The sequence below is a fragment of the Tachyglossus aculeatus genome, chromosome 1 (assembly GCF_015852505.1).
Source record: "Tachyglossus aculeatus isolate mTacAcu1 chromosome 1, mTacAcu1.pri, whole genome shotgun sequence".
In the NCBI taxonomy this organism is placed as follows: Eukaryota; Metazoa; Chordata; class Mammalia; order Monotremata; family Tachyglossidae; genus Tachyglossus; species Tachyglossus aculeatus.
This window is the reverse complement of record NC_052066.1, coordinates 67,473,301-67,613,570: the sequence shown is the minus strand read 5'-3', so window position 1 is coordinate 67,613,570 and position 140,270 is coordinate 67,473,301. Positions and strand designations below refer to the sequence as shown.

The 140,270-nt window shown below is 52.5% G+C and overlaps 5 protein-coding genes, 1 long non-coding RNA gene and 3 other non-coding genes across 15 annotated transcripts in view; 7 read left to right on the top strand and 2 right to left on the bottom strand.

Moving 5' to 3' along the window:
• PSMD2 (proteasome 26S subunit, non-ATPase 2) overlaps positions 1-9,150 on the top strand; it is an 18,113-nt gene extending 8,963 nt beyond the window's left edge. Inside the window, exons 9-20 of the mRNA XM_038744483.1 lie at positions 30-176; positions 346-452; positions 2,972-3,099; positions 3,220-3,307; positions 3,471-3,633; positions 3,771-3,872; positions 4,718-4,863; positions 5,137-5,220; positions 5,445-5,613; positions 5,701-5,795; positions 7,127-7,253; positions 8,757-9,150. Coding sequence (XP_038600411.1) covers positions 30-176; positions 346-452; positions 2,972-3,099; positions 3,220-3,307; positions 3,471-3,633; positions 3,771-3,872; positions 4,718-4,863; positions 5,137-5,220; positions 5,445-5,613; positions 5,701-5,795; positions 7,127-7,253; positions 8,757-9,058 — 1,658 coding nt within the window. The 3' untranslated portion in view covers positions 9,059-9,150. The remainder of the gene's footprint in view (positions 1-29; positions 177-345; positions 453-2,971; positions 3,100-3,219; positions 3,308-3,470; positions 3,634-3,770; positions 3,873-4,717; positions 4,864-5,136; positions 5,221-5,444; positions 5,614-5,700; positions 5,796-7,126; positions 7,254-8,756) is intronic.
• An 11,088-nt stretch (positions 9,151-20,238) lies between these two features.
• On the top strand, positions 20,239-43,494 carry EIF4G1 (eukaryotic translation initiation factor 4 gamma 1). 4 transcript variants are annotated; one of them, XM_038748193.1, is made up of 34 exons: positions 20,239-20,344; positions 24,992-25,048; positions 26,509-26,602; positions 26,905-26,991; positions 27,305-27,325; positions 28,028-28,204; positions 28,392-28,458; positions 29,409-29,524; positions 30,069-30,161; positions 30,326-30,392; positions 30,486-31,379; positions 31,611-31,699; positions 31,804-31,999; positions 32,220-32,353; positions 32,440-32,613; positions 32,750-32,935; positions 33,079-33,276; positions 34,112-34,258; positions 34,507-34,743; positions 34,956-35,060; positions 35,201-35,360; positions 35,476-35,573; positions 35,709-35,811; positions 35,946-36,048; positions 36,785-37,017; positions 37,189-37,307; positions 37,411-37,583; positions 38,053-38,178; positions 38,594-38,675; positions 38,848-38,946; positions 39,499-39,636; positions 39,714-39,795; positions 39,938-40,078; positions 43,271-43,494. In XM_038748193.1, the coding sequence occupies exons 3-34, from the start codon at positions 26,543-26,545 to the stop codon at positions 43,450-43,452; spliced, it is 4,887 nt and encodes a 1,628-aa protein (XP_038604121.1). In that variant the 5' UTR covers positions 20,239-20,344; positions 24,992-25,048; positions 26,509-26,542; the 3' UTR covers positions 43,453-43,494. The 4 variants fall into 4 exon arrangements, with proteins under 4 accessions (XP_038604121.1, XP_038604043.1, XP_038603876.1 ...); XM_038748115.1 differs by having other exon boundaries at positions 28,389-28,458; XM_038747948.1 differs by having other exon boundaries at positions 28,359-28,458.
• LOC119935980 lies at positions 31,429-31,505 on the top strand. The gene has a single exon (XR_005453579.1). It is a non-coding gene; the product is annotated as a small nucleolar RNA SNORD66 (small nucleolar RNA).
• LOC119935991 lies at positions 32,058-32,139 on the top strand. The gene has a single exon (XR_005453590.1). It is a non-coding gene; the product is annotated as a small nucleolar RNA SNORD66 (small nucleolar RNA).
• Positions 34,788-34,864, top strand: LOC119935969. The gene has a single exon (XR_005453568.1). It is a non-coding gene; the product is annotated as a small nucleolar RNA SNORD66 (small nucleolar RNA).
• A 1,895-nt stretch (positions 43,495-45,389) lies between the features above and the next one.
• On the top strand, positions 45,390-64,259 carry FAM131A (family with sequence similarity 131 member A). Of its 4 annotated transcripts, XM_038747383.1 has the most exons (8): positions 45,390-45,480; positions 49,709-49,769; positions 50,762-50,877; positions 51,496-51,638; positions 58,647-58,740; positions 59,778-59,960; positions 60,157-60,285; positions 62,662-64,259. In XM_038747383.1, exons 5-8 carry the CDS (start codon positions 58,671-58,673, stop codon positions 63,132-63,134), a joined length of 855 nt encoding a protein of 284 aa, XP_038603311.1. In that variant the 5' UTR covers positions 45,390-45,480; positions 49,709-49,769; positions 50,762-50,877; positions 51,496-51,638; positions 58,647-58,670; the 3' UTR covers positions 63,135-64,259. The 4 variants fall into 4 exon arrangements, with proteins under 4 accessions (XP_038603311.1, XP_038603327.1, XP_038603304.1 ...); XM_038747399.1 differs by lacking the exon at positions 50,762-50,877; XM_038747391.1 differs by lacking the exons at positions 45,390-45,480; positions 49,709-49,769 and adding an exon at positions 50,040-50,151.
• On the bottom strand, positions 49,603-51,625 carry LOC119928898. The gene is made up of 2 exons (XR_005451108.1): positions 51,512-51,625; positions 49,603-50,057 (listed from the first exon to the last, which is right to left on the bottom strand). It is a non-coding gene; the product is annotated as an uncharacterized LOC119928898 (long non-coding RNA).
• Positions 64,260-64,683: 424 nt separating the features above from the next.
• Positions 64,684-109,068, bottom strand: CLCN2 (chloride voltage-gated channel 2). The gene is made up of 25 exons (XM_038745151.1): positions 108,979-109,068; positions 105,226-105,378; positions 103,882-104,038; positions 103,514-103,645; positions 97,429-97,557; positions 97,126-97,259; positions 95,911-95,988; positions 94,523-94,601; positions 94,285-94,410; positions 94,089-94,173; positions 93,898-93,999; positions 88,688-88,772; positions 86,507-86,662; positions 86,080-86,149; positions 85,722-85,832; positions 82,258-82,471; positions 80,381-80,514; positions 79,749-79,921; positions 79,018-79,132; positions 76,044-76,120; positions 75,752-75,811; positions 75,492-75,530; positions 75,234-75,338; positions 65,256-65,342; positions 64,684-64,897 (listed from the first exon to the last, which is right to left on the bottom strand). The coding sequence occupies exons 1-25, from the start codon at positions 109,066-109,068 to the stop codon at positions 64,703-64,705; spliced, it is 2,886 nt and encodes a 961-aa protein (XP_038601079.1). The 3' UTR covers positions 64,684-64,702.
• Positions 109,069-132,321: 23,253 nt separating this feature from the next.
• POLR2H (RNA polymerase II, I and III subunit H) overlaps positions 132,322-140,270 on the top strand; it is a 16,119-nt gene continuing 8,170 nt past the window's right edge. The window contains exon 1 of the mRNA XM_038746788.1: positions 132,322-132,457. Coding sequence (XP_038602716.1) covers positions 132,385-132,457 — 73 coding nt within the window. The 5' untranslated portion in view covers positions 132,322-132,384. The remainder of the gene's footprint in view (positions 132,458-140,270) is intronic.

Genomic DNA, 140,270 nt, shown 5'->3' with positions numbered 1-140,270 from the left:
CGCCCCTTTCTACCTCATCTCCCCCGCAGGGTTTGGGGGCAGTGGGTCGCAGGTGGACTCGGCTCGGATGAACCTGGCCTCCTCCTTTGTCAACGGCTTCGTCAACGCGGCCTTCGGCCAGGACAAGCTGCTCACCGACGACGGCAACAAGTGGTTGTACAAGAACAAAGACCACGGTGAGACCCTCTTTTCTTTGTCCTTTTTCCCCTTCCTTCCTCAGCCGCTCCAGCCTCCCTCCCCAGTGTTTCCACTCCCTGTGCGCGGGAGCCTTGTCCCTGGTCTCGCGGCGTCCGGGTCGGGGGGTAGTCGGCGCCCGCCCCGTTGACGGGTTTCCTTCGGGTGCAGGGATGCTGAGCGCCGCTGCTTCCCTGGGCATGATCCTGCTGTGGGATGTGGACGGCGGTCTCACCCAAATAGACAAGTACCTCTACTCCTCGGAAGACTACATCAAGGTGGGCCTGGGCTGTAACTGCCCTCCTCCTTCCCCGCCCCCTTCACGGATACCTGGGCCGTGGGGGCACATCCCTTTCCTCCGCTCCTCCACCACTGATCTCCTCACCGTACCTCGCTCTCGCCTGTCCCGCCGTCGACCCCCGGCTCACATCATCCCCCGGGCCCGGAATGCCCTCCCTCTGCCCATCCGCCAAGCTAGCTCTCTTCCTCCCTTCAAGGCCCTGCTGAGAGCTCACCTCCTCCAGGAGGCCTTCCCAGACTGAGCCCCTTCCTTCCTCCCCCCCTCGTCCCCTCTCCATCCCCCCATCTTACCTCTTCCATTCCCCACAGCACCTGTATATATGTATATATGTTTGTACATATTTTTTACTCTATTTTATTTGTACATATCTATTCTATTTATTTTATTTTGTTAGTATGTTTGGTTTTGTTCTCTGTCTCCCCCTTTCAGACTGTGAGCCCACTGTTGGGTAGGGACTGTCTCTATATGTTGCCAATTTGTACTTCCCAAGCGCTTAGTACAGTGCTCTGCACATAGTAAGCGCTCAATAAATACGATTGATGATGATGATGATGATGGCGTGGAGGCCCGGCTCTTCCCTTCCTTCTCTGCTGGCCCTCACTCAGAAGGGAGATTCTCAACTCTTCACCGTTGGCTTTAAAGCGCTCAAACAGCTCACCCCCCTCCTTCCTCACCTCACTGCTGTCCTACTCCAGCCCTTCTAGCGCCAGCTTACTCACTGTGCCCCATTCTTGTCTATCTTGCCGCCAACCCCCAGCCCGGACCTCCCTCCCCCTCCATATTCTCCAGACCACCACTCCCTCCACCTTCAAAGCATTATGAAGGTCACATCTCCAAAAGGCCTTCCCTGACTAAGCCCTCTTTCCCCCGGCACGCCGTCCTTCTGAATCATCTGTGCACTTGCATCTGTCACCTTTGGGTGTTTAATACTCACCCCACCCCCGGCCCTACACCACTTAGAGAAGCAGCGTGGCTCAGTGGGAAGAGCCCGGGCTTTGGAGTCCGAGGTCGTGGGTTCAAATCCCGGCTCCGCCAATTGTCAGCTGTGGGCAAAGTCGCTTCACTTCTCCGTGCCTGTTACCTCATCTGTAAAATGGGGATTAAGACTGTGAGCCCCACATGGGACAACTTGATCACCTTGTAACCCCCCCAGCTCTTAGAACAGTGCTCTGCACATAGTAAGCGCTTAAAAAATGCCATTATTATTATTATTATCTGTAAAATGGGGATTAAAACTGTGAGCCCCCCCATGGGACAACCCGATCACCTTGTATCCTCTCCAGCGCTTAGAACAGTGCTTTGCACATAGCGCTTAACGAATGCCATCATTATTATTTGTAGACCGTGAGCCCACTGTTGGGTAGGGACCGTCTCTATATGTTACCAACTTGTACTTCCCAAGCGCTTGGTACCGTGCTCTGCGCACAGTAAGCGCTCAATAAATACGATTGAATGAATGAATGAACATGTCTTTAATCAATCAGTCAATCAATCATATTTATTGAGCGCTTACTGTGTGCAGAGCACTGTACTAAACGCTTGGGAAGTACAAATTGGCAACACATAGAGACAGTCCCTACCCAACAGTGGGCTCACAGTCTAAAAGGGGGAGACAGAGAACAGAACCAAACATTCCAACAAAATAAAATAAATAGGATAGAAATGTACAAGTAAAATAAATAAATAAATAAATAGAGAGTCTTTAAATTTTATAGTACAAATTATTCATATTAATGTCTGTGTCCCCCTCTGGACTAAGCTTGATAAAGGCAGGGAACTTGTCCGCTAATTCTGTTGTAATGTCCTCCCCCAAGCGCTCAGTACAGTGCTCTGCACAAAGTAAATGCTAAATAGCATTGATTGAGAGGGGAGGATGGGAGAGCTGAGCTGTGAGGAGAGAAAGCAAGGCCTCTGAGCTGGATCCCCCCCCTCCTACCTCCCCTCCCTTCTCTCTTATAGCCCAGCCCGCACCCTCCGCTCCTCTGCTGCTAATCTCCTCACCGGGCCTCGTTCTTGCCTGTCCCGCCATCGACCCCCGGCCCACGTCATCCCCTGGCCTGGAATGCCTTCCCTCTGCCCATCCGCCAAGCTAGCTCTCTTCCTCCCTTCAAGGCCCTACTGAGAGCTCACCTCCTCCAGGAGGCCTTCCCACACTGAGCCCCTTCCCTCCTCTCCCCCTCGTCCCCTTCTCCATCCCCCCCATCTTACCTCCTTCCCTTCCCCACAGCACCTGTATATATGTATATATGTTTGTACATATTTATTACTCTATTTATTTTACTTGTACGTATCTATTCTATTTATTTGATTTTGTTAGTATGTTTGGTTTTGTTCTCTGTCTCCCCCTTTTAGACTGTGAGCCCACTGTTGGGCAGGGACTGTCTCTATACGTTGCCAGTTTGCACTTCCCAAGCGCTTAGTACAGTGCTCTGCACACAGTAAGCGCTCAATAAATACGAGTGATGATGATGATGATCCTCGTTGTTCTGTCCATAGTCGGGGGCTCTCCTGGCATGTGGCATCGTGAACTCCGGGGTGCGGAATGAGTGTGACCCGGCCCTGGCCCTCCTCTCGGACTACGTCCTCCACAACAGCAACACCATGCGGCTCGGTGCTATTTTTGGGTAAGGCCCACCCTCCCCGTCCCTCCCGGCGTGCACTCCTGCTCCCTCGGCCCCCGTGGGCTCCCCTCGCGCCTCGGGGTGGGGGTCGTCATGGGCGCGGACTTTCCCCGGTGTCCGCAGGCTGGGGCTGGCCTACGCTGGCTCTAACCGGGAGGATGTCCTGACGCTCCTGCTGCCTGTGATGGGAGACTCCAAATCCAGCATGGAGGTGTGTACGGGAGGAAAGGAAACCGGGAAGGCGGAGGAGGGCCTTGGGGGCAGGGGTGTCTCTGGGAGAGGACTGGGGGGTCTCTGTCCCGAGGGCCCCCCCCGGGAGGGGTTGAGCAAGTCCCTCTCCCCGACTTGCGTTTCCTCCCGCCTCCCCACCGCAGGTGGCCGGGGTGACAGCCCTGGCGTGCGGGATGATCGCCGTGGGCTCCTGCAACGGCGACGTCACCTCCACAATCCTCCAGACCATCATGGAGAAGTCGGAGACCGAGCTCAAGGACACGTACGCCCGCTGGCTTCCTCTGGGACTGGGCCTCAACCACCTCGGTTAGAGGGCCCCTTCGCCCCACCTCGCCCCCCGCTCTCCGGCTCGGCCCCCGGGGAGAGGAGGAATCTTGGCTGGGCGGGAAAGAGGGACGCGCCTCATAGTTCTCCGAGGGCACCGTGTTAATTTTTATCCCCAGGGAAGGGCGAGGCCATTGAGGCAATCCTGGCAGCGCTGGAGGTGGTGTCGGAGCCGTTCCGCAGCTTCGCCAACACGCTGGTGGACGTGTGTGCCTACGCAGGTTTGCGTGTGACCCGTCTGATGGGTTTTCCTTTTGTCTTCTTCCACAACGGTCATCCTCTCTCGCGCCCCGTGCTCGACTCCTCTCGACCTTCTCTTCCACCCCCGGGGACCGCCGCCGGGCCGGTTTCCCAAGTCACTCCAGGCGGCTCTTCGGTCTGGGGACGGAGCTCGGGCCCTGGACCCCGGGGCCTGGGTCGAGCCTCGGTGGGACCTCCAACCTTCAGAGCCTCCAGAGGCCTCCCCCAAGTAGCCCCTCATTTCCTCACCTCCCACACCCTTCTACATCATGGTTGCGCTTGGATAATAAAATAATAATAATGGCATTTATTAAGCGCTTACTATGTGCAAAGCACTGTTCTAAGCGCTGGGGAGGTTACAAGGTGATCAGGTTGTCCCACGGGGGGCTCACAGTCTTAATCCCCATTTTACAGATGAGGTAACTGAGGCCCAGAGAAGTTAAGCGACTTGCCCAAAGTCGCCCAGCTGGCAATTGGGGGAGCCGGGATTTGAACCCATGACTTCTGACTCCAAAGCCCGGGCTCTTTCCCACTGAGCCACGCTGCTTCTCTTAATCACGCTTGGATCTGCCCCCTTGATTCATCCCACCCTCGGACCCGCACGCTCATGTCCGTAGCCGTAATTCCTTTATATTAACGTCCGTCCCCGCCTGACTGGGCAGGGCACGTCTCTACCGACTCCGTTACATCGTACTCTCCCAAGCGTTCAGTACGGTGCCGCGCATCCAGTGAGCGCTCGACAAATACCGTCTCGTTGGATTGAATCGGGGCAGTCGTGCCCATCTTCGGGGCCGCCTTCTCCTTTCCGACTCCTCTTCCTTCTCAGGCTCGGGGAACGTCCTGAAGGTCCAGCAGCTTCTCCACATCTGTAGCGAGCACTTTGACTCTAAGGACAAGGAGGAGGACAAGGACAAGAAGGAGAAAAAGGACAAAGACAAGAAGGAGGCCCCTGCCGACATGGGGGCTCATCAGGTTCGGTCGGGGGTGGACTTGGGGCTCTTCTGGATGGGGGTGGGCCGGAAAAGATTGGGAAGGGATGAGGGCCGCGTACGCCGCCGGATCCCTGGATTGTCTCGGCAGTGAGCAAAGGTTTGGGTGGCTGTGATGAAACGGTGGCATTTTTGAGGCAGGGAACCCAGGAGAGCAGAGAGCTTTCTCGCTCCATGGTATCTCCCCCCCGGGGTTTCGGGGGGAAGCCCCCGGACCCCCCTGGGCTCACTCGGCCCACTCTCTTCCCCAATGCAGGGTGTAGCGGTGTTGGGCATTGCGCTCATCGCCATGGGGGAGGAGATTGGGGCCGAGATGGCCCTGCGCACCTTCGGACACCTGGTGAGTGAGGGAGCCCGGTTCTCCGGGGGACCCGGGGCGGCGACGCTTAACCAGAATTGGGGGGCTCCCTGTCCGCGGGGTTCAACGGAGTCCCTTTTTACCTTCCGATCCAATCCGGGATATCGAGCGGGCTCCCTCGGGCTGGCTTACGGGTCTGCCGGGGCGTTAGGGGTGAGCCTGGGGCCCCTCCATCCTTCCTTCCACTCTCCCTCCCTCCCTCGTAGCTCCGGTACGGGGAGCCCACCTTGAGGCGGGCGGTGCCCCTGGCCCTGGCCCTGATTTCCGTCTCCAACCCCCGGCTGAACATCCTGGATACCCTGAGCAAGTTCTCCCACGACGCCGACCCGGAGGTTTCCTACAACTCCATCTTTGCCATGGGCATGGTGGGCAGCGGTGAGTCTCGGGGAGAAGGGGGCCGGGGGGGAGGCGTTGACCTCGCCCGGCTTTCTCTGAAAAACGGCTAAACCTTCGCCTTCCTAGGCACCAACAATGCCCGCCTGGCAGCCATGCTCCGCCAGCTGGCCCAGTATCACGCCAAGGATCCCAATAACCTCTTCATGGTGCGCCTGGCCCAGGTAAAGGACGGTGCCCCTCTCGCCGGGCGGTCGGAGCGAGGGAAACGGGGCTGGCACGGCCTAGCGGAGGGAGCCCGGGCCTGGGAGATGGAAGGGCATGGGTTCTAATCCCGCCTCCGCCACTTAATAATCGTAATAATGGCATTTATTAAGCGCTTACTATGTGCAAAGCACTTGTTCCAAACGCCGGGGAGGTTACAAGGTGATCAGGTTGTCCCACTGGGGGCTCACATTTAATCCCCGTTTTCCAGATGAGGTAAGTGAGGCCCAGAGAAGTGAAGGGACCTGCCCACAGTCACACAGCTGACAAGCGGCGGAGCCGGGATTTGAACCCATGACCTCTGACTCCAAAGCCCGGGCTCTTCCCACTGAGCCACGCTGCTTGCCGGCCGTGTGACCTTGGGCGAGTCCTGTCACTTCTCTGGGCCTCAGTCCCCTCATCTGTCAAATGGGGATTGTGAGGCCGTGAGCCCCACGTGGGACGGGGAGTGCGTCCAACTTGATTTTGCTTATCCCCTCCGGCGCTTAGTACAGCGCCTGGCACCTAGTAAGGTTTTTACAAATAACACTAGTATTATTATACGGGTGTAGACTAGGGTGTCTAGCCTGTGAGCCCGTTGTTGGGTATCATCATCATCAATCGTATTTATTGAGCGCTTACTGTGTGCAGAGCGCTGTACTAAGCGCTTGGGAAGTACAAGGTGGCAACATACAGAGACGGTCCCTACCCAACAGTGGGCTCACAGTCTAAAAGGGGGACACAGAGAACAAAACCAAACACACTAACAAAATAAAATAAATAGGTAGGGACCGTCTCCGTATGTTGCCAGCTTGTACTTCCCTTAAGCGCTTAGTACGGCGCTCTGCATCATCATCATTCGTATTTATTGAGCGCTTACTATGTGCAGAGCACTGGTACTAAGCGCTTGGGAAGTACAAATTGGCAACATATAGAGACAGTCCCTACCCAACAGTGGGCTCACAGTCTAAAAGGGGGGAGACAGAGAACAAAACCAAACATACTAACAAAATAAAATAAATAGAATAGATATGTACAAACATATATACAGGTGCTGTGGGGAAGGGAAGGAGGTAAGATGGGGGGGATGGAGAGGGGGACGAGGGGGAGAGGAAGGAAGGGGCTCAGTCTGGGAAGGCCTCCTGGAGGAGGTGAGCTCTCAGCAGGGCCTTGAAGGGCTCTGCACACAGCAGGCGCTCAGTAAATACGACGGGACGAGCGGGGGAGGCCCGACAGCCCAGGAGGCGGGGGTGTGGAAGACCGCTCGTGGTGGGAGGTGCATTCTCCCCCCCTTCCTCCATGTCTCGGCCAGGGCCTGACACACCTGGGGAAGGGCACCCTGACGCTCTGCCCCTACCACAGCGACCGGCAGCTGATGAGTCAGGTGGCCGTGGCCGGCCTGCTCACCGTGCTCGTCTCCTTCCTCGATGTCCGCAACAGTGAGTGCCCCCTCACCCCGGGAGAGGTTGCCCTCCCGGGACCCCCCCGCCGCCTCCTTCCTACCGTTGGAGGGGGGCCGGGCCGAAACCCGGCCCCAGAGTCGCTCGAGTCGGGCCCCTCGCTTCTTCAGGGCCGCCCTAAACGGACCCCCCCCCCCCCCCCGTTGTCCCAGGGCAGCGGCAGGTCCCTTCTCCTCGGCGCGTAGCTCGGTTACGGCCTTCCCGTCTCCGGGAAGCGGAGGGAAGAAAGCGGGGCCCGGGGTCGGGGTCGGAGCGCGAATGTTCTCTGTCTCCCCCTTTTAGACTGTGAGCCCACCGTTGGGTAGGGACCGTCTCTATAGGTTGCCAATTTGTACTTCCCAAGCGCTTAGCACAGTGCTCTGCACACAGTAAGCGCTCGATAAATACGATTGATGATGATTAGGGCCGGAAGAAGGGGAGAGCTGCGTTGTCCGTCTCCCCCTCCTCGACCGTGAGCCCGTCGTCGGGTAGGGCCCGTCCCTAGCTGTTGCCGACTGGTGCTTCCCAAGCGCTTAGTCCGGTGCCCCGCACACGGTAAGCGCTCGATAAATACGGTTGAAGGGACGGATGAAAGGGGGAGGAAGGCATCACCATCATCAATCGTATTTATCGGGCGCTTACTGTGTGCAGAGCACTGGACTGAGCGCTTGGGAAGTCCAAGTTGGCAACATAGATGGTCCCTACGCAACAGTGGGATCACAGTCTGAAAGGGGGAGACAGAGAACAAAACCAAACATACTAACAGAATAAAATAAATAGAATAGATATGTACAAGTAAAATAAATAAATAAATAGGGTAATAAATACGTACAAGCTGTCTCCAACCTGATTAACTTGTGTCTACTCCAGCACTTTTAGAACAGCGCTTCATCATCATCAATCGTATTTATTGAGCGTTTACTCTGTGCAGAGCACTGTACTAAGCGCTTGGGAAGTACAAGTCGGCAGCATATAGAGACAGTCCCTACCAACAGTGGGCTCACAGTCTAAAAGGGGGAGACGGAGAACAAAACCAAACATACTAACAGAATAAAATAAATAGAATAGATATGTACAAGTAAAATAAATAAATAAATAGGGTAATAAATATGTACAAACTGTCTCCAACCTGATTAACTTGTGTCTACTCCAGCACTTTTAGAACAGCGCTCCATCATCATCAATCATATTTATTGAGCGCTTACTCTGTGCAGAGCACTGTACTAAGCGCTTGGGAAGTACAAGTCGGCAGCATCTAGAGACAGTCCCTACCCAACAGCGGGCTCACAGTCTAAAAGGGGGAGACGGAGAACAAAACCAAACATACTAACAAAATAAAATGAATCGATACGGACAAGCAAAACAGAGTAACATCAAAGTTGAGGAGGTCGGGGCGGCGTGCCCGCTCATGAATCGCGTTTATCGAGCGCTTGCTATGTGCAGAGCACTGTACTAAGCGCTAAGCCTGATGAGGCCCCTCCCCGCCCCCCGCCCTCTCCCCAGTCATCCTAGGCAAGTCCCACTACGTGCTGTACGGGCTCGTGGCGGCCATGCAGCCGCGCATGCTGGTCACCTTCGACGAGGAGCTGCGGCCGTTGCCCGTGTCCGTGCGCGTGGGCCAGGCCGTGGACGTGGTGGGCCAGGCCGGGAAGCCCAAGACCATCACCGGCTTCCAGACTCACACGACCCCCGTGCTGCTGGCCCACGGGGAGCGGGCCGAGCTGGCCACCGAGGAGTTCCTGCCGGTCACCCCCATCCTGGAGGGCTTCGTCATCCTACGCAAGAACCCCAATTATGACCTCTGAGCCGCCCCGGGGGCCGCCCGGGCGGGAGGCGCTTCCCCCCGTCCCGTCGGTTACCGAGCGCGACCGCCGTGTTAAATAAAAGATCCTCATCCCCCCACCAAAGCCGGGGCCCGGGCTTCTTTCCGCGGCGGTGGGCTGCGGGCGAGCTCGGCCGGCGGCCGGGGGACGGCGGCGACGCTGCTCGGGGTGCTCAACGAGCCCGGTGGGAATTTGGGGTGGGAAGGTTCATTCAGTCGTAGTCGTTGAGTATTCATCCCGACTCCGCCAACCGCCAGCTGTGTGACTTTGGGCAAGTCACTTAGCGTGGCTCGGTGGAAAAGAGCCCGGGCTTTGGAGTTCAGAGGTCATGGGTTCAGATCCCGGCTCCGCCACAGGTCTGCTGTGTGACCTGGGGCAAGTCACTTCACTTCTCTGAGCCTCGGTTACCTCATCTGTAAAATGGGGATTAAGACTGTGAGCCCCCCCCACCCCCGTGAGACAACCTGATCACCTTGTATCCCCCCCCAGCGCTTAGAACAGTGCTCTGCACATAGTGCTTAAAAAATGCCATTATTATTATTATTATTATTATCTGTAAAATGGGGATTAAAACTGTGAGCCCCCCGTGGGACAACCCAATCACCTTGGATCCTCCACAGCGCTTAGAACGGTGCTTTGCACATAGAAAGCACTTAACAAATGCCCTCATTATTATTTCTAGACTGTGAGCCCACTGTTGGGTAGGGACTGTCTTTATATGTTGCCGACTTGTACTTCCCAAGGGCTTAGTACAGTGCTCTGCACACAGTAAGCGCTTAATAAATACGATTGAATGAATGAATGAATGAATTAACTTCTCTGTGCCTGTTACCTCATCTGGAAAATGGGGATGAAGACTGTGAGCCCCACGTGGGACAATCTGATCACCTTGTAACCTCCCCAGGGCTTAGAACAGTGCTTTGCACATAGTAAGCGCTTAAATGCCATTATTCTTATTATTGAGTGCTTACTGGGTGCAGAGCACTGGACTAAGCGCTTGCGAAGTACAAGTTGGCAACATAGAGAGACGGTCCCTACCCAACAGCGGGCTCACTGTCCATTCATTCATTCAATCGTATGTATTGAGCGCTTGCTGTGTGCAGAGCACTGTACTAAGCGCTCGGGAAGTACAAGCTGGCAACATATAGAGATGGTCCCTCCCCAACAGCAGGCTCATAGTCCATTCATTCATTCAATCGCATGTATTGAGCGCTTGCTGTGTGCAGAGCACTGTACTAAGCGCTTGGGAAGGACAAGTTGGCAACATATAGAGACGGTCCCTACCCAACAACGGGCTCAAAGATGCAGGGAGAGAGTCTTGGAGGTGTCACCCTTTCCTCTCCCTCTTCCCTCCTGATGACTTGGAGGAGACGACTCCTCCTCTCGTCCTGTGCCTCCACGCATCGGACGCGTGGGGCAAGCAGCGTGGCTCAGTGGAAAGAGCCCAGGCTTTGGAGTCAGAGGTCATGGGTTCAAATCCCGGCTCTGCCAACTGTCAGCTGGGTGACTTTGGCCAAGTCACTTCACTTCTCTGGGCCTCAGTTCCCTCATCTGTCAAATGGGGACTAAGACTGTGAGCCCCCCCCGTGGGACAACCTGATCACCTTGTAACCTCCCCAGCGCTTAGAACAGCGCTTTGCACATAGTAAGCGCTTAATAAATGTAATTATTATTATTTAGAGGACACAGACTGGGGTGTCTCCATTTTGTAGTCACCTGCCAGGGGGCCGTAGAATACAGAACCTCAACCTCGTCACCGTAATCCCTCCCTCGGAGTCTCCTCGCCCCTAGATATCATCATCAATCGTATTTATTGAGCGCTTACTATGTGCAGAGCACTGTACTAAGCGCTTTTTTAGTAATAATAATGGTGGTATTCTTTCTAAAGTCCCGGGACTCGCGGGGCAGATCGATTTGGCCTTCCCAAGCGCTTAGTCCAGTGCTCCGCACACAGTAAGCGCTCAATAAGTACGATTGAAGAAATAAATCAATGACGGCTCCTTTGGGGCTGTCTGAGTGACAGGCCCAGGGTGAAAGGAGCACAGGCCCGGGAATCCAGGACTGGCTTCTAATGACTGCACCGCCCCTCGGCCGCTGCGTGACCTTGGGCGAGTCACCAAACCTCTCTGGGCCTCAGTTTCCTCACCTGCAAAATGGGGATTCAATACCTGTCCTCCCTCCTACTTAGATGGTGAGCCCTGTGTCAGATCGGATTATCTGATTTTTAGACTGGGAGCCCGCTGTTGGGCAGGGACCGTCTCTATATGTTGCCAACTTGTACTTCCCAAGCGCTTAGTACAGTGCTCTGCACACAGTAAGCGCTCAATAAATACAATTGATGATGATGATTATCCCGTATCAACCCCAGCATTCAGTACAGTGCTTGGCACATAGTAAGTGCTTAACGATACACAGGTCGTCACGCCGTGAAGCAGCAGGGTCCCTTTTCACTGTCGCCCAAGATTTCCCGAATCAATTGCTTTCCTCTGGTTCACGCATTCATTCAATCGTATTTATTAAGCGCTCGGTGTGTTGAGAGCACTGTACTAAGCGCTGGGTAGAGGACAAGCTTGGAACATAGTAAGTGCTTTTAACGATACACAGGTCATCACGCCGTGAAGCAGCAGGGTCCCTTTTCACTGTCGCCCAAGATTTCCCGAATCAATTGCTTTCCTCTGGTTCACGCATTCATTCAATCGTATTTATTAAGCGCTCGGTGTGTTGAGAGCACTGTACTAAGCGCTGGGTAGAGGACAAGCTTGGCACATAGTAAGCGCTTAATGATACTCTGATTATTATCCAGGTTGTCACACCGTGAAGCAGCAGGGTCTCTTTCCACTGTCTCCTTTGGTTCATGCATTCATTCAATCGTATTTATTAAGTGCTCGGTGTGTTGAGAGCACTGTACTAAGCGCCGGGTAGAGGACAAGCTTGGCACATAGTAAGTGCTTTTAATGATACACAGGTTGTCACGCTATGAAGCAGCAGGGTCCCTTTTCACCATCGCCCAAGTTTTCCCGAATCAATTGCTTTCCTCTGGTTCAAGCGGTCATTCAATCGTATTTATTAAGCGCTCAGTGTGTTGAGAGCACTGTACTAAGCGCTGGGTAGAGGACAAGCTTGGAACATAGTAAGTGCTTTTAACGATACACAGGTCATCACGCCGTGAAGCAGCAGGGTCCCTTTTCACTGTCGCCCAAGATTTCCCGAATCAATTGCTTTCCTCTGGTTCACGCATTCATTCAGTCGCATTTATTAAGCGCTCCGTGTGTTGAGAGCACTGTACTAAGCACTGGGTAGAGGACAAGCTTGGCACATAGTAAGCGCTTAATGATACTCTGATTATTATCCAGGTTGTCACGCCGTGAAGCAGCAGGGTCCCTTTTCACTGTCTCCTCTGGTTCACGCATTCATTCAATCACATTTATTAAGCGCTTGGTGTGTTGAGAGCACTGTACTAAGCGCCGGGTAGAGGACAAGCTTGGCACATAGTAAGTGCTTTTAACGATACACAGGTTGTCACGCCCTGAAGCGGCAGGGTCCCTTTTCACTGTCGCCCAAGTTTTCCCGAATCAATTGCTTTCCTCTGGTTCGCGCGTTCATTCAATCGTATTTATTAAGCGCTCGGTGTGTTGAGAGCACTGTACTAAGCGCTGAGTAGAGGACAATACCACGATAAAGCACAGCACCTGTATATATGTGTATATGTTTGTACATATTTACTACTCTATTATTTATTTAAGCGCTGAGTAGAGGACAATACCACGATAAAGCACAGCACCTGTATATATGTATATATGTTTGTACATATTTATTACTTTATTATTTATTTATTTATTTATTACTCAATTTATTTTACTTGCACCTATCTATTCTATTTATTTTATTTTGTTAGTATGTTTGGTTTCGTTCTCCGTCTCCCCCTTTTAGACTGTGAGCCCACTGTTGGGTAGGGACCGTCTCTATATGTTGCCAATTTGTACTTCCCAAGCGCTTAGTACAGTGCTCTGCACACAGTAAGCGCTCAATAAATACGATTGATGATGATAAAGATTTGGGGGCAGTGGAGAGGGACAGATGTGTTCATCTTTGCTGTTCCTTGTCAGGCTCACTGGAAAAGAGCCCGGGGTTTGGAATCAGAGGTCATGGGTTCAAATCCCGGCTCGGCCAATTATCAGCTGTGTGACTTTGGGCGAGTCACTTCACTGCTCTGGGCCTCAGTTCCCTCATCTGGAAAATGGGAATGAAGACTGTGAGCCCCCCGTGGGACAACCTGATCACCTTGTAACCTCCCCAGTGCTTAGAACAGTGCTTTGCACATAGTAAGCGCTTAATAAATGCCATCATTATTATTATAGCCAGAGACCCCCTGGACTCTCCTCCGACCTTTTTTTCCCCCCGATAGCCAGCCCTAGGAGAAGAGACGGTGTTTTGGGGACCACCTCAGTGAACCCCTATTTATTAAGTGCTCTAAGGGTGCAAACCACTGTGCTGAATCCTCGGGTAGGGGCCAGGAAATGCAACGGAAAGAGCCTGGGCTTGGGGGGGTCAGAGGTCGTGGGTTCAAATCCTGGCTCCGCCAATTGTCAGCTGTGTGACTTTGGGCCAGTCACTTCACTTCTCCGGGCCTCAGTTCCCTCATCTGGAAAATGGGGATTGACTGTGAGCCCCCCGTGGGACAACACGATCACCTTGTAACCTCCCCAGCGCTTAGAACAGTGCTTTGCACATAGTAAGCACTTAATAAATGCTATTATTATTATTATTATTATTATTATAATCCCGGCTCCGCCACTTGTCAGCTGGGTGACTTTGGGTGAGTCACAACTTTTCTGTGCCTCAGTTCCCTCATCTGTAAAATGGGGATGAAGACCGGGAGCCCCACGTGGGACAGCCTCATGACCTTGTATCCCCCCAGCGCTTAGAACAGTGCTCAGCACATAGTAAGCGCTTGACAAATGCCACTATTATTATTATTATTATTATTATTATTATTATTATTATTACCACAGGCAGCTTATCCACCCTGGCGGGAGGCTCACCCCAACAGCCTCTCTGGGGCAGAATCCCCCCTGGGATTCTATGGCTCCTCCCTTTCCCTAATTAACTAATTAATGATGGCATTTATTAAGCGCTTACTATGTGCAAAGCACCGTTCTAAGCGCTGGGGAGGTTACAAGGTGATCGGGTTGTCCCACGGGGGGCTCACAGTCTTCATCCCCATTTTCCAGATGAGGTCACTGAGGCCCGGAGGAGTGAAGTGACTGGCCCAAAGTCACACAGTTGGCGGAGCCGGGATTTGAACCCACGACCTCTGACTCCCAAGCCCGGGCTCTTTCCACCGAGCCAGGAGGCCCTAGCGTCGGAAGCATTTCAAGTCAACATTCTTAATGGAAACACTCACACTGTTTCCAATCAATCAGTGACAGTAAGCGCTCAATAAATACGACAGAATGAATGAATATTTATTGAACGCTTACCGTGTGCGGAGCACGAAAAGTGTTTGGGAGAGTGCCGCTCACCCGCTCGATGCCTCAGTTCCTTCAAATCCTGTTACCGAATTGGACTATTAGTGGGCCCCGCGTGGGACCTGATGATCTCGTACGTACTCCAGCGCTTAGTACAGTGCTCGGCACTCCTGGACAATGCACGGTAAGTGTTTGGGAGAGTGCCACTTACCTGCTCGATGCCTTGGTTCCCTCGATTGCAAAGGGAAGATTCAAATCCCGTTACCGAATTGGACTGTTAGTGGGCCCCATGTGGGACCTGATGATCTCGTACGCGCTCCAGCGCTTAGTACAGTGCTCAGCATAAGTGTTTGGGAGAGTGCCACTCACCCGCTCAATGCCTCGGTTCCCTCGATTGCAAAGGGGAGATTCAAATCCCGTTACCGAATTGGACTGTTAGTGGGCCCCATGTGGGACCAGATGATCTCGTATGTACTCCAGCGCTTAGTACAGTACTCCAGCGCTTAGTACAGTGCTCGGCACTCCTGGACAACGCACGGTAAGTGTTTGGGAGAGTGCCACTCACCCGCTCGATGCCTCAGTTCCCTCAAATCCTGTTACCGAATTGGACTGTTAGTGGGCCCCGTGCGGGACCTGATGATCTCGTACGCGCTCCAGCGCTTAGTACAGTGCTCAGCATAAGTGTTTGGGAGAGTGCCACTCACCCGCTCGATGCCTCGGTTCCCTCGATTGCAAAGGGGAGATTCAAATCCCGTTACCGAATTGGACTGTTAGTGGGCCCCATGTGGGATCTGATGATCTCGTACGTGCTCCAGCGCTTAGTACAGTGCTCGGCACTCCTGGACAACACACGGTAAGTGTTTGGGAGAGTGCCACTCACCCGCTCTATGCCTCGGTTCCCTCGATTGCAAAGGGGAGATTCAAATCCCGTTACCGAATTGGACTGTTAGTGGGCCCCATGAGGGACCTGATGATCTCGTATGTGCTCCAGCGCTTAGTACAGTGCTCAGCATAAGTGTTTGGGAGAGTGCCACTCACCCGCTCGATGCCTCGGTTCCCTCGATTGCAAAGGGGAGATTCAAATCCCGTTACCGAATTGGACTGTTAGTGGGCCCCATGTGGGATCTGATGATCTCGTACGTGCTCCAGCGCTTAGTACAGTGCTCCAGCGCTTAGTACAGTGCTCGGCACTCCTGGACAACACACGGTAAGTGTTTGGGAGAGTGCCACTCACCCACTCTATGCCTCAGTTCCCTCAAATCCTGTTACCGAATTGGACTGTTAGTGGGCCCCGTGTGGGACCTGATGATCTCGTAGGTACTCCAGCGTTTAGTACAGTGCTCGGCACTCCTGGGCAACACAAATATCCCAATTATTATTACCACAGAGTTGGCAGACGCAATCCCTTAGGAGACATTATTGGCTCGGTCCTCATTGAGCTCCGCCTGTCTGTGTTTCTCTACCGGCGGGTCATTCACTCATTCATTCAATCAATCATTCATTCATTCATTCAATCTTATTTATTGAGCGCCTACTGTGTGCAAATCAATCAATCAATCAATCGTATTTACTGAGCACTCACTGTGTGCACAGCTCTGGACTAAGCGCTTGGGAAGTACAAGTTGGCAAAGCACCGGACTAAGCCGTTGGGAAAATACAATACACCTTCCCAGACTTCGGTATGGCATTTGTTAAGCGCCTACTATCAATCAATCGTATTTATTGGGCGCCTACTATGTGCCAAGCACCGTACTAAGCGCCGGGGAGGTTGCAAGGTGATCGGGTTGTCTCACGGGGGGCTCACAGCCTTCATCCCCATTTTCCAGACGAGGTCACCGAGGCCCGGAGAAGTAAAGTGACTGGCCCAAAGTCACCCAGTTGGCGGAGCCGGAATTTGAACCCACGACCTCTGACTCCAAAGGTCCTCTCCTCCTCCCCATCCCCTCCGCCCCACCTCCTTCCCCTCCCCACAGCACCTGTATATACGTTTGTACAGATTTATTACTCTATTTATTTTACTTGGACAGATTTACTATTCTATTTATTTTGTTAACGATGTGCATCTAGCTTTAATTCTATTTATTCTGACGGTTTTGACACCTGTCTACATGTTGTGTTTTGTTGTCTGTCTCCCCCTTCTAGACTGTGAATCCGTTATTGGGTAGGGACCGTCTCCATACGTTGCCAACTTGTACTTCCCAAGCGCTTAGTACAGTGCTCTGCACACAGGAAACGCTCAATAAATATGATTGAGTGAATGAATGTTGCCGACTTGTACTTCCCAAGCGCTTAGTCCAGTGCTCTGCACACGGTAAGCGCTCGATAAATACGATTGAATGAATGAATGAATAATAATAATTATAATGATGGCATTTGTTAAGCGCTTACTGTGTGCAAAGCACTGTTCTAAGCGCTGGGGAGGTTACAAGGTGATCAGGTTGTCCCACGGGGGGCTCGCAGTCTTCATCCCCATTTTACAGATGAGGGAACTGAGTCCCAGAGAATAATAATAATAATAACAATGGCATTTATTAAGCACTTACTATGTGCAAAGCACTGTTCTAAGCGCTGGGGAGGTTACAAGGTGATCAGGTTGTCCCACGGGGGGCTCGCAGTCTTCATCCCCATTTTCCAGATGAGGTAACTGAGGCCCAGAGAAGTGAAGCGACTTAATAATAATAATATGGCATTTATTAAGTGCTTACTATGTGCAAAGCACTGTTCTAAGCACTGGAGAGGTTACAAGGTGATCAGGTTGTCCCACGGGGGGCTCACAGTCTAAATCCCCATTTTCCAGATAGGGTAACTGAGGCCCAGAGAAGTGAAGCGACTTGCCCAGAGTCACACAGCTGACAAGTGGCGGAGCCGGGATTAGAACCCATGACCTCTGACTCCAAAGCCCAGGCTATTTCCACTGAGCCAAGCTAGACAGCATCAGTGATTAGAACAGTGCTTGGCACATAGTCAGAGGTCATGGGTTCGAATCCCGGCTCCCCCAATTGTCGGCTGTGTCACTTGGGGCAAGTCACTTCACTTCTCTGGGCCTCAGTTCCCTCACCTGTCAAATGGGGATGAAGACTGTGAGCCCCCCCGTGGGACAACCCGATCACCTTGTAACCTCCCCAGCACTTAGAAAACTGCTTTGCACATAGTAAGCGCTTAACAAATACCATCATTATTGTTATTATTATAGTAAGCGCTTAACAAAAAATACCATTATTATTATTATTATTATTATTATTATTATTGCGAGCACCTAATAAATACCGTCATTATTATTATTATAGCAAGCGCTTAACAAATACCGTCATTATTATTATTATTATACCAAGCGCTTAACAAATACCATCATCATTATTATTATAGTAAGCGCTTAACAAATACCATTATTATTATTACTATTATAGTAAGCACTTAACAAATATCATCATCATCATTATTATTATAGTAAGCGCTTAACAAATACCATCACTATTATTATAGTAAGCGCTTAACAAATACCGTTATCATTATTATCATTATTACTATTATAGCAAGCGCTTAACAAAAATACCATCATTATTATTATTATAGTAAGCGCTTAACAAACACCATTATTATTATTACAGTAAGTGCTTAACAAATACCAGCATCATTATTATTATTATTATTACAGTAAGCGCTTCACAAATACCATCATTATTATTATTATTATCATAGTAAGCGCTTCACAAATACCATCATCATCATTATTATAGTAAGCGCTTCACAATTACCATCATTATTATTATTATAGTACGCTTCACAAATACCATCATCATTCTTACTATTATAGTAAGCGCCTAACAAATACCATTATCATCCTTATTATAGTAAGCGCTTAACAAGTACCATTATTATTATTGTTGTTATTATTATTATAGTAAGTGCTTAACAAACACCATCATCATTATTATTATTACAGTAAGTGCTTAACAAATACCATCATTGTTATTATTATAGTAAGCGCTTAAACACCATTATTATTATTACAGTAAGCGCTTCACAAATACCATCATTATTATTATTATCATAGTAAGCGCTTCACAAATACCATCATCATTATTATTATTATAGTAAGCGCTTCACAAATACCATCATTATTATTATTATAGTAAGCGCCTAACAAATACCATTATCATTGTTATTATAGTAAGCGCTTAACAAGTACCATTATTATCATTGTTGTTATTATTATTATAGTAAGTGCTTAACAAACACCATCATCATTATTATTATTACAGTAAGCGCTTCACAAATACCATCATCATTATTATTATTATAGTAAGCGCTTAACAAACACCATTATTATTATTATTACAGTAAGTGCTTAACAAATACCATCATCATCATTATTATTATTACAGTAAGCGCTTCACAAATACCATTATTATTATTATTATTATTATTATTATAGTAAACGCTTCACAAATACCATCATCATTATTATTATTATAGTAAGCGCTTCACAAATACCATTATTACTATTATTATTATAGTAAGCGCTTCACAAATACCATTATTATTATTATTATTATTATAGTAAACGCTTCACAAATACCATCATCATTATTATCATTATAGTAAGCGCTTCACAAATACCATTATTATTATTATTATTATTATTATAGTAAGCGCTTCACAAACACCATTATTATTATTATTATTATTACAGTAAGCGCCTCACAAATTCCATCATTATTCTTATAGTAAGCGCTTCACAAATACCATCCTTATTATTATTATTATTATTATAGTAAGCGCTTCACAAATACCATCATCATCATTATTATTATTATAGTAAGCGCTTCACAAATACCATCATTGTTATTATTATAGTAAGCGCTTAACAGATACATTTATTATTATTATTATTATAGTAAGCGCTTCACAAATACCATCATTATTATTACAGTAAGCGCTTAACAAATACCATCATTATTATTATAGTAAGCGCTTAACAGATACCATCATTATTATTATTATAGTAAGCGCTTAACAGATACATTTATTATTATTATTATTATTATAGTAAGCGCTTCACAAATACCATCATTATTATTACAGTAAGCGCTTAACAAATACCATCATTATTATTATAGTAAGCGCTTAACAGATACCATCATTATTATTATTATAGTAAGCGCTTAACAGATACATTTATTATTATTATTATTATTATAGTAAGCGCTTAACAAATACCATCATTATTATTACAGTAAGCGCTTAACAAATACCATCATTATTATTATAGTAAGCGCTTAACAGATACCATCATTATTATTATCGTAGTAAGCGCTTAACAGATACCATCATTATTATTATTATAGTAAGCGCTTAACAAATACCATCATCCTCATTATTACGATGATTATCATAGTAACCTCCCCAGCGCTTAGAACAGCGCTTTGCACATACCAAGCGCTTAATAAATGCCATTATTATTATTATATAGTAAGCTCTAACGAATACCAACACATTTGTTTATTTTGCCCCTCCTCCCGCCCCGCCGGCGGGGGGCGCTGGCGCGTGCGTGGGGGGGCTCCGTTCCCGGGGGCGGCCGTCGGGGGGCGCCGCCGCCGCCGCCGCGGGGCGGACCGGAAGTCACGTGCCGGGGGCGCCCCCCCCACCCATCCCCCGGTCACGTGTCGAGGGCGCCTGCGCCTGCGGGGCAGCGTCGGCCGCGCGGAGCCGGAGCGGGGTGCGGGAGCCGGAAATGGTCGTGGACGGCGCCTGTGCGGCTGCGTGGGGGCCCGGCCGCGCCGACTGAAGGAGACTGAAGGTAACGGCGCCATGTCCGGGACCCCTCCCCTCCCCTCCCCCCTCCCTCCCTCCCCGCGCCCCCCCCTCCTTCCCCGCCGGCCGCCCCCCGCATCCGCCGCCATCCGGCCCGGGGCCGCCCGCGCGGACGCGACGCCCCCCAGGCCCGGCCCGGCCCGGCCCGCACGTGCTCCCGGCCCGGCCCGTGCGGCGGGCGGGCGGACGGACGGACGGACGGACGGGAGGGAGGGGAAGGGACCCCCCCCGCGGAGCCCGGGGCGCGGCCCGCGGGCCTCCCCCCGCCCGCCGCCGCCGCCGGGAAGTGACACGTTGTTCCCTGCCCCGCGTGCTCCCAGCCACCGTCCCCTCGCTTCCCCCGGGCCTCCTCATTCATTCATTCATCTATCCATTCATTCATTCATTCCGGCCTATTTAGGGAGCGCCCAGCACCGGACTAAGCGCTTGGACGCTGCCCCGCATTCATTCATTCATTCCATCGGATTGGGTGAGCGCCTACTGTGTGGGCTCCGCATTCATTCATTCCGTCGGATTTAGTGTACGGTGTGCGGACCCGCATTCATTCATTCCGTCGTATTTATTGAGCGCCTACTGTGTGCCCAGCACCGGACTAAGCGCCCGGCTCCTCTCCCCCCCATTCATTCATTCATTCCATCGTATTGGGTGAGCGCCTACTGTGTGGGCTCCGCATTCATTCATTCCGTCGGATTTAGCGTACGGTGTGCGGACCCGCATTCATTCATTCCGTCGTATTTATTGAGCACTTACTGTGTGCCGAGCACCGGACTAAGCGCCCGGCTCCTCTCCCCCCCCATTCATTCATTCATTCCATCGTATTTGGTGAGCGCCTACTGTGTGTGCTCCGCATTCATTCATTCCATCGGATTTAGTGAGCGCCCACTGTGTGCGAAGCACTGGCCGCTGCCCCGCATTCATTCATTCCGTCGTATTTATTGAGCACTTACTGTGTGCCCAGCACCGGACTAAGCGCCCGGCTCCTCTCCCCCCCCATTCATTCATTCATTCCATCGGATTGGGTGAGCACCTACTGTGTGGGCTCCGCATTCATTCATTCCGTCGGATTTAGCGTACTGTGTGCGGACCCGCATTCATTCATTCCGTCGTATTTATTGAGCACTTACTGTGTGCCGAGCACCGGACTAAGCGCCCGGCTCCTCTCCCCCCCCATTCATTCATTCATTCCATCGTATTGGGTGAGCGCCTACTGTGTGGGCTCCGCATTCATTCATTCCATCGGATTTAGTGAGCGCCCACTGTGTGCGAAGCGCTGGCCGCTGCCCCGCATTCATTCATTCCGTCGTATTTAGTGAGCACTTACTGTGTGCGGAGCACCGGACTAAGCGCCCGGTCCCTCTCCCCCTATTCATTCATTCCATCGTATTGGGTGAGCGCCTACTGTGTGTGCTCCCCATTCATTCATTCCGTCGTATTTAGTGAGCGCCTACTGTGTGCGGAGCGCTGGTCCCTGCCCCGCATTCATTCATTCATTCCATCGTATTTAGTGAGCGCCTACTGTGCGCGGAGTGCCGGCCGCTGCCCCACATTCATTCATTCCATCGTATTTATTGAGCACTTACTGTGTGCCGAGCACCGGACTAAGCGCACGGCCTGTCCCCTCCACCCCCATTCATTCATTCCATCGTATTGGGTGAGCGCCTACTGTGTGTGCTCCCCATTCATTCATTCCATCGGATTTAGTGAGCGCCTACTGTGTGCGGACCCGCATTCATTCATTCCGTCGTATTTAGTGAGCGCCTACTGTGTGCCGAGCACCGGACTAAGCGCCCGGCTCCTCTCCCCCCCCATTCATTCATTCCATCGTATTTGGTGAGCGCCTACTGTGTGTGCTCCCTATTCATTCATTCCATCGGATTTAGTGAGCGCCTACTGGTCCCTGCCCCGCATTCATTCATTCAATCCATCGTATTTAGCGAGCGCCTACTGTGTGCGAAGCACTGGCCGCTGCCCCGCATTCATTCATTCCATCGTATTTATTGAGCACTTACTGTGTGCCCAGCACCGGACTAAGCGCCCGGTCCCTCTCCCCCCATTCATTCATTCCATCGTATTTGGTGAGCGCCTACTGTGTGTGCCCCCCATTCATTCATTCCATCGGATTTAGTGAGCGCCTACTGTGTGCGGAGCGCTGGTCGCTGCCCCGCATTCATTCATTCATTCATTCCATCGTATTTAGTGAGCGCCCACTGTGTGCGAAGCACTGGCCGCTGCCCCGCATTCATTCATTCCGTCGTATTTAGTGAGCACTTACTGTGTGCCCAGCACCGGACTAAGCGCCCGGCCCCTCTCCTCCCATTCATTCATTCCATCGTATTTGGTGAGCGCCTACTGTGTGTGCCCCCCATTCATTCATTCCATCGGATGTAGTGAGCGCCTACTGTGTGCGGAGCGCTGGTCGCTGCCCCGCATTCATTCATTCATTCCATCGTATTTAGTGAGCGCCTACTGTGCGCGGAGTGCCGGCCGCTGCCCCACATTCATTCATTCCGTCGTATTTATTGAGCACTTACTGTGTGCCGAGCACCGGACTAAGCGCACGGCCTCGCCCCCCCACCCCCATTCATTCATTCCATCGTATTTGGTGAGCGCCTACTGTGTGTGCTCCCCATTCATTCATCCCGTCGTATTTAGTGAGCGCCTACTGTGTGCGGAGCACTGGTCCCTGCCCCGCATTCATTCATTCATTCCATCTTATTTAGTGAGCGCATACTGTGCGCGGAGTGCCGGCCGCTGCCCCACATTCATTCATTCCATCGTATTTATTGAGCGCCTACTGTGTGCCGAGCACCGGACTAAGCGCCCGGCCTCTCCCCCCCCCACCCCCATTCGTTCATTCCATCGTATTTGGTGAGCGCCTACTGTGTGTGCTCCGCATTCATTCATTCCATGGGATTTAGTGAGCGCCTACTGTGTGTGCTCCGCATTCATTCATTCCATCGGATTTAGTGAGCGCCTACTGTCTGTGCTCCGCATTCATTCATTCCGTCGTATTTAGTGAGCGCCTACTGTGTGCCGAGAACCGGACTAAGCGCACGGCCTGTCCCCTCCACCCCCATTCATTCATTCCATCGTATTTGGTGAGCGCCTACTGTGTGTGCTCCGCATTCATTCATTCCATCGTATTTAGTGAGCGCCTACTGTGTGCGGACCCGCATTCATTCATTCCATCGGATTTAGTGAGCGCCTACTGTGTGCGGACCCACATTCATTCATTCCATCGGATTTAGTGAGCGCCTACTGTGTGCGAAGCACTGGTCGCTGCCCCGCATTCATTCATTCCATCAGATGTAGTGAGCGCCTACTGTGTGCGAAGCACTGGCCGCTGCCTCGCATTCATTCATTCCATCGTATTTAGTGAGCGCCTACTGTGCGAAGCACTGGCCGCTGCCCTGCATTCATTCATTCCATCGTATTTAGTGAGCGCCTACTGTGTGCGAAGCACTGGCCGCTGCCTCGCATTCATTCATTCCATCGTATTTAGTGAGCGCCTACTGTGCGAAGCACTGGCCGCTGCCCTGCATTCATTCATTCCATCGTTTTTAGTGAGCGCCTACTGTGCGAAGCACTGGCCGCTGCCCCGCATTCATTCATTCCGTCGTATTTAGTGAGCGCCTACTGTGTGCTGAGCACCGGACTAAGCGCTTGGACGCTGCCCCCCCATTCATTCATTCCATCGTATTTAGTGAGCGCCTACTGTGTGCGGAGCACTGGACTAAGCGCTTGGGGAGTCCAAGTTGGCGACATGTAGAGACGGCCCCTACCCAACAGCGGGCTCACAGTCTAGTCATTCATTCATTCGTATTTACTGAGCGCTTACAGTGTGCACAGCACTGGACTAGGCGCTTGGGGAGTCCAAGTTGGCGACATAGAGAGACGGCCCCTGCCCAGCAGCGGGCTCACAGTCTAGTCATTCATTCATTCGTATTTACTGAGCGCTTACAGTGTGCTCAGCACTGGACTAGGCGCTTGGGGAGTCCAAGTTGGCGACATATAGAGACGGCCCCTGCCCAGCAGCGGGCTCACAGTCTATTCGTTCAATCGTATTTATTGAGCGCCTACTGTGTGCACAGCACCGGACTAGGCGCTTGGGGAGTCCAAATTGGCCACATATAGAGACGGCCCCTACCCAACAGCGGGCTCACAGTCTATTCATTCAGTCGTATTTATTGAGCGCCTACTGTGTGCACAGCACCGGATTAGGCGCTTGGGAAGTCCAAGCTGGCCACATATAGAGACGGTCCCTACCCAACAGCAGACTCACAGTCTATTATTCATTCATTCATTCAATCAATCGTATTTACTGAGCGCCTCCTGTGTGCAGAGCACCGGACTAAGCGCTTGGGGAGTCCAAGCTGGCAGTGTAGAAGACCGCCCCGTGGGCCCTCAGCCCCGCCACCCTCGACTTTGGGCCTGTGCGGGTGCCCCCGTCCCCTCCGCCCCTCCATCTCCTCCCTGGGCCCGCCCCGGGGTTTGGGGGAGTGGGGGAGACGGACGGAGGGACGGGACCTGGAATTTCCGGTCCGGCCGGTGCGGGGGCCCGGCCCTGATCGCCCCCCTCCCCCGCTCCCGGTGTCCTCTGTTCCCGGCCCTCCCCCCTTTTCCCCCCCCGCAGGCTGGCGGATGCCCAGACCCTGTAGGCCTCACCGTGGACTTGACCTTTCCCGAGGGGGTGAGTGAGAAGCGGGGCGAGTCTGGGGGTGGGCGGGGGACTGGGGAGGACCCCCGATCACCCTGCTAGACTGTGAGCCCACTGGTGGGTAGGTTCCGTCTCCAGATGTTGCCAACTTGGACTTCCCAAGCGCTTAGTACAGTGCTCTGCACACAGTAAGCGCCCAATAAATTGAATGAATGAATCACCTGGACCCTTGGGAGGCCCTGCCTGGCACGGAGGGAGAGGGAGAGAGTGTGCCCGGCTTGCCCGTGTACCCCATGTTCTCATCCCCCCGGGCCCTTCTTTTTTTCTTTCAACCGGATTGATTGAGCGCTTACTCAGGGCACCGTACTAAGCGCTTGGGAAGTGCAAGTTGGCAACGCTTAGAGATGGTCCCTACCCGACAACGGGCTCCCTTCTAATAATAATAATAATAACGATGGCGTTTGTCAAACGCTTACTATGTGCAAAGCACTGATCTAAGCGCTTGGGAAGTACAAGTTGGCAACGTTTAGAGAGGGTCTCTACCCAACAATGGGCTCCCTTCTGATAATAGTAATAATGGTGGCGTTTGGCGCTTACTGTGTGCAAAGCACTGTTCTAAGCGCTTGGGAAGTACAAAATGGCAACGTTTAGAGAGGGTCTCTACCCAACAATGGGCTCGCTTCTGATAATAGTAATAATAATGATGGCGTTTGTTAAGCGCTTACTGTGTGCGAAGCACTGTTCTAAGCGCTTGGAAAGTACAAAATGGCAACGTTTAGAGAGGGTCTCTACCCAACAATGGGCTCCCTTCTGATAATAGTAATAATAATGACGGCATTTGTTAAGCGCTTACTAGGTGCAAAGCACTGTTCTAAGCGCTTGGAAAGTGCAACTGGCAACGTTTAGAGACGGTCTGTACCCAACAATGGGCTCCCTTCTGATAATAGTAATGATAATGATGGCATTTGTTAAGTGCTTACTAGGTGCAAAGCACTGTTCTAAGCGCTTGGAAAGTACAAGTGGCAACGTTTAGAGCCGGTCTCTACCCAACAATGGGCTCCCTTCTAATAGTAATAATAATGATGGCGTTTGTCAAGTGCTTACTATGTGCAAAGTACTGTTCTAAGTGCTTGGGAAGTGTAAGTTGGCAACGTTTAGAGACGGTCCCTACCCAATAACGGGCTCCTTTCTAATAATAATAATGATGGCGTTTGTCAAGCGCTTCCCATGTGCAAAGCACTGTTCTAAGCGCCGGGGAGGTTACAGGGCGATCGGGTTGCCCCACGTGGGGCTCGCAGTCTTTACCCCCGTTTTCCAGGTGAGGTAGCTGAGGCTCCGAGAATTTAAGCGACTCCCCCAAGGTCACACAGCAGCCGCGTGGTGGAGCCGGGATTCGAACCCGGGACCTCCGACTCCAAAGCCCGGGCTCTTTCCACCGAGCCGCACCGCTCCCCTTCTCCAGCCCGTCTGTGTCTCTCTCTCTCCCCCGACAGGTGCCGGGGGGACCCAAATGTGGCACCAAATGAAATGAACAAAGCTCCACAGCCCACAGGCCCCCCGCCCGCCCCGTCCCCCGGACTCCCGCAGGTAACGGACGAGGGACCGGGTGGGAGAAGGGGGCCCGCCGTTCGGGGCCCGCTCCGCCATCTCCTCCGCGCCCGCCGTGTGAGCGGGGGCAAAGTGCACCCGTCCGCTGCCAGATAGAGGGCGGGCGGCCCGGCGGCCCCTGAGCGGGAGAGGGGGCCGTGGGGAGGGAGAGACAGACAGACGGACGGACGGACGGACGGACGGACGGACACGGCGGCTGGCGGGGAGGCCTCCGGACCAACTCCCTCAGTTGGCTTCCTTCCCGCCCGCCGGCGGCCTGAGCTCCGGTCTCTCCCCTTCAGCCGGCGTTCCCCCCGGGGCAGGCGGCACCGGTGGTGTTCAACGCGCCGCAAGCGACACCAATGAACACGCCTTCTCAGCCCCGCCAGGTGAGGGGTCCGGGGGGGTGGCCGGCGCTTCGAGGCCTGGCCCCGGCCTGACTCGGTGGGCCTCTCTCCTTCCCCGGGCAGCGCCGGTAACCGCCTCTCTCTGCTTCCTCTTTCTCTCCCGGTGGCCGCAGTGGACTGACTCGATTCCCCCTGGTCCCTCCCAGGCGGCGGATGGGGGCGGAGGAGGGGGTGCCCCTTCCTTGTCCTCCGGTCTCCCCCGTCCCTCTGGGCAAGCCCTTCCCAGCCCTTTCTTTCCCCTCCTGGGGCCGCCGGGGGTAACTCTTGCTTCTTTCCTGTCCCCATGTGCTTTCAGGGAGGATTCAGGTCTCTGCAGGTAACGCTCCCTCCCTGATTGTCCGCTCCCCCTCGGCCCGCCTCCCGCCGAGGGTCGGGAGGCAGAGACAGGGTCCCGAGGAGGGCGATTTTCTGCTCTGCCTCTCCAGGGAGGAGGCCCACCGCTGCCCGGGGCATCCCCCTGCCCCCCGCCCACACGGGCGCTTCCTCCCCGTCCTGAAGGGAGAGAAGCGCGTGGTGGGGGGGTGGTCCCCTCCTAGTCTCTGGCCTGGGAAGGGGTGGAGCAGGCCACATCGAGCGCCGCCTCGTCAGCGGGCCGTCACGGCTGGTGGCTGAAAGGGCCCCGTGGAGCGGGGCATCGAAGGGGTGGTGGCCTAAGGAGCCTGGAGAGCCTTTTCGGGAGAGGAGGGGAAGGTTATATACGCCGCTGCTGCTGGCGGCGGCGGCGGGGAACCGACGAGTCTGCGTGGAGGCGGGGATGCAGAGGGTGGGATTGGGGATAGAGGTGTGTGTTTTGAGCTGGAGGAGCCTCCGGGCCCGAGGGGTGTTTCCCGTGACCCCCTCGTTTCCCCTGCTCCGCAACACGTCCGCGGCCCGGTCCAAGCCTGTCTGCGTGTAGACGCGGACGCCGGGGTCGGGAGATGGGGGCGACGGCTGCGGTTCGCCGCCCGTTTCCCCATGCCTTCGCGGTGCCGACCGGGCCCCCGGGCCTCTCCCCCCCCCCCCCCCCGCCCCACTGCAGCACTTCTACCCGAGCCGGGCACAACCCCCCAGCAGCGCCGCCTCCCGAGTGCAAAGCGCGGCCCCCGCCCGGCCCGGCCCGGCCGCCCACGTCTACCCTGCTGGCTCCCAAGTGATGATGATTCCCTCCCAGCTCTCCTACCAGGCCTCCCAGGGCGCCTACTACATCCCCGGACAGGTGAGGCCGGGGTCCCCAGCCCCCGGCCCGATTCGGCCGGCTGCCCGCGCCGCCCGGAGAGGCCGACCCGGGAGCGATACCCCCGGCTGGCCACTCACAGCCCTCCCCCCCGAACCCCGTTTTTCCCCCCCTCCCCTCCCCCCGTCCCCCCCAGGGGCGCTCCACTTACGTCGTCCCGACCCAGCAGTACCCCGTGCAGCCGGGAGCCCCCAGCTTCTATACCAGCGCCAGCCCCACCGAGTTCGGCACCTACGGTGAGCGGGGAGGGGCCGAGAGGGACCGTGAGGGTCCGGGGAGCCCGGGGGCGACGGGGCTGGGGTCCCGTCCCCCTGCGGCCCCGGCCGCCTTGGCGTTGGGGCCGCGAGGCTACTGCTGGGTGGGAGCTGCCGCTTAATATTTAACAGGTGTGGGGGGTTGGGGGCGGGAGCGGAGAGGGAGAGGGACAGACTCTGGGAGGGACACGGAGGGCAGGAGAAGCCAAAACCACCCCCCGACCGAGGCCCAGGCTCCTGGGCGGAAACGGGATTCGGGAGGTCGTGGGCCGTGGCTCCTCCGGTGATGGGGTTGGCGTTCCCCTCCGTCCCGCCCCTTGCGTGAGGAAGGCCGGGCCCTGTGGGTGAGGCCTAGCCCGTCCCCGGGCTCAGCCCCCACCGCTTCAGTCTCCTCCCCTTCCCTGATCCTCTTGCGTGAACCGAGCGGGCCCGGGGGGTCGGCCCGGGCTTGGCCCGGCCAGGAGGCAGACAAGGCGGGGTGGGCCGCCCGGTGCCACGCGGAGGCTCCTTGCCGACGCTTGCCTCGGCCCGGCTCCGCCCGGGGGTCGTGCCTCTGGGACGCGGCGGGGCAAACAGGGTGGCGAGGCCCGGTGGGAGACCTCCCTCTCTGTCTCTGGCCGGGGATGGCTCGGCTCCTGCTCCCGGGCCCTCGTGGCTCCGGAAGGTGGGGTGCCGTGGGGGGGCCCGGGGGTGTGAGGCTCGGCGGCGGGGCCGGCGGGTGCCTCCTGGAGACGCACTCGTGTCAGGAATCCTTGTAAACGCGGCCCAGACTGGTTCCCCGACTTCTTCAGACGCCGCGTTCCCGGGGGCGGAGGGGGTGGCCGGGGGGCCGGACCCAACCCTCTCCCTCCCCCTCCCCCCCCCCTCCCGGCCCTTGGGGCGGCGTGGGGGGGCCCCGGACGCCGCCGACGGTCTCCCCGCCTCCTCCGCAGCGGGCGCCTACTACCCGGCGCAGGGCGTGCAGCAGTTCCCGGCCGGCGTGGCCCCCGCCCCTGTCATGATGAACCAGCCGCCCCAGATGGCGGCTCCCAAGAGGGAGCGCAAGACGGTGAGCGGCCGCCGGCCCCGGCCCGGGAGGAGCTCGGGGAGCCGCGGGGCGCGAGGGGGCCTCGGCTGGCCCCGTGGAGGCGGCGAGGGGGAGCCGCCAGGCCGGGGCGCGGGTGAAGGGGAGCGGGGGCCGGCTGGGGCGGAGGGGACGTCGCGCATCGGGACTCGCGACTCGGCCAAGCCCGTTGGGGCATCGGAGAGCCGGGGGCCCGGAATTAAGGGTTAGTCAGGGGTCCCAATCGGTCTGTTGGGGAACGATCGGCTTCCGCCCCCTCCCCCATGGCCCGGCCTGGCAGCTCCTGCTCAGCCTTCCAGCCCTGGGCGTGGTGCCCGGAACAGGGTGCCGGGGCCGGGGAAGCCGCTGAGTCACCGCGGCTCCGCCCACCGTGGGCCCGGTCCCGCCGTCCCCCCCGCCGGACCACAGGCCGCCTCGTCCGGGACGGGGCGGGAGGGGTCGGGGGTTCGGGGGCGGGCGGGGGGGGGATCCGCCTCCGGCTCCGGGGAAGCCCCGCTCCCTCGTCACCCCCCCGGCCCCCTTCCCCCAGATCCGGATTCGCGATCCCAATCAAGGAGGAAAAGATATCACGGAGGAAATCATGTCCGGGGCCCGGACCTCGTCCACCCCCACGCCCCCTCAGGTACGGCCGGTTGGGTTCTCCGGCCCGGACGTCCGCTGGCCCGTTGGCCGCCCCTGCGGCGGTCGGGTGGGGGGGGAGAAGGCTGACCCCAGCGGAATTTGGTCGGTGGGGGCGGGCGGCTCTCGGGGCGTCGGCGTCGGCGTCTGACTCTGAGCGTCCCGCAGGCGGGTGGAAGTCTGGAGCCGCAGGCCAACGGAGAGGCCGCTCACGTAGCCGTCGTGGTCCGGCCGGGTAGGTTGTGGCCGGGGTCCCCGCCGTTGGGGGTGGGGGGGAAGGGAGTCTCCCGGTCTCCGGGCTCACCTCTCTCCCCGCTCCGTGTTCCAGACGACCGGCCGCAGGGCATCCCGGCGGGAGGCCGGGCAGGAGCCGCTCCGGAGCAGAGCCCCTCGGAGTCCCCCTCGCAGACCCCCCTGCCCTCCCCGGCCCGCTCGCCCCCCTCGCTCGTCGAGCAGGGGCCTGAGCCCGGCGCCCCGGCCCCGGCCGGCCCCGGGGACACAGGGACGCCGGGGTCGCCGGGGGTCGCGCCGGTGACTTTGCCGGCCGAGCCGCCCGTCCCCCACGAAGCCAGGGACCCGGCTTGCCCCTCCGCGCAGCCCCCCGGCCCTCCGGAGCCGCCGGCGGGGGAGGAGGCTTCGGCCCCGAGCCCGCCGCCCGAGCCCGAGCCCGAGCCCCCGGCCGCTCTCCGGGGCCCCGGTTCCCCCCCGCCGCCTCCCGAGTCGGAGGCCGCTCCCGAGCCCAACGGCCTGTCTCCGTCCGAAGAGCCGGAGCCGGAGCCGACGGCCGCGCCCCCGCCCCTGGCCTGCCCCCCGGAACCCGTTTTGGCCGCCCCCACCGCTCAGCCCGAGGAGCTGCCCAACGGGACCCCCTCGCCCCCGGCCACGGACCTGAACCCCATCTCGGAGCCCGAGGAGCCGCCCCAGGAGCAGCCCCAGGAGCAGCCCCAGGAGCCGCCCCAGGAGCAGCCCGAAGAGCTTCCGGCCACGGCCCTCCCCGACGCTCCCCTTGCCGTCCCCCCGGCTGCTCCCCCTGCCCAAGTGGAGGAGGAGGAGGAAGAGGAGGAAGAAGAAGAAGAGGAGGAGGAGGAGGAGGAGGAAGGTGGTGGTGAAGAGGAGGAGGGCGGAGAGGCCCAGGAAGGGAAAGGAGGGGAATCGTCTCTCCCGGAGAGCACCCCCGTCCCGGCTCCCCCTACCCAGAGTCCTGAAGAAACAGCCACGGCAGGTGAGGCCGGGGAGGGTTGGCGGGATGGCCGCTCCGTTCCTTCTCCCCCCTTCACTGACGACTCCCCGTTTGGGCCCTCGTGTCCGGGCCACCGAGACCTGGCGATGGAACCGAGGATCTGAGGAAGGGGCCCGGTCGGGACCCGCGGGAGGAGGGGGAGGGCCCGGAAAGATCCACGGAGGGAAGGGGCGAGGGCCTCGTAGCCACCTCCTCCTCCCGACTCTCCCCCAGTGGCAGTGTCGGTGCCAAAGAGGAAGCGGAGAATAAAGGAGTTGAACAAGAAGGAGGCCGTGGGGGATCTTCTAGATGCCTTCAAGGAGGTGAGTGGCGGGGAAGGGGGAGGAGGGCTGGTCAGGGGATGGCGGTGCCCGGAGCGGCTCGGGTTGGAAGCTGAGCGCTCTGGCCCCCCACGCCCAACACGCAGGTGAGCGATGGGGTGTCCGAGGTGGAAAACCAGCCCCCCGCAGGCCCCGGCCCCGCCGCAGAGCCCGAGGGCGGCGGCGGCGCCCCTGCCCCGGCCCCGCCCGAGGATGCGGACGAAACCTGGGAGGAGAAAGAGGATAAAACGGACAATGCCGAGAACATCCAACCCGGAGACCAGAAGTACCAGTACAAAGAGGGTGAGGGCCGGGACCCAGGGTCTCGGGGAGGGAGCGGGTGGCTGCCCGGATGGGTGCTCTCCGGTGATGACCTCTTTTGGACCGCTGTGTCTGGGCCGCTGACGGGTGATACCCCTCGATGAAGCTGAGGATCTGAGGGGGAGCTCGGTGAGGGGGCCGGGGCCCCGGGAGGCCAGGGCCTGGGGGCGGTCCCGCGGCAACATCTCTCGCTCCTCTGCAGAAAACTGGAAGCCCCTGAACCCCGAGGAGAAGAAACGCTACGACCGCGAGTTCCTGCTCGGCTTCCAGTTCATCTTCGCCAGCATGCAGAAGCCCGAGGGTCTGCCGCACATCAGTGACGTCGTGCTGGACAAGGTCGTTGAGGCCAGGTGTCCGGGGCGGGGCCGGGGGAGGAGGAGAAGCGAAGCCTGAGCCTTTAACCCCCTCTCCCCCCCGCACAGGCCAACAAGACCCCCCTGCGTCCTCTGGACCCCACCCGGCTGACGGGCATGAACTGCGGACCCGACTTCACCCCGTCTTTCGCCAACCTCGGCCGGCCGACCCTCAGTAGCCGCGGCCCTCCGAGGGGCGGGCCGGGCGGGGGGCCCGGCGGGGAGCTGCTGCCCCGCGGGCCGGTGAGTGGAGACGGAGGGGACGCGCAGCAGTGGGCCGTGCTGCGGGTGGGCGGATGGGCTGCGTGGACGCCGGCGGGGGGAGGCGGAGGCTGACGCGCGGACCGCGGTCCCCTCCCTTCCCCTCCCACGGATCCAGCCAGCCGGCCTGGGCCCCCGCCGCTCTCAGCAAGGCCTCCGCAAGGAGCCGCGCAAGATTATCGCCACGGTGTCCCTGAGCGAAGACGTCAAACTGAACAAGGCCGAGAAAGCCTGGAAGCCCAGCAGCAAGCGCGGCCCCACGGAGAAGGAGCGGGGCGAGGAAGATGTCGACAGCAAGACCCAGGTACCCGTGGAGCGCGGGGGCCCCCGGGGAGCCCGAACCCGGAGCCCATCCAGCGGGCCGCCGTGGTCCCCGGGACCCCGCTCTGATTCCTCTTTCCGTCTGGCGCCTGGCCGTTCCCCTCCTCCTCCTCCTCCTCCTCCCAGGACCTGTTCCGCAGGGTGCGCTCCATCCTGAACAAGTTGACGCCCCAGATGTTCCAGCAGCTGATGCGACAAGTGACGGAGCTGGCCATCGACACCGAAGAGCGGCTCAAGGGGGTCATCGACCTCATCTTCGAGAAGGCCATCTCCGAGCCCAACTTCTCCGTGGCGTATGCCAACATGTGCCGCTGTCTCATGGGGGTCCGTCTGCATTTCCCCCATCCTTCTTCGTCCCCTTCCCCCCCCAAATCCGCCGTGTTCCCCTCTTCCGGGGTCCCTGCCATCTCCTGGATCTGACCGCTCAGCTCGCCCCTGATAGTAGCAAGAGCACGGCCTTGGGAGTCAGAGGTCGTGGGTTCAAATCCTGACTCTGCCAAGTGTCTGCTGTGTGACTTTGGGCAAGTCGCTTCACGTCTCTGGGCCTCAGTTTCCTCATCTGTAACTTGGGGATTAAGACTGAGCCCCACGTGGGACAACCTGATGACCTTGTATCTCCCCCAGCGCTTAGAAGAGTGCTTGGCACGTAGTAAGCGCTTAACAAATATCATCGTCGTTGTTAGTAGTAGAGAAGCAGCGTGGCTCAGTGGAAAGAGCCCGGCTTTGGGAGTCAGTCATGGGTTCTAATCTTGGCTCCGCTGCTTGTCAGCTGTGTGACTTTGGGCAAGTCACTTCACTTCTCTGGGCCTCAGTTACCTCATTTGGGGATTAAGACTGAGCCCCACGTGGGACAACCTGATTACTTTGTATCCACCCCAGCGCTTAGAACAGTGCTTCGCACATAGTAAGCGCTTAACAAATGCCATCCTCGTAATTATTATTGGTAGCGCTAGTAGTAGTGGGGACGGCAGTTAGTGTTATCAGCCTCGCAATCAATCAATCAATTGTATTTATTGAGCGCTTACTGTGTGCAGAGCACTGTACTAAGCGCTTGGGAAGTACAAGTTGGCAACATAAAGAGACAGTCTCCCGGTTTTCCATACCCACCCTCGCCTTGCCTGGTGCCCCCCTTACACCTCTCCCACCCTCCGACTCCTAGTTGAAAGTGCCCACGACGGACAAGCCAGCCGTGACCGTGAACTTCCGGAAGCTGCTGCTGAACCGGTGTCAGAAGGAGTTTGAGAAGGACAAGGACGACGACGAAGTATTTGAGAAGAAACAGAAAGAGATGGACGAGGCCGCCACGGTGAGCCCGGGGGGGGCCGGACTGATCCTTCGGCCCCGGCCCCCCAAGTCACGGTGGCCGGGGGACGTTGGCGGGGGCTTGGCGGTTAGATTGGTTGGGACTTCTCCCCCGGCTTGGGGTCCCGGGTCCCTCGTGCCGGACCCGGGCGAGGCTTCAACCGGCCCTGTTTCGGCCCAACGTTTGGAGGTGAGATGGGGCCGTGGGGCATCTCGTGACGGGCCTTTTCGTGCCCGCTCTGGCCCTTCTAGCCCGAAGAGAAGGCAAGGCTCAAGGAGGAGCTGGAGGAGGCCCGGGATATCGCCCGACGGCGATCCCTGGGGAACATCAAGTTCATCGGGGAGCTGTTCAAGCTGAAGATGCTGACGGAGGCCATCATGCACGACTGTGTGGTCAAGCTGCTCAAGAACCACGACGAAGAGTCCCTCGAGTGCCTCTGCCGCCTGCTCACCACCATCGGCAAGGACCTCGACTTTGAGAAGGCCAAGGTACGCGGGACTCGGGGCGTGGGGAGCCGGGCGGGGCCCGCCGTCTCCGCTGATGAACGTTCGCTTGAGCCGTCGTGTCTGGGCCACTGACACCCCGTGATGGAACTGAGGATCTGAGGAGAGGCGCGGGCGGGGAGGCGGGTCCGGGAGCCTCTCGGCCCCGGGTGGGGGAGCCGGCGTCTCTGACTCTCGTTTCCTCTCCGGCTCCGCAGCCCCGCATGGATCAGTACTTCAACCAGATGGAGAAGATCATCAAGGAGAAGAAGACCTCATCCCGGATTCGATTCATGCTGCAGGATGTGCTGGATCTGCGCAGGGTACGGGCTCCCCGCCACTCCCCACCGGGCTGTGGCCTACCGTCCCCCATCTGTCCCCCCCCCCACCTCATCCGTCCCCCCGGCCCGCCGAGCCCCTCCGCAGCTGAGGTGTCCCCTCTTCTTCGCGCCCGTCCCTGCAGAGCAGCTGGGTCCCGCGCCGGGGAGACCAGGGCCCCAAAACCATCGACCAGATCCACAAAGAGGCTGAGCTGGAAGAGCATCGGGAGCACATCAAAGTGCAGCAGCTCATGGCCAAGGGTGGTGACAAGCGCCGGGGGCCGCCCGGACCACCCCCAGGCAGTAAGTCTGCCGAGGCGGAGAGGAACGGGCGGGCGGGTGGGTGGGTGTTTACTGGGCGTCGGGGACCCACCCACCCCCGTCCTGCACCCTGATGGGTCTCCGTGTTCTCCCCCAGGCCGCGGTCTGATTGTGGACGACGGCGGCTGGAACACCGTCCCTATCAGCAAGGGCAGCAGGCCCATCGACACCTCCCGCCTCACCAAGATCACCAAGGTGGGGAGGGCGGGGGTGGCAGGTGGGAATCGAGGGCAGGCGGAGGATGGGCCGGGAGCCGGAGGGAGACCCGCCGGGGCGCGGGCACGGGGCCCACAGCCTTGGGACACCTCTCCTCCTCTCCTCTCCTGTCAGCCTGGATCCATCGACTCCAACAACCAGCTGTTTGCACCCGGGGGGCGGCTGAGCTGGGGCAAGGGCAGCAGTGGCGGCACTGGGGCCAAGCCTCCTGAGACAGGTACGGTGCTCTGGAGGGAGGCGAGGGGCAGAGGGGAGCCAGGAAAGAGGGGTCATTGGCCGGCCGGCCCGAGGCCTGGGCTGACCGCCCCGGGTGGCTCTCTCTCTCTCTCTGTCCTTCTCCCCTCTCCTTAGCGTCCGAGTCGGGCCGCTCAGCCACTAGCACCTTGAACCGCTTCTCAGCCCTTCAGCAGGCGGCACCCGCGGACAGCGCAGATACCCGGCGAGTAGTACAGAGGTGAGGTTCTGGGACTCGCCGACCTCTCTGAAGTCTCCTTGGCGTGCGTATGCAGACATTTCTACTCCCAATTCCTGTATTTGAGCCACTCTAGTTACACACACGTTCGCCGTTTGTCTCCTCCCCAGCTCCCTTGCAGTGCAAGTTGCAGGCGGGGGTGTGTGTGCCACTTTTGTTTGTTATTCCGTACCTCTTGAGCACCTAGTACGATGCACCACACCAAGTAGGTACTCCACAGTTAATAGTGAAGTGCTTACTACATCCCAAGCACAGGGGTGGATAACCTAAACGTTTAGTATGGTGCTTTGCACACGCTGTACGACTGAGTGAATAGAAGTTATTCAGGTGGAATACCGTCCCTGTCCCATATGAGGTTCACAGAGTAGGAGGGAGAACGGGTATTGAATCCCCATTTTACAGTTAAGGGAACTGAGGCACAAAGAAATGCGGCGTCTTGCCCAAGGTTTCACAGGCAGCCAGTGGTGGAGGCAGGATCCAAACCCGGACCCTGTGACTCCCAAGCCCCTGGTTGTTCCATTCTGATACTTGATAAACGCTACGGTTCCTGCTGTCTTCCTCTCCTGGGCCCCTCCCTCTTCACCCGTTGCTCCCCGGCCGATGCGGGGACACCCTGTGTCGACAACCATAGGGTTTCTTCGGGACCACCTGGGTTTGAGGGGGTGTGTCCGCCGGGAGAGCAGAGGTGCTCAGCGTGTTTTGTGCGTCTTTCTGCCAGGAGTAGCCTGAGCCGGGAACGGGGCGAGAAGGCCGGAGAGAGGGGAGAGCGGGGCGAGAGGGGCGAGCGGGGCGAGAGGAGCGAGCGGGGAGACAGGCCGGAGCGAGCCCGGGCCCCCCTCACCAAGCGCAGCTTCAGCAAGGAGCCGGAGGAGCGGAGCCGGGAACGGCCTCTCCCGACCGACGGGCTGCGCAAGGCGTCTAGTCTGACAGAGGACCGTGGCCGGGACCCTGGTAGGTAGCTGGGGCCGGGGGTGGGGTCCACCCCCTCGGTGTGGGGGGACGCCACGGGGTCTCGGGCAGAAGCTGGCGAGGAGCCGGACGGGGACGGGGCAGCCCCGGGCCCGGGAGGGGGAAGAGGGAAGGCCCGGAGCTTGAGCCTCTCCCGTGGCTTCGCCTCCCCAGCGAAGCAGGAGGCGGCCCTGCCCCCGGCAGCCCCCCAGAAGGCGGCCCTGTCAGAGGAGGAGTTAGAAAAGAAATCCAAGGCCATCATTGAGGAGTTCTTGCATCTCAATGACATGAAGGTGGGTCGAGGGGCCGGAGGCCTAGTTGGCGAGAGAGGGAGGGATGACGCGGTGGGGCGGGTGAGTCGGCCAGGTGACCGGTTACCCCTTCCCGACCCCGCAGGAGGCCGTGCAGTGCGTGCAGGAACTAGCCTCGCCCTCCCTGCTCTTCATCTTCGTGCGGAACGGCATCGAGTCGACGCTGGAGCGCAGCACCATCGCCCGCGAGCACATGGGCCAGCTGCTGCACCAGCTGATATCCGCGGGCCACCTCCTCTCCACCCAGTACTACCAGGGGTGAGACAGACTGACCCCCTCGCAGCCAACCCCCTGAGCTTAAAGCCCTGCTGCTCTGTCCCGACCACCCCCCTGCTTCTGGCATCGTGGATCTCGGTAGTCCAGGCGGAGTGGGCAAGGACAGGTCCCGTCTTGGGTTGGGCAGCCTGCTGCTTCTAGGGTACGGTGACAGCTCTGTTCACAAGGTTGGACTTAAAAGATGTTCTCTGCCTGGAAGGTAGATCCAAAGAGGGTGGGGAACCCTGTCAAGTGGACAGGAGCCGGCCAGATATACTCAGTTCTCCAACCAGAACCTGAGGGAACTGTTTGGGCGTTGAGGAAATCAGCGGCAGCCTGCTTGCCGTCGTGTTCTGCCCAGAGAGCGGAACGCCCTGCCCTGCCCTGCCCGCCACTGGTGGCTACCTGAAACCCGTGGAGTGGAATGGCAGAGGGGGTTGGCCAGCGGGCAGACGCTCCCCTGTCCCCACAGGCTCCACGAGATCCTGGAGGTGGCAGAAGACATGGAGATCGACATCCCCCACGTGTGGCTGTACCTGGCTGAACTGGTGACCCCCCTGCTGCATGAAGGGGGCCTTTTGATGGGGGAGCTGTTCAGGTAACGCCTCCCTCTCCTCTCCGTCCCCGGGGCCTCCTGTCAAAGGCCGAGGCGGGCGGCAGACTGACCCACCTGTAGGCCTGAGGGCTAGAGCACTGGATGGCCCAGGCCGGAAGGCCCTCTCCTGCTCGGACCCGCTCCGAGTGTGCCCCGGCGTGAGACAGGCCTGGAAAGGTCTTGTCACCTCCCCACTGGGCCTTGGGAGCCGGAGGTGAGGCTGCTCAGGGAGAGCTGCCTGGGAATCCTGGGATCCTGGGAATCCGCGTCACGGGCAGGAAACGTCTAGCGCCTCTGTTGTACCTGCCAAGCACTTAGCACAGTGCTCTGCACACATAAACTCGATGGGTGGATCAGGGCAGGGCTTGGGGTGGAGCGGCAGAACCCCTCCGAGACTGAGTGGGTCCCGCCTCCGCAGGGAGATCGCCAAGCCTCTGAGGCCCCTGGGTAAGGCCAGCCCCCTGCTGCTGGAGATCCTGCGGCTGCTCTGCAAGGGTGTGGTGAGTGAGGGCGAGGACCGCGGCACCCCCAGCCCCGCTCTCTGTCTCGTCCCGGGAGGGGTCGCGTCAGCCCCCCCGGGCGCTCGGAGTTCGGCGCCGGGAGGGGAGCAGGCTTTCGGGGGCCGCTGGGGTCCTTGCGGGGTCCCGAGCTGAAGGGCGCTGCCTCATCCAGGGTCCCAAGAAGACGGGGTCCCTGTGGCGAGAGGCGGAACTGAGCTGGAAGGAGTTCTTGCCGGAGGACCGGGACGTCAACGCCTTCATCGCCGAGCAGGTGCGTGGCTGGTGGGGCGGCCTTGGTTTGTGTCCTTGCCTTCTCCTCCCTTCATCATCATCATCATCATCAATCGTATTTATTTAGCGCTTACTATGTGCAGAGCACTGTACTAAGCGCTTGGGAAGTACAAATTGGCAACGTATATAGTCCCTACCCAACAGTGGGTTCACAGTCTAAAAGGGGGGGACAGAGAACAAAACAAACATACTAACAAAATAAAATAGACCAGATATGTACAAGTAAAATAAATAGAGTAATAAATATGTACAAACATATATACAGGTGCTGTGGGGAAGGGAAGGAGGTAGGATGGGGGGATGGAGAGGGGGACGAGGGGGAGAGGAAGGAAGGGGCTCAGTCTGGGAAGGCCTCCTGGAGGAGGTGAGCTCTCAGTAGGGCCTTGAAGGGAGGAAGAGAGCTAGCTTGGCGGATGGGCAGAGGGAGGGCGTTCCAGGCCCGGGGGATGATGTGGGCCGGGGGTCGATGGCGGGACAGGCGAGAACGAGGTACTCACTGAGCCCGGGCCCCCCTCTCCCCATCTTGTTCCAGAAATTGGAGTACACGCTCGGGGAGGAACCCGAGACCCCCAGCCAAACAGAGGAACTGCCCTCAGAGGAACTGAGCAAGCAGTTAGAGAAGCTGCTGAAGGAGAACACCAACAACCAGGGCGTCTACGAGTGGATAGAGGTGCGGGGGAGACGAGGGCAGTGGGGGCGCCTAGCTCTGGAGGGGCAAAACTCATGCCAGTTCTCCCTCTTTCCCAGACCAACCTGAGTGAGCCGCAGGTGGCGTCCAATACGTTGGTGCGGGCTCTCATGACAGCGGTCTGCTACTCTGCCATTATCTGTAAGGGGGCTACGGGCGGGGCGGGGGGGGAATGAAACCCCTGGGTGGGTCAGTCTTGTCTCCCAGCCCCAAAGTTGGTGGTAGGGGGGGCTCTCTGGGGCCAGGGGACTCAGACCAGCCCTTCCCTTTGGCTTCTCCGCAGTCGAATCTCCACTTCGGGTAGACGTGGCGGTGCTAAAAGCGCGAGCGAAACTGCTTCAGAAGTACCTGAACGATGAACAGAAGGAGCTCCAGGCCTTATACGCCCTCCAAGCCCTCGTAGTCACCCTGGAGCAGCCGGCCAGTAAGTGCAGGCTGGGGGCTGGGGGACTCGGGTGGGGGGCAACGGGGAAGTGTCGCCAGGGCGCTATCAGTCGAGCGGCCCGAAATAAGTCCCCCTGCCTATTGCCGTTGATCTGAGAATTCCCAAGAATTCCAAGGGCCGGGTCTCGGAATGCCGCGGGGGCCCGAAACTGAGCATGCGCCAACCCGGCCATCGGCAAGGTTGTCCTGGCCCAACTAGGATGTAGCCGGCCCTGGTATTTCTCCATCCCCTAAATGGCCTAAAACCAAGGCTCTACAAGGCTGAAATACTTCGAGCTCGTGGTGGACAGGGAACGTGTCCACCAACTCTTACATCGTATGCTCCCAAGAGCTTAGGTACAGTGCCCTGCACGCAGTAAGCGCTCAATAAATAGCGTTGATTGATTTTTTTTTTTTTTTTTTTGTAAGGTGATGAACAAACCCGGGTGGGATAGGAGGGGAGGAAATTTGGCCAGAAAGCAGACGTGGGTGATGATGGTATTTAAGTGCTTCTGTGTGCCAAGAACTGTCCTAAACGCTGGGGAAAATACAAGGTTATGCAGTTGTCCCACGGGGGGGGGCCTCACGGTCTCAATCCCCGTTTTACAGATGAGGTAGCTGAGACACAGAGGAGCTGAGTGACTTGCCCAAAGTCACACAGCCGACAAGTGGCAGAGCAGGGATTAGAACCCACGCCCTCTGACCCCCCAAGCCTGCGCTCTTTCTACTTCTCAGCGGGTGGCGGGGGGGGAGGCCTGTTTCCTTCTTTCGACTCGAGCCTATCCCTGAAAAACCATCCGATGATGCCGTGGCACCTTCCCGTTATCGTCCCATTTCTCCCCTATCATTTCTTTCTAAATTCGAGTGAGTTTGTTTACACCTGCTTCCTCTCCTCCGTCCCCCCGACAATCTGGTTTCCCCCCCTTCTTTCTGCTCCACCGAGACTGCCCTCTGCTTGCCAGGTCCAACAGATCCTAACTCCCGTCTTCCTCCTCGACTTTTCATCTCCCTTCACCTTGTGGAACACCCTCTTCTGGAAACATGATCTAACTTTGGCTTCACTGGCACGTCCCTCTCCCGGTTTTATGTCTGGTTGCGCCTTCTCAGTGTCTTTCCCCGGCTCCCCTCCCTTTGGGAGTCTCAAGGCTCAGTTCTGGGTTTCCTTCTGTTCTGCACCTACACCCACTCCCTTGGAGAGCTCGTTCACTCCTTTGGCTTTCACAACCATCTCTGCAGATGATTCCCAAATCTCCATCTCCATCCCCGATCTTTCTCCTCTGCAGTCTCGCATTTCCTCCTGCCTCAAGGACATCCCTTCTTGGAAGTCCTGCCGACATCTCAAATTTAACTTATCCAAAACGGCACCCATCTTCCCACCCCAACTGCCGTCTGACTTTCCCACCGCTGTTGACATCACTGTGTTTTGCAAGCCCGCAACCTTGGCATTATCCTTGACTCATCTCTGTCCTTCAACCCACATATTCAGCCAGTCACCGAATCCTGGCAGATGTACCTTCACAATGTCTTTAAAATCTGTGCACCCCCCCCTTTCCTCCATCCAAACTGCCACCCAAGCACACGTCCCATCCCATCTTTTAGACTGTGAGCCCACCTTTTAGACTGTGAGCCCACTGTTGGGTAGGGACTGTCTCTATATGTTGCCAATTTGTACTTCCCAAGCGCTTAGTACAGTGCTCTGCACGTAGTAAGCGCTCAATAAATACGATTGATGATGATGATCTTGACCGCGTTATCAGCCTTCCTGCTGACCTCCCAGCGTCCAACCTTTCCCCCTCTCCGGTCCATACTTCACTGCTGCCCGGATGGTCTTTCCAAAAAACCATTCTGCACACGTCCTCTTAAAGTGTCAGCTCTTGTGGACAGGCAATAATAATAATAAAAAAATAATAATGCATTTATTAAGCGCTTACTATGTGCAAAGCACTTTTAGACTGTGAGCTCACTGTTGGGTAGGGACCGTCTCTATATGTTGCCAACTTGTACTTCCCAAGCGCTTAGTACAGTGCTCCGCACACAGTAAGCGCTCAATAAATACGATTGATGACGATGGTGTTCTAAGTGCTGGGGAGGTTACAAGGTGATCAGGTTGTGGGGGGGCTCACAGTCTTCATCCCCATTTTACAGGTGGGGGAACTGAGGCCCAGAGAAGTGAAGTGACTCGCCCAAAGTCACACAGCCTACAAGTGGCGGAGCCGGGATTGGAACCCATGACCTCCAAAGCCCGGGCTCTTTTCCACTGAGCCACGCTGCTTCTCTAATGTGTCCGTTTATTGTATTGCCCTCTCCCTGGCGCTTAGTACGGTGCTCCGCACCCAGGAAGTGCTCAATAAATGACAATGAATGAATGAACATCGCCCAAACCTCCAACGGCTGCCCATCCATCAACGCCTAGAACAGTGCTTGGCACCTAGTAAGCGCTTAATAAATGCCGTCATTATTATTATTATCACCAAATGGAACTCCTTTCCGTTGGCTTCAAGGCCGGCCCTCCTTGGCGCTCTCCCCGCCCGCTTTGCCCCTCTTTTTTTTTTTTTTGATGGCATTTATTAAGCGCTTACTATGTGCAGAGCACTGTCCTAAGCGCTGGGGAGGATACAAGGTGATCAGGCTGTCCCACGTGGGGCTCACAGTCTTCATCCCCATTTTCCAGATGGGAGAACTGAGGCCCAGAGAAGTTAAATGACTTGCCCAAAGTCACCCAGCTGACCCAGCTCCCCCTCGTCCCCCTCTCCATCCCCCCATCTTACCTCCTTCCCTTCCCCACAGCACCTGTATATATGTATACATGGTTGTACATATTTCTTACTCTATTTTACTTGTACATTTCTATCCTATTTATTTTATTTTGTTGGTATGTTTGGTTCTGTTCTCTGTCTCCCCCTTTTAGACTGTGAGCCCACTGTTGGGTAGGGACTGTCTCTATGTGTTGCCAATTTGTACTTCCCAAGCGCTTAGTACAGTGCTCTGCACATAGTAAGCGCTCAATAAATACGATTGATTGACAATTGGCGGAGCTGGGATTTGAACCCGTGACCTCTGACTCCAAAGCCCGGGCTCTTTTCCACTGAGCCACGCTGCCCTGTTAACCTACTTTTGGCACCTCGCCCTCCGTCCCCCGGGCACCCGCGCCGTCCCCGTGAGGTGCCCGGTCAGTACCCCGTCTCCTTTGCAGACTTGCTGCGGATGTTCTTCGACACGCTGTACGACGAGGACGTGGTGAAGGAGGAGGCCTTCTACAGTTGGGAAAGCAGCAAGGACCCCGCGGAGCAGCAAGGCAAGGGGGTGGCCCTCAAGTCCGTCACCGCTTTCTTCACGTGGCTGCGGGAGGCCGAAGAGGAGTCCGATCCCAATTGAGGGCCCGGGCCCGGACTGCCGTGGCGGGGGGGAGGCGGGCAGGGGGGCGGAGGGCGGCCCATGGCGCCTGTAGCGCGGTGTGTCTGAGCTAATAAAGCGGTGGCTGACGAGGCAGGATGGCTTGGAGCTGCCGCCCGGGCCCCCACTTCCTCCCTCTCCCCTTTGACGCTGCCACACGGCCCCTCCCCGGGGCATAGAGATATATTATATATAAAGTCATGAAATTTGGTGCGTGTGTATGTGTGCGTGGGCGCTCGGTGGGGGGAGGTCCCCTTTTCTTTTTTTTTTTTTTCCTTTTTTATTTCAAGGAAATCCCTCTCGGGACGGCCATCCCGGCTGCCGGGGGCATCTGCCCCAGCCCCTCCTTACGACACGGTCCCGTCCCCGCTCCGGCCAACGCCGCCATGCAGGCCGGTGAGGAGGGGAAGGGCCGTGCCCGTCATGATTAAACACGGATTCAAGTCAGCTGGCTGCCGCCTCTCTGCTTTGTGCCTCCTCCTCCCCGCCCGGCCTGTTCCCTCTGGGGGACCTGAAAGGGACAAGGCCCTTCGTCGTCCCCCATTCCGTCCATCTCGGGCCCAGGTTGTGTCTGAGTGTGGATGTGGGGTCGTGGGTTCAAATCCCGCCTCTGCCGATTGTCAGCTGTGTGACTTGGGGCAAGTCACTTCTCTGGGCCTCAGTTCCCGCCTCTGTCAATCAATCGTATTTATTGAGCGCTTACTGTCCAGAGCACTGGACTAAGCGCTTGGGAAGGACAAGTTGGTGACATATAGAGACGGTCCCTACCCACCCAACAGTGGGCTCACAGTCTAGAAGACTGTCATGGGGGGATGAAGACTGTCAGCCCCCTGTGGGACCACCGGATCACCTTGTAACCTCCCCAGCGCTTAGAACGGTGGTTGGCATATAGTAAGTGCTTAATAAATGCCATTATTATTAGTATGGGGGGTGGTGTTTCAAGGCCTATCGCTGAGGTGAAAGGGGCGGGCCGCTCGTTCGCTGAGGTAAAAGGGGCGGGGGGCGGGCCGCTCGCTCGCTGAGGGAAAAGGGGCGGGGGGCGGGCCGCTCGCTCGCTGAGGTAAAGGGAGCAGGGGGCGGGCCCCTCGTGAGGTAAAAGGGGCGGGGGCGGGCCCCTCGTTGAGGGAAAAGGAGCGGGGGGCGGGCTGCTAGCTGAGGTAAAAGGGGCGGGGGGCGGGCCGCTGGCTGAGGGAAAAGGGGCGGGGGGCGGGCCGCTCGCTCCCTGAGGGAAAAGGGGCGGGGGGCGGGCCCCTCGTGAGGTAAAAGGGGCGGGGGGCGGGCCTTTCGTTGAGGTAAAAGGGGCGGGGGGCGGGCCCCTCGCTGAGGGAAAAGGGGCGGGGGGCGGGCCGCTCGTCGAGGTAAAAGGGGCGGGGGGCGGGCCGCTCGTTGAGGTAAAAGGGGCGGGGGGCGGGCCGCTCGCTGAAGGAAAAGGGGCGGGGGGCGGGCCTCTCTCTCGCTGAGGGAAAAGGGGCGGGGGGCGGGCCCCTCGCTGAGGTGAAAGGGGCGGGGGGCGGGCCGCTCGTTGAGGGAAAAGGGGCGGGGGGCGGGCCTCTCGCTCGCTGAGGGAAAAGGGGCGGGGGGCGGGCCCCTCGCTGAGGTGAAAGCGCTTAGTACAGTGCTCTGCACATAGTAAGCGCTCAATAAATACGATTGATTGAAAGGGGCGGGGGGCCGGCCCCTCACTGAGGGAAAAGGGGCGGGGGGCGGGCCGCTCGCTGAGGGAAAAGGGGCGGGGGGCGGGCCGCTAGTTGAGGTAAAAGGGGCGGGGGCGGGCCCCTCGGTCGCTGAGGGAAAAGGGGCGGGCCCCTGGCCTCAGAAGGGGGAGGGGCGTGGAGCCCCGCCCGGCCCCCCCCGCCCGGTGACGTCAGCGCGGTGAGGTCAGCGCGCCGCCCGGGCCAGCAGCGCGGCCAAGGCGATGGCCTCGAGCGCCGGCTGAGGCCGGTCCGGTCCGGTCCGGTCCGGTCCCCCCCCCGCCGGCCATGGGCTGCATCGGCTCCCGGAGCCCCGCAGGTAAGCAACGGGGAACACCCCCGGAATGCCCGCCCTCCGCCCATCCGCCAAGCTAACTCTCTTCCTCCCTTCAAAGCCCTCCTGAGGGCTCACCTCCTCCAGGAGGCCTTCCCACACTCAGCCCCCTCCTTCCCCTCCCCATCCCCCCCGCCTTACCTCCTTCCCCTCCCCACAGCATCTGTATATATGTTTGTATGTATTTATTACTCTATTTTATTGGTACGTATTTGTTCTATTTATTTCATTTTGTTAATATGTTTGGTTTTGTTGCCTGTCTCCCCCTTCTAGGCTGTGAGCCCGCTGGTTGGGTAGGGACCGTCTCTAAGATGTCGCCAACTTGGACTTCCCAAGCGCTTAGTACAGTGCTCTGCACACAGTAAGCGCTCAATAAATACGATTGATGATGATGATGAGTAAATACGACAGAATGAATGAATGTATAGGTGTTTGTACAGATTTATTACTCTATTTCATTTGTACATATTCTATTTATTTTATTTTGCTAATATGTTTTGTTCCCTATCTCCCCCTTCTAGACTGTGAGCCCTCATATTTATTACTCTATTACATTTGTACATATTTATTCCATTTATTTTATTTTGTTAATGTTTTGTTTTGTTCTCTATCTCTCCCTTCTAGATTGTGAGCCCGCTGTTTATTTTATTTTGCTAATATGTTTTGTTCCCTATCTCCCCCTTCTAGACTATGAGCCCTCATATTTATTACTCTATTACATTTGTACATATTTATTCCATTTATTTTATTTTGCTACTATGTTTTGTTTTGTTCTCTATCTCCCCCTTCTAGACTGTGAGCCCACCGTTGGGTAGGGACCGTCTCTATGTGTTGCCGACTTGTTCTTCCCAAGCGCTTAGTCCAGTGCTCTGTACACAGTAACTGCTCAATAAATGTGATTGAATGGATGAATGAATGTATAGATGTTTGTACATATTTATTACTCTTTCATTTGTACATGTTTATTCTATTTATTTTATTTTGCTAGTATGTTTTGTTTTGTTGTCTGTCTCCCCCTTCTAGACTGTGAGCCCGCTGTTGGGTAGGGACCGTCTCTATCTGTTGCCAACTTGCCCTTCCCAAGCGCTCAGTCCAGTGCTGTGCACACAGTAAGTGCTCAATAAATACGATTGAATGGATGAATGAATGTACAGATGTTTGAACATATTTATTACTCTATTTTTTTGGTACATATTTATTCTACTTATTTTATTTTGCTAATATGTCTTGTTCTCTATCTCCCCCTTCTAGACTGTGAGCCCGCATATTGATTACTCTATTTCATTTGTACATATTTATTCTATTTATTTTATTTTGTTAATATGTTTTGTTTTGTTCTCTGCCTCCCCCTTTTAGACTGTGAGCCCGCTGTTGGGTAGGGACTGTCTCTATATGTTGCCAACTTGGACTTCCCAAGCGCTTGGTCCGGTGCTCTGCACACAGTAAGCGCTCAATAAATACGACTGAATGAATGAATGGACTGTGAGCCCACTGTTGGGTAGGGACCGTCTCTAGATGTTGCCAACTTGTACTTCCCAAGCGCTTAGTCTGGTGCTCTGCACACAGTAAGCGCTCAATAAATACGATTGAATGAATGACTGGACTGTGAGTCCACTGTTAGGTATGGACCGTCTCTATATGTTACCGACTTGGACTTCCCAAGCGCTTAGTCCGGTGCTCTGCACACAGTAAGCGCTCAATAAATATGATTGAATGAATGAATTAATGACCCCCGGAAGGCCGTCCGGCCCGCAGGCAGCAGCCGGGGGGTGACGGGTAGGGGACAACCTGGGCCCCCCGAGGAACCAGTGGCATGGCAGCGGCAGGGCTCTTCACTTCCCATGACCGGTGATGTCATGGGACATTCCGTTAGGGGCTCTGGATCGACCCTAAATTCATTCATTCAGTCGTATTTATTGAGCGCTTACTGTGTGCAGAGCGCTGGACTAAGCGCTTGGGAAGGACAAGTCGGCCACGTACAGAGATAGTCCTTACCCAACAGCGGGCTCACAGTCTAGAAGGGGGAGAAAGACAACAAAACATATTAATAAAATAGAATAAGTATGTATAAGTAAAATAAATAGAGTAATAAATATGTACAAACATATATACAGGTGCAGTGGGGAGGGGAAGGAGGTTCATTCATTCATTCAATCATATTGAGCACTTACTGTGCGCAGAGCACTGGACTAAGCGCTTGGAAAGGACAAGTCGGCCACATACAGAGACGGTCCCTCCCCAATTACGGGCTCACAGTCTAGAAGGGGGAGAGAAGCAACAAAACAAAACATGTGGACAGGTGTCAAGTCGTCAGAATAAATAGAAATAAAGCTAGATGCATATCATTAACAAAATATGTATGTATGTCCTTTATATATGTATATATGTTTGTACGTATTTATTACTCTATATATTTGTACATATTTATTCTAGTTGTTAATATGCTTTGTTTTGTTGTCTATCTCCCCCTTCTAGACTGTGAGCCTGCTGTTGGGTAGGGACCGTCTCTGTATGTTGCCAACTTGGACTTCCCAAACGCTTAGTACAGTGCTCTGCACACAGTAAGCGCTCAATAAATATGATTGAATGAATGAATGAAATAGAATAGAAAATATGTACTGTACAAGTAAAATAAATAGAGTAATAGATCTGTACAAACATGTATATACAGGTGCTGTGGGGAGGGGAAGGCGGAGAAGACAAAGGGGGCTCAGTCTGGGAAGGCCTCCTGGAGGAGGTGAGCTCGAGATCCCCAGCTGGCCTAGACTGTGAGCCCGCTGTTGGGTAGGGACCGTCTCTATATGTTGCCAACTTGTACTTCCCAAGCGCTTAGTCCAGTGCTCTGCACACAGAAAGCGCTCAATAAATACGAATGAATGAGGCTGGACCCCTCCCACCCCCACGGGTCTGGAATACGGGTTTGTCATCCCCTGGTCGTGTTTCTCGGATCCGGCTTCACTGTGAGCCCGCTGTTGGGTAGGGACCGTCTCTATATGTTGCCAAATTGTACTTCCCAAGCGCTTAGTACGGTGCTCTGCACACAGTAAGCGCTCAATAAATACGATTGAATGACTGAATGAATCCTCCCTGCTCCCTCTTCTACCCCCCTTCGTCGTCGTCAACAGCAGTTATCGAGCCTGCTGTAGGTAGGACCCTCCATGGGGTGCTTGGGCCCAGTCTGTCCCATCCCCACCCACGCCCACCCCCTACTTGCGCTCTTGGGCGGGCACCACGGCGGCGTCCTACGAAGGCGGGGGTTCGTTAGCCAGCTCCCATTCAGCCTCCGCAACGGGCAGCTTGGCCGCTTCCTCCGTTTAGTTAGTTAGGGGATTTGATGTGGAGGGGAGGGAGGGGGCCCCACCCACCCCCTGAAATGCAGGTTCGGCAGCCCCCGTTGGCATAATGGGCCGTGAGGGGGTAAACTTTCAGCCCTGATACAAACCTTCTCATGGAGCTCACCTGTAGTTCAGGGTTCACGGTCCCTGAAGGTCTCAAACAAACCCCTAGTTCCTTCTGATCTCAAGAGGCTCGAGACCCCCTAGCCCCCAGGGGTGTGGGGACATGCTGGCACCTGTAATCCCCACGGATGCTGATGTATGTCGGGAAATAAAACTCCCTCGAGTCACGATACTTAGGGGCTCTGCAGAACCTATAGCCACTTATGCATTTTAGGACAGTCCTCGGGTCTTGGGGGGACACACCGTGTTCATCAGCCCAAGGCCACGGAGAGACATCGAGATCCCACTAGCCTGAGTGCAGGCAGGAATCTCATCTTAATAGGCCCCAGACGAGGGCGGAACCTGAAGCCATATGGGTCACCTCCGTGGAGCACGGCGACACTTGTAGCTGTCAAGTGCCCGCTGGGATCCAGAGTCCCATTACACGGTGAAATTGGAAGCAGCCCTGGGTCACGCTGGGATGTGGTTTTTCCACGTGGGACGGGGCCGTGCGATTCCCGTGTGATTCTCGGTGAGACGAAGAAGCTGCCAGCTGAACTTTGGGATGCTCTGAACCGTGACCCTGCTGAAGCTACCTCTTGTCTCTGGGGCAGTTCTCCTACTTGAAAAAAAAAAAACCACACAAACATTTTCTCCTTGCAGCTGAGTGAGGATTTTGGGGGCTCCAGGGTCAGCCAGTGCCCTGAATTCCAATTTAGTTGCAGCAAGGGGGAGAGGGATGGGATGTAACCTTCTGTCTTCCTTCTGGTTGTTAGCAATTCTGGGGACCACCGTCTGTCTGAGGCTCAGGGACAGAGACTGCTGCTCCTACTAAAGGTCAGTTACGATATGCTCTGCCTGTTGGCACCGCCCAGGGGAGTAGAGCCCCAGGGAGCGCAGTTTCTGCGCCTTGCATCTCTTCGCGTCCCCGTTGGCCCTGCTGCAGGGTGTCTTCATGTGGCTGAGCAGAAGCCGAGGTAGGAAGGGGGGAGTGCCCCAAGATCTGAAGCCAAAGGAGGCACGGAAACGGAACCGGGAGCCAAGCCCACGCGATTCTTGGCTTCTGGTTCTCGGAGTCCATCTTGAACAGTCTGGCTTGGATTTCTATGTGGGGACCGAATGTCTCTGAAAAGGGAAATGTGAGGAAAGAGGAGAATCGGGAGATGTCTCAACCAAAATGACGGAGGCAAGAGGAGGGAACGTGGATGTGTTTTGAGAGGTGAGGGGGCGCTGGGTAGAGCGGGGGTCACGGTGGAGAAAAGATATTTCGGGTCCAGCGTTGCCAACTGGCTAGACTGGTGATGTGGCCTAGTGGAAAGAGCGTGGACCTGGGTTCTAATTCCAGCTCTGCCACTTTTCTGCTGCGTGACCTTGATCAAGTCACTTAACTTCTCCGTGCCTCAGTTACCTCATCTGGAACATGGGGGCTAAGAATGTGAGCCCTATCTGAGACAGGGACTGGGTCTAACCCGATTAACTCGTATCTACCCCGGCGCTTAATGCAGTGCCCGGCATAGAGTAAAACATAAAAAAATACCATAAAAAAAGCGACTAGGGGACAGAATTAAGGAGGGAGGGGCTGTGCAGGGTCTTAGAGAAAGACAGAAGAGGCTACGCTCTGTACTGAGCCAAGACCTAAAGAGGAGGGGACAGGGACAGTGATGTTTGTACAAGTCCGACTTGTCCTTCCCAAGCGCTTAGTACAGTGTTCTGCACACAGTAAGTGCTCAATAAATACGACTGAATGAATGAATGTGTGGTGGACGAATGTGACAGGCTGGGGATATAGTGGCAGAAGAGAAAGCCGGGAAGGAAATGTTTCCCGACAGGATCGTGGAGGCCAACGGGATGAGGGGGTGAGATCAGAAGCAGGATTAAAGAGTTTGAGATTCATCCTGCTGAAGTATCCAGGATCAGAGGTCCGAGAACCACCCGGAGACCCAAGGTGGGAGAAAAGTCAGACGTCTGACCCGGAGTCGGGGGTGGGTGGGTGGCGGGGGACGGAGGATCCCGAGACGGGAGAGGTCCGGGTGGATTCCGATTTTGCGGGACAAGGGATCCAGGCTGGGTCCGTTGGTGGGCTGAGGTCTTTTGGGATGGAGATGCTCCAGGCCCTCCTGTGCCTCGGATTTTGGGACAGAGATGACGATGATGGTAATGACGATGGCATTTGTTAAGCGCTTACTATGTGCAAAGCACTGTTCTAAGCGCCGGGTGGATACAAGGTGATCAGGTTGTCCCACGCGGGGCTCACAGTCTTAACCCCCGTTTTACAGAGGCGGTAACTGAGGCTCGGAGAAGTTAAGTGCCCTGCACACAGTAAGCGCTCAATAAATACGATTGATTGATTGATTAAGTGACTTGCCCAAGGTCACATGGCAGACATGTGGAAGAGGCGGGATTAGAACCCACGACCTCTGACTCCCAAGCCCGTGGGACGGTCGGGGCCGTGGAGACAGAAGGGGATTTGGGAGGGGAGGATCCCAGCTGAACAGACTGTTCCTCCTTCTCCTCCTCCTCCTTTTCCTCCTCCTCCCCCCCCCCCCCCCCCACCCCGCTGCAGTGTTCGCGGATCCCACCTGGCGTGTGGAGTGGATCGAGCTGCCCCGTGGCCGGGCCCTGACCCCCGTGGGAGCGGCGAGGACCCTGCTGGGCTGGAGCCACCCCTTCCGCCTGCCCTCCTTGGACAGTCAGGACTCGCTCGAGGTGCCGCAGGAGTCGGGGGCGGGGAGGGGAGGAGGGGACGGGGGGGGGGCGGGGGGCCCGGACGGGACCCTTCCTCCCGGTTGGAGGGATGGCAGCCGCCCCAGGACTCCCCCCCTAACCCCGTCGGAAACCCCTGTACCTCACGGGGTGGGGGGGGGGGGGCTCCTCGGTGGGCCCGGGGCCCGGCCGCCGGCGGGGCTGACGTAAACGCATCCCAGGCCGTATCCTGGGAGACCCCGTTCCATGGTGATGGGTTGCCATGGAAACGTACACCCTGGCGCCGGGCCGCGGCCGCAGCTGCGCGGAGCCGCCCGCCCACTTTCCGTGGGCGTGGCCTTTCTCCCTTCGCCCCGCCCCCTCCCTCTCGGCCAGAGTCTATTGGGCCGTCGGAACCTTCGCGCCGTCCGTGTGGGCGTGGCCTTTCTCCCTTTCATTCATTCAATCGTATTTATTGAGCATTTACTGTGTATAGAGCACCGGACTAAGCGCTTGGGAAGTACAAGTTGGCAACGTAGAGAGACGGTCCCTACCCAACAGCGGGATTACAGTCTAGAAGAGGGTCCCTTAGCTCCGCCCACTCCCCGGCCACGCCCCTACGGGCGCGGTCTTTCTCCCTAAGCCCCACCCCTTGGACCAGGCCACGCCCCCGCTGGAGCCTATTGGACCAATGAAACCCTTGTTCCATGTGGGCGTGACCTTTCTCCCTTAGCCCCTCCCACTCCGCCCGGGCCACGCCCCATCTCCCGGCCGGAAGCTATTGGGCCGTTGAAACCTGCGTGCATCCCTGTGGGCGTGGCATTTCTCCCTAAGCCCCGCCCCTGGCCGGAGCCTATTGGGCCGTTGAAACCCCAGTGCCGTGTATGTGTGGGCGTGGCTTTTCACCCTTAGCCCCGCCCACTCCGCCTGGACCACGCCCCCTCACCCGACTGCGTGCGCTCCCCTATGGTGCGGTCTTTCTGCTTAAGCCCCTCCCCTCGGGCCAGGCCACGCCCCGTCGGAGCCTATTGGGCCGTTGAAATCTTTGAGGTGCCCGTGTGGGCGTGGCCCTTCTCCCGTAGCCCCGCCCACTCCGTCCGGGCCACGCCCCCTCTCCCGGCCGGAGCCTATTGGGCCGTTGAAACCTGCGTGCGTCCCTGTGGGCGTGGCATTTCTCCCTAAGCCCCGCCCCTGGCCGGAGCCTATTGGGCTGGTGAAACCCTCGTGACGCCCATAATAATAATAATAATGGCATTTGTTAAGCGCTTACTATGTGCAGAACACTGTTCTAAGCGCTGGGGGGGATACAAGGTGATCAAGTTGTCCCACGTGGGGCTCCCAGTCTTAATCCCCATTTTACAGATGAGGTAACTGAGGCTCAGAGAAGTTAAGTGACTTGCCCAAGGTCACACAGCAGACATGTGGTGGAGTCGGGATTCGAACCCATGACCCCTGACTCCAAAGCCCGTGCTCTTTCCATTGAGCCACAATGCTTCTCATAAGGACGTGGCCTTTCTCCCTAAGCACCCCCTCGGGCCAGGCCACTCTCCCGGCCGGAGCCTATTGGGCCGTTGAAACCCTCGTGATGCCCCATAAGGGCGTGGCCTTTTCTCCCTTAGCCCCGCCCACTCCGCCAGGGCCACACCCCTCTCTCCAGACGTTGGCGTCCATATGGGCGTGGCCTTTTATCCCTAAATCCCGCCCCTCGTTCCAGGCCACGCCCCCGCTGGAGCCTACGGGGCCGTCGAAACCCTCGCACCGCCCGTGTGGGTGTGGCCTTTCTCATTTATTCCCACCCACTCCATCCGGGCCACGCCCCCTCTCCCCGGCTGGAGCCTATTGGGCCGTTGAAATCCTCCGTGTGGGTGTGGCCTTTCTCCCTAAGCCCCACCCCTGGCTGGAGCCTATTGGGCTGTTGAAACCCTAGGGCGTGGCCTTTTCACCATTAGCTCCGCCCACTCTGTCCGGGCCACGCCCCCTCTCCCCGGACGCACGCACCCCTTGTGGGCGTGGCCTTTCTCCCTAAACCCCACCCCTCGGGCCAGGCCACGCCCCCGACCGGAGCCTATTGGGCCGGTGAAACCCTCGTGATGCCCCATAAGGGCGTGGCCTCTCACCCTTAGCCCCGCCCCCTCCATCCGGGCCACGCCCCCTTTCTCCCGGCAGGAGCCTATTGGACCGTTGAAACCCGTGTGTGTCCCTGTGGGCGTGGCCTGTATCCTTAAGCCCCGCCCCCGGCCGCAGCCTATTGGACCGTTGAAACCCTCGTGATGTCCCCATGGGCGTGGTTTCTCCCTTAGCCCCGCCCTCTTCACCCCAAGCCCCACCCCCTCCCTACTGGCTGCAGCCTATTGGGCCGTTGAAACCCTCGTGACGTCAGTGTGGGCGTGGCCTTTCCCCTTAGCCCCGCCCTCATTCAATCATTCATTCAATCGTATCTATTGAGCGCCTACTGTGTGCAGAGCACTGGACTAAGCGCTTGGGAAGTACAAGTTGGTAACATCTAGAGACGGTCCCTACCCAACAGCGGGCTCACAGTCCATTCATTCATTCAATCGTATGTATTGAGCGCTTGCTGTGTGCAGAGCACTGGACTAAGCGCTTCTGTAGGACAAGTTGGCAACATATAGAGACGGTCCCTACCCAACAGCGGGCTCACAGTCTATTCATTCATTCATTCAGTCGTATTTATTGAGCACTTACTGTGTGCAGAGCACTGGACTAAGCACTTGGGAAGTGCAAGTCGGCAACATATAGAGACGGTCCCTACCCAACAACAGGCTCACACCCTTCCCGATGCCCGTAGCCCTAATAATAATAATAATAATGGCATTTATTAAGCTCTTAGTATGTGAAAAGCACTGTTCTAAGTGCTGTGGAGGCTACAAGGTGATCGGTTGTCCCATGGGGGGCTCACAGTCTTAAGCCCCATTTTGCAGATGAGGTAACTGAGGCATAGAGAAGTTAAGTGACTTGCCCAAAGTCATGCAGCTGACAGTTGGCAGAGCTGGGATTTGAACCCATGACCTCTGACTCCAAAGTCCGTGCTCTTTTCCACTGAGCCACAATGCTTTTCTAATTTATTTATATTAACGTCTGTCTCCCACGTTCTGCCATAAGCTCCTTGTGGGCAGGGGAGGTGTTTATGGACACTCAGTTATTCATTCAATCATATTTATTGAGCGCTTACTCTGTGCAGAGCACTGTACTAAATGCTTGGGAGAGGACAGTAAAACAATAAACAGACACATTCCCTGCCTACAATGAGCCTACAGTCTAGAGACTCTGCTATATTGTGCTCTCCCAAGTGCTAAGTACAGTGTTCTGCACACAGTAAGCACTCACTAAATAAAATTGATTGATTTCTCTGACCAAACCATCTCAGTGGAAAGAGCACAGGCTTTGCTCAGGAGAAGCAGCGTGGCTCAGTGGAAAGAGCACGGGCTTTGGAGTCAGAGGTCAGGGGTTCGAATCCCGGCTCCGCCAAATGTCTGCTGTGTGACCTTGGGCAAGTCACTTAACTTCTCTGAGCCTCAGTTACCTCATCTGTGAAATGGGGATTGACTGTGAGTCCCATGTGGGACAACTTAATCACCTTGTATCCTCCCCAGCGCTTAGAACAGTGCTTTGCACATAGTAAGCGCTTAACAAATGCCATTAAAAGAAAAAAGAAAAAAAAAGGATGAAGACTGTGACAACCTGATCACCTTGTAACCTCCCCAGCGCTTAGAAGAGTGCTTTGCACATAGTAACCGCTTAATAAATGCCATCGTTATTATTATTTAATTCAGTCCTGACTTTCTGCCTTTGTTTTCCCTCCTCGGGTATGGACCATTGCCACTATCTGCCTAGCTAACAATTAAGGTTCTTCTTCTTATTAAGTACCTTTTAAAAAAGTGCTTGTACTCTGTGTTACGCACTGGGGTAGATACAAGATAACCAGATTGGACACTGTCCCCATCCCACACAGAATTTGCAATCTCAATCCATTTTTTAGAGGAGCCTGGCTTCCTAAGTGGAGTCCTGTAATAATAATAATCATCATCATTGTGGTATCTTAGAACAGTGCTTTGCACATAGTAAGCGCTTAATAAATGCTATCATTATTATTGATTGATTGATTGATTATTATGTGCCAGGCACTGCACTAAGCAAGATGCAAGATAATCGGAATGGACACAGTCCCTGTCCCACATAGTGCTCCCAATATCAATTCCCATTTTACAGATGAGGTAACCGAGGCACAGAGAAGTGAAGTGATTAGCCCAAGGTCACACAGCAGACAAGTACCACGCTGCTCCTCTCCCCCCTCTAGACTGTGAGCCCGACGTTGGGTTGGGACCGTCTTTATATGTTGCCGACTTGTACTTCCCAAGGGTATAGTCCAGTGCTCTGCACACAGTAAGCGCTCAATAAATACGATTGAATGAATGAATCTCGAGACCGTGAGCTTGCGGTAGGTAGGGAACGTGTTTGTCGTCGTGTTGTCCTCTCCCAAGAGCTCGGTACGGTGCTCTGCACACAGTGGGCTCTCAGTAAATACGATTGAACGAATATACCGTGTAGATCATGTGAACCTGATGATCAGGGCACCTGGGTTCTCTGTTGGGATTGATGGCCATTCTCTCCCCCCCAGTCGGACCCTGGTGAGGAAGTAGGGGTGCTGGGGGAGGCCTCACCCCCTTGGGCAGACGATCCCTGGGGACCGACCCCGTTCTTTCTCCCCCTCCCCAGTTGCTGGGCTCGGTTGGAGACTCCTGCAACTGTCAAAAGGGATTAAATTCCCAGCTGGGATCGGTCAGAAAGCATTTTGGGATTCTGCTGTTTTTCTGGAGGTTGGGTGGGGGTTGGCTTCATCTCCCCCGCCCCACCCAGACCCCCCCATTTAATAAACAATCCGGACTCAACCCTGTCAGCGCTCGGAACAGTGCTTGGCACATAGTAAGCACTTAAATACCATCAGTACAGTGCTCTGCACACAGTAAGCGCTCAATAAATACGACTGATTGATTGATTGATCTTCATCATCAAACCTTGAGGAGAAACTGGGCTATGGAGATTGGAGGGGGTGTCTACGACATGGCAGCAGATATAGGGCCCGGGAGTCAGAAGGGTCTGGGTTCTAGTCCCCCACTCTGTCACTCCTCTGGCTGGGTGACCTTGGGTAAGTCACTTCACTTCTCTGGGCCTCAGTGACCTCATCGGTAAAATGGGGGTTAATAATAATAATAATAATAATAATGATGGCATTCGTTAAGCACTTACTGTGGGCAAAGCACTGTTCTAAGCGCTGGGGAGGGTACAAGGTGATCAGGTTGTCCTACGGGGGGCTCACAGTCTTCATCCCCATTTTACAGATGAGGTAACTGAGGCACAGAGAAGTGAAGTGACTTGCCCAAGGTCACACAGCTGACAATTGGCAGAGCCGGGATTTGAACCCATGACCTCTGACTCGCAAGCCCGTGCTCCTTCCATTGAGCCACGCTGCTTCTCCGACTGAGAACAGCGTGTGGGACAGGGACTATGTCCAACCTGATTAGCTTGCATCAACTCCAGCGCTTAGTACAGTGCCTGGCACATAGTAGTGTGGCTCCTGGAAAGAGCACGGGCTTGGGAGCCGGAGGTCGTGGGTTCTAATCCCGACTCCCCCGCATGTCTAATTGTCAGCTGTGTGACTTTGGGCAAGTCATTTAACTTCTCTGTGCCTCAGTTCCCTCATCTGTAAAATGGAGATGAAGACTGTGAGCCCCCTGTGGGGCAACCTGATCACCTTGTATCCTCCCCAGCGCTTAGAACAGTGCTTTGCCCATAGTAAGTGCTTAATAAATGCCATTATTATTATTATAGTAAGCGCTTAACAAATACCATAAAGAAGAAGAGCTGGAATTAGAACTCAGGTCCTTCTGATTCCCGCGCCCATACTGTATCCACTAGGCCACAGTGCTTCTCTTCTTTCTCTTCACCCTCCACCCTTTCTTTTTTTTTAAAAAAATGATATCTGTTAAGCGTTTACTGTGTGCCAGGCACTAAACTAAGCACTGGGGTAAACGCAAGCTAATCAGATTGGACACAGTCCATGTCATCATCATCATCAATTGTATTTATTGAGCGCTTACTGGGTGCAGAGCACTGTACTAGGCGCTTGGGAAGTACAAGTTGGCAACATCTTAGAGATAGTCCCTACCCAACAGCGGGCTCACAGCCTAGAAGGGGGAGACAGACAAGAAAACAAAACATATTAACAAAATAAAATAAATAGAATAAATATGTACCACTAAAATAGAGTAATAAATACGTACAAACATATATACAGATGCTGTGGGGAGGGGAAGGAGGTAAGGCGGGGGGGGATGGGGAGAGGAAGGAGGGGGCTGAGTGCGGGAAGGCCTCCTGGAGGAGGTGAGCTCTCAGTAGGGCTTTGAAGGGAGGAAGAGAGCTCGCTTGATGAGGCTGTGCGGAGGGAGGGCATTCGGAGCTCACAATCATCTCCATTTTACAGATGAGGTAACTGAGGTACAGAGAAGTGGAGTGAATTGCCCAAGGTCACACAGCAGATAAGTGGTGGAGCCAAAACTAGAACCCAGCCAGGTCCCTCATTAATCCCAGGCCACTAGATATCCCTGCTTCTCACCCTTGCCTCTCTTTCGCACCCCTCTCTTCTCCCCCCACGCACACGTGCTCACACGTAGGTATCTCTTCCACTCAGAAGTCTTCCAGCCTCCCGGTTCTAGCCGGAGGGAGGAGAAAGATGAGGCTTCAGTCGCTTCTCAAGCTTGCTTTGGGAGTTTCCGTGTCCCCCCCCTGCTTCTGCCATACAGCAAGAAGGTTGGGGGGCTAGGTTTAGACACCTATGAAGCAGGTCAAGGATCAGGCAGTCTGTTAATGGTATTTATTGAAAGCTTACTGAGTGCAGGGCACTGTACTAAACGGCTGGGAGAGTACAGTGTAGCAGAGTCGGCAGTCACGTTCCCTTCCCACAAGGATGCTGCCCCGGGAGTAGATGATGCTGACCCCTCTGCTTGATTCCACCAGGTGAATGTTCGAGACACAGTCGAGATGCTGCCCAAGTCCCGGAGAGCACTAACCATCCAGGAGATTGCCGCGCTGGCCCGCTCCTCCCTGCATGGTATGCCAACTTAGTAATAGTAATAATAATAATGATAATTGTCCTGTAAAGTGTTTGCTACGTGCCAAGCATTGGGATAGATACCAGTCCCTGTCCCCCTTAGGGCTCACATTGTAAATTGGAGGGGGGAACAGGTATCGAATCCCCATTTTACAGCTGAGGAAACCGAGGCGCGGAGAAGCCGAGGGACTCCCCCGCAGCCTCACAGCGTGCCCGAGGTAGGGCTGGAGTTAGAACCCAGGTCCTCTGACTTTCAGGCCTGTGCTCTTTCCGCTAGGCCATGCTGCTTCTCAACCCCTCCACTCGCTCCCTCCTCGCTGCATCCCACAGCGGAGGGGTATAGCTCCCATTTTGGTCCCTCTGCTGTGGCAATTCTCTTTTTGAGCTGCCTGCCCTGAGATCTCTCTTCATCGATGGTATTTATTGAGCACATACAACGTGCAAAGCACTGTACTGAGTGCTTGGGAAATCAATCGTATTTATTGGGCGCTTACTGTGTGCAGAGCACTGTACTAAGCGCTTGGGAAGTACAAGTTGGCAACACATAGAGACAGTCCCTACCCAACAGTGGGCTCACAGTCTAAAAGAAAGTACAATATAGCAGAGCTAGCAGACATTTTCCCACAGCAAGCTCACTTGTCTTCTTTAAGCCAGTTCTCCTGGACTCTAATGGCCTCCCTGTACCAAAGTCCCCCTTACCGTTCATCCCTTTGGCCTGTTTTGTTTGTTTTTAATGGTATTTGTTAAGCCCTTACTAAGTGTCAGGCACCGCACCAAGTTTGGGTAGATACAGGACAGGTTGGACTTCGTCCATGCCCCACGTGGGGCTCCCAGATGTAATCCTCATTTTATGGATGAGGAAACTGAGGCACACTTACCCGGGGTCACACAGAACACAAGTGGCGGTGGTGGAATTAGGCTCCCAGGCCTATCTGTGGTCCCTCCACTGGGCCACGCTTCCTCTCAGCCCCTTTCCCCTTTCAGATCTCGCTTGGCTCGGTCCTGCCTCGTTAGTATCACCTTTCTTCTCCTCCCAGGAATTTCCCAGGTGGTGAAGGACCACGTGACGAAGCCCACGGCCATGGCCCAGGGCCGCGTTGCCCATCTCATCGAGTGGAAGGGCTGGAGCAAGCCCAGCGACTCTCCCGTCGCCCTTGAATCTGCCTTCTCCTCCTACTCAGACCTCAGTGAGGGGGAGCAGGAGGCCCGCTTTGCAGCAGGTGGGCCCCGCGGGAAGGAGGGGGGAGCCCGGTCTAAGGCGGAAATCGTGCCGTGGGGGTTCCCGTCCACCTCCCTCCTAAGTGGGGCCATCATCCTTCTGGACCTTTGCTGGTCTCCCATCCCGTGGTTTCTCCTCTTCCTCCTCCTCCCCTTCCCGTCTCTGTCCTCTTTGCCGATGGGTATTGTGGCCCCCAGGGGTGGCGGAGCAGTTTGCCATCGCGGAAGCTAAGCTGCGGGCGTGGTCCTCGATGGACGGTGAGGACTCCGCGGATGAATCCTACGACGAGGACTTTGCGGGAGAAGCGGACAGCCTTCCGCCTACAGGTGAGGGGAACACCGCTCTGCGACTCGCCTCCCTCCGGGAACTTTCTTCCCTCTCCTCCCTCCTCCACCCTCTGCCTCCAGGCAGTTCCGACAGCCTGCTCTGGAAACTGAGCTGCTTCCAGAGGGAAGGGTTCCCCTGGCCGTTGGAGGACAAGGGGCTGTGGATCAGAGGGTGAAGGGCAGTATTCAGGAAAATCCCGAGATCTCAGGAGGACTCGCGTCATTTCTTGGAGCTAGCTAGAGGAAGGAAAAATTTTTCCCAAGGCCAGGTAAGGCATCTGAGCCCAGCCCCAGTCATTCATTCATTCATTCACTCATTCAATCGTATTTATTGAGCGCTTACTGTGTGCAGAGCACTGTACTAAGCGCTTGGGAAGTACAAGTCGGCAACCTATAGAGACGGTCCCTACCCAGCAGCGGGCTCACAGTCTAGAAGGGGGAGACAGAGAACAAAACAAAACATATTAATAAAATAAAATAAATAGAATAAATATGTACAAATAAAATAGAGTAATAAATACGTACAAACATATATACAGGTGCTGTGGGGAGAGGAAGGAGGGGGCTCAGTGTGGGAAGGCCTCCTGGAGGAGGTGACCTCTCAGTAGGGCTTTGAAGGGAGGAAGAGAGCTAGCTTGGCGGATGTGCGGTGATCTCTCTAACCACTCCTCTCATATACTAATAACAATTATAATAGTAGTGGTATCAGTCAGGTGCTTACTCTATGCCAAGCGCTGTTCAGAGCACTGGGGTAGATAGCAGATAGCCAGGTCCCACATGCGGCTCGCACTCTAAGTAGGAGGGAGGAGAGGTATTGAATCCCCATTTTGTGGATGAGGGGACTGAGGCATAGAGGGATTAAAGTCATTTGCAGCAGTGCAGCAGCAGAGAAGCAGCGTGGCTCAGTGGAAAGAGCCCGGGCTTGGGAGTCAGAGGTCATGGGTTTGAATCCTGACTCCGCCACTTGTCAGCTCTGTGATTTTGGGCAAGTCACTTCACTTCTCTGTGCCTCAGAGACCTCATCTGTAAAACGGGGATTAAGACTGTGAGCCCTCCATGGGACAACCTGATCACCGTGTAACTTCTCCAGCGCTCAGAACAGTGCTTTGCACATAGTAAGCGCTTAATAAATGCCATTATTATTATTATTACTTGACCAAAGTCACCCAGGAGGCACCGGGGTTCAGATGACTCCCAGGCTCCTATTCTTTCCAGCAGGCCAGACTACGTCTTTCTGCCTTCTGTGGGGGCCCTGTCTCGTGAGCAGTGGGGCACGGGCCCGCCCGCCCTCGGCAGCCTGCTGTCATCAATCGTATTTATTGAGCGCTTACTGTGTGCAGAGCACCGTACTAAGCGCTTGGGAAGTACAAGTTGGCAACATATAGAGACAGTCCCTACCCAACAGTGGGCTCACAGTCTAAAAGGGGGAGACAGAGAACAAAACCAAACATACTAACAAAATAAAATAAATAGAATAGATAAGTACAAGTAAAATAAATAAATAGAGTAACAAATATGTACAAACATATATACATATATACAGGTGCTGTGGGGAAGGGAAGGAGGTAAGATGGAGGGGATGGAGAGGGGGACAAGGGGGAGAGGAAGGAAGGGGCTCAGTCTGGGAAGGCCTCCTGGAGGAGGTGAGCTCTCAGTAGGGCCTTGAAGGGAGGAGGAGAGCTAGCTTGGCGGATGGGCAGAGGGAGGGCATTCCAGGCCCTGGGGATGACGTGGGCCGGGGGTCGATGGCGGGACAGGCGAGAGCGAGGTACGGGGAGGAGATTAGCGGCAGAGGAGCGGAGAGTGCGGGCTGGGCTGGAGAAGGAGAGAAGGGAGGGGAGGTAGGAGAGGGCGAGGGGATGGACAGCCTTGAAGCCCAGGGGGAGGAGTTTCTGCCTGATGTGCAGAGTGATTGGTAGCCATTGGAGATTTTTGAGGAGGGGAGTAACATGCCCAGAGCGTTTCTGGACAAAGACAATCCGGGCAGCAGCATGAAGTATGGATTGAAGTGCTGTCTGTCTGTCTGTCTGTCCATCTGAGAGAGCTGAGCCGCAGTGCAGTGCAGTCACCCAGCTGAGGGCCCCCAGGCAAACAGGAGGACCTGCTGGGCCTGGCCTTGGCCATCCCCCTCTCAGCCGCGCATTCTCGTGCGGAATCCGACCTCCCCCCAGCTCTCGGACACCCCGGCAATCCCGACCGACGGGGCCTCGGAGTCCCCCCGCCAACCCTGTACGCCAGCCCATCGCCCGCCCCCGCTCTCCTCTTCGCCCTCCAGGTTGCGAGGGCGAAGAGGCGGGGGAAGCCGAGTAGGGCGGCCTTGGCGGGCGGGAACGGCGCTGACCGCTCCTCTGAAATTTCCTCCCTCTCCGCGCGCAGAGACGGCCGGGCAGCCGGCCCCGGGGCCCCACCTGCAGGACCTCCTCCTCCTCGGCCGGCGCTGCCCCCGGCCCGTGCGGCAGAGTTCCTGCGAGCCCGAGAGCGACTCCTCCCAGACCGTGTCCCCAGAGACCCTGTGCTCCAGCCTGTGCAGCCTGGAGGACGGGCTGCTGGGCTCCCCGGCCCGGCTGGCCCCCGAGCTGCTGAGCCAGGAGCTCCTCCTCTCCAAACTGCCCCCGAGCGGGGAAAGTGCCTTCCGGAGCCTGGGCCCGCTGGAGCGTCGGGACTCGCTCTACTCCGTGTCCTACACGGAGTCCTGCCTCACAGCCGCCGAGGACGAGGCCGCGTCCTGCAAGGACTGCCCCCTGCCACCCCCGCCCGCCGCCGGGAGCTGGGCGCTGCCCAGGAAGGCCTCCGACCTGGCCTCCTCGGGCGTGGTGTCCCTGGATGAGGACGAGCCCGAGGAGCAGTGACCGCCCCTTCCCCCCGGCTGGTGACGGGCACGCGTCCCCCCGGTCCACGGGACGGCGGAGCCACCCTGGGGGGACGCCCCCTCCTCCGTTGTCTGTTTTGCATGAAAGTGTTCGGAGAAGGAGGCGGGGGGGACCGTGGCTGGGGTGCGCATGTCTTGCCCCCACCCCTGGGCTTCGCCGGGGGCCGCCCGGCGCCCACTCTCCGGTCGTGATCGTCGTGTTCGTCAAACAAATGATGTCACACACGCCCTCTCCTCTCCCTCCCCAGAGACGGACGAGTCCCCTCCGGCCCCCTGCCCATCGGGGGGGGGGGGTGTTGCTGACCGGATGGGAATGAGACGGAGGGAAGGGGCCGCTGTCCCTCTTTACCCCGTGTCCTTTTCGGCCCTCGCGCCATCGCACTCCCCCACCTTCCCCCCGTCCACGTGGGCCCTGCCCCTTGGCCAAACCGGGCCCTGACCTTTGACCCCTGATTCAGGACTGGCCAAGTGACCCCCCCCCCCCCCTCCTCGGAGCCCCTGGAGTGTATGTGTGAGGGGGGAATCTCTCATTAAGGCGCATTTAGGCCGGGCTTGGTGGTCCGAGGGGTCATTTCATCCCCACCCTGTCTTCTCCAGATCGTTTTTCCTAAAACAATGGGATTTGGAGTGGAAATACGATTGAATGAATGAATGAATGAATTTCCTAAGGTGGGGGGGGGCGGTGAGAGGGCAAGGCCGAGAGCGCGTGCCCAACTCTCGCGGGACTGACCTGTTGGCGGCCGTTAGAGAAGGGGCGGGGCCGGCCTCCTCCTCCCATTGGCTGCCGGCCCTGGAGGGGGCGGGACCGGGCGGTGCTCTGCCGGTGAGTGGCGGGAGCCTCGACCAATCGCAGGTGAGTTTCTCGGTGGGCGGGGCCGCCGCCCTTCTCTTCCCTCCCCGTCGCTTGGGGCGCCGACTTGTGGCCGCGGGCGGTAAGAGCGCTCTGGGGGTGGGGTAAGGGTCAAAGGTGGATCACCGACGGGCACAGACATTCCAGACGCAGGAGGCTCATTACGTGTTTATTTTGTTCTACTATCGAATTTCTTTTTATTAAATTAATAGAAAAAAAAATCTCTGTAAATCTCTGTACATCCGGCAGCCCGGAGATCCCAGTCTAAACCCCTCCCAACCTCAGACACTCCTTTGGCAGGGGGCATCGAGTGGCCCGGCCCTCAGCCCTGGTCGGGGGGTATGTTTTGGGGAACTCAGCACTAGGTTGGCATCGTCCCAAGGCCCAAGGGAGGATGGACTGTGAGCCCACTGTTGGGCAGGGGCCGTCTCTATACGTTGCCAACTTGTAGTTCCCAAGCGCTCAGTCCAGTGCTCTGCACACAGTAAGCGCTCAATAAATACGACTGAATGAATGGACGGGGCAGGGCTTGGTGACTCTAGTCCGTAAGGTGGACAAGAGCCGGGAAGCTCAAGGGCTCTCCGTTGCCTAATTCCCAAAGAACCCGTGCAAGGAGTGCCCCGGTCCCAAGAAGAGGGGGCAGGCATCCAAAAAGTGGCAGCGGCCCCCCCGACGCCCGCGCCCCACCCCCGCCATACTCATTGACACTTGTCATCACTGTCAGAGGGGCTCCCCTCCCCGGGGAGGCTTTGGTGGGAGCGTCGTCCCCAGAGAGCGTGCACCTCGGTGGTCTCTGTGTCGCTGCTGCTGGTCACGCTGTCACGGAAGCTGGCCAGCGGCGGCCGCGTCTTCACGCCCTGGGCTGTGATGGAGCCTTCGATTGCCTTGCGCAGCTGAAGGGGAGATGGGAAATGGGTCCACTCTGGGAAGAGTTTGTCGCCCCTCCAAAATCACACACAAACACACCCCATTCCCCAGCTAAAGCCTCCAGGATCCCCAGCTTCTCCCCCTCCCCGCCTTAATCCTCTGGGTAATGCCAGCAGAGAGGAGCCCAAAACAGGAATGTTAATTTATGGAATTGAGAGGGTAGAAGGGAAGAGGAAGAGCCAGGGAAGCGTGGGCATAACCTTTTTTAGAGATGGGAAGCAGCTTGACGGGAAGGCGTGGGAGCCAGCCCTCCTTCCCTTCCCTCCCGGGCTCTGCCGCCCCTCCTTCCCTCCCTTCCCGGGCTCTGACTCCCAATCTTCTCACCTCCTTGAGGGTGACGATGCCGATGAGCCTCCCGATGCTCGTGACGTAAGCGTGGTCCACCCCGAGGAGGGAGAAGATGGTGTGAATCTGCGGAAGGCGGGCCGGGGGATACCAGGGTTAGAGGGGCCGGGAGAAGGGAACAGACGGTGGCGGGGGGGCGAGGAAGGAGCCACCGAGGGTGGTGGGAATACTGGTACTCCGGTTTATGTAGCCCGCCTTTATGGTTATGATTTTTGTAAGCCCAAAGCTGGCTTAGAATTTACTGATTGTCAACCGACCAAGGCAGGGCCCAGGCCAGAGTGGCCCCATCTGTCGAGGGGCTGCATTCACTTGCCGGTGGCCACGGGGCCCAAGGCCTCACGGCTGCTTAGAAACATCTTCGTGGAAGTTAAAGTGCGCCCACGGGGGCTCCAGATTGCAGCGGGACACAGGGATCATCATCATCAATCGTATTTATTGAGCGCTTACTGTGTGCAGAGCACACGCTTGGGAAGTACAAGCTGGCAACATGTAGAGACGGTCCCTACCCAACAGTGGGCTCACAGTCTAGAAGGGGGAGACAGAGAACAAAACCAAACATACTAACAAAATAAAATAAATAGAATAGATATGTACAAGTAAAATAAATAAATAAATAAATAGGGTGATAAATATGTACAAACATCTATACATATATACAGGTGCTGTGGGGAAGGGAAGGAGGTAAGATGGGGGGGATGGAGAGGGGGACGAGGGGGAGAGGAAGGAAGGGGCTCAGTCTGGGTAGGCCTCCTGGAGGAGGTGAGCTCTCAGCAGGGCCTTGAAGGGAGGAAGATACCTTTACCCTTCTTATGAGCCCGCTGTTGGGTAGGGACCGTCTCTATATGTTGCCAACTTGTACTTCCCAAGCGCTTAGTACAGTCCTCTGCACACAGTAAGCGCTAAATAAATACGATTGAATGAATGAATGAGTGATACGTCCTCTATCTGAGTACAATATATTGATCGGATTTTTGGAACAGGGAGATGGAATAGGCGCTTGCTCTTACAGAGAAGCAGCGTGGCTCAGTGGAAAGAGCCCGGGCTTTGGAGTCAGAGGTCAAGGGTTCAAATCCCGGCTCCGTCACTTGTCAGCTGTGTGACTTTGGGCAAGTCACTTCACTTCTCTGGATCTCAGTTCCCTCATCTGTAAAATGGGGATTAAGACTGTAAGCCCCACGTGGGACAACCTGATCACCTTGTATCCTCCACAGCGCTTAGAACAGTGCTCTGCACATAGTAAGCGCTTAATAAATGCCATCATTAATTAATTAATCAATTAATTAATTAATTAACTGTTCTTTCTCAGCATTCAGTCTGGGCCCAGACAGCCTTGGCCAAAGAACAATAGATGGCAGGGGGGATCCCTCGCTCATCTTGGGTCAGACCCCCACGATTTTACCTCTTTTTTTTTTTTAACAGTATTTGTTAAGCACTCACTGTGTGCCAGGCACTGAACTAAGCACCGGGATAGCTACAAGTTAATCAGGTTGGACACAATCCACGTCCCACATGGGGCTCACGGTCTTAATCCTATTTTAAAGATGACGGAACGGAGGTACAGAGAAGTGAAGCGACTTGCCCAAGGTTGCATGGCAGACAAGTGGTGGAGCTGGGATTAGAACCCAGGTCCTTCCGAGTCCCAGGCCCTTGCTCTATCCAGTCAGTCAGTCAGTGGTATTTACTGAGAGGTTTCCTATGTGCAGAGTACTGTACTAAGCGCTTGGGAAAGTACAAATATAACAGATAACAGACATCATCCCTGCCCACAAGGAGCTAGCCTCTAGACCACACTGCTACAGTACAGCTCCCCAGATCCCTGCTCCTCTGTCTACTGGGAAGAATCCCCCAAAGCAGCGTGGCTCAATAGGAAAGAGGTCATGGGTTCAAATCCCGGCTCTGCCAATTGTCAGCTGTGTGACCTTGGGCAAGTCACTTCACTTCTTTTAGACTGTGAGCCCACTATTGGGTAGGGACTGTCTCTATATGTTGCCAACTTGTACTTCCCAAGCGCTTAATACAGTGCTCTGCACACAGTAAGCGCTCAGTAAATACGATTGATTGATTCTCTGGCCCTCAGCTACCTCATCTGGAAAATGGGGATGAAGACTGTGAGCCCCCCGTGGGACAACCTGATCACCTTGTAACCTCCCCAGCGCTTAGAAGAGTGCTTTGCACATAGTAAGCGCTTAATAAATGCCATCAAAAAAAAAAAACCCAGCAGCTTTCACCCCTTTGCCAGCAATGGATTTAGTCCCTGGGAAGGACTCTCTTTCCGTCACGTCCCAGAAGCCTAGGGCAGCCCAGGCCAAGTTTTACAGGGAGGGACACTGATAATCGTGGGGAAAATGAAGGCTCGGTAAGAAAGTTGCGGAAAAAAAGATCAAGGTAGGTGATTAGCTAAATGTGAGTCAAGTGATGTAATGCCGTTACTCCCTGTTCCTGGAGTGTAAAATAGCAGTATTGCACGTAGGAAGCACGAGGTTCCCCTACCCCACACAGCCGAGGTTAGACCTTTATTTAGATTGTGTCCGATTTTGAATGCCGAGACCGAAATGAGGGGTGGAGAACTCGAGAGAGGGTGTCCAGTTAAGAGGAGGGCCAAGAAATGATTAAAGGAGTGAGAAACTGGGCTCGGGTGGGAAAGCCAAGGGGGTTGGGTTCATTTAGACTGAGGAAGAGAAGGACCAAGTGTCTGAAGGATTATAGGGATGAAGGTTCTTTGTGGTCCTCTCCCCCTCGTCCCCCTCTCCATCCCCCCATCTTACCTCCTTCCCTTCCCCACAGCACCTGTATATATGTATATATGGTTGCACATATTTATTACTCTATTTATTTATTTATTTATTTATTTATTTTACTTGTACATTTCTATCCTATTTATTTTATTTTGTTGGTATGTTTGGTTTTGTTCTCTGTCTCCCCCTTTTAGACTGTGAGCCCACTGTTGGGTAGGGACTGTCTCTATGTGTTGCCAATTTGTACTTTCCAAGCGCTTAGTACAGTGCTCTGCACATAGTAAGCGCTCAATAAATACGATTGATTGATTGATTGATTGATTGGTCCCTCCGGGGCAAGAATGAGTTTAAATGACAGCAGTTGGGATTTAGGTGAGGCGCACGGAAGAACTTCCTAACTCAAAGACAAAAGGAAGAGCCTCCTAATGCTGAGGAAGTTGTGGAATCTCAGAATCTGGAGACTTTCCTTTTCTGGGAGGGAAAGGAGCAGTCCTTCCTGGAGGCAGGGGAATGGATAATAATAATAATGATGATGATGGTATTTGTTAAGCGCTTACTGTGTGCAAAGCACTGTTCTAAGCACCTGGGGGATACAGAGTAATCAGACTGTCCCACATGGGGCTCACAGTCTTCATCCCCACTATACAGATGAGGTAACTGAGGCACAGAGAAGTTAAGTGGCTTGCCCAAGGTCACACAGCTGACAAGTGGCGGAGATGGGATTCGAACTCTGACTCCCAAGCCCCTGGGCTTTTTCCACAGCGTGGCTCAGTGGAAAGAGCCCGGGCTTTGGAGTCAGAGGTCATGGGTTCGAATTCTGGCTCCGCCACATATCTGCTGTGTGACCTTGGGCAAGTCACTTAACTTCTCTGAGCCTCAGTTACCTCATCTGTAAAATGGGGATTAAGCCTGTGAACCCCACATGGGACAACCTGTTCACTTTGTATCCCCCCAGCGCTTAGAACAGTGCTTTGCACATAGTAAGCGCTTAACAAATGCCAACATTATCTTTTAGACTGTGAGCCCACTGTTGGGTAGGGACTGTATATGTTGCCAATTTGTACTTCCCAAGCGCTTAGTACAGTGCTCTGCACATAGTAAGCGCTCAATAAATACGATTGATGACAAGCCACGCTGCTTCTCTGCATCACTTGAGGCCCTTTCCATTTCTGGTTTCTGACTCTCTACTTTCTCCTGCTTCTTGCCTCACTGTACTGTTCAAACTCTGAAATTAGGAGGTCCTAGGCTGGCTCCTTTCCTTTCTCTTGCATTTTGCACACAGTTTCCCAAATCCCTTAAGCTTTTCCCTGGAGCCCGTAAGCTGATCTATTCCTTCTTTTTAAAAATTTTCCCTTTTTTTTTTTCATGGTATTTGTTAAGCATTTATTGTGCCAGGCATGGTACCTACCCTGGGGTAGATACAAGCTAATCAGGTGGGACACAGTCCGTGTCCCACATGGGGCTCACGGTCTTAATCCCCATTTTACAGATGAGGGAACGGAGGCCCAGAGAAGTGAAGTGACTTGCCCAAGTTCACACAGCAGACAAGCGGAGGAGCTGGGATTCAAACTGACTCCTAGGCCTGTGCACTAATAATAATAATACTAATAATAATAATGGCATTTATTAAGTGCTTACTATATGCAAAGCACTGTTCTAAGCGCTGGTGGGATACAAGGTAATCAGGTTGTCTCATTTGGGGCTCACAGTCTTCATCCCCATTTTACAGATGAGGTAACTGAGGCCCAGAGAAGTGAAGTGACTTGCCCAAACTCACATAGCTGACAAGTGGTGGAGCCGTGATTTGAACCCATGACCTCTGACTCCAAAGTCCGTGCTCTTTCATAATAATAATAATGATGGCATTTGTTAAGCGCTTACTATATGCAAAGCACTGTTCTAAGCACTGGAGGGGGGGATACAAGGTGATCAGGTTGTCCCACGTGGGGCTCACAGTCTTAATCCCCATTTTACAGATGAGGGAACTGAGGCTCAGAGAGGTTAAGTGACTTGCCCAAGGTCACACAGCTAAGTGGTGGAGCTGGGATTCGAACCCATGACCTCTGACTCCCAAGCCCGGGCTCTTTCCACTGAGCCACACCGCTTCTCTATCCACCAGGCCACGCCACCTTTGTTGCCTGCCCGTTTTACAGGGGATTCGGCTGGCCCAAACTGGGCTCTTATTCTTAATTTACCCTTCTTGTCCGTGACATGTGGGATTTTAGTCTGAGCGGCCAAAACTTGGAAAAGTTCTTTCTTCGGCCACACTGGCCTCCCACGGGATTTCCCACCCTTCCTTCTCCTGTGGACACTTTGTCCTTAAGTCCTTAATAAAGGCTTTGTTAGAAAGGGTCGGTTCCTCTTTTCCTCTGACAGGATAGATGCAGAATCTTTCCTACCTAGGCCTTAGGCTTGCCTGCCCCTGTTTTTTATTTTTGTTTGTTTTGTGGTGGGGAGGCTTCTGCGGCTCATCCGGATCTTTTCTTAAATGCAACTGTGACCCCAAGTACGGGCACCCTCCTTCGCCTCTGCAGCAGCTAGGAGAGCTTCCTTCCTTTCCAGATTCTGTCCGTTCTGCGTTCGAAGATTGCCTGCATGGCCGCTGCTGGAAGCTCAGCCCTGCTGACTCCTGGGCCCTCATCTGTCGCTTCCTCAGCGGAAACCAGGGGGATTCTATCATCATCATCAATCGTATTTATTGAGCGCTTACTGTGTGCAGAGCACACGCTTGGGAAGTACAAGTTGGCAACATATAGAGACAGTCCCTACCCAACAGTGGGCTCACAGTCTAAAAGGGGGAGACAGAGAACAAAACCAAACATACTAACAAAATAAAAGAAATAGAACAGATATGTACAAGTAAAATAAATAAATAAATAGAGTAACAAATATGTACAAACATATACATATAAACAGGGGAAGGGAAGGAGGTAAGATGGGGGGATGAAGAGGGGGGCGAGGGGGAGAGGAAGGAAGGGGCTCAGGCTGGGAAGGCCTCCTGGAGGAGGTGAGCTCTCAGTAGGGCCTTGAAGGGAGGAAGAGAGCTAGCTTGGCGGATGGGCAGAGGGAGGGCATTCCGGGCCCGGGGGAGGACGTGGGCCGGGGGTTGATGGCGGGACAGGCGAGAACGAGGTACGGTGAGGAGATTAGCGGCGGAAGAGCGGAGGGTGCGGGCTGGGCTGGAGAAGGAGAGAAGGGAGGTGAGGTAGGAGGGGGCGAGGGGATGGACAGCCTTGAAGCCGAGGGTGAGGAGTTTCTGCCTCATGCATAGGTTGATTGGTAGCCACTGGAGATTTTTGAGGAGGGGAGTAACATGCCCAGAGCGTTTCTGGACAAAGACAATCCGGGCAGCGGCATGAAGTATGGATTGAAGTGGGGAGTATGGATTGAAGTGGGCCCACTGTTGGGTAGGGACCGTCTCTATATGTTGCCAACCTGCACTTCCCAAGCGCTTAGTACAGTGCTCTGCACACAGTAAGCGCTCAATAAATACGATTGAATGAATAAATACAATTGAATGAATTCAAGTCCACACGGGGGCTTCAGGCGTGCTCTGGACCACTGAAATAACCGCTCCGCACCCTTCCACTCGCCACTCTTCCCAAGCCTGGTCCCCCCTCTGTCCGGACCCCCGATGCCTTCAATCAGGTGGCTTTAGCAGCCGGCTAAGCGGGCATGTCGGCTCAGCTTTCCTGAGCGGAGCCCCCGCTCCAAACTCCAGCAGCAGCAGGAGATTTATTCAGGAAGATTTAAGACAGCTCCTGTTTCTTTCTCTCCCATCTCTGTGCGTGGGAGTTGCAGCGTCTCCGGGCTCCGGCAGACCTCCCTCCCTCCCTTCTCCGCTGACCCTGTCCCAGTCTTCTGTCTCCCAGCTTTCCCTGCCCAGCTGCGGTCCTTTGTTCCCACTGGCCTTCACGTTTCCCAGGGGGGAAAAACGAAGCCTAGACCAAAATCCGATAGAGGGATCTGGGCTGAATTTGGTGGCAAAAAGGAAACTCTCTGTGGCAGAGGAAGAGGACGTCAGGCAGCTAGGCCCATTCCACTCCCCCACCTTTTTTTTTTATGGTACTTGTTAAATATTCTTACTATGTGCCAGGCACTGTACTAAGTAATAATAATAATAATGATGGCATTTATTTTAGACTGTGAGCCCACTGTTGGGTAGGGACTGTCTCTACATGTTGCCAACTTGTACTTCCCAAGAGCTTAGTACAGTGCTCTGCACACAGTAAGCGCTCAATAAATACGATTGATTAAGCACTTACTATGTGCAAAGCACTGTCCTAAGCACTGGGGAGGTTACAAGGTGATCAGGCTGTCCCACAGGGGGCTCACAGTCTTAATCCCCATTTTACAGATGAGATAACTGAGGCATAGAGTCTGGACTCTATATGTTTGTACATATTTATTACTCTCAGTAAGCGCTCAATAAATATGATTGATTAAGCGCTTACTATGTGCAAAGCACTGTTCTAAGCACTGGGGAGGTTACAAGGTGATCAGGCTGTCCCACGGGGCTCATAGTCTTAATCCCCATTTTACAGATGAGATAACTGAGGCATAGAGTCTGGACTCTATATGTTTGTACATATTTATTACTCTATTTATTTACTTTACTTGTACATATCTATTCTATTTATTTTATTTTGTTAGTATGTTTGGTTTTGTTCTTCTGTCTCCCCCTTTTAGACTGTGAGCCCACTGTTGGGTAGGGACTGTCTCTAGATGTTGCCAACTTGTACTTCCCAAGCGCTTAGTACAGTGCTCTGCACACAGTAAGCGCTCAATAAATATGATTGATTGACTGATAGAGAAGTGAAGTGACTTGCCCAAAGTCACCCAGCTGACAATTGGCAGAGCCTGGATTTGAACCCATGACCTCTGACTCCAAAGCCCAGGCTCTTTCCACTGAGCCACGCTGCTTCCTTAAGAAAGCAGTACTTAAGTACTGGAATAGATACAAAGTTTTCAGGTTGGCCACAGTCCCTGTCCCGCATGGGGCTCACAGCCTTAAATCCCCATTTTCCAGATGAGGTAACTGAGGCCCACTTGCCCCCTGGCACACACCAGACATGTGGAGGAGGCGGGATTAGAACCCAGGTCCTCTATCCACTAGGCCAGGCTGCTGCCCTTCTTCCCTTCATCCTCAAAAATCTCCAGTGGCTACCAATCAATCTGCGCATCAGACAGAAACTCCTCACCCTGGGCTTCCAGGCTGTCCTTCCCCTCGCCCCCTCCTACCTCACCTCCCTTCTCTCCTTCTCCAGCCCAACCCGCACCCTCCGCTCCTCTGCCGCCGCTAACCTCCTCACCGTACCTCGCTCTCGCCTGTCCCGCCATCGACCCCTGGCCCACGTCATCCCCAGGGCCTGGAATGCCCTCCCTCTGCCCATCCGCCAAGCTAGCTCTCTTCCTCCCTTCAAGGCCCTGCTGAGAGCTCACCTCTTCCAGGAGGCCTTCCCACACTGAGTCCCTTCCTTCCTCTCCCCCTCGCCCCCCTCTCCATCCCCCCCATCTTACCTCCTTCCCTTCCCCACAGCACCTGTACATATGTATAGATGTTTGTACATATTTATTACTCTATTTATTTATTTATTTATTTATTTTACTTGTACATATCTATTCTATTTATTTTATTTTGTTAGTATGTTTGGTTTTGTCTCCCCCTTTTAGACTGTGAGCCCGCTGTTGGGTAGGGACTGTCTCTATATGTTGCCAATTTGTACTTCCCAAGCGCTTAGTACAGTGCTCTGCATACAGTAAGCGCTCAATAAATACGATTGATGATGATCTGTGTTTGCTGATGAGGCAGCGGGGTAAATGCCAGGGGCCACATCAGGGGCCACACCCGGGGCCACACCCGGGGCCAACCTTTGGTTCAGAGCAGGGAGGTAAAAGGAGGATGGGCTGGGAGAAATGAAAACTGGGAAGAGACAGGTTTCAAGGAGTCCACAGGCCAGAAAACCGTGCTCTCAGGTGTTTCCTAAGTGGAAACTGTCAGGGCTGACCAGTGTGGAAGGGAGGTGTAGGGGGGCTGGTGGCCCCAAATGGATCGGACCGGGCAGCCGTGGGCAGCCTCAGTCTGGCTGCCGGTCTTGAATAATAATAATAATAATTGTGGTATCTGTTAAGTGCTTACTCTGTGCCAAGCATTGTTCTAAGCACTGGGAAGGATACAAGTTAATCAGGTCAGACACCGTCCCCGTCCCACACGCAGCTCGCAATCTCAAAGTAGGAGAGAGTGAGCAGATATTGAATCTCCATTTTACAAATGAGATAACGGAGGTGCATAGAAGTGAAGTGACTTGCCCAAGATCACACAGCTGACAAGTAGTGGAAGCACACAGACAACAACGGGCTCCCTTGGAGACAAAATTCTCGGGTGGGAAGGCAACTGGTCTGACCCAGGAGGAGAATAATAATAATAACAATAATAATAATAATAATAATAATAATAATAATAATAATAATAATAATGGCATTTGTTAAGTGCTTACTATGTACAAAGCACTGATCTAAGTGCTGGGGAGGTTACAAGGTGATCAGGTTGTCCCATGTGGGGCTCACAGTCTTAATCCCCATTTTCCAGATGAGGTAACTGAGGCCCAGAGAAGTGAAGTGACTCACCCAAAGTCACACAGCTGACAACTGGCAGGGCCGGGGTTTGAACCCACGACCTCTGACTCCAAATCCCGGGCTCTTTCCATTGAGCCACACTGCCTAACGGATAGAGCTTGTACTTCCCAAGCGCTTAGTACGGTGCTCTGCACACAGTAAGCGCTCAATAAATACGACTGAATGAATGAATGAATGAATAGAGCACAGACTAGGGAGTCAGAAAGACCTGGGTTCTAATCCCCTCGCTGCCTCTTGTCTGCTGTGTGATCTTGGGCATGTCACCTCACTTCTCTGTGCCTCGGCTACCCCATCTGAAAAATGGGGATAAGACTGTGAGTTCCATGTGGCCCGATGTGATTACTTTGTATCTCCCAAAGCGCTTATAACAGTGCCTGGCATATAGTAAAGTGCTTAACAAATACCCTAAAAATAATGGTGGAGCTGGGATTAAAACCCAGGTCCTCTGACGCCCGGGCCCGTGCTCTTTCCTCTAGGCCATGTTGTCCCTCCTTGAATCACCTCCACCCGTCACCTCGGGCCCCTCTCCCCACGGCAAGGGCGCCCAACATAGTTTGGGGGGCTTTCGGGGGGAAGGGGTCTGTACCTTGTGCAAGGAGGTGCGCTCCACCAGCTGGAAGGGGGCCGGGTCGATCTTACAGTCACTAAAGTTGACGGGCTCGTCCAGCTGCTGCTCCTCCCACTCGAGGATCTGTGGAGACAGGAGCGGGGATTGAGAGAGGGAAGCAGGAACGGCGAGCAAGAGACCTCCCTAACGGCCGCCTCCGCTTCCGCGCCACCTCCCTTCCATCCAAGACTTGAGTCCGGGGGAAACCCAGGAGTCCGGAGTCCACCTGTGTCATACCTCTGCAGGTGACATCTCGCTTTCCAGGTCAGAGTCACTCTAGAAGGAGGGCGGGAAGAAAGAAAAAGAGAGCCAAGCGTCGGTGGGGGGATGGACTGGCAGCTGGGCTGGGTGGAGTGGGCACCTTACCTCTGAGGGGCCCTGGGCCAGTCCTTTCCCCCTGCCCTGTTGGGCCCGATCCCCCTGCAGAGCAGATGGGGAGAAGAGGAAGAAGAGGAGGAGGAGGAGGAGGAGGAGGAGGAGGAGGAGGAGGCACTTACCGCCAGGGAGATGCGGACACGCTTCGGCCTGCGCTTGTCCCCAAAGTCCGACTTCTCTGACTTTGTTAGAGCCGAACCGGAGAGAAGAGGAGAGGGCGTCATGGGCCGGGGTGGGTGAGGGGGTGGGAGGAGGGGAGTAGTGGCCTCCAGGAAGAAGAGGGCCGGCGAGGGGCTGGTTGGGTTAGTGGGGTGGCAGAGGATGGGGTCAAGAACAGCCAAGGGGGCAGGGTGGAGAGGAAGTGGAGGGAGACAGCAGGGGCATCCAGCGGGGGAAATCCAGCGGCACGGTTACCTCCGAGGAGGCCTCGAGTGGAGGGCTGGCACAGAAGAGACTTCTGAGAGCGATGCCTGCTGCCGGTTCAGGGGGTCCTGTGGGCCAAATGCAATCCAATCCAATCTGGCTTCCGTCCCCTATGCTCCACCGACACTGCCCTCTCAAAGGTCACCGATGACCTCCTTCTTGCCAAATCCAACGGCTCCTACTCTATCCTAATCCTCCTCGACCTCTCGGCTGCCTTCGACACTGTGGACCACCCCCTTCTCCTCAACACGCTGTCCAACCTTGGCTTCACAGACTCCGTCCTCTCCCGGTTCTCCTCTTACCTCTCTGGCTGTTCATTCTCAGTCTCCTTTGCGGGCTCCTCCTCCCCCTCCCATCCCCTTACTGTAGGTGTTCCTCAAGGGTCAGTTCTTGGTCCCCTTCTGTTCTCTATCTACACTCACTCCCTCGGTGAACTCATTCGCTCCCACGGCTTCAACTACCATCTCCACATTGATGACACCTAAATCTACATCTCCACCCCTGCTCTCCCTCCCTTCAGGCTCGTATCTCCTCCTGCCTTCAGGACATCTCCATGTGGATGTCTGCCCGCCATCTAAAACTCAGTATGTCGAAGACTGAACTCCTTGTCTTCCCTCCCAAACCTTGCCCTCTCCCTGACTTTCCCATCTCTGTCTCATGAAATCTCTCGCTCCTCTCATGAAATCTCTTGCTCCATCCCTTCTCCCCTCCTTAACTTCCATCTTCAACCGCTCACTCTTCACTGGTTCCTTCCCCTCTGCCTTCAAACATGCCCATGTCTCTCCCATCCTAAAAAAACCTTCTCTTGACCCCACCTCACCTTCTAGTTATCGTCCCATATCCCTCTTTGTGAGACTTTCTCGTCTCACAAGCCCGCAAACTTGGTGTCATCCTCGACTCCCCCTAAAAAATCCCCCTTTTAGACTGTGAGCCCACTGTTGGGTAGGGACTGTCTCTATGTGTTGCCAATTTGTACTTCCCAAGCGCTTAGTACAGTGCTCTGCACATAGTAAGCGCTCAATAAATACGATTGATTGATTGATTGATTGATTGACTCCGCTCTCTCATTCACCCCACACATCCAGTCCGTCACCAAAACCTGCCGGTCTCACCTCCGCAACATTGCCTAGATCCGCCCTTTCCTCTCCATCCAAACCGCTATCTTGCTGGTTCCATTTCTCATCCTATCCCGACTGGATTACTGCATTGGCCTCCTCTCTGATCTCCCATCCTCCTGCCTCTCCCCACGTCAGTCTATACTTCACTCTGCTGCCCGGATTCTCTTTGTACAGAAATGCTCTGGGCATGTTGCTCCCCTCCTCAAAACTCTACAGTGGCTGCCTGTCAACCTGCGTATCAAGCAAAAACTCCTCACTCTCGGCTTCAAGGCTGTCCATCCCCTCGCCCCCTCTGACCTCACCTCCCTTCTCTCTTTCTCCAGCCCAGCCCGCACCCTCCGCTCCTCTGCCACCGCTAACCTCCTCACTGGGCCTCGTTCTCGCCTGTCCCGCCGTCGACCCCCGGCCCACGTCCAGCCCCTGGCCTGGAATGCCCTCCCTTTGCCCATCCTCCAAGCTAGCTCTCTTCCTCCCTTCAAAGCCCTACTGAGAGCTCACCTCCTCCAGGAGGCCTTCCCAAACTGAGCCCCCTTTTCCCTCTCCTCCTCTCCATCCCCCGCCCTACCTCCTTCCCCTCCCCACAGCACTTGTATATATTTGTCCAGATTTATTACTCTATTTTACTTGTACATATTTACTATTCTATTTATTTTGTTAATGATGTGCATAGAGCTTTAATTCTATTTGTTCTGACGATTTTGACACCTGTCTACATGTTTTGTTTTGTTCTCTGTCTCCCCCTTCTAGAGCCCACTGTTGGGTAGGGACTGTCTCTATATGTTGCCAATTTGTACTTCCCAAGCGCTTAGTACAGTGCTCTGCACATAGTAAGCGCTCAATAAATACAATTGATGATGACTGTGAACCCATGGTTGGGTAGGGACTGTCTCTATATGTTGCCGACTTGCACTTCCCAAGTGCTTAGTCCAGTGCTCTGCACACAGTAAGCGCTCAATAAATACGATTGAATGAATGAATGAATGAAAGAATACAGCTCGCTTTGGGTCAGTTGTGGGCACTCTGGGCATTTTTTGAGAAGCAGCCTGGCATAGTGGCTACAGCACAGGCCTGGGAATCAAAAGAACCTGGGTTCTAATGCCGACTCTGCCACAGGTCTGCTGTGTGACCTTGGGCAAGTCACTTTGTACTTCCCAAGTGCTTAGTACAGTGCTCTGCACACAGTAAGTGCTCAATAAATATGATTGATTGATTGATTGATTCTCTGGGCCTCAGTCACCTCATCTGTAAAATGGGGATCCGAATGTGAGCCCCATGTGGGTTAGGGCCTGTGTCCAACCTGATTAACCTGACTAGAGAAGCAGCGTGGCTCAGTAGAAGGAGCACGGGCTTTGGAGTCAGAGGTCATGGGTTCAAATCCCAGCTTCGCCAATTGTCAGCTGTGTGACTCTGGGCAAGTCACTCCACTTCTCTGTGCCTCAGTTAGGGACTGTCTCTATATGTTGCCAACTTGCACTTCCCAAGCACTTAGTACAGTGCTCTGCACACAGTAAGCACTCAATAAATATGATTGATTGATTGATAAAATGGGGATTAAGACTGGGAGCCCCCCGTGGGACAACTTGATCACCTTGTAGCCCCCCCCCTAGTGCTTTGCACATAGTAAGCGCTTAATAAACGCCATCATCATTATTATTATTAACTTGCATCTACCCCAGCACTGAGAACAGAGCCTGGCACACAGTAAGCGCTTAACAAGTACCGTACTTATTATTATTCTGGGGGCTCGGATGTCAGGGAAAGCAAGGAGAACCAGTTTTCCCTTCTGTTTCGGAGGCGTCGCCGACCCTCGTTCTATTGTACTCTCCCGACCGCTTAGTCCAGTTCACCTGTGGGACTGTCCGCGGAGCTGGCCGAGCAAGTGGCAGCCCGCTTGAGGGCCGGCTTCAAGGGCTTGCGCGTCTCTACCCGGGCCGGAGGGAGTCCCGTCTCCTCTGTGCTCACCTGGGTAGAGGGGGCGGAAGGCCACATTCCCGGCTCAATCCCGGAGCCGACAACCAGCTCCGGTCTGTAAGATCCACGCTGAGCTCCTGCCCTCCTCCCGGGCCCCTCCGCTCCTCTGCCGCTAATCTCCTCACCGTACCTCGCTCTCGCCTGTCCCGCCATCGACCCCCGGCCCACGTCCTCCCCCGGGCCTGGAATGCCCTCCCTCCGCCCATCCGCCAAGCTAGCTCTCTTCCTCCCTTCAAGGCCCTGCTGAGAGCTCACCTCCTCCAGGAGGCCTTCCCAGACTGAGCCCCTTCCTTCCTCTCCCCCTCGTCCCCCTCTCCATCCCCCCCATCTTACCTCCTTCCCTTCCCCACAGCACCTGTATATATGTATATATGTTTGTACATATTTATTACTCTATTTATTTTACTTGTACACATCTATTCTATTTATTTTATTTTGTTAGTACGTTTGGTTTTGTTCTCCGTCTCCCCCTTTTAGACTGTGAGCCCACTGTTGGGGAGGGACTGTCTCTATATGTTGCCGACTTGTACTTCCCAAGCACTTAGTACAGTGCTCTGCACATAGTAAGCGCTCAATAAACACGATTGACGATGATGATGATATTCACCTGGAAGCGGACACTGGTCTCAGAGCTGCGCGGGCTCTCTGGGTCGGGGGCCGGCGAGGCCAGGGCTGCCCGCCGCTCCCGTTGGTGCCGCCGGCGGCGGGTGGCACTGAGCTGGGAGCTGAGCAGCGTCATCACCTGGGAACGCTCGATGGAGCCCAGCAAGATCATCGAGTCTGGAGCGAGGGCGGGGCGGGAAGGAGGGGAGGAGCGGCAGGGTGGGGGGACCCAGTCAACGGGGTGTCCTCTCCCTCGGCGGGGGGCCGGGGGAGAACCGTCCGGCCAGTAGGCCACACTTCCCGGGTCAGAGGTCGGCTAGCGGACCTCGGACGGACCACCCGTTAGCCCTCTCGGATGCTTGCCCGCTTGCCTTGAGTATTTCCAGTTCGGGGGAATCTCCAAGCTAGCCCGAGGACGGATAACTAGTCTGGGTGGGAGGTCCCCACCACCTCCTCGGCCCGTTCCGCTTCCCCTGGCTGCCCCTCCTAGACTGTGAGCCCGCTGTTGGGTAGGGACCGTCTCTATATGTCGCCAACTTGGACTTCCCAAGCGCTTAGTACAGTGCTCTGCACACAGTAAGCGCTCAATAAATACGATTGAATGAATGAAGGACGGGGCCCCGGCCCCCTCCTCACCTGAGGACTCCACTAGTGCCAGCATGCGGCTCTTGGTGCGGTGCAGAGAGGCCCGCAGATCCCGGAAGGTGCAGCTGAGGGCTATGTGAGGAACGTCCCGCACCATGATATCTTCCACCCGCACCCGGTACTGTCTGGGGGAGAAAGCGGGGCGACGGAACGCCCCATTCCTGCGTGAGAAGGCCCTGGATCCTAGAGAAGTCCCAACGGGGCCCCCGGGGATGCTCAAGGAAGAGTGTCCCTGTAAGGCAGGATTTTCTTCCCATAAAAGCTGGGTGTTGATCAAAAATACCTTCCCACCAGCCTTGGCTCTAAGTGCTCTGCACATAGTAAGCGCTCAATAACTGATTAAGTCATCGGAGGATCCAAGGGACTCTTAAAACAATAATAATGATGGCATTTAAGTGCTTACTACATGCCAAGCACTGGGGTGGATACAGAGTAATAAGGTCGTCCCACGTGGGGCTCACAGTTTTAATCCCCATTTTTCTGATGAGGTAACTGAGGCCCAGAGAAGTTAAGTAGACAATAATAATAATAATAATAATGATGGTATTTTGTTAAGCGCTTACCATGTGCAAAGCACTGTTCTAAGTGCTGGGGGATACAAGGTGATCAGGCTGTCCCACGTGGGGCTCACAATCTTAATCTCCATTTTACAGATGAGGGAACTGAAGCACAGAGAAGTGAAGTGACTTGCCCAAAGTCACACAGCTGACAAGTGGTGGCTCAAGTGAGACGAGTGAGAAGCAGCGTGGCTCAATGGGAAGAGCCCGGGCTTTGGAGTCAGAGGTCATGGGTTCAAATCCCGGCTCCTCCACTTGTCAGCTGTGTGGCTTTGGGCAAGTCACTTCACTTCTCTGGGCCTCAGTTCCCTCATCTGTAAAATGGGGATGAAGACTGTGAGCCCCCCGTGGGACAACCTGATCACCTTGTATCTCCCCCAGCGCTTAGAGCAGTGCTTTCTTCTAGACTGTGAGCCCACTGTTGGGTAGGGACCGTCTCTGTATGTTGCCAACTTGTACTTCCCAAGCGCTTAGTACAGCGCTCTGCACACAGCAAGCACTCAATAAATACGACTGAATGAATGAAAGTGGTGGAGTCGGGATTAGAAACCATGACCTCTGCCACCCAAGCCCGGGCTCTTTCCACTGAGCCACGCTGCTTCTCACAAGGGGGTCACAAGGGCGTGACCTACTCTTCAACAGTCTCCTCAAGAGCTGGCCTGATTGAAGTGGCTTGCCCAAGGTAACACAGCAGACAATAATAATAATAATAATAATAATAATAATAATAACAACAACAACAACAATAATAATAATAATATAATGGCATTTTGGCCTGATTTAAGTGGCTTGCCCAAGGTAACACAGCAGACAATAATAATAATAATAATAATATGTTTCTCTGTCTCCCCCTTTTAGACTGTGAGCCCAATGTTGGGTAGGGACCGTCTCTATATGTTGCCAATTTGTACTTCCCAAGTGCTTAGTACAGTGCTCTGCACATAGTAAGCGCTCAATAAATATGATTGATTGATTGATTGATGGTATTTTGTTCAGACGTGCCTCACCCTAGCCGGACGTTAGGCTAGGGTGGCCCTCTGAGCTGGGTGATAAAGAAGAGTTTGGGGATGGCAAGGAGAGTTGTTGTGATTTAGCCACCCTGAGGGCCCAGGGCAAGGATCGAGGGCTTCATGAGGATTATCTTTTGGGAATGCTGGAGTCAACAAGGAGGTCCCAGAGTTCCCGGGGACGGGGGAAACGGACAAGGTGACTAGTCTAGCCCCCGGGGACTCCACTATACTAGCCCCAGTATATCTCCACGGTCAGTAGGTCCCCGCCACCTCCCGCCCCCCGGGCAGCCCTCTCCCTTACTGGTGACGACCCCAGCCCAGCTCGGGCAGGTAAGGCAGCTTCTTGATGCGGATGATGCTGTCGTAGAGGGAGGGCTGCAGGCTCTGGGCCACGGCGTTGGCCAGGATGACGGCGATCATGACCGGCAGGATGTGGGCGATCTGTCCCGTCAGTTCAAACACGATCACCGCCGTGGAGACGGTGTGCGTCACGGCGCCCGCCAGAGCTGCGGCACCTGGGAATGGTCATCCCCCGCTAGAGTCCGGCCCCGGGCTGCCATCAGAGCTGGGAGAACCCCCCGCTTCCCGCCCCCGGGGCTGAGGACGCACATGGTGCCCCCAGAAGCTGCCATCTAGGTGCCAACTTGTACTATCTGTTGCCAACTTGTACTTCCCCAGCGCTTAGTACAGTGCTCTGCACACAGCAAGCGCTCAATAAATACGATTGATTGATTGATTGATCTAGGTGAGGCGTTGTCCTCACTGCTTCCATCTTCCCCATTCCCACATCCCCGGGTAGCTGTTCCCAGGTTGGGACGGACAAGGGGGGGCCTCTGAGACGCAGCATGGCCTAGTGGGAAGACCGTGGGCCTGGGGGTCAGAAGGTCATGGGTTCTAATCCTGGCTCCACCCCTTGTCTGCTGTGGGGTGGGGACCCAGGCCCTCTGACTCCGAGTCCGGTGCTGTTGCCGTTAAGTCACATCGCTTCCCCAAAGAAGTGTGAGAAGCAGCGTGGTGGAGTGGCTGGAGCACAGGCCTCGAATTCGAAGGCCGTGGGTTAATAATAATAATAATAATGATGGCGTTTATTAAGCGCTTACTATGCGCAAAGCACTGTTCTAAGCGCTGGAAAACATCTGCATTGGCCGGAAATCGAACCCGGGTCTCCTGCGTGGGAGGCGAGATTTTCCCACTGAACCACCAATGCTCACAGGGTTCTAATCCGGACTCGGCCACTTGTCTGCTTTGTGATCATGGGCAAGTCACATATCGTACATATTTGCTGTACATATTTATATTGTACAAGTACAATATATATGTACATATATACATTTCAGTCAATCAATCAATCGTATTTATTGAGCGCTTACTGTGTGCACAGCACTGTACTAAGCGCTTGGGAAGTACAAGTTGGCAACATATAGAGACGGTCCCTACCCAACAGTGGGCTCACAGTCTAGAAGGGGGACTAGAAGTCATATATATTATATATATATTTATATGTACATATTGTATTGTAAATACTTGTACATATTTATTACTCTATTTTACTTGTACATTTTTATTCTATTGATTTTATTTGGTTTGTATGTTTTGTTGTCTGTCCCCCCCTTCTAGACTGTGAGCCTGCTGTTGGGTAGGGACCGTCTCTATATGTAGCCAACTTGGACTTCCCAAGCAGTTAGTACAGTGCTCTGCACACAGTAAGCACTCAATAAATATGATTGAATGAATGAATCTTGAGGTTATGGGGTAATCTGGCCCCCTTCTCCAGCTCCCCCAGAGCAACAGAAGGGGTGGGCTCTGCCAGGACTGAGAGGCAAGGGAGGAGGGAGAGTAAGGTGTCCTCTGCTCCACAAAACTCCCTGACAATGACTCTCCCCAGCTTCAAGACTTTATTGAAGGCCCACCTCCTCCAAGAGGCCTTAGAGAAGCAGCATGGCTCAGTGGAAAGAGTGTGGGCTTGAGAGTCAGAGGTCATGGGTTCGAATTCCGCCTCCCCCACATGTCTGCTGTGTGACCTTGGGTAAGTCACTTAACTTCTCTGTGCCTCAGTTCCCTCATCTGTAAAATGGGGATTAAGACTGTGAGTCCCACATGGGACAACCTCATCTCCTTGTGTTCCTCCCAGCGCTTAGAACAGTGCTTTGCACATAGTAAGCGCTTAACAAATACCAACATTATTATTATTATTATTATTATTCCCTGACTAAGCCCTCCTTGCCTCTTCTCCCACTCCTTTCCATGTCACCCTGACTTGCTCCCTTGGGAGTAAGAGGTCATGGGTTCTAATCCCGACTCCCCCACTTGTCTGCTGTGTGACCTTGGGCAAGTCACTTAACCTCTCTGAGCCTGTTACCTCATCCGTAATTTGGGGATGAAGATTGTGAGCCCCACGTGGGACAACCTGACCACCTTGTATCCCCCCAGCGCTCAGAACAGTGCTTTGCACATAGTAAGCGCTTAACAAATACCATCATTACTATTATTATTATTAGTATAGTAAGCGCTTAACAAATGCCATCATTATTATAGCCCCTCCTAGCCCCACAAGACCGATTTAAAGTATTCATTCATTCAATCATATTTATTGAGCGCTTACTGTATGCAGAGCACTATATACACATGTCTGTCTTGTACTCTCCCAAGCACTTAGGACAGTGCTCTGCACACAGAAAGCGCTCAATAAATGCAAGAAGGAACAAATGAATAATGTATTCATTTATATTAATGTTTGTCTCTCCCTCTAGACACTAAGATCAGTGTGGTCAGGGATCGTGTCTGTTTCTTGTTCTGTCGTCGTCTCCCAAGCGCTTAGTACAGTGCTCTGCACGCAGTAAGCACTTATAGGGAAGCAGCGTGGCTGTAGGAAAGCAGCGTGGCTCAGTGGAAATAATAATAATAATAATAATAATGGCATTTATTAAGCGCTTACTATGTGCCAAGCACTGTTCTAAGCGCTGGGGAGGTTACAAGGTGATCAGGTAGTCCCACGGGGGCTCACAGTCCTAATCCCCATTTTACAGATGAGGGGCCTGAGGCTTTGAGCCCGGGCTTTGGAGTCAGAGGTCATGGGTTCGAATCCCGGCTCCGCCACGTCTGCTGTGACCTTGGGCAAGTCACTTCACTTCTCTGAGCCTCAGTTACCTCATCTGTAAAATGGGGATGAAGACTGTGAGCCCCCCGTGGGACAACCCGATCACCCTGTAACCTTCCCAGCGCTTAGAGCAGTGCTGTGCACATAGTAAGCGCTCAATAAATGCCATATTAACGTTTGTAGACTGTGAGCCCGCTGTTGGGTAGGGACTGTCTCTATATGTTGCCGACTTGTACTTCCCAAGCGCTTAGTCCAGTGCTCTGCACACAGCAAGCGCTCAGTAAATACGATTGATTGATTGATTGATCGTCTCTCCCTCTAGACACTAAGATCAGTGTGGTCAGGGATCGTGTCTGTTTCTTGTTCTGTCGTCGTCTCCCAAGCGCTTAGTACAGTGCGCTGCACACAGTCAGTGCTCAATAAATACGACTGATTGATTGATTGATCGTCTCTCCCTCTAGACACTAAGATCAGTGTGGTCAGGGATCGTGTCTGTTTCTTGTTCTGTCGTCGTCTCCCAAGCGCTTAGTACAGTGCTCTGCATGCAGTAAGCACTCAATAAATACGACAATGAACGGATGAGGGAGGGGAAAGGATGACCTAGGGAGGGGTCCCTGACTGGGGAAGGGACGGCCCAAGCGGAGGATCTTTTGAGCCCTGGTCCTCACCGACGACCGCGTAGCCCCCGGGTACAATGCGATAAGTTGTGCTGTCCGTGTGTATCCCGTCGGGGAACCAGGCCGCCATGCTCTCTCCAACCAGTCGTCCAAAAGCGGCTCCTAACGGGAAACAGTCAGCCGGCCCGAGCCGAAAGAGGGGGAGCGCGGGCAGCGAGGCGGAGAGCGGGAAAAGCGCGAGGGAAGCGAGCTGGAGGGCGGCCTGAGCTCGAGTTGAGGCTGGGAGGCCTAAAAGCCTGGGCTAACGGCCAACCCAGGAGAGGCCGGGCGCGTCGGGACGGCGGACGGACAGGTGGGCAGACGGGCGGGCACCCCTGAGCAAGTGTGAGGAGGGAAAGCCAGCGCTCACCAATGACAAAGACAGGCATGAAGGCTCCGCAGGGCACAGGGATAGTTGTGGCCAGAGCTGACATCCAGAACTGCAGGCACAGAGGACAAGCGGGCACTGCCAAGGCACACCGCAACTACCGGGGAAGTGGGGATGGACTTGGGAGGTGGGGGGGACTCCAAGGGGTGGGTAGCTCGGACCTCAGATGCCCATCCACCCACTCTGGGACTCCCAAGGCTTCCGGGAGGCGGGCAACTGGGGAAAGGGGAGCCGACCCGGTGGTTGCAATGAGGGGAGAGGGAGGATTCTTAGATCATAAGCTCCCTGTGGGCAGGGAATCTGTTTATTGTTGCGTTGCACGCTCCCAAGCGCTCGGTCCAGCGCCCCGCCAGCAGAAAGCGCTCAATAAATACAACGGAACGCATGACTGAACGAACGAGGCGCCCACCTTCATGAGGATGAAGACGACGAGGGTGAGGAAGACGTTGGCCCGGGGCGGGCTCCAGGCCTGGGCGGTGTTTGGCACTTCCAGCTCCTCTACCAAACCCTGCCGCACCCATGTTCGGTTGTCAAATAGCGTCACCAGAGTCTCCTTCTGGGAGAGCTGGAGGAAGGAGGATAAAGGAGGATAAAGACTGGGAGGCTGGAAACTCGTTAAGGACAGGGAACGTGTCTCCCAACTTTATTCATATTAATGTCTGTCTCCCCCTCTAGGCAGTAAACTCATTATGGGCGGGGAATGTGTCTGCTAATTCTGTTGTTACGATTGATGATGATGATGATGTTGTTCTGTACTCTTCCATAGAAAAGTGCTCTGCACATAGTAAGTGCTCAATAAATTCCACTGATCGATCGATGGATCAAGTGTGGCTTAGACTGTGAGCCCACTGTTGGGTAGGGACTGTCTCTATATGTTGCCAACTTGTACTTCCCAAGCGCTTAGTACAGTGCTCTGCACACAGTAAGCGCTCAATAAATACGATTGATTGATTGATTAGAGGATAGAGCACGGGGCTGGGGATGATAATAATAATAATAATGTTGGTATTTGTTAAGCGCTTACTATGTGCAAAGTACTGTTCTAAGCGCTGGGGGATACAAGGTGATCAGGTTGTCCCATGTGGGACTCACAATCTTAATCCCCATTGTACAGATGAGGAAACTGAGGCACAGAGAAGTTAGGCGACTTGCCCATAGTCGCACAGCTAACAAATGGCAGAGCCGGGATTCGAACCCATGACCTCTGACTCCCAAGCCCGGGCTCTTTCCACTGAGCCACGCTGCTTCTCTAAAAGAAGCAATCAAGGGAGCAAAAGGACCTGGGTTCTAATCCCAGCTCCATGACATGTCTGCTGCAAGACCTTGGGCAAGTCACTTAACTTCTCTGTGCCTTGATCACCTTGTCTTTAAAATGGGGATAAGAGTGTGAGTTCCATGTGGTTAATAACCTGATTAACTTGTATCTACCCCAGTGAGGATGATGGTATCTGTTAAGCGCTTACTATGTGCAAAGCACTGTTCTAAGCGCTGGGGGATAGAAGGTGATCAGGTTGTCCCACCTGGGGCTCACAGTCTTAATCCCCATTTTCCAGATGAGGTAATTGAGGCCCAGAGAAGTTAAGTGACTTGCCCAAAGTCACACAGCTGACAGGTGGCGGAGCCGGAATTAGAACCCATGACCTCTGACTCCCAAGCCCGGGCTCTTTTCACTGAGCCACGCTGCTTCTCCAGTGCTTAGAACAGTGCTTGGCACAAAGTAAGCACTTAACTAGTACCATAATTCATTCAATCATTCATTCATTCATTCAATCGCATTTATTGAGCGCTTACTGTGTGCAGAGCACTGTACTAAGCGCTTGGGAAGTACAACTTGGCAACATATAGAGTTGGTCCCTACCCAACAACGGGCTCACAGTCTAGAAGGGGGAAAGGCAATTGAAGATGGCAGTTAGGGTGGGAAGAAGGGGAAGGGGGCAAACATTATGATAAGGTGAGAAGGAATGGGGTCGGATACACAGGTGGAGGGGATGGATTTAATCGTATTTATTGAGCGCTTACTATGTGCAGAGCACTGTACTAAGCGCTTGGGAAGAATAATTAATTATTATTCTCTCCCAAGTGCTTAGTATACAGTGGTCTACATTCAGGGAGTGCTCAATAAATGTGGTCGATTTATTTATTTATTTATTTATTTTACTTGTACATATCTATTCTATTTATTTTATTTTGTTAATATGTTTGGTTTTGTTCTCTGTCTCCCCCTTCTAGACTGTGAGCCCACTGTTGGGTAGGGACCGTCTCTAGATGTTGCCAACTTGTACTTCCCAAGCGCTTAGTACAGTGCTCTGCACACAGTAAGCGCTCAATAAATACGATTGATTGACTCCCAAGCGCTTAGTACAGTGCTCTGCACACAGTAAGCGCTCAATAAATACGATTGATTGATTGATTGATTGATAGGAGAAAGAGGCCCCAGAGTGAGAGGCCAGCAGCCTGGGATACACAGAAATCTCTCTCTTCAGACTTTTGGAAGAGCCGTAGGGCAAGGGGGGGAGCGGTGGGGAGAGAGGAGGCAGGATCTCTGGAGAAATCAGGGATTTAGGGGGGCTAGTGGAGGCCAGATGATTACCTGCCCAGCCATGAACTGGCCAAAGCCAGGAGGAAAGGTCAGGGTGGAGATGAGCAGAGTCACCAGGGCCGGAAAGAGCAGGCGCCTGTGGGAATGAAGGAGGCACGGAGCTGAAGCCAAGCCACGACAGGATGATCCAAGGCCTTGGAACGTTTTCTGTCCTTAACCGTCAACCTCCGCCACCTCCCACACCCTGCGGGCAGCGGGAAGGCCGGATCCCAGACCTGGCCACCCCGGAGAGATGGTAGGAACGCAGGAGCGACGGTAGGAACGGTACGCGGGCGAGTGTGGAGGGCGGGGGTGACAGCTGCAATAAGTCCATCCTTCGGGCCACCCATGTGGATGCCCATTCCTGCTGCCCCTGCCCTACGAGTTGAGGGAGGGGGCCTACTGCGAAAGAGAGCCGAGGAGCAGATGTTGCCTTCTCCAGTCCTCCTGGAATGACCCCTGCCAAGGCAGGGGGTATGGGAGACTCCTCCTTGGGCCCCGGGCTCACCACCATATTCAATAGAGACTTTAAGTAGAACAGGTTCAATTGTACTGTTGTATTTTGTTGTACTGTACTCTCCCAAGCGCTTAGTACAGTGCTCTGTACATAGTAGCCCGCTGTTGGGTAGGGACCGTCTCTATATGTTGCCAACTTGTACTTCCCAAGCGCTTAGTACAGTGCTCTGCACACAGTAAGCGCTCAATAAATACGCTTGAATGAATAGTAACTGGTCAATAAATATCATTGATTGATTGATTGATTGAGAGAAGGGAAGGTTGGCTAACTGACATCTAGACCCTTCTCATTCATTCATTCATTTAATCGTATTCGTTGAGTGCTTACTGTGTGCAGAGCACTGTACTAAGCGCTTGGGAAGTATAAATCGGCAACATATAGAGACTGTCCGTACCCAACAACAGGCTCACAGTCTTGCCTCAGGGAGCAGGGTCTAGAGAAGCAGCATAGCATAATGGATAGGGCATGAGCCTAGGAGGCAGAAGGTGAGGGGTTCTAATCCCGGCTCTGCCACTTGTCCCAAACCTGCCCTCTCCCTGACCTTCCCATCACTGTAGACGGCACTACCATCCTTCCCGTCTCCCAAACCCGCAACCGCGGTGTCATCCTCGACTCTGCTCTCTCATTCACCCCCACATCCAATCCATCACCAAAACCTGCCGGTCTCACCTCCGCAACATCGCCGAGATCCGCCCTTACCTCTCCATCCAAACCGCTACCCTGCTGGTTCAATCTCTCATCCTATCCCGACTAGATTACTGCATCAGCCTCCTCTCTGATCTCCCATCCTCCTGTCTCTCCACACTTCAGTCTATACTTCACATTGCTGCCCGGATCATCTTTGTGCAGAGACGCTCTGGGCATGTTACTCCCCTCCTCAAAAATCTCCAGTGGCTACCAGTCAACCTAAGCATCAGGCAAAAACTCCTCACCCTGAGCTTCAAGGCTGTCCATCCCCTCGCCCCCTCCTACCTCACCGCCCTTCTCTCCTTCTCCAGCCCAGCCCGCACCCTCCGCTCTTCCGCCGCTAATCTCCTCACCGTACCTCGTTCTCGACTGTCCCGCCGTCGACCCCCGGCCCACGTCCTCGCCCTGTCCTGGAATGCCCTCCCTCTGCCCATCCTCCAAGCTAGCTCTCTTCCTCCCTTCAAAGCCCTACTGAGAGCTCACCTCCTCCAGGAGGCCTTCCCACACTGAGCCCCCTCTTCCCTCTCCCCCTCCCCATCCCCCCCCGCCCTACCTCCTTCCCCTCCCCACAGCACCTGTATATATGTATGTCCAGATTTATTACTCTATTTATTTTACTTGTACATATTTACTATTCTATTTATTTTGTTAATGATGTGCATCTAGCTTTACTTCTATTTATTCTGATGACTTGACACCTGTCCAAATGTTTTGTTTTGTTGTCTCTCTCTCCCCCTTGTAGCCCGTGAGCTCGTTGTTGGTTAGGGACCGTCTCTATACGTTGCCAACTTGTACTTCCCAAGCGCTTAGTACAGTGCTCTGCACACAGTAAGCGCTCAATAAATACGATTGAATGAATGAATGAAAAGTCCTTTCACTCCTCTGTGCCTCAGTTACCTCATCTGTAAAATGGAGATTGAGACTGTGAGCCCCACATGGGATAGGAACTGCGTCCAACCTAATTTGCTTGTATCCACCACAGTGCTTAGTATAGTCCCTAATACACAGTAATGAATAGCATTATTATTATTATCATTATTATTATTATTAAGCCCCACAGGGCAGTTAGCTTCTCGCTGTCTCAGTGGATCCCCCTCCTCCCCCTCTCCATCCCCCCCGCCTTACCTCCTTCCCTTCTCCACAGCACCTGTATATATGTATATATGTTTGTACATATTTATTACTCAATTTATCTATTTATTTTACTTGTACATATCTATTCTATTTATTTTACTTTGTTAATATGTTTGGTTTTGTACTCTGTCTCCCCCTTCTAGACTGTGAGCCCACTGCTGGGTAGGGACCGTCTCTATATGTTGCCAACTTGGACTTCCCAAGCGCTTAGTCCAGTGCTCTGCACACAGTAAGCGCTCAATAAATACGCCTGATGATGATGATGATGATGACTTCCCAAGCGCTTAGTCCAGTGTTCTGCACACAGTAAGCGCTCAATAAATACAATTGATTGATCGATTGACTGGATCAGGGAGTGTTTCAGGAAAGGAACTCACGTTTCCGGCCAAGGGACCCTTACTACTGGCTCAAAAATAGGACCCTAATTAATTGTGGCATTTGTTAAGCACTTACTATGTCCCAAGAACGGTACTAAGCGCTGGGATGGATAAATAATAATAATAATGACGATGGCAGCAAATCGGGTTGGACACAGTCCCCGTCCCACATGGGGCTCAGAGTTTTAATCCCCACTTGACAGATGAGGTAATGCAGGCCCAGAGAAGTTGAGTGGTTTGGCCAAGGTCACACAGCAGAAGAGTGGCGGAGGCAGGATTAGAACCTTCTGACTCTCAGGCCTGTGCTCAATTCACTAGACAATGCTGCTTCTCTAATTTGACCCTAATGGCCAATTTACTCAGCTTCTGTCTAGAAGACATGGAAATCCCCGCCAATAACCCCCACCCCCAGCTCTGGGTCTTCTAGACTGCGAGCCCACTGTTGGGTAGGGACCGTCTCTATAGGTTGCCAACTTGGACTTCCCAAGAGCTTAGTACAGTGCTCTGCACACAGTAAGCGCTCAATAAATACAATTGATTGATTGATTAATTTTTCCCCAAATCCCTCTCAGCTCCTGGGGAGTGAGGTCAAGCTCTTGGTTGGCTAGATTCCTCCTAGGCCGATCCACGGCAGCGAATGCCCACCTCTTCTCCCTGTCCACTCTTGCCCAGGGCCCAAACCCCAAGGATGTCTGGCTCTTGCCGGGACAAATATACACCTGTATCTATGTATATATGTTTGTATGTATTTATTACTCTATTTATTTTACTTGTACATACCTATTCTATTTATTTTATTTTGTTAATATGTTTGGTTTTGTTCTCTGTCTCCCCCTTTTAGACTGTGAGCCCACTGTTGGGTAGGGACTGTCTCTCTATGTTGCCAACTTGGACTTCCCAAGCGCTTAGTCCAGTGCTCTGCACACAGTAAGCGCTCAATAAATACGACTGATTGAGTGATTGATTTTTCCCCAAATCCCTCTCAGCTCCTGGGGAGTGAGGTTAGGCTGCAGGAGCCCGGACCAGCTCTTGGTTGGCTGGATTCCTCCTAGGCCGATCCACGGCAGCGAACGCCCACCTCTTCATCCTGCCCACTCCTGCCCAGAGCCCAAACCCCAAGGATGTTTGGCTCTTGCCGGGACAAATATACACCTGTATATATGTATATATGTTTGTATGTATTTATTACTCTATTTATTTATTTATTTTACTTGTACATATCTATTCTATTTATTTTATTTTGTTAATATGTTTGGTTTTGTTCTCTGTCTCCCCCTTCTAGACTGTGAGCCCGCTGTTGGGTAGCGACCGTCTCTATCTGTTGCCAACTTGTACTTCCCAAGCGCTTAGTACAGTGCTCTGCACACAGTAAGCGCTCAATAAATACAATTGATTGATTGATTGATTGACTCAGAGCAGGGGCGCTGAGAAGAATCATTGTCTAGTGGATACAGCCTGGGCCTTGGAGTCAGAAGGACCTGGGTTCTAAACCCAGCTCTGCCGCTTGTCTGCTGTGTGACTGTGGGCGAGTCGCTTTACTTCTCTGTGCCTCAGTTACCTCAGCTGTAAAACGGGGATTAAGACTGCGAGTCCCATGTGGGACAGGGACTGTGTCCAACCTGATTTTGACACCTGTCTACATGTTTTGTTCTCTGTCTCCCCCTTCTAGACTGTGAGCCCACTGTTGGGTAGCGACCGTCTCTATATGTTGCCAACTTGTACTTCCCAAGTGCTTAGTACAGTGCTCTGCACACAGTAAGCGCTCAATATGATTGAATGAAAGAATGATTAGCTTGTATCTGCCCCAGTGCTTAGAACAGTGCTTGGTACATAATAAGTGCTTAACACTTGGAGAAACAGCGTGGCTCAGTGGCAAGAGCCTGGGCTTTGGAGTCAGAGGTCATGGGTTCAAATCCGAGCTCTGCCAATTGTCAGCTGTGTGACTTTGGGCAAGTCGCTTCACTTCTCTGGGCCTCAGTTCCCTCATCTCTAAAATGGGATGAAGACTGTGAGCCCCCCGTGGGACAATCTGATCATCTTGTAACCACTCCAGCGCTTAGAACAGTGCTTTGCACATAGTAAGCGCTTAATAAATGCCATTATTATTATTAACAAATACTACAGTTATTATTATTAGGGTCGCTGGAGAGACTGGGGGATGGAGCAGAGCCCTGGCTAGCAGGCTTATTAAGGAACTGGCTCATGCGATCGGGTAGTTTGGGGAAAAGGGCACAGGCCTCAGAGGCAAAGGACCCGAGTTCTAATTCCGGCGCTTGTCTGCTGAATGACCTTGGGCAACACGCTTAACTTCTCTGTGCCTCAGCCTCCTCAACCGAAAACTGGGGATTCGATACCTGTTCTTCCTCCTCCTTAGACGGTGAACCCCGTGCGGGATGGGAACCGTATTCAGCCTAACTAGTAGCTACCCCAGCACTTTGAACAATGCGTGACACATAGTAAGCGCTTAACAAATACAAGGAAGAAAAGGGCGGGGCGGCCTGACTCACTTCTTCATGAGGAAGCGGTTGATGGTTTTCTGTTTCCGCATGACCAGGACGATCTTCCGGTTCAGGTAGACGAACAGGGCCCCCCCAAAGCCACTGGCAATGCTAAATGGCAGGGCAAGTGAGAGGGTGCCGCTCCCGCGCCTCCGCCTCCCACCTTCCCCGCCTCATCCCTCTCGAGTCCAATCCCTCACCCGATGACGGCGAAGGCTGGCAGTTCCTGGAGGTCAAAGGGAAAGTCGAGTCGGAAGCGGGTTTTGAAGAGAGCCGTGATGGTCTCTAGGTGGGAAAGGCGAGATCGACAGGATCCAAGGATTCCCAGCGTCCGGGCCCGGCTCCGCCACCCCTCCCGGCCCCCTCCCTCAGCCCCGCCGAGCCCCCACGCTCTACCTTCATCACGATTCCAGACCGCCAGGACCCGGAAGATGAAGGCGCTGAAAGTAGCGGCAAAGAAGCCACGCCAGTAATTGCGAACGGCAAAGAAGGTGGAGGTGACCTCAATGCTGAATAGGACACCTGGCCGGGGGAGGGATGGGGGGGAGACGGGAAGTGGCTGGGAGAACGAATGCGGGGCGACGGGAAAGGAGAATGGACGAGAGGGGCTGACTAGGAAGAGAGGGGCTCTCACCTCCGATGGGAGCTGCGAAGCAGCAGCCGACCCCGACGGCACAGGCCGCGGCCAGCATCTCCGTGTTCCTGGACTCATTCTGCGGGGACAGACGGCGGACTGTAAGCTCCCTGTGGGTGGGAAACGCGTCTACCAAAGCTGTTGTATTCTCCCAAGTCCTTAGTACAGTGCTCTGTACCCAGTAGACTGTAAGCTCATTGTGGGCAGGGACCACAACGAATACAATTGAGTACAATACAATTGAATGAATGAATGAATGAATGTGCTCCCTGCCCACAATGAATACAATTGAATGAATGAACGTGTCAGTATGTTATATTGTACTCTCCTAAGCGGTTATTAGAGTGTTCAGTACACAATCAGTGCTCAATAAATGCGATTGAATGAATGAATGAACAATAAGCACTAGATAGATACGATTGAATGAATGAATGAATGAACAATAAGCACTCGATAGATACGATTGAATGAATGAACAGTAGTGCTTAATAAATGAATGGCTGATTGACAGCAAGGTTTTTCATTCATTCATTCAATCGTATTTATTGAGCACTTACTGTGTGCAGAGCACTGGACTAAGCGCTTGGGAAGTCCAAGTCGGCAACATATAGAGACGGTCCCTACCCGACAACGGGCTCACAGTCTAGAAGGAGGAGACGGACAACAAAACAAAACAGGTAGACAGGTGTCAAGTCGTCAGAACAAATAGAATTAAAGCTAAATGCACATCATTAACAAAATAAATAGAATAGTAAATATGTATAAGTAAAATAAATAGAGTGATAAATCCGTACAGACATATATACAGGTGCTGTGGGGAGGGGAAGGAGGTAAGGCGGGGGCCCCCAGAAGCACCCAGCCAGTCTCCAGCCAGTCTGACCTTTCATTCATTCATTCATTCATTCATTCATTCAATCGTATTTATTGAGCGCTTACAGTCTGCAGAGCACTGTACTAAGCGCTTGGGAAGTACAAGTTGGCAACATATAGAGACGGTCCCTACCCAACAGTGGCCTCACAGTCATTCCAACTTGTTCTTCCCAAGCACTAAGTACAGTGCTCTGCACATAGTAAGCGCTCAATAAATACGATTGATGATGATGATGATGATGATTCGTTCAATTCATTCAGTCATATTTATTGAGCACGTACTGTGTGCAGAGCACTATACTGCTATCACTTCAAACCTGTGGGACTTGAGGAGAGAAGGGTCTAGATGTCAACGGCCCCCTTCAGTGAGGCTTACCCTCTCAATCAATCAATTGATCGATCAATGGTATTTATTGAGTGCTTACTATGTTCCACTCCCTGCCTCAGCCCAGTTCCCTCTCCTCCCTCCCGGGCCCCCCTCCCCTGGGCCTCTCTTCTCACGCCAGTGTTCCCCTCACCTCATAGATGCCCCCAAAGAGTGCGAGAAACTTGCTGAGCAGTGCGGCACACATACTGGCAATGTGCACGAACGGGCCCTGGGGAAGAGAGGAGGTTAGAGAAGCAGCGTGGCTCAGTGGAAAGAGCCCAGGCTTTGGAGTCAGAGGTCACGGCTTCAAATCCCGGCTCCGCCAATTGTCAGCTGGGTGACTTTGGGCAAGTCACTTCACTTCTCTGGGCCTCAGTTACCTCATCTGTAAAATGGGGATGAAGACTGTGAGCCCCCCGTGGGTCAACCTGATCACCTTGTAACCTCCCCAGCGTTTAGAACAGTGCTTGGCACATAGTAAGCGCTTAATAAATGCCATTACTATTATTTGAGCGGTGCCCCTGTCCAGGCCCCAGACCACCGCCACTCCCAGACCTACCCCCCACGAGGCCCTGGAGACCCCTGGCTCCTTTTCTGTCTCTCAGACCTAATAATAATAATTATAGTATTTGTTAAGTGCTTACTATGTTCCAGGCACTGTAATAATAATAATAATACTACTAATAATAATAGTATTTGTAAAGCGCTTACTTTGTGCCAAACACTGTTCTAAGCGCTGGGGTAGATACAAGGAAATCAGGTTGTCCCACATGGGGCTCACAGTCTTAATCTCCATTTTACAGATGAGGTAACTGCAGCACAGAGAAGTGAAGTGACTTCCCCAAGGTCACACAGCAGACAAGTGCGGAGCCGGGATTAGAACCCACGTTCTCTGACTTCCAAGCCCGGGTTCTTGCCACTAGGCCATGCCGCTTCAGTACAATAATGGCATTTGTTAAGCACTTACTACGTGCCAGGCACTGGGGTAGATACAAGCAAATGGGGTTGGACACAGTCCCTGTCATCATCATCATCATCATCATCATCATCAATCGCATTTATTGAGCGCTTACTGTGTGCAGAGCACTGTACTAAGCGCTTGGGAAGTACAAATTGGCAACATATAGAGACAGTCCCTACCCAACAGGGGGCTCACAGTCTAAAAGGGGGAGACAGACCAGGTGAGGTTCACAATCTCAATCTCCATTTTACAGGTGAGGAAACTGAGGCCTGAGACGTGACTGGCCCAAGGTCACACGGCAGACAAGTGGCAGGGCTGGGATTAGAACCCACGGCCTCCTGCCTCCAGGCCCGTGCTCCCACCGCTACGCCACGCCGCTTCTCCCACCTCCCAGCCTTCGCTCACCTCCTTTCCCAGGGGCATGCCGCTGCCCAGGGCGCAGGTCAGCCCGATGACCTTGGCCACAAAGGTCTTGAGGGTGAGATACTCCTTCAGCACCACGCCCCGCAGGATCGTCTTCATCTCGGGAATCCCGGAGCCTGCGGGGGCGTGAGGGGCAGGGAGAGAGACGCGGAGGCGTGGGAAACGTCCCACCCTGTGCTACGAGGTCCCGGGTGACCGCGACCCGTCCCCGTCCCCGGGTCTCGCCCCCGGCGACCCTCTCCCAGCTTCCTTCTTGCCCTCCGCCCACCTCGCCCCGGACTTTACCGACGGCCTGAGGCGCCAGGATCTGGGTGAATCCCGCCGAGAAGGTGATGAGCACCACGGGGTAGGTGACCCAGGCCAGATACTGCAGTAGGAGGCTAGTATCCAAGCCTCGGGACATCCACTGCTGGGCTGTAGACACAGAGCGGGCCCTGCTCTGACCTCTGACCTCTGACCCTCGGCTGGGGGACACAGCCGGTGCCCTGACCTGTTCCCTTTCTTCATTCCCACTCCCAACCCCACAGCACGTAGGTAAAAATCTGTAATTTTTTGATTTATATTCACGTCGGTCCTCCCCTTTAGAGTGTAAACTCGTTGCGGGCAGGGAATGTGTCTGTTGATTCATTCAATCGTATTTATTGAGTGACTGTGAGCCCACTGTTGGGTAGGGACTGTCTCTATATGTTGCCAATTTGTACTTCCCAAGCGCTTAGTACAGTGCTCTGCACATAGTAAGCGCTCAATAAATACGATTGATGATGATGATGATGATTTATTGAGCGCTTACTGTGTGCAGAGCACTGTATTAAGCGCTTGATTTGGAGAAGCAGTGTGCTTCAGTGGAAAGAGCACAGGCTTTGGAGTCAGAGGTCATGGGTTCAAATCCTGGCTCTGCCACGTGTCAGCTGTGTGACTTTGGGCAAGTCACTTCACTTCTCTGGGCCTCCTCATCTGTAAAATGGGGACAAAGACTGTGAGCCCCCCCGTGGGACAACCTGATTCATTCATTCAATCGTATTTATTGAGCACTTACTCTGTGCAGAGCACTGTACTAAGCGCTTGGGAAGTACAGGTTGGCAACATATAGAGACGGTCCCTACCCAACAGTGGGCTCACAGTCTAGAAGATCACCTTGTAACCTCCCCAGTGCTTAGAACAGTGCTTTGCACATAGTAAGCGCTTAATAAATGCCATCATTATTATTATTATTGCTTTATATTGTACCTCCCAAGTGCTCAGTACAGTGCTCTGCACATAGTAAGCACTTAATAAATGCCATCATTATTATTATTATTGCTTTATATCATACCTCCCAAGTGCTCTGTACAGTGCTCTGCACACAGTAAGCGCTCAATAAATAGGATTGTCTGATTGACTTCTGACCCCTGACAGAGAAGCAGCATGGCTCAATGGAAAGAGCCCGGGCTTTGGAGTCAGAGGTCAGGGGTTCAAATCCCGGCTCCGCCAACTGTCCGCTGTGTGACTTTGGGCAAGTCACTTCACTTCTCTGGCCCTCCGTTACCTCATCTGGAAGATGGGGATTAAAACTGTGAGCCCCCCGTGGGACAACCTGATCACCTTGTAACCTCCCCAGCACTGAGAACAGTGCTTTGCACATAGTAAGCGCTTAATAAATGCCATTATTATTATTCACCTTGTAACCTCCCCAGCGCTTAGAACAGTGCTTTGCACATAGTAAGCACTTATAAATGCCATTATTATTATTCACCTTGTAACCTCCCCAGCGCTTAGAACAGTGCTTTGCACATAGTAAGCACTTATAAATGCCATTATTATTATTCACCTTGTAACCTCCCCAGCGCTTAGAACAGTGCTTTGCACATAGTAAGCGCTTAATAAATGTCATTATTATTATTATTATCTGGCTCCCCACCCACTCCCCCTTCCCCCTCCATACCCCTGGGGGCCCCTGTTCCCATCCGGGGAATGGTCCACTCTTGACAGACGGAGTTGGGGAGAGGTTGGCAAGCAATCAGGAAGTGTGGCCTAGTGGATAGAGCACAGGCCTAGGAGTCAGAAGGACCTGGGTTCTAATCCCGATTCTGCCACTTGTCTATTTTGTGACCTTGGACAAATCACTGAACTTCTCTATGCCTCAGTCTCATCTGTGCAATGGGCATTAAGACTGTGAGCCTCACGTGGGACACGGGCTGTGTCCAACCGGATTAGCTTGGACATTCCCCAGCGCTTAGCACAGTGCCTGGCGCAGAGTAAGTGCTTAACAAATGCCATAAAAAATCCATCAATCAATCAATCAGTGGTACTTATTGAGCGCTTATTGTGTGTAAAGCACAGTATTGAGGGCTTTAGATGTAACCACAAGAGGCTTACATCAATCAGTCAATCAATGGCATTTAAATGAGGGCTTAGCTGGGAAAGGCCTCTTGAAGGACAGGGGATTTTAGAAGAGTTTTCAAGGTAGGAAGGGTGGTGGACTGTAGGATATGAAGAGGGAGGGAATTCCAGGCCAAAAGAAAGATGTGGGAAAGGAGTCGGCGGTGAGATAGACGAGACTGAGATATAGCGAGTATGTTGGCATTAGAAAAGAGGAGTTTATGGGCTGGGTCCCCCATCCTTCTCTTTCCCTTCCTCTGAAGCCCATATTATCCGCCTCTTCTGCCCACTCCAGTTTCTGGTTTCGAGAAGCAGTGTGGCTCAGTGGAAAGAGCCCGGGCTTTGGAGTCAGAGGTTGTGGGCTCAAATCCCGGCTCCGTCAACTGTCAGCTGTGTGACTTTGGGCAAGGCACTTCACTTCTCTGGCCCTCAGTTACCTCATCTGTAAAATGGGGATTAAGACTGTGAGCCCCCCGTGGGACAACCTCATCACCTTGTAACCTCCCCAGCGCTTAGAACAGTGCTTTGCACATAGTAAGCGCTTAACAAATACCATCATTATTATTATTATTATTAGTTACGGTCATCTACTGCTCTCCAGGCCGCTCCTCCGACTTTCTGAACCATTTTGATCCTTCTCTCTTTCTCCATCCCTTCACTGATCCTTGGGGACCTCAATATCCATGTAAATGTTCCTGACGACCCTCCCGCTGCCCATTTCCTCTCACTCCTCAACTCCACTGACCTCCTGGCCCACCCTTGCTCGCCCACTCACCAAGTTGGACACACACTCGATCTCTTCATCGCTAGACACCATACAAAAAACTACCCTCACCAATTCCGAAATCGTTCTATCCAACCACGATCTCTTCAACTCCCTTCTCTCCCACATGCCCTCACTCTCAAATCTGCCTTGCTCCCCCACAGAGACCTCTGATCTTTTGATCCCATCAAATTTTCTCGTCATCATGCCCCATTTAGTCTCCATACCCAAACTATCTTCCCTTGATGACCAAGTTGACACCCTCGACATCACCCTCTCTATTGAATTGAACTCACTTGCTCCCCTGTCCCGTGGCTGATCTTGTTTTAGTCACTTCACAGTCCACTTCCTTTGCTCCTGTTCACAAGCCACAGAGCACCGCTGATGGAAATCCAAATCGGCCCAGCTGACCCCAAGTTCATCCTTTTCTGATTTAACTCTGCCTCTCCTCTGCCCAGGAACGTTTTCTCCATCCCTATTGACCCCCATGCTCCTTGCCCTCAGCAGTTGTTTCAGACATTTAACTCCCTCCTCAAATCCCCCTGCCATCCCCATCTCTTTTCCCTAATGACCTGGCAACATATTTTATTGAAAAAATTGAAACCATTAGACCTGATCTCCCTAAAATCTCCTATGTTCTTCTCCACTTCCTCCCTCCTCCTGCCCCTTCTTCAATTCTCCCATCTTTGCCAGCAGTATTCAAGAGGAGTTCGCCCACCTCTTCTCAGAATCCACCCCCATCACCTGTGCCTCTGACTCCATCCCTTCACACCCTTTCAAAACGCTGGCCCCCTCTCGTCTTCCCTCCCTGACCGTTCACTCTCCAGTGGGTTCATTCCCCACTGCTTTCAGATATACTTATATCACCCTTATCCTAAAAAAATAGCCCTCCCTTGACCTCATGGCTCCCTCCAGTTATTGCCCCATCTCCCTGCTGCCATTTCTCTCCAAACCCTTCGAGCAAGTTGTCTACATCAGCTGGCTCTAGTTCCTCACCTTCAATTCCCTCCTTGGCCCCCTCCAAACCGGCTTCCGTCCCCTTCACTCCACCAAAAACCGCCCTCTCAAAGGTCACCAATGATCTCCTTGCCATATCCAACGGCCTCTACTGCATCCTAATCCTTCTTAACCTCTCAGTTGCCTTCGATGCTGTCAGCCACCCCCCTTCTCCTGGAAACATTATCCAACCTGGCTTCACTGACACCGTCCTCTCCTGTTTCTCCTCCTATCTCTCTGACCGCTTATTCTCAGTCTCTTTCATGGGCTCCTCCTCTGCCTCCCACCAACTGTGAGAGTCCCTCAAGGTTCAGTTCCAGGTCTCTTTCTATTCTCCATCTAACACCCACTCCCTTGGGGAACTCATTTGGTCCCATGGCTTCAACTACCAAACCTATGAATATCCAAATCTACATCTCCAGTCCTGATCTCTTTCCCACTCTACAGCCTCACATTTCCTCCCGCCTTCAATACATCTTTACCTGGGAATGGGAAGCATTCTTAAGTGGAAAGAAGCAAGGCCTAGTGGATCGAGCACGGGCCTGGCTCCTAATCTTGGCTCCGCCACTTGTCTGCTCTGTGACCTTGGGCACGTTGCTTCACTTCTCTGTGCCTCAGTTACCTCATGTGTCAAATGGAGAGTAAGACTGTGAGCCCCATGTGGGACATGGACTGTGTCCAACCTGATTATCTTTCATCTACCCCAGCACTTAGTAGAGTGTGTGGCACAGAATAAGTGCTTAACAAATGCCGCATATTAAAAAAAGCCCTAGTCTTGTTCTGCTCGACTCTAAGCTTGTTATGGGCAGGACATGTACCCACTAATTGTGTTGTATTGTACTCTCTCAGAATCACCTGGTACAGTGCTCTGCACAAAGTAAGTGCTCAATAAATACCATTCATTGGTTAGATGTCCCACCGACACCTCAAATTTAACAGTTCAAAACAGAAGTCGCCACCTTCCCACCCAAAGCCTGTCCTCCCCCTGACTTTCCCATCACTGTAGACAGCACCACTATCCTTCCTGTCTCACAAACCCATAACCTCGCCATTATCCTGGACTCATCTCTCTCATTCAACCCACATATTCAACCTGTCACCAAAGCCTGTTGGTTCAATGTTCACTTTGCTAAAATCTGCCCTTTCCTCTCCTTCCAGACTGCTACCAAGTTAATTCAAGAATGTTTCCAAACCCACCTTGATTACTGCATCAGTCTTCTTGCTGACCCCCCGTCTCCTGTCTCTCCCCACTTCAGTCCATACGTTGCTGCAGTTTTACTACAAAACTGTTCCCGCGTTTCCTCGCTCCTCAGGAACCTCCAGTGGTAGCCTATCCATCACTGCACCAAGCATAAACTCCTTATAATACGCTTTAAAGCACTCAATCACCTTGTCCCCTCCTATCTTACCTCCCTGATTTCTGACTACAATTTAGCCTGCACACTTTGCTCTTCTAACACCAATCTATTCACTGTATCTTCACCGCTGACCCCTCGCCCTCACCCTGCCTCTGGCCTGGAATGCTCTCCCTCATCGTAGCCAACAGACGATCAGTCTCCCCACCTTCAAAACTTTATTAAAAGCACATCTCCTCCAAGAGGCCTTCCCTAAGCCCCCATTCCCTCTTCTCCCACTTCCTTCTGCGTTGCCCGTGCACTTGGATTTGCAACCTTTATTCTGTTATTTATTTGTTTATTTACTTATTTTCAGTAAAGTCTGTCTCCCCCTCCAGACTGCAAGCTCTTTTGGGGCAGGGAACGTGTTTGCCGACTCTGCTGTACTGTACTCTCCCAAGTGCTCAGTACAGTGCTCTGCACATAGGAAGCACTCAATAAATTTAATTGATTGGTTGATCGCTGTAGGATTTCAGTGAGCTGAGATAGGCAGGGGGCGAGCCGATCGAGCGCCTTGAAGCCGATGGCGAGGAGTTTGTGTTTGACGGGGAGACGGATGGGTGACATATGGAAGTTCTTGAGGAGTGGCAAGATGTGGACTGAATGTTTTTTTTAGAAAAATGATCCGAGCGGTCGAGTGAAGTATGGACCGCAGTGGGGAGAGACAGGAGGCAGGGCAAGGCCACGAAAGGGGGTCAGTGGACATCAGCGGGTCTTAGCAAGTGATCCGAAGAAGCAACAGTGAAAGCCTCGTAGCCGACAGGACAGAGTCGGGGGCCTGGTGAGCAGCAACAATCCGTAACCACCGGCAGCAACGACAAGCGAACGACTGCTCAGAGAGCAGCCTATTCCACCTCACCCTGCAGGCAGGCAGCAATGGCATAGTCCATGGCCCAGCTGACCAGCGCCATGAGCAACCCCAGAAGCACCAGGAAGATCCAGTCCTCCCCAACTCGGGACACCAGGAACTTGTGGCAGTGCACGGAACAGACTGGGAAAGAGGAAGGGGGGGGTAACTGGAAGTTGGAAGTCCGCTCGGCACTGCCCGCCCCGCTTCAGGGAACCAAACTGTTAGCGTTTCGTGCCTAGGATGGCCCCACGGTCCAGCCCAACCCCTTCCTCTCCACAACCTCCTCCCAGGCTCTCCTCTTCCCCTCCTTCCCTCCCTTCCTCCCTCCCTCTATCCCCTACCCACCGCGTCCCCCACCCCCCGTCCCCGAATCTCACTGCGGCAGCGGGCACAGCGACTCTGCCCATAGTCCAGCAGTTCGGGAGAGGCCTGGGGGGCCGGGGAAGGCCTCCAGGACTCAGGGCCGCCTAGTCGAATTCGTGCCGCTTCCTCCTTGGCGAAGGCACCAAGATCCTGCGTATAGCGGCCATACATCTGGGGACGACAGAGGAGAAGGGCAGCTGGGGAATGATGGCGCGGGGTGGGGCATCCACTCTCCGATTTCCAACCTCCACAGAATCTCCTCTCAAAGCCTCCTGTCCCTTTTCCGCCTGCGCCTCGGAGAGAGGGCCGGTTCCTGGGCTGCGGCCTAGAAGGTTGCCCTCCCCCGTCCCGTCCTCAGAGATGTGGGAACAATGGACATTTCAGGCTGTGGGGGCTGCCCTGGCAGGACGGCTGGGCCCAACCCAGTGGGATGCTCAGTGGAAAGAGCCCGGGCTTTGGAGTCAGAGGTCATGGGTTCGAATCCCGGCTCCGCCAACTGTCAGCTGGGTGACTTTGGGCAAGCCGCTTCACTTCTCTGGGCCTCATGAGGTTCCCTCATCTGTAAAATGGAGGTGAAGACTGTGAGCCCCCTTTGGGACAACCTGATCACCTTGTATCCCCCCCTCCCCAGCGCTTGGAACGGTGCTTTGCACATAGTAAGCACTTAACAAATGCCATCATTATTATTATTATTATTATTACGGGGGGTGATGGCACCTCTGACCAACGCCAGGGTAAGCTTTAACTCAGCTCCAGGGCCCCCGATACTCAGGGGCGAGGCCGGCAGGGAAACTGAGGCGGAGAAGTGGGAGAGGACTCTAGACTGTGAGCCCCCTGTTGAGTAGGGACCGTCTCTATATGTTGCCAACTTGGACTTCCGAAGCGCTTCGTCCAGTGCTCTGCACACAGTAAGCCCTCAATAAATACGATTGATTGATTGATTGATAAGGGAGGGAGGGAGTTGAGCCTTTGAGAGGCTGAAGGTTTCGGGAGATGGCCCGAGTTTCCGGGGGGTCGGCCCGCTGGGCTGCTTTAGGAAAAGGGGTCCCAGCAATCCCTGTCACGCTGCTTTCTCTCCACCTCCCGGCCCGTGACCGTCTCCGCCTGCCGCTCTCTATAATCCTCTTGTCTCCCTCTTCTCCGTGGGGCAAGCACCCTAGCTGTTGTCCCCTACCCCCAATGAGGGGGTCTGGCCTGCTGTTCTCTGAACCCAATTTACCCCACTGTGGGGAGGAGAGCTCAGGGCAGTGAATCCCACCTCTTGGCCGGGAGGATGAGGGGGAAGAGCCTTTGCGGGGGGCTGGCGAAGGGAAGGACTTGGGGAATGGGCAGGGCTGGGAGAATGTCAGAGCCACCACCGGCTCAAACTGGCCGGGCTGGGTGTGCGGAGGAGGAAAGGGCGGTGGGAAGAGACGGTGGCACCGGGCAAGAAAGGGCGGTGTCGGAGCGAGGGGGAGCAGATTCCGGCCGTTGTCCGGGTTGCTGCATGGCACAAAGGGCTCCTGTTGGGGCTAAAACCGGGGGGGAGGGCGAGACAGAAAGATCTGGGCAGGCGGGCCGAGAGGGCGGCAAGCGGAATATTAGGGAGGTAGAGGCGGGCAGGGCCGGGCAGAGACCAGCAGCAGGTGGGCGGGCGGGCGGGCGGGCAAGCAGGACGGCAGAGCACCACCAGGCTGGAAGAGGAAAGGGGATCCACCGGGAGTTCCGAAGCCAAGGAGACTCGAAGAAACGGGAACTGGAGAGCAAAAGTCAAAAGGGAAGCTTAGAAAGGAGGGCGATACAGAAAGAATGAAAAGAAAACTTGAGCGTGGCAGGAAACTGATGAGGCCTCGGGGGGGCTGAGGGGCTCAGCCACATGTTGCCAACTTGTACCTCCCAAGCGCTCAGTACAGTGCTTTGCACACAGAAAGCGCTCAATAAATACGATTGAATGAATGAAAGAATGAATCCAATGGGATGTGTTTGGGTTTCCTCGGCAGAAGGGCAGTTAGGTCTCCCTTAGGGTGGTCCCGGGCTGCTCCCTTTTGATCTCCCTCTCCATCCCCCTCTACGCACACATACACTCACATACTTTTCCTCATCCTGCTGCTTTCTCCTCCCCATCTCTGCCTCTCGCGGCCTCTTTCATTAACTCCGTGTCCCTTCACTGTCTGTAGGACGCCCATTCCCATAGACGCTCCCCAGTACCCCACAGGTTCGTTCATTCTTCCATTCAATCGTATCTACTGAATCTATCCATCTGTAAGCGCTTGTAACAGTGCTCTGCGCACAGTAAGCGCTCAATAAATACGACTGAATTGAATGGATGAATCTACTAAGCGCTTACTGTGTGCTTGGGGAAGTGCAAGACAACAATAAACAGACGCATTCCCGGCCCATGGGTCAGATTGGGCCCTGGGTCCCTCAATCAATCATTCAATCAATCAATCAATCGTATTTATTGAGCGCTTACTGTGTGCAGAGCACTGTACTAAGCGCTTGGGATGTCCAAGTTGGCAACATATAGAGACGGTCCCTACCCAACAGTGGGCTCACAGTCTAGGGGGGCCACAGTGAGATCTGTATTGCCACCTCACATCCCCTTGGGGACATTAACATTATCAATCGTATTTGCTGAGCGCTCACTGGGCGCAAAGCGCTGTACTAAGCGCAAGGGACAGTACAATATAACAGAGTTGGTCCTAGATCTGTTGCAGTTTAAATGGGAAATAATGGTTTAGCTAAGGGCACTGGAACTCTTATGGGGTCACAGGCGCTTAGAACAGTGCCTGGCACATAGTCAGCACTTAACTTCTTAGTAACATCAAGCGCTTAGTACAGTGCTCTGCACATAGTAAGCGCTCAATAAATACGATTGATGATGATGATGAACTTCTTCTAGGGAGAGGCCTGGGACGAAATTCCTCTCTCCGTCTCGCCCAGGGCCATTCCTGCCTGAACCCCTTCCCAACCCAACGGTGGGCTCACAGTCTAGATCAATCAATCAACCAAGCGTATTTATTGAGCGCTTACTGTGTGCAGAGCACTGTACTAAGCACTTGGGAAGTACCAAGTAGGCAACATATAGAGACAGTCCCTACCCAACAGTGGGCTCACAGTCTAAACAGATAGATGGTCTCTAGCTCTGTTGCCGAATTGTACTTTCCAAGCGCTTAGTACAGTCTCCCCCTCCCCATCCCCCCGCCTTACCTCCTTCCCCTCCCCACAGCACCTGTATATATGTTTGTACGTATTTATTACTCTATTTATTTTATTTGTACATATTCTATTTATTTTATTTTGTTAATATGTTTTGTTTTGTTGTCCGTCTCCCCCTTCTAGACTGTGAGCCCGCTGTTGGGTAGGGACCATCTCTATATAATAATGGCATTTATTAAGCGCTTACTATGTGCAAAGCACTGTTCTAAGCGCTGGGGAGGTAACAAGGTGATCAGGTTGTCCCATGGGGGGCTCACAGTCTTAATCCCCATTTTACAGATGAGGGAACTGAGGCACAGGGAAGTTAAGTGACTTGCCCAAAGTCACACAGCTGACAATTGGCGGGGCTCTATATGTTGCCAACTTGTACTTCCCAAGCGCTTAGTCCAGTGCTCTGCACATAGTAAGCGCCCAATAAATACGATTGAACGAATGAACCCTTCCCAAGCCCCCCTCTTCCCCAGGTTCTGCTCCCCCAAATTCTCGCCCCTCAAGCCCTTAGTTCATTTATTCATTCAATCGTATTTATTGAGCGCTTACTGTGTGCAGAGCACTGGACTAAGCGCTTGGTTGCCCTGAGGATGGCAAGGGGCCAGTCCCAACTCCTCCAGAGTTGGAGAAGCAGCGTGGCTCAGTGGAAAGAGCCCGGGCTTGGGAGTCAGAGGTCGTGGGTTCTAATCCCGGCTCCGCCACTTATCAGCTGTGTGACTTTGGGCCGGTCACGCGACTTCTCTGTCCTTCAGTTCCCTCATCTGTCAAATGCGGGTGAAGACTGTGAGCCCCCCGTGGGACAACCTGATCACCTTGTATCTCCCCCAGCGCTTAGAACAGTGCTCGGCACATAGTGAGCGCTGACCAAATACCATCATTATCTATTTCAGAGGGTAGAGACCCGGAGAAAGGATCCCCCCTTCTAGACCGTGAGCCCGCTGTTGGGTTGGGGCCGTCTCTGTTGCCAACTTGGACTTCCCAAGCGCTTAGTACAGTGCTCTGCACACAGTAAGCGCTCAATAAATACGACTGAATGAATAAACGGATAGGGAGCCGCGGGAAGGGAGCAGGGGCCTGGGAGAAGCGAAGCGTTGCGGAGAAAAAGGATTTTTGGCACCTGCCCAGGTGAGGGAGGGCATTCATTCATTCATTCAATCGTATTTATTGAGCGCTTACTGTGTGCAGAGCACTGTACTAAGCGCTTGGGACGTCCAAGTAGGCAACACAATAGAGACGGTCCCTACCCGACAGCGGGCTCACAGTCTAGAAGGGGGAGACAGACAACAAAACATATTCACAAAATAAAACAGAATAAATATGTACAAATCGAACAGTCATAAATCCGTACAAACGCACATACAGGGCTGCAGGGAGGAGGAACTAAGCGCTTAGTCCAGTGCTCAGTAAATCGTATTTACTGAGCGCTTACTATGCGCAGACCACTGTCCTAAGCGCCTGGAAGGTACAACTGGGCAACAACCGGACACAATCCCCACCCCACAACGGGCTCCCAATCAATGTCGTATTTATTGAGCGCTTCCCGCGTGCGGAGCACTGTACTGAGCGCCTGGGAAGTCCAAGTTGGCAACATAGAGAGACAGTCCCTACCCACCAGTGGGCTCCCAGTCTTGACGCCCCAGCCCGGCCGAGCTCGGCTCCCCCGGCGCTCAGAACAGTGCCTGGCACATAGTAAGCGCCTCAAATCCCCATCCTCGTTATTATTATTATCGGTTTCTCCTCCGCTCCTCCCCCGCGGGCCGGTCCTGGATGGCCAGGGGGGCGGAGAGGGGTCTCTCTAGTCCTGGGCACTGTGAGAGACGCTCGGATGGGGGGAGGGGGGCGGAGAGGGGTCTCTCTAGTCCTGGGCACTGCGAGAGACGCTCGGAGGGGGAGCGGGGGGGACGCCCCCCCGGACCACTCACCAGGGTCTGCTCGTACTGCAGCGCCCGCGGCTCCAGCCCCTCCGGCGTCGCCCCCGCTCCCCCCGCCGCCGCCGCCGCCGCCGCCGCCATCTCCCTCCGGGCTGGGGCGCTCAGTACAGAGCCCCAGCCCCGCCGCCGCCGCCTCCCGACTGTCGCTGTCGCGGCCGGGCCGAGTCGCCTCTCCCCCTCCGGGGCGGGCCGGGGGCGGGACCGCCCTCGCACCACGCCGTCCTCCTCACCGGGCGCTGTACTGAACGCTCCGGAGACTCGGTCGTTCGGTGGGATTTACTGAGCGCTGACTGCGCGCGCAGCACTGCACTAAGCGCTTGGGAAAGTCATTCAATCATTTTTACTGAACGCGCAGCACTGTACTAAGCGCTTGGGAGAGTCATTCAATCATTTACTGAGCACGCAGCACTGTACTAAACGCTTGGGAGAGTCATTCAATCATATTTACTTAACGCGCAGCAGTGTACTAAGCGCCTGGGAGAGTCTTTCAATCATTTACTGAGCGCGCAGCACTGTACTAAGCGCTTGGGAGACTCATTCAGTCATTTACTGAGCGCGCAGCACTGTACTAAACGCTTGGGAGAGTCAATCATTTACTGAGCGCGCAGCACTGTACTAAACGCTTGGGAGAGTCATTCAATCATTTACTGAGCGCGCATCACTGTACTAAACGCTTGGGAGACTCATTCAATCATTTACTGAGCACGCAGCAGTGTACTAAACGCTTGGGAGAGTCATTCAATCATATTTACTGAGCGCGCAGCACTGTACTAAACGCTTGGGAGTGTCATTCGATCATATTTACTGAGCGCGCAGCACTGTACTAAACGCTTGGGAGAGTCATTCAATCATATTTACTGAACGCGCAGCACCGTACTAAGCGCCTGGGAGAGTCTTTCAATCATTTACTGAGCGCGCAGCAGTGTACTAAACGCTTGGGAGACACATTCAGTCATTTACTGAGCGCGCAGCACTGGACTAAACGCTTGGGAGACTCATTCAATATTTACTGAGCGCGCAGCACTGTACTAAACGCTTGGGAGAGTCATTCAATCATTTACTGAGCGCGCATCACTGTACTAAACGCTTGGGAGACTCATTCAATCATTTACTGAGCACGCAGCAGTGTACTAAACGCTTGGGAGAGTCATTCAATCATATTTACTGAGCGCGCAGCACTGTACTAAACGCTTGGGAGAGTCATTCAATCATATTTACTGAACGCGCAGCACTGTACTAAGCGCTTGGAAGACTCATTCATTTAATCGTATTTACTAAGCGCTGACTGCGCACGCAGCACTGTACTAAACGCTTGGGAGAGTCATTCAATCATTTACTGAGCGCGCAGCACTGTACTAAACGCTTGGGAGAGTCATTCAATCCTATTTACTGAACGCGCAGCACTGTAGTAAACGCTTGGGAGACTCATTCAATCCTATTTACTGAACGCGCAGCACTGTAGTAAGCGCTTGGGAGAGTCATTCAATCACATTTACTGAGCGCACAGCACTGTACTAAGCGCCTGGGAGAGTCATTCAATCATATTTACTGAGAGCGCAGCACTGTACTAAGCGCTTGGGAGACTCATTCATTCGATCGTATTTACTAAGGGCTGACTGTGCGCGCAGCACTGTACTAAACGCTTGGGAGAGTCATTCAATCATATTTACTGAGCGCGCAGCACTGTACTAAGCGCTTGGGAGAGTCATTCGATCATATTTACTGAGCGCACAGCAGTGTACTAAACGCTTGGGAGAGTCATTCGACCATATTTACTGAGCGCGCAGCACTGTACTAAACGCTTGGGAGAGTCATTCAATCATTTACTGAGTGCGCAGCACTGTACTAAACGCTTGGGAGAGTCATTCAATCATTCACTGAGCGCGCAGCGCTGTACTAAGCGCCTGGGAGAGTCATTCAGTCATATATACTGAAGGCGCAGCACTGTACTAAGCGCCAGGGAGAGTCATTCAATCATTTACTGAGCGCGCAGCACTGTACTAAACGCTTGGGAGAGTCATCCGATCATATTTACTGAGCGCGCAGCACTGTACTAAACGCTTGGGAGAGTCATTCAATCATATTTACTGAACGCGCAGCACCGTACTAAGCGCCTGGGAGAGTCTTTCAATCATTTACTGAGCGCGCAGCAGTGTACTAAACGCTTGGGAGAGTCATTCAATCATATTTACTGAGCGCGCAGCACTGTACTAAACGCTTGGGAGAGTCATTCAATGATTTACTGAGCGCGCAGCACTGTACTAAACGCTTGGGAGAGTCATTCAATCATATTTACTGAGCGCGCAGCACTGTACTAAGCGCTTGGGAGAGTCATTCAATCATTTACTGAGCACGCAGCACTGTACTAAGCACTTGAGAGACCCATTCATTCGATCGCATTTACTAAGCGCTGACTGTGTAAGCAGCACTGTACTAAACACTTGGGAGAGTCATTCAATCATATTTACTGAGCGCGCAGCACTGTACTAAGCGCTTGGAGACGCATTCATTCAATCGAATTTACTAAGTGCTGACTGCACGCAGCACGTACTAAACGCTTGGGAGAGTGATTCAATCACTTACTGAGCGCGCAGCACTGCACTAAGCGCTTGGAGACTCATTAATTCAATCGAATTTACTAAGCGCTGACTGTGCATGCAGCACTGTACTAAACGCTTGGGAGAGTCATTCGATCATATTTACTGAGCACGCAGCACTGTACTAAACGCTTGGGAGAGTCATTCAATCATATTTACTGAGCACGCAGCACTGCACTAAGCGCTTGGGAGAGTCATTCAATCATATTTACTGAGCACGCAGCACTGCACTAAGCGCTTGGGAGAGTCATTCAATCATATTTACTGAACGCGCAGCACTGTAGTAAGCGCTTGGGAGAGTCATTCAATCATATTTACTGAGCACGCAGCAGTGTACTAAACGCTTGGGAGACTCATTCAATCATATTTACTGAGCGCGCAGCACTGTACTAAACGCTTCGGAGAGTCATTCGATCATATTTACTGAACGCGCAGCACTGTAGTAAGGGCTTGGGAGAGTCATTCGATCATATTTACTGAACGCGCAACACTGTACTAAACGCTTGGGAGAGTCATTCGATCATATTTACTGAGCGCGCAGCACTGTACTAAGCGCTTGGGAGACCCATTCATTCAGTCGTATTTACTAAGCGCTGATTGTGCACGCAGCACTGTACTAAACGCTTGGGAGACTCATTCAACCATTTACTGAGCGCGCAGCACTGTACTAAGCGCTTGGGAAGACTCATTCATTCGATCGTATTTACTAAGCGCTGACTGTGCACGCAGCAGTGTACTAAACGCTTGGGAGAGTCATTCAATCATAGTTACTGAGTGCACAGCACTGTTCTAAATGCTTGGGAGACTCTTTCAATCATATTTACTGAGCGCGCAGCACTGTTCTAAGCGCTTGGGAGACTCATTCATTTAATCGTATTTACTAAGTGCTGACTGTGCACGCAGCACTGTACTAAACGCTTGGGAGAGTCATTCAATCATATTTATTGAGCGCGCAGCACTGTGCTAATCAATCAATCAATCAATCGTATTTATTGAGCGCTTACTATGTGCAGAGCACTGTACTAAGCGCTTGGGAACTACAAGTTGGCAACACACAGAGACAGTCCCTACCCAACAGTGGGCTCACAGTCTAAAAGGGGGAGACAGAGAACAAAACCAAACATACCAACAAAATAAAATAAATAGGATAGAAATGTACAAGTAAAACAAACAAACAAATAAATAAATAAATAAATAAATAAATAAATAGAGTAATAAATATGTACAACCATATCTACATATATACAGGTGCTGTGGGGAAGGGAAGGAGGTAAAATGGGGGATGGAGAGGGGGACGAGGGGGAGAGGAGGGAAGGGGCTCAGTGTGGGAAGGCCTCCTGGAGGAGGTGAGCTCTCAGCAGGGCCTTGAAGGGAGGAAGAGAGCGAGCTTGGCGGATGGGCAGAGGGAGGGGCATTCCAGGCCCGGGGAAGGACGTGGGCCCGGGGGTCGGCGGCGGGACAGGCGAGAGCGAGGCCCGGTGGGGAGGTTAGTGGCAGAGTAGAGGGTGTAGGCTGGGCTAGAGAAGGAGGGAAGGGAGGGGAGGGAGGAGGGGGCGAGGGGATGGACAGCCTGGAAGCCCAGGGTGAGGAGTTTCTGCCTGATGCGCAGATTGATCGGTAGCCACTGGAGGTTTTTGAGGAGGGGAGTGATATGCCCAGAGCGTTTCTGGACAAAGATAATCCGTGCAGCAGCATGAAGTATGGATTGAAGTGGAGAGAGACACGAGGATGGGAGATCAGAGAGAAGGCTGGTGCAGTAGTCCAGACGGGATAGGATGAGAGCTTGAATGAGCAGGGTAGCGGTTGGGATGGAGAGGAAAGGGTGGATCTTGGCAATGTTGCGGAGCTGAGACCGGCAGGTTTTGGTGACGGCTTGGACGTAAGGGGTGAATGAGAGAGCGGAGTCGAGGATGACACCAAGGTTGCGGGCCTGTGAGACGGGAAAGATGGTAGTGCCGTCAACAGAGATGGGAAAGTCAGGGAGAGGACAAGGTTTGGGAGGGAAGACAAGGAGTTCAGTCTTCGACATGTTGAGCTTTAGGTAGCGGGCAGACATCCAGATGGAGATGTACTGAAGGCAGGAGGAGATGCGAGACTGGAGAGGGGGAGAGAGAGCAGGGGCAGAGATGTAGATTTGGGTGTCATCAGTGTAGAGATGATAGTTGAAGCCGTGGGAGCGAATGAGGTCACCAAGAGAGTGCGTGTACATTGAGAACAGAAGGGGACCAAGCACTGAACCTTGGGAAACCCCCCCAGTAAGAGGATGGGAGGGGGAGGAGGAGCCTGCAAAAGAGACTGAGAAAGAACGACCGGAGAGATAAGAGGAGAACCAGGAGAGGACGGAGTCAGTGAAGCCAAGGTCAGATAGCGTGTTGAGCTGTCCACATGTTTTGTTTTGTTGTCCGTCTCCCCCTTCTAGACTGTGAGCCCATTGTTGGATAGGGACCGTCTCTATTGACGACTTGTACTTCCCAAGCGCTTAGTACAGTGCTCTGCACACAGTAAGCGCTCAATAAATGAGTTAGACCCCCTGGACTAGCCTAGGGCTGGCCTGGGGTCGACATGACTGACCCCCTCCTTCCTCTCCCCCTCCTCCTCCTCCCCATCCCCCCCCGCCCTACCTCCTTCCCCTCCCCACAGCACCTGTATATATGTTTGTACAGATTTATTACTTTATTTTACTTGTCCATATTTACTATTCTATTTATTTTGTTAATGATGTGCATCTAGCTTTAATTCTATTTCGTCTGACGACTTGACACCTGTCCACATGTTTTGTTTTGTTGTCTGTCTCCCCCTTCTAGACTGTGAGCCCGCTGTTGAGTAAGGACCATGTCTATCTATTGTTGACTTGTACTTCCCAAGCGCTTAGTACAGTGCTCTGCACACAGTAAGCGCTCAATAAATGAGTTAGACCCCCCCAGACTAGCTCGGGGCTGACCTGGGGTCAACATGACTGAGCCCCCTTTTTCCTCTCCTCCTCCCCATTCCCCCCGCCCTATCTCCTTCCCCTACCCACAGCACCGTCTCTATATGTTGCCAACTTGTACTTCCCAAGCGCTTAGTACAGTGCTCTGCACACAGTAAGCGCTCAATAAATACGATTGAATGAATGAATGAATGAATGAATGAATATGTTTGTGCAGATTTATGACTCTATTTTATTTGTACATATTTACAATTCTATTTATTTCGTTAATGATGTGTGTGTAGCTATAATTCTATTCGTTCTGGTGATTTTGACTCCTGTCTACATGATTTGTTTTGTTGTCTGTCTCCCCCTTCTAGACTGTGAGCCCGTTGTTGGGTAGGGAGCGTCTCTATATGTTGCCGACTTCATTCATTCATTCTTTCGTATTTATTGAGCGCTTACTGTGTGCAGAGCTCTGTACCAAGCACTTGGGAAGTACAAGTTGGCAACATCTTAGAGGAGAGGAGAGAGTTGAGAGGACTGAGCCCCTTCTTTCCTCTCCCCCTCGTCCCCCTCTCCATCCCCCCGTCTTACCTCCTTCCCTTCCCCACAGCACCTGTATATATGTATATATGGTTGTACATATTTATTACTCTATTTATTTATTTATTTATTTATTTTACTTGTACATTTCTATCCTACTTATTTTATTTTGTTGGTATGTTTGGTTCTGTTCTCTGTCTCCCCCTTTTAGACTGTGAGCCCACTGTTGGGTAGGGACTGTCTCTATGTGTTGCCAATTTGTACTTCCCAAGCGCTTAGTACAGTGCTCTGCACATAGTAAGCGCTCAATAAATACGATTGATGATGATGATGATGAATAAGTGCTTAATAAATGCCATTATTATTATTATTATTATTATTATTCTCTGGGCCTCAGTTCCCTTATCTGTAAAATGGAGATTAAAACTGTGAGTCCCCCGGGGGACAACCTGATCACCTTGTCACCTCCCCAGCGCTTAGAACAGTGCTTTGCACATAGTAAGCGCTTAATAAATGCCATCACCATTATTATTATTATTATTATTCTCTGGGCCTCAGTTCCCTTATCTGTAAAATGGGGATGAAGAGTTTAAGCCCCATGTGGGACAGGGACTGTGTCCAACCTCATTTGCTTGTATCCATTCCAGTGCTTAGAGCAGTGCCTGGCACATAACAAGCGCTTAACAAATACTAGTATTATTACTATAATAATACTAGTAATATTATAGTAATAGAGAAGCAGCGTGGCTCAGTGGAAAGAGCACAGGCTTTGGAGTCAGTGGTCATGGGTTCAAATCCCGGCTCCGCCAATTGTCAGCCGTGTGACTTTGGGCGAGTCACTTCACTTCTCTGAGCCTCCGTTACCTCATCTGTAAAATGGGGATTCATTCATTCATTCAATGATATTTATTGAGCGCTTACTGTGTGCAGAGCACTGGACTAAGCGCTTGGAAAGTGCAATACAATAATAAAGACATTCCCTGCCCGCAACAGGTTTACAGTCTTGGGGGTGGCGGGGTGGGGGTGGGCGGGGGAGACAGACATCAGAACAAGTAAACGGGCATCAATATAAATAGAATTATAGATATACACATAAGTGCTGTGGGGAGGGGAAGAGGGGAAAGAGCAAAACGAGTGAATCAAGGTGAAGCAGGAGGGAGGAGGAGAAGGGGGACCAAAGATCCAGGGGGTCGAAAAGAGAGCAGAGGCACGTGGGAGCCTTTTAAACTGTGAGCCCACTGTTGCGTAGGGACTGTCTCTACATGTTGCCAACTTGGACTTCCCAAGCGCTTAGTACAGTGCTCTGCACACAGTAAGCGCTCAATAAATACGATCGATGATTGATGATGGGAGCCCATAAAGGGAGCTAGAGGCAGATGGAGGCAAGCAAGTCAGGTTGGGCAGTGAGTGGAGGGAGGGGTGTAATCGGAACAGGATGAGTGACAGCTGTAAAGGAAGAGGGGGCCCGAATAAATGAGGTTGGGAAGTCATTTGCCTCAGCTCGAGTTCTAAGAAAATCTCCATCAGCCTACCTGCCCCAAATGAGGCAGGGTATTTGCTACTCTACAGGTTCCTTTTGTCTGCCCCCCTCCTGCATCAGTGGAAGCCAACTTTCTTGAGTAGCGTGGAATCGAATCCCCTCTTTCGGCTGTTTGTTTCCCCAAATGGAGGACTTGGTCCCATTTAGAACAGTGCTTTGCATATAGTAAGCGCTTAATAAATGCCATTATTATTATTATTATTATTATTATTATTATTTCCCTCCCCTTTGGATCACTGTTAATGGGTTTCCTTTAGAAAGTTGGGCGTGTAACGAACCCCCCCCGGCAGATAGCCGCAACCTGAAAAAGTGAGATGCTGTCACTGCTCTGAAGGAATGTTAATAATAATAATAATAATGGCATTTATTAAGCGCTTAGTATGTGCAAAGCACTGTTCTAAGCGCCAGGGAGCTTACAAGGTGATCAGGTTGTCCCATGGGGGGCTCACAATCTTAATCCCCATTTTACAGATGAGAAGCAGCGTGGCTCAGTGGAAAGAGCACGGGCTTTGGAGCCAGAGGTCATGGGTTCGAATCCCGGCTCCACCACGTCTGCTGTGTGACCTTGGGCAAGTTACTTCACTTCTCTGAGCCTCAGTTACCCGATCTATAAAATGGGGATTACGACCGTGAGCCCCACGTGGGCCAACCTGATCACCTTGTATCCCCCCCAGCGCTTAGAACAGTGCTTTGCACTTAGTAAGCGCTTAACAAATGCCATCATTATTATTATTATTAGATGAGGTAACTGAGGCACAGAGAAATTAAGTGACTTGCCCAAAGTCACACAGCTGACAGTTGGCGGAGCTGGGATTCGAACCCACGAACTCTGACTCCAAAGCCCGGGCTCTTTTCACTGAGCCACGCTGCCTCCTGTTCAGAAGTATTGATGCTCCAGTCTGTGTGACAAAACGCATGTATTGAAAGGGAAGAAAATAATTGGTTCCTATCTCTGCTTGTTCCCCACAAGTTAAGAACAAGTGTCAATTTAGATTCCTTTCCTAGCTTCCCTTCTCGTGTTTGTAGGAATCTGAGCCACATCTTTAAAAAACCCTATCGTGAGCCCCCCGTGGGACAACCTGATCACCTTGAAACCTCCCCAGCACTTAGAACAGTGCTTTGCACATAGTAAGCGCTTAATAAATGCCATCATTATTATTATTATTGTTACTATTATTATTTTCACTTCTCTGTTCCTACTGGGGTCCCCACCCTGCCTCCCCACGGCCCTGCCCCAGCAAATGTGTCCCTGACCCCGGAGCCAATGTGAAAGGAAGCAGGGGGCTGTGTGGGCTGAGGAAAGCTCTAAAATGGGGCTGGGGGTGGAGGAAGAAGAAGACAGAAGAGAGAGGTAGGAGATGGCGGAAGGACGGGAGGCTCGGGGGAGGCTAGAGAGGATCGGAGGCTGGGGGAGAAGGGAGGCTAGGAAAGGGGGAAAAGGGAGGCTAGCGGAGTAGGGGGCAACGAGACGAGCAGAATCGAACCCCACAGGGTAGGTGGATGGCCCATGGGACGGAGGATTTGCCAAGTTCCCCTCCTGGTTCCTCCTGGCAGTTTGGAATGCGTTCTGATTTATAATAATAATTCCAGTATTTGTATTTCTAGTATTTGTTAACATGTATATATGTATATCCTGTATATACGTATATATCAATCAATCGTATTTATTGAGCGCTTACTGTGTGCAGAGCACTATGTTTGTACATATTTATTACTCTATTTATTTATTTTACTTGTACATATCTATTTATTTTATTTTGTTAATGTGCTTGGTTTTGTTCTCTGTCTCCCCCTTCTAGACTGTGAGCCCACTGTTGGGTAGGGACCGTCTCTATATGTTGCCAACTTGCACTTCCCAAGCGCTTAGTCCAGTGCTCTGCACACAGTAAGCGCTCAATAAATATGATTGATTGATTGATTGATTAAGAACTTACTATGTGCCAGGCTCTATAATAATAATAATAATGGCATTTATTAAGCGCTTACTATGTGCAAAGCACTGTTCTAAGCGCTGGGGGGATACAAGGTCATCAGGTTGTTCCACATGGGGCTCACAGTCTTCATCCCCATTTTCCAGATGAGGTAACTGAGGCCCAGAGAAGTGAAGTGACTTGCCCAAAGTCACACAGCTGACAAGTGGTGGAGCCGGAATTTGAACCCATGACCTCTGACTCCAGAGTCCGGGCTCTTTCCACTGAGCCACGCTGCTAAGCACTGGGAAGGATACAAGAAATCGGTCTGGACCCAATTCCTTTCCCGCCTGCGGCTCACAGTCTCAATCTCCATTTAACAGAAGAGGTAACTGAGGCCAGAGAAGTGAAATGACTTGCCCAGGGTCACACAGCAGACAAGTGGGGGAGCCGGGATTCGAAACCATGATGTTCTGTCTCCCAGGGCGAGCAGAAGATTTTATCTGGGGAGCTGTTTGAGGCCGGGAAAAGACACAGATGTAGAACTGCGCCCGTCCCTGGTTTTCCTCTGACTTCGTCCTCTAGTGTCTTCGGGTTGACCCCAGGGTAACGGGCGCAGGGGGAGGAGGATGCAGAGTGTGGCTTAGTGGCAAGAGCAGTCGGAGGTCATGGGTTCTAATCCCGCCTCCGCCATTTGTCAGCTGTGTGACTTTGGGCAAGTCACTCCACTTCTCCGGGCCTCAGTGACCTCATCTGGAAAATGGGAATTAATGATACTAATGATGGTATTTGTTAAGCACTTACTATGTGCCAGGCACTGTACTAAGCACTGGGGTGGCTACAAGCAAATCGGGTCGGACACAGTCCCTATCCCACATGGGGCTCACGGTCCCTTCTAGACTGTGAGCCCGCCGTTGGGTAGGGACCGTCTCTATATGGTGCCGACTTGTACTTCCCAAGCGCTTAGTCCAGTAAGTGCTCGATAAATCCAATTGAATGAATGAATGAATTTGACAGATGAGGAAACTGAGGCCCAGAGAAGTGAAGTGCCTTACCCCAGGTCACCCAGCCGGCAAATGGAGCAGGGATTAGAACCCATGACCTTCTCACTCCCAGGCCCGTGCTCTCTCCTCTACGCCATGCTCACTGTGAGCCCCACGTGGGACAATCTGATCACCTTGTGTCTCCCCCAGCGCTTAGAACGGTGCCCGGCACGTAGTAAGCGCTTAACAAATGCCATCATCATTATAGTTATTGCAGAGGAAAGTGCAAGGAGGGTAAAGGTGAGAGCAGGGACTCGGGGAAGGACTTTGTGGGCTCCTGCCCGGCGTTCACCGATGGGCCCGCCGCTCCCAGGCGGATGCGGGGGGCAGAGGTCACTTCTCCCTGGGCTGAAACCGGAGGAGCCACTGCCGCCTCGCCCCGTGGGGGAACGGGGAAGAGTTCCAGGACCGGAGCTGGGGGGAAGGGAGGGACGCCAAGGGGACGGGCACAACGCAAGGATCAATGTGTGTGTTGTATGTTGTGTGCGCGTGCGCCACGCCCAATCAATCAATCAATCAATCGTATTTATTGAGCGCTTACTGTGTGCAGAGCACTGTACTAAGCGCTTGGGAAGTCCAAGTTGGCAACATATAGAGACAGTCCCTACCCAGCAGTGGGCTCACAGTCTAAAAAGGGGGAGACGGACAGCAAAACCAAACATACTAACAATGTGTTGCGGGAGAAGCAGTTCAGGGGCCAGTGTGGTCAATGTGGGGGTCAGAGTGGGCACCTTGCTGCTCTCCTATTCCAACCCAGCCCACACACTTCGCTCCTGTAATGGCAGCCTTCTCCCTGATCCTCCATCTCCTCTATCTCAATCAATCAATCAATCGTATTTATTGAGCGCTTACTGTGTGCAGAGCACTGTACTAAGCGCTTGGGAAGTCCAAGTTGGCAACATATAGAGACAGTCCCTACCCAGCAGTGGGCTCACAGTCTAAAAAGGGGGAGACGGACAGCAAAACCAAACATACTAACAATGTGTTGCGGGAGAAGCAGTTCAGGGGCCAGTGTGGTCAATGTGGGGGTCAGAGTGGGCACCTCGCTGCTCTCCTATTCCAACCCAGCCCACACACTTCGCTCCTGTAATGGCAGCCTTCTCCCTGATCCTCCATCTCCTCTATCTCAATCAATCAATCAATCAATCGTATTTATTGAGCGCTTACTGTGTGCAGAGCACTGTACTAAGCGCTTGGGAAATCCAAGTTGGCAACATATAGAGACAGTCCCTACCCAACAGTGGGCTCACAGTCTAAAAGATCTCGCCGCTGGCCTCTCACCCATGTCTCCTACCTCTGGCCTGGAGCACCCTCCCTCCTCTTATCCGACAGACAATTATTCTTTCCTTCCTTCAAAGCCCTACTGAAGGCCCACCTCCTCCAAGAGGCCTTCCCTGACTGAGCCCTCCTTTCCTCTTCTCGCCCTCCCTTCTGCTACTTGCTCCCTCTGCTCTTCCCCCTTTCCCAGCCCCAAGGCACTTATGTACATATCTTCCAGACTGTGAGCCCACTGTTGGGTAGGGACCGTCCCTATATGTTGCCAACTTGGACTTCCCAAGCGCTTAGTACAGTGCTCTGCACACAGTAAGCGCTCAATAAGTACGATTGAATGAATGGATCTGTAATTTATTGGTTTATATTAATGTTTGACTTCTCCACCCCCGACAGGCTGTAAACTCGCTGTAGGCAGGGAGTGTGTCTGTTTATTATACTGTAATAACAACAATAATAATAATAATGATGGCATTTGTTAAGCGCTTACTATGTGCAAAGAACTGTTCTAAGCGCTGGGGGCTGGGGGGGGGGGATACAAGGTGATCAGGTTGTCCCACGTGGGGCTCACAGTCTTAATCCCCATTTCACAGATGAGGGAACTGAGGCTCAGAGAAGTTAAGTGACTTGCCCAAGGTCACACAGCAGACATATGGCGGAGCTGGGATTAGAACCCATGACCTCTGACTCCAAAGCGCGGGCTCTTGCCGCTGAGCCACGCTGCCTCTCCGCTCCCAAGCAATTAGACAGTGCATTGCACACAGAAAGAGCTCAATAAATATGATTGAATGAATGAATAAGCTGTGCAGGGGACACTATGGCGAGCATCAGTATTAATAATAATGGCATTTATTAAGCACTTACTATGTGCAAAGCACTGTTCTAAGCGCTGGGGACGTTACAAAGTGATCAGGTTGTCCCACGCGGGGCTCACAGTCTTAATCCCCATTTTACAGATGAGGTAACTGAGGCCCAGAGAAGTTAAGTGGTTTGCCCAAAGTCACACAGCTGACGAGTGGTGGAGCCGAGATTTGAACCCATGACCTCCGACTCCAAAGCCCGCGCTCTTTACAGAGGCTAATGTGGGCTGGGGAGCAGTGCAGGGGAGAGCGCCACAGGGGGGTTTGACCTGTGCCAAGTAGCGAGGGACGTGCCAGGGTCTCTCCTTCTCTTCCCCAGTGACATCAAGACAAATCCCTAAACTGGTTTGCACTGGCCTCCGTGAAACGCTGTCAGGCGTCCAGGGGAACAGGGGACGTGAGCAACGCCTGGTACGGGCTGAACCCCCGTCTTCTTCCTTCTCCTCCTCTTCCTCAATCAGGGGTATTTATTGAGCACTTAGGCACAGAGAGAACATAGAGAAGCAGGTTGGCTTACTGGAAAGAGCACGGGCCCCAGAGTCAGGAGGTCATGGGTTCTCTAATCACTCTGCTGCCAGGATAATTTTTCTATAAAAACATTTAGGACGTATCACTCCACTCCTTAAAAAACTCTAGCGGTTGCCTATCCACCACCGTATCAAACAAATACTCCTTATCATTGGCTCTGAAGCTCTCCACAGACTCGCCCCCTCTCACTTCACCTTCCCACACCCTCCGCTCCTCTAGTGCCGCCAACCTCCTCACCGTATCTCGTTCTCGCCTGCCCCGCCGTCGACCCCCGGCCCACGTCCTACCTCTGGCCTGGAACGCCCTCCCTCCTCAAATCCAGCAGACAATTATTCTCTCCTTCTTCAATAATAATAATAATAATAATAATAGAATTTGTTAAGTGCCTACTATGTGTGGAACACTGTTCTAAGCGCTGGGGAGGGATACAAGGTGATCAGGTTGCCCCTTGTGGGGCTCACAGCCTTTATCCCCACTTTCCAGATGAGGTAACTGAGGCCCAGAGAAGTGAAGTGACTTGCCCAAAGTCACACAGCTGACAATTGGCGGAGGCGGAATTTGAACCCATGACCTCTGACTCCCAAGCTCGTGCTCTTTCCACTGAGCCACACTGCTTCAAAGCTTTATCTCCTCCAAGAGTCTTTCCCAGACTAGTCCCCGCCAACCCTCATCCCCACTTTCCTCCTCTCTCACTCCCTTCTGTGTCCCTCTGACTTGCTCCCTTTGTTCTCAGCGTGGCTCAGTGGGAAAGAGCCCGGGCTTTGGAGTCACAGGTCATGGGTTCAAATCCCATTGTCAGCTGTGTGACTTTGAGCAAGTCACTTCACTTCTCTGGGCCTCAGTTACCTCACCTGGAAAATGGGGATTAAGACTGTGAGCCCCCCCCGTGGGACAACCTGATCACCTTGTACCCTCCCCAGCGCTTAGAACGGCGCTTTGCACATAGTAAGTGCTTAATAAATATCATCATCCTCTCCTTTCACAGCCCCACAGCACTTGTGTACATATCTGTAATTTATTTATTTATATTGATGTCTTCCCCCTCTAGGCTGTAAGGTCACTGTGGGCAGGGACTGTGTCTGTTTATTGGTGTATTGTAGTAACAGTGCTTGGCTCATACTAAGCGCTTAACAAATACCATCATTATTATTATTATTATCATTTTTAGTAGTAATAGTATTTATTAAACTCTTACTGGGCTCCGAGCCCTGTACTACTTACTGGGAGAGAATAAACAGTTGGGAATTAGATCCAATTCCTCCCAAGCAGTTGGTACAGTGCTCTGCACACAGTAAGCGCTCAATGAATACGACTGAATGAATGAATTCTAATCCCAGCTCTGCTATGTCTCTGCTGTGTGACCTTGGGCAAGTCAGTTCACTTCTCTTGGCTTCAGTTCCCTCATCTGTAAAATGGGGATGGAGACTGTGAGCCCCATGTGGGACAGGGACTCTGTCCAACCTGAATGGCTTGCATCCACCCCAGCGCTTAGTACAGTGCCTCACATACAGTAAGCACTGAACAAATTCATTCATTCATTCATTCGATCGTATTTATTGAGCGCTTACTGTGTGCAGAGCACTGTACTAAGCGCTTGGGAAGTACAAGTTGGCGACATATAGAGACGGTCCCTACCCAACAGTGGGCTCCCAGTCTAGAAGGGGGAGACAGACAACAAAACAAAACCTATTAACAAAATAAAATAAATAGAATAAATATGTACAAATAAAATAAACGAATAAATAGATTAATAAATACATACAAACGTATATAGGTGCTGTGGGGAGGGGAAGGAGGTAAGGCAGGGGGGATGGAGAGGGGGAGGAGGGGGAGATACGATGGCGTAGTGGCTACAGCCTGGGCCTGGAAATCAGAAGGTCATGGATTCTAATCCCAGCTCCACCACTTGTCTGCTGTATGGCCTTGGGCAAGTCACCTCACTTCTCTGTGCCTCAGTTACCTCATCTGTAAAACGGGGATTGAGGCTGTGAGTCCCACGTGGGACCAGGGACTCTGTCCAACCCGATTTGCTTGTATCCACCCCAGCACTTAGTACAGTGTCTGGGACATAGTATGGTGCTTAACACATACCATTATTATTATTATTAATATTAATAATAATTATTATTATTATGGCTCTGCCACTTTTCTGCTGTCTGACCTTGGGCAAGTCAGTTTGCTTCTCTTGGCCTCAGTTACCTCATCTGCTAAACGGGGATGGAGACTGTGAGCCCCATGTGCTTGTATCCACCCCAGAGCTTAGTACACTTGTTCACTTATAGGAAGCATTGAACAAATACTTCAATACTTCAAGTACTTCAATACTTCAAGCATTGAACAAATGCGTAGCGGCTACGGCACGGGCCTGGGGGTCAGCAGGTCATGGGTTCTAATCCCGCCTCCGCCACTTATCGGCTGTGTGACCTTCAGCAAGTAGTTTCACTTCTCTGGGCCTCAGTTACCTCATCTGTCAAATGGGGATTGAGGCTGTGAGACCCACGTGGGACGGGGACTGTGTCCAACCTGATTTGTTTGTATTCACTCATTCATTCATTCAATCGTATTTATTGAGCGCTTACGCTGTGCAGAGCACTGTACTAAGCGCTTGGGAAGTCCAAGTTGTCAACATATCTCCCCCTTTTAGACTGTGAGCCCACTGTTGGGTAGGGACTGTCTCTATATGTTGCCAATTTGTACTTCCCAAGCGCTTAGTACAGTGCTCTGCGCACAGTAAGCGCTCAATAAATATGATTGATGATGATGAACATATAGAGACGGTCCCTACCCAACAGTGGGCTCACAGTCTACAAGGGGGAAAGTATCCCCCCCGGCCTTGCCTTGCCTTGCTCATAGACGGCGTTTAACAAATGCCCCAGTTATTATCATTGTTACTGTACTGAGCGCTTGGGAGAGTAACACCACAATGGAATTAGCAGACGCCGTCCGGCTCCCTGGGAGGAGGAGGAGATGCGAGTCCGGCTCTGTGGTGAAGGGCGGGAGGCCTGTTCCCCCGCACCACCTGCCCCCCGGCCTCCCACGCACACCACCCCGCAACTTTCCCCCCTCGTCCCCGCCCCGGGGCGGGCGGTACCAGGCGAGGCTGCTCTCTGGACTCTCTGGAGCGGCCTGGTCAAGGCCATGGAGGGGCCAAGCCGGGGAAAACCCCTCCCTTCCGTCCCCTCTTCCCTACAAACCCTGGATCTCCCTCATGCCTGCACCCCCTCATTGCCCCCTCGTCCACTTCCCGCCCCTGGGCCCAGTGACCCCGACCCTTGATCCCCAGCCCCGGGGTTGGCAGGACGGACGGAGCGTCAGACACGTTGGTTGGGGGCATTTATAATGATGATAATGGCATTTGTTAAGCACTTACTATGTGCCAAGCACTGTTCTAAGTGCTGCGGGGGGGGATACAAGGTAATGAGGTTCTCTCACATTGGACTCACAGTCTTCACCCCTATTTTACAGATAACTGAGACCCAGAGAATAATAATAATAATAATAATAATAATAATAATAATAATAATAATAATAATAATGCCACTTATTGAGCCCCACGTGGGACAATCTGATCACCTTGTATTTCATTCATTCAGTCATTCAATCGTATTTATTGAGTGCTTACTGTGTGCAGAGAACTGTACTAATCAATCAATCAATCAGTCGTATTTATTGAGCGCTTACTGTGTGCAGAGCACTGTACTAAGCGCTTGGGAAGTACAAGTTGGCAACATATACAGTCCCTACCCAACAGTGGGCTCACAGTCTAACTATACTATATGCTATATATACTATATACTTTGCTTACTATATGCAAAGCACTGTTCTAAGCGCTGGGGAGGTTCCAAAGTGATCAGGTTGTCCCACGGGGGGCTCACAGTCTCAATCCCCATTTTACAGATGAGGGAACTGAGGCCCAGAGAAGCGAAGTGGCTTGCCCAAAGTCACACAGCTGACAATTGGCGGAGTTGGGATTAGAACCCATGACCTCAGACTCCCAAGCCCGGGCTCTTTCCATTGAGCCGCGCTGCTTCTCTTGTATCTCCCCCACTGTTTAGAACAGTGCTCGGCACATAGTAAGCTATTAACTATTGTTGCTGAATTGTAATGATGATGATGATGATGATGGTATTTGTTAAGCGCTTACTATGTGCCGAGCACAGAAGACGTAACTGAGGCCCAGAGGAGTTAAGTGACTTTCCCAAAGTCACACAGCTGACAAGTGGCAGAGCAGGAATTAGAACCTATGATAATAATAATAATAATGATGATGATGGCATTTATTAAGCACTTACTATGTGCAAAGCACTGTTCTAAGCGCTGGGGGAGATACAAGGTAATCCGGTTGTCCCAGGCGGGGCTCACTGTCTTAATCCCCATTTTACAGATGAGGTAACAGAGACACATAGAAGTGAAGTGAGCTGTATAGCTGAGCGCTTAGTAGAGAAGCAGCGTGGCTCAGTGGAAAGAGCCCGGGCTTTGGAGTCAGAGGTCATAGGTTCAAATCCCGGCTCCGCCAATTGTCAGCTGTGTGACTTCGGGCAAGTCACTTCACTTCTCCGGGCCTCAGTTCCCTCATCTGTAAAATGGGGATGAACCCTGTGAGCCCCCCATGGAACAACCTGATTACCTTGTACCCCCCCACCACCACTTAGAACAGTGCTTTGCACATAGTAAGCGCTTAATAAATGCCATCATCATCATCATTATTATTATTATTATCATGGGTTCTAATTCCTGCTCTGCCACTTGTCAGCTGTGTGATTTTGGGAAAGTCACTTAACTTCTCTGGGCCTCAGTTACCTCTTTTGTGAAATGGGGATGAAGATTGTGAGCCCCAGGTGGGACAACTTGATTACCTTGTATCCCCACCACCACCAGCACTTAGAACAATGCTTGGCACATAGAGCTTGGGTAGGGACTGTCTCTATATGTTGCCGACTTGTACTTCCCAAGCGCTTAGTACAGTGCTCTGCACACAGTAAGTACGATTGAATGAATGAATGAATGATCTTGTATCCCTCCCCAACGCTTAGAAGAGGGCTTGGCACATAGTAAATGCTTGGGGAGGGACCGTCTCTATATGGTGCCGACTTATACTTCCCAAGCGCTTAGTCTAGTGCTCCACACACATTAAGCACTCAATAAATTCTATTTATTTTATTTTGTTAATATGTGTTATTTTGTTGTATGTCTCCCCCTTCTAGACTGTGAGCCCCTACTGGGTAGGGACTGTCTCTATATGTTACCAACTTGTACTTCCCAAGCGCTTAGTACAGTGTAAGTGCTCAATAAATACGATTGAATGAATGAATGAATAAATAAGATTGAATGAATGAATGAACAAATGCCATCAATATTATTATTACAATAATTTGCAAGCTGTAAGCGCTCAATAAATATGAATGAATTAATGAACAAATACCATAATTATTATTAATATTATCGTTATTATTAACATTATTGTTATTATTAATGTGGAGGTAAGGGGACCTGCAGCCTGTGAGTCTTCTAGACTGTGAGCCCGCTGTTGGGTAGGGACCGTGTCTATATGTTGCCAACTTGGACTTCCCAAGTGCTTAGTCCAGTGCTCTGCTCACAGTAAGCGCTCAATAAGTATGACTGAATGAATGAATGAATGAATAAGATTGAATGAATGAATGAACAAATGCCATCATTATTATTATTACAATACTTTGCATGCTGTAAGCACTCAATAAATACGATTGAATGAGTGAATGAATAAATACGATTGAATGAATGAATGAATGAACAAATGCCATCATTATTATTATTATTACAATGCTTTGCATGCTGTAAGTGCTCAATAAATACGATTGAATGAATGAATGAACTGCCATCATTATTATTATTATAATACTTTGCATGCTGTAAGTGCTCAATAAATACAATTGAATGAATGAATAAATACGATTGAATGAATGAATGAACAAATGCCATCATTATTATTATTATTACCATGCTTTGCACGCTGTAAGCGCTCAATAAATACGACTGAATGAATGAATGACTGAATGAATGATCAAATGTCATCATTATTATTATTATTACAATGCTTTGCACTCTGTAAGCGCTCAATAAATACGATTGAATGAATGAATGAATGAATGAACAAATACCATCATTATTATTATTATTACAATGCTTTGCACTCTGTAAGCGCTCAATAAATATGATTAAATGAATGGATAAATGAATAAATACGATCGAATGACTGAATGAATGAATGAATGGACAAATGCCATCATCATTATTATTATTACAATGCTTTGCACGCTGTAAGCGCTCAATAAATACGATTAAATGAATGAATGAATACGATTGAATGAATGAATGAATACGATTGAATGAATGAACAAATGCCATCATTATTATTATTATTACAATACTTTGCACGCTGTAACTGCTCAATACATCCTATTAAATGAATGAATGAATGAATACGATTGACTGACTGACTGACTGACTGAATGAACAAATGCCTTCATTATTATTATTATTACAATGCTTTGCCTGCTGTAAGCGCTCAACAAATACGATTGAATAAATGAATGAATGAATGAATGAATGAACAAATGTCATCATTATTATTATTATTACAATGCTTTGCACGCTGTAAGCGCTCCATAAATACGATTGAATGAATGAATACGATTGAATGAATGAATGAACAAATGCCTTTATTATTATTATTATTACAATACTTTGCACGCTGTAAGTGCTCAATACATCCGATTGAATGAATGAATGAATGAATACGATTGAATAATAATAATAATAATGATGGCATTTGTTAAGCACTTACTATGTGCAAAGCACTGTTCTAAGCGCTGGGGAATACAATGGGATCAAGTTGTCCCACATGGGGCTCACAGTCTTAATCCTCATTTTACAGATGAGGTAACTGAGGCTCAGAGAAGTTAAGTGATTTGCCCAAGGTCACACAGCAGACATGTGGCATAGCGGGATTCGAACCCATGACCTCTGACTCCAAAGCCCGTGCTCTTTCCACTGAGCCTGACTGATTGAATGAATGAACAAATGCCTTCATTATTATTATTATTACAATGCGCTGTAAGCGCTCAACAAATACGACTGAATAAATGAATGAATGAATGAACAAATGCCATCATTATTATTATTATTACAATGCTTTGCAAGCTGTAAGTGCTCAATAAATACGACTGAATGAATGGATGAGTGAATAAATACGATTGACTGACTGACTGAATGAATGAATGAACAAATGCCATCATTATTATTATTACAATGCTTTGCACGCTGTAAGCGCTCAACAAATACGATTGCATAAATGAATGAATGAATGAATGAACAAATGCCATCATCATCATTATTATTATTACAATGCTTTGCACGCTGTAAGCGCTCAATAAATACGATTGAATGAATGAATGAATAAATGCCATCATTATTATTATTATTACTACAATGCTTTGCACATTGTAAGCACTCAATAAATACAATTGAATGAATGGATGAATGAATACATACGATTGAATGACTGACTGAATGAATGAACAAATGCCATCATCATCATTATTATTATTACAATGCTTTGCACTCTGTAAGCGCTCAATAAATATGATTGAATGAATGAATGAACAAATGCCATCATTATTATTATTATTATTACAATGCTTTGCACGCTGTTTAAGCGCTCAATAAATACGACTGAATGAATGGATGAATGAATAAATACGATTGAATGACTGACTGAATGAATGAACAAATGCCATCATCATCATTATTGTTATTACAATGCTTTGCACGCTGTAAGCGCTCAATAAATACGATTGAATGAATGAATGAATGAACAAATGCCATCATCATGATTATTATTACAATACTTTGCACGCTGTAAGCGCACAATAAATACGATTGAATGAATGAATGAATGAATGAATAAATACAATTGAATGACTGACTGACTGAATGAATGAATGAACAAATGCCATCATTATTATTATTATTACAATATTTTGCACGTTGTAAGCGCTCAATAAATATGATTGAATGACTGACTGAATGAACAAATGCCATCATTATTATTATTATTACAATGCTTTGCACGCTGTAAGCGCTCAATAAATACGATTGAATGAATGGATGAATGAATAAATACGATTGAATGACTGACTGAATGAATGAACAAATGCCCTCATCATTATTATTATTATTACAATGCTTTGCATGCTGTAAGCGCTCAATAAATACGATTGAATGAATGAATGAACAAACGCCATCATTATTATTATTATTACAGTGCTTTGCATGCTGTAAGCGCTCAATAAATACAATTGAATGAATGGATGAATGAATAAATGCGATTGAATGACTGAATGACTGAATGTTTGTATTTGTTATTTGTTTTGTATTTGTATTTGTTACTCAATTTATTTATTTTATTTCTAAACATTCTATTTATTTTACCTTGTTACTATGTTTTGTTTTGTTGTCTGTCTCCCCCTTCTACACTGTGAGCCCGCTGTTGGGTAGGGACCGTCTCTATATGTCGCCAACTTGGACTTCCCAAGCACTTAATCCAGTGCTCTGCACACAGTAAGCGCTCAATAAATACGAATGAATGAATGAATGAACAAATGCCATCGTCATTATTATTATTATTACAATGCTTTGCACGCTGTAAGCGCGCAATAAATGCGACTGAATGAATGAATGAATGAACAAATGCCCTCATCATTATTATTATTATTACAATGCTTTGCATGCTGTAAGCGCTCAATAAATACGATTGAATGAATGAATGAACAAATGCCATCATCATTATTATTATTATTACAATGCTTTGCACGCTGTAAGCGCTCAATATATAAGATTGAATGAATGAACAAATGCCATCATCATTATTATTATTATTACAATGCTTTGCACACTGTAAGCATGCAATAAATACGATTGAATGAATGAATGAACAAATGCCCTCATCATTACTATTATTACAATGCTTTGCACGCTGTAAGCGCTCAATAAATACGATTGAATGAATGAACAAATGCCATCATTATTATTATTATTACAATGCTTTGCACGCTGTAGGCGTGCAATAAATAAGATTGAATGAATGAATGAACAAATGCCCTCATCATTATTATTATTATTACAATGCTTTGCACGCTGTAAGCACTCAATAAGATTGAATGAATGAACAAATGCCACCATCATTATTATTATTATTACAATGCTTTGCACGCTGTAAGTGCGCAATAAATAAGATTGAATGAATGAATGAACAAATGCCCTCATCATCATTATTATTACAATGCTTTGCACGCTGTAAGCGCGCAATAAACACGATTGAATGAATGAATGAACAAATGCCATCATGATTATTATTATTACAGTGCTTTCCACGCTGTAAGCACTCAATAAATACGATTGAATGAATGAATGAATGAATGAACAAATGCCCTCATCATTATTATTATTATTACAATGCTTTGCACGCTGTAAGCGCTCAATAAATAAGATTGAATGAATGAACAAATGCCCTCATCATTATTATTATTATTACAATGCTTTGCACGCTGTAAGCGCTCAATAAATACGATTGAATGAATGAATGAATGAACAAACGCCATCATTATTATTATTATTACAGTGCTTTGCACGCTGTAAGCGCTCAATAAACACGACTGGATGAATTAAAAAGCACCATAATTATTATGAATATTATTGTTATTATGAACATTATTGTTGTTATTAACGTGGAGGTAAAGGGGGCCTGCAGCCGACCACCACGCCTCAGTGAGGGCGGGCCTCGTGTGGGGACGAGGCCCGGCCCCGGAGTGGGCGTGGCCTCCCCACCCAGGCCCCGCCCACCGGCCTGCCCTCAGCCAATCACCGGCCTCCCCCTCACCGCCCCGCAGGTGATCTGCGCAGGCGCCGAAGCGACTCGGGGCGGAAGTACCTCTTCCCCGAGGAGCGGCGCGGGGGTGGGTGGGAGCGGAAGTGCTCCCCGAGCCCTCTCCCCGCCCTAACTCCAGCCCCCTGCGCATGCGCCTTGCGCACTCCCGCGCTCGTGGGCCTCGCGCGCGGGCCTCGAGCTCTCGCCATTCATTCATCCATTCATTTAATCGTATTTATTGAGCGCCCACTGTGTGCAGAGCACTGGACTAAGCGCTTGGGAAGTCGCCATGGCCGGGATACTGTTCGAAGACATCTTCGACGTCAAGGACATCGACCCTGAGGGCAAGAAGTTCGACCGGGGTAAGGGGGACAGGCCCTTGACCTTTGACCTCTGACCCTCCCCATGGGAGGACCTGGTGTTCATGCAATCGTATTTATTGAGCGCTTACTGTGTGCAGAGCACTGCACTAAGCGCTTGATATAATAATAATAATAATGGTCTTTATTAAGCGCTTACTCTGTGCAAAGCACTGTTCTAAGCGCTGGGGAGGTTACAAGGTGATCAGGTTGTCCCACGGGGGGCTCACAGTCTTCATCCCCATTTTACAGATGAGGTAACTGAGGCCTAGAGAATAATAATATGATGATGGCATTTATCATCATCATCATCAATCGTATTTATTGAGCGCTTACTATGTGCAGAGCACTGTACTAACGTCTTCATCCCCATTTTACAGATGAGGGAACTGAGGCCTAGAGAATAATAATAATAATAATAATGGTGATGGCATTTATTAAGCGCTTACTATGTGCAAAGCACTGTTCTAAGCGCCGGGGAGGTTACAAGGTAATCAGGTGGTCCCACGGGGGGTGGGGGGGGGGCCTCACAGTCTTCATCCCCATTTTACAGTTGAGGGAACTGAGGTCTAGAGAATAATAATAATAATGATGATGGCATTATTAAGCGCTTACTATGTGCAAAGCACTGTTCTAAGCGCTGGGGAGGTTACAAGGTGATCAGGTTGTCCCACGGTGGGGGGGCGCACAGTCTTCATCCCCATTTTACAGTTGAGGGAACTGAGGTCTAGAGAATAATAATAATAATAATGATGGCATTTATTAAGCGCTTACTATGTGCAAAGCACTGTTCTAAGCGCTGGGGAGGGTACAAGGTGATCAGGTTGTCCCACGGTGGGGGCTCACAGTCTTCATCCCCCTTTTTGCAGGTGAGGTCACTGAGGCCTAGAGAATAATAATAATAATAATGATGGCATTTATTAGGCGCTTACTATGTGCAAAGCACTGTTCTAAGCGCTGGGGAGATTACAAGGTAATCAGGTTGTCCCACGGGGGGCTCACAGTCTTCATCCCCATTTTACAGATGAGGTCACTGAGGCCTAGAGAATAGTAATAATAATGATGGCATTTATTAAGCGCTTACTATGTGCAAAGCACTGTTCTAAGCACTGGGGAGGTTACAAGGTAATCAGGTTGTCCCACGGTGGGGGGGGGGGGCTCACAGTCTTCATCCCCATTTTACAGATGAGGGAACTGAGACCCAGAGAATAATAATAATGATGGCATTTATTAAGCGCTTACTATGTGCAAAGCACTGTTCTAAGCACTGGGGAGGTTACAAGGTGATCAGGTTGTCCCACGGTGGGGGGGGGGGCTCACAGTCTTCATCCCCATTTTACAGCTGAGGGAACTGAGACCCAGAGAATAATAATAATGATGGCATTTATTAAGCGCTTACTATGTGCAAAGCACTGTTCTAAGCGCCGGGGAGGTTACAAGGTAATCAGGTTGTCCCACGGGGGGGTCACATTCTTCATCCCCATTTTACAGATGAGGTAACTGAGGCCTAGAGAATAATAATAATAATGATGGCATTTATTAAGCGCTTACTATGTGCAAAGCACTGTCCTAAGCGCTGGGGAGGTTACAAGGTAATCAGGTTGTCCCACGGGGGGGTCACATTCTTCATCCCCATTTTACAGATGAGGTAACTGAGGCCTAGAGAATAATAATAATAATGATGGCATTTATTAAGCGCTTACTATGTGCAAAGCACTGTTCTAAGCGCTGGGGAGGTTACAAGGTAATCAGGTTGTCCCACCGGGGGGGCTCACAGTCTTCACCCCCATTTTACAGATGAGGTAACTGAGGCCTAGAGAATAATAATAATAATAATGATGGCATTTATTAAGCGCTTACTATGTGCAAAGCACTGTTCTAAGCGCTGGGGAGGTTACAAGGTAATCAGGTTGTCCCACGGTGGGGGCTCACAGTCTTCATCCCCGTTTTACAGATGAGGTAACTGAGGCCCAGAGAAGTGAAGTGACTTGCCCAAAGTCACCCAGCTGACAAGTGGCGGAGTCAGGATTTGAACCCATGACCTCTGTCTCCAAAGCCCGCGCTCTTTCCACTGAGCCACGCTGCTTCTCCGCCAAGCGTTTAGTACTCATTCATTCAATCCTATGTATTATAATAATAATGGTAGCATTTATTAAGCGCTTACTGTGTGCAAAGCTCTGTTCTAAGCGCTGGGGAGGTGACAAGGTGATCAGGTTGTAATAATAATAATAATGATGATGGCGTTTATTAAGCACTTTGTGTAAAGCACTGTTCTAAGCGCTGGAGAGGTTACAAGGTGATCAGGTTGTAATAATAATAATCATAATGGCATTTATTAAGCGCTTACTGTGTGCAAAGCACTGTTCTAAGCACTGGGGAGGTTACAAGGTGGTCAGGTTGTAATAATAATAATCATAATGGCATTTATTAAGCGCTTACTGTGTGCAAAGCACTGTTCTAAGCGCTGGGGAAGTTACAGGGTGATCAAGTTGTAATAATAGTAATGATGGCATTTATTAAGCACTTACTGTGTGCAAAGCACTGTTCTAAGTGCTGGGGAGGTTACAAGGTGATCAGGTTGTAATAATAATGATGGCATTTATTAAGCTCTTACTGTGTGCAAAGCACTGTTCTAAGCGCTGGGGAGGTTACAAGGTGATCAGGTTGTCCCATGTGGGGCTCACAGTCTTCGTCCCCATTTTACAGATGAGGGAACTGAGGCCCAGAGAAGTGAAGTGACTTGCCCAAAGTCACACAGCTGGCAATTAGCAGAGCTGGGATGCCAGGGCTCTTTCCAGTGAGCCACGCTGATTCTCTGTTGAACGCTTACTGTGTGCAGAGCACTGTACTAAGCGCTTGGAAAGGACAGTTCAGCAAGAGAGAGAAAGACAGTCCCTAGAGAAGCAGCACGGCCCAGTGGAAAGAGCCCGGGCTTGGGAGTCAGAGGTCGTGGGTTCTAATCTCGACTCCACTAATTGTCAGCTGTGTGACTTTGGGCAAGTCACTTCACTTCTCTGGGCCGTAGTTACCTTATCTGTAAAATGAGGATTAAGATGGTGAGCCCCATGTGGGACAACCTGATCATTTTGTATCCCCCGCAGCGCTTAGAACAGGGCTTTGCACATAGTAAGAGCTTAAAAAATACCATCATTATGACCCAACAACGGGCTCACAGTCTAGAAGGGGGAGTCTAGTAATAATAATAATAATTTTGGTATTTGTTAAGCGCTTATTTTGTGCCAAGCACTGTTCTAAGCGCTGAGAGAGATACAAGGTAATCAGGTTGTCCCACGTGGGGCCCACAGTCTTAACCCCCATTTTCCGGATGAAGTAACTGAGGCACAGAGAAGTTAAGTGACTTGCCCAGAGTCACACAGCTGATAAGTGGCGGAGTCGGGATTAGAACCCACGACCTCTGACTCCCAAGCCCGCTCTCTTTCCACTGAGCCATGCTGCTTCTCTATTACAGTGCCCTGCACCTAGTAAGCGCTCAATAAATACCATTGTTGGATTAATTTCTTCCTCTCACCCCTAGAAGGACTCTTCCCGTCACTTTGCATCCTTCCCCGTCGCCTTCCTGTGACAGAAACAGACGAAGCAGGGTGGCCTAGTGGACAGAGCACGGGCCTGGGAGTTGGAAGGTCGTGGGTTCTAATCCCGGCTCTGCCACTTGTCTACTGTGTGACCCGGGGCTACTCACTTTACTCCTCTGGGCCTCAGTTCCCTCATCTGTAAAATGGGGATTGAGACCGTGAGCCACACAGGGGACAGGGACTGTGTCCAACCCGATTTGCTTGTATCCACCCCAGCGGTTAGTACAGTGCCGGGCACATAGTAAGCACTTCCCAAATACCATCATTATTAGCAGGAGACTCCAGCGCCAACCCCCACTAGTACTAGGGAGCTTCCACCCTCCCCAGCTTCTCTTTCTCACACAATAATAATAATAATGATGGTATTTGTTAAGCGCTTACTCTGTGCAAAGCACTGTTCTAAGCACTGGGGGGGATACAAGGTGATCAGATTGTCCCATGTGGGGGCTCACAGTCTTAATTCCCATTTTACAGATGAGGTAACTGAGGCACGGAGAAGTTAAGCGACTTGCCCAAAGTCACACAGCTGACAATTGGCGGAGCCGGGATTTGAACCCGTGACCTCCGACTCCAAAGCCCGGGCTCTTTCCACTGAGCCACGCTGCTTCTCTGCAGATGCATCATCATCAATGGCACTTAATAATAATGACGGTATTTGTTTCAGCGCTTACTATGTATAAAGCACTGTTCTAAGCGCTGAGGGGGTGGTACAAGGTGATCAGCAGTGTGGCTCAGTGAAAGAGCCCGGACTTTGGAGTCAGAGGTCATGGGTTCGAGTTCCGACTCCGCCACATGTCTACTGTGTGATATTGGGCAAGTCACTTAACTTCTCTGTGCCTCAGTTACCTTATCTGTAAAATGGTGATTAAGATTGTGAGCCCCACATGGGACAACCTGATCACCTTGTATCCTCCCCACTGCTTAGAACAGTGCTTTGCACATAGTAAGTGCTTAACAATTATTATTATTAGGTGATTAGCCACGTGGGGCTCACAGTCTCCCCATTTTCCAGATGAGGTAACTGAGGCCCAGAGAAGTGAAGTGACTTGCCCAAAGTCACACAGCTGACAAGTGGCGGGGCCGGGATTAGAACCCATGACCTCTGACTCCCAAGCCTGGGCTCTTTCCACTGAGCCACGCTGCTTCTCGTGGGGCATATATTCTAGACTGTGAGCCATCTATTGGGTAGGGACCATCTCTATATGTTGCCAACTTGTACTTCCCAAGCGCTTAGTACAGTGCTCTGCCCACAGGAAGCGCTCAATAAATGCGGTTGAATGAATGAATAAGTGCAGTTGAATATATTCGTTCACTCATTCATTCATTCAATTGCACTTATTGAGTGCTTACTCTGTGCAGAGTACTGTACGAAGCGCTTGGAACGTACAGTTCAGCAACAGAGACAATCCCTGCCCACAACGGGCTCAAAGTCGGAGGGGGAACCCCCGCAGTGCATCCAACACACCATGTTTCTTGGGCACCGCGGTCCGAAGCACCCGAATTGGCACGACCCATAACTAGCATCAATCAATCAATCGTATTTATTGAGCGCTTACTGTGTGCAGAGCACTGTACTAAGCGCTTGGGAAGTCCAAGTTGGCAACATATAGAGACAGTCCCTACCCAACAGTGGGCTCACAGTCGAGAAGTCTAGCATATAACCCAAGTGCCCTCAGCTGGGCAGACTTGGGCAACAGAGATCTGGGCTAGTTGTGGACCACTGTCCTGTCCCGTATTGAGTGCTTGCTATGGGCAGAGCGCTGTAATAATAATAATGATGGCATTTGTTAAGCGCCTACTATGTGCAAATCACTGTTCTAAGCGCCGGACTAAGAGCTTGGGATGGTACAATACAACACGTGCCTTATCCCTAACGAGTTTACGGTCTCAGGGGTGGGGTGTCCGTCAACTTCCCGAGGTCGCCCTCATACCTATCCGGAACACCTTTCAGGAGCCATATGGGGCCAAAAGAGAAGCAGTATGGCCTAGTGGATCGACCCTCGTTCCCAAGCCATGCCAACCTCGTTCACTTCAAGTTTATCCTTTCCTGCCTTAACTCAGCCCTCTCCTCTGCCAGACAAAACTATTTCTCCTCCCTTATTGACACCCATGCCTATTGCCCCCGCCAGCTCTTCTGTACATTCAACTCCCTTCTCAGGCCCCCGGCTCCTCCCCCTCCGCCTTCCCTCACCCCCAATGATCTGGCCTCCTACTTCATTGACAAAATTAAATCCATCAGGTCCGACCTCCCCAAAGTCACGTCCCCCCCTTCTCCAAACCCCCGGCTCTCAACACTCTCTGCTCCTCTCCCATCCTTCCCGGCAGTATCCTCAGAGGAGCTCTCCTCCCTCCTCTCAAGTGCTACTCCGGCCACCTGTGCTTCTGACCCCATTCCCTCTCATCGCGTGAAATCTCTTGCTCCATCCCTTCTCCCCTCCTTAACTTCCATCTTCAACCGCTCGCTCTCCACTGGTTCCTTCCCCTCTGCCTTCAAACATGCCCATGTCTCTCCTATCCTAAAAAAACCCCTCTCTTGACGCCACCTCACCATCTAGTTATCACCCCATATCCCTCCTACCATTCCTTTCCAAACTCCTTGAACGAGTTGTCTACACGCGCTACCTCGAATTCCTCAACAACAACACTCTCCTCGACCCCCTCCAGTCTGGCTTCCGTCCCCTACATTCCACGGAAACTGCCCTCTCAAAGGTCACCGATGACCTACTGCTTGCCAAATCCAACGGCTCCTACTCTATCCTAATCCTCCTCGACCTCTCAGCTGCCTTCGACACTGTGGCCCACCCCCTTCTCAACACGCTATCTAACCTTGGCTTCACAGACTCCGTCCTCTCCCGGTTCTCCTCTTATCTCTCCAGTTGTTCATTCTCAGTCTCTTTTGCAGGCTCCTCCTCCCCCTCCCATCCCCTTACTGTGGGGGTTCCCCAAGGTTCAGTGCTTGGTCCCCTTCTGTTCTCGATCTACACGCACTCCCTCGGTGACCTCATTCGCTCCCTTGGCTTCAACTATCATCTCTACGCTGATGACACCCAGATCTCCATCTCTGCCCCTGCTCTCTCCCCCTCTCTCCAGGCTGGCATCTCCTCTTGCCTTCAGGACATCTCCATCTGGATGTCTGCCCGCCACCTCAAACTCAACATGTCCAAGACTGAACTCCTTGTCTTCCCTCCAAAACCCTGCCCTCTCCCTGACTTTCCCATCTCTGTTGACGGCACTACCATCCTTCCTGTCTCACAAGCCCGCAAACTTGGTGTCATCCTCGTCTCCGTTCTCTCGTTCACCCCTTACGTCCAAGCCGTCACCAAAACCTGCCGGTCTCAGCTCCGCAACATTGCCAAGATCCGCCCTTTCCTCTCCATCCACACCACTACCCTGCTCGTTCAAGCTCTCATCCTGTCCCGTCTGGACTACTGCACCAGCCTTCTCTCTGATCTCCCATCCTCGTGTCTCTCCCCACTTCAATCCATACTTCATGCTGCTGCCCGGATTGTCTTTGTCCAGAAACGCTCTGGGCATGTTACTCCCCTCCTCAAAAATCTCCAGTGGCTACCAATCAATCTGTGCATCAGGCAGAAACTCCTCACCTTGGGCTTCAAGGTTGTCCATCCCCTCGCCCCCTCCTCCCTCACCTCCCTTCTCTCCTTCTCCAGCCCAGCCCGCACCCTCCTCTTCTCTGCCGCTAATCTCCTCCCCGTACCTCGTTCTCGCCTGTCCCGCCATCGACCCCCGGCCCACGTCCTCCCCCGGGCCTGGAATGCCCTCCCTCTGCCCATCCGCCAAGCTAGCTCTCTTCCTCCCTTCAAGGCCCTACTGAGAGCTCACTTCCTCCAGGAGGCCTTCCCACACTGAGCCCCTTCCTTCCTCTCCCCCTCGTCCCCCTCTCCATCCCCCTGCATCTTACCTCCTTCCCTTCCCCACAGCACCTGTATATATGTATATATGTTTGTACATATTTGTTACTCTATTTATGTATTTATTTTACTTGTACATATCTATTCTATTTATTTTATTTTGTTAGTATGTTTGGTTTTGTTCTCTGTCTCCCCCTTTTAGACTGTGAGCCCATTGTTGGGTATGGACTGTCTCTATATGTTGCCAACTTGTACTTCCCAAGCGCTTAGTACAGTGCTCTGCACGCAGTAAGCGCTCAATAAATACTATTGATGATGATGATGATGATGACCCTCTGTCTAGTGGATCTTCTA

Bases quoted from the DNA above. Each gene is read 5' to 3' on its own strand.
- EIF4G1 (XM_038747948.1), top strand. From the start codon at position 26,543: ATGAACAAAGCTCCACAGCCCACAGGCCCCCCGCCCGCCCCGTCCCCC. The intron at 32,354-32,439 runs GTCGTTGAGGCC...CCCCCCGCACAG, and splicing joins GTGACGTCGTGCTGGACAAG to GCCAACAAGACCCCCCTGCG. The intron at 32,614-32,749 runs GTGAGTGGAGAC...CCACGGATCCAG, and splicing joins AGCTGCTGCCCCGCGGGCCG to CCAGCCGGCCTGGGCCCCCG.
- CLCN2 (XM_038745151.1), bottom strand. From the start codon at position 109,068: ATGGCGGCGGCGGCGGCGGCGGCGGCGGGGGGAGCGGGGGCGACGCCG. The intron at 103,646-103,881 runs GTGAGATTCGGG...CCTCTTTCCCAG, and splicing joins TCGCTGTGCCCGCTGCCGCA to TCTGTTCCGTGCACTGCCAC. The intron at 75,339-75,491 runs GTATGACACAGG...CTGTCTCCACAG, and splicing joins GCGAGATGTCACCTGCAGAG to ATCCTCGAGTGGGAGGAGCA.
- FAM131A (XM_038747376.1), top strand. From the start codon at position 45,450: ATGGGCTGCATCGGCTCCCGGAGCCCCGCAG. The intron at 45,481-51,495 runs GTAAGCAACGGG...ACCCCGCTGCAG, and splicing joins CGGCTCCCGGAGCCCCGCAG to TGTTCGCGGATCCCACCTGG. The intron at 58,741-59,777 runs GTATGCCAACTT...TTCTCCTCCCAG, and splicing joins GGCCCGCTCCTCCCTGCATG to GAATTTCCCAGGTGGTGAAG.